The sequence below is a fragment of the Phoenix dactylifera genome, unplaced genomic scaffold (genome assembly GCF_009389715.1).
Source record: "Phoenix dactylifera cultivar Barhee BC4 unplaced genomic scaffold, palm_55x_up_171113_PBpolish2nd_filt_p 001041F, whole genome shotgun sequence".
Classification (NCBI taxonomy): Eukaryota; Viridiplantae; Streptophyta; class Magnoliopsida; order Arecales; family Arecaceae; genus Phoenix; species Phoenix dactylifera.
This window is the reverse complement of record NW_024068393.1, coordinates 18,342-160,094: the sequence shown is the minus strand read 5'-3', so window position 1 is coordinate 160,094 and position 141,753 is coordinate 18,342. Positions and strand designations below refer to the sequence as shown.

Genomic DNA, 141,753 nt, shown 5'->3' with positions numbered 1-141,753 from the left:
CGATCGCCAAAGCTCCGCCCCTCTTACCCCAGTCTCGGATCCGGCCTTCCCCTATCCTCCACGCCAGTATTTGTGTACCCTTAACTCCCTCTTCGATTTCTCTCGTCGCGGTTCTACTGTGCTTCCCCTTCTTTTTCATCCTAGGTTTTGGAGACCGTACGTGTTGCCGAGGTTTCTTCTGGACGATCTCTACCTTTTTCTAGGGTTTAGTTATTGCTATCATACGTCACTTATTTCAATAGGTTCTTCTATCTCGAGGTTTTGAAAATTTGGTTCTGTTTCGGATTTCTGCGGACTTTAATTATTTCATGTGATCGGTGAGACATCGTGGTTGAAAATTTGAATTTTTCTCATTCCGAAATTATGAAGCTGGCTAATAAATTTTGTCCCTGCCCATGTATATAGTGGTCGTAGCATTATAAGAAGCCAAAACATCTATCACGTGTAGGACGAAAATATGATCTAAAATATAAGATTAGCGATGCAACTACCCCCTCGAGCAATCTCTATTGCCGCATCGAGTGCAATTATAGGGTTGGTTTTGATCTATGTGGCTTTTCAGGAAAGCAGGAGACTCATGTTGTGAATTACTTGTAGAATATAGAACCATAGCAAAGCAGCAGCATGCGGGTGGTTGGATATGGAAGCTACGGATTCATCCCCGAGTGACACTTTTCATTTGAAAGATGGCTTGAGGATACCTTCCGACCAGAAGTTTACTGGTCCGGCGCGGTATGCAAGTCCCTCAGTATTGTGAGGCATGTGGTGATACTGAGGAGACCATCGAGCATGTTCTTCTGCAGTGCCTCAGGGCCTATGAGATATGGCAGAGGTCATCGGCCCCACTACCAGACTCGGTGGGCTCAGCATAGGACCTGATGCAGCTTTTGAGAGATTCCATAAGGAGTCCTAGATCTGTTGAAGATAGGATCTTCAGGGCGTACCTGTCCACCATATATGTCTGGATAGGAATGATGGAATTTTCGAGGGGAGGCGGTCGCCTCCGTGGATGGTGGTAGACAGAGCGGCGCATCACGCGGGAGGTTATTGCGGCTATCGTTGTGATTTCTTCTGTGATAGCCAAGGACACCTGGGGTACTCACGCTGTTTCAGCGCCCCGTTTTTGCCCTTGTTTCTTGGGTACCCCCATCCCTTAGCTATCTCAAAGTAAATTTTGACGGAAGCAGGTCAGCGGATGGCGTGACTGGAGAGATTAGCTTTGTGATCAGAGACCACTATGGTAGGATGCTTGTTGCAGGTGGGCGCCGGACACCTGGGTTCACTGTTGTTGGGGCAGAGCTGCGAGCTGCCTGGGAGGAGTTATCCTATGCCAGGCAGGTGCTTGTGTGGAGCAGGTGCACCTTGAGGGGGACTCAGCGTGGTAATCGACTGGATCCGGGGTGGACAGGCATGGCGATGGTCACCCCCTTATCCGAGAAACACGCAGGATGGCTCAGTCAATGGGCGGTTTTCAGGCTGTTCATGTGTTTAGGGAGGCGAACAGGGCTGCATACTGGGTCGCCTTCTATCGCTCGGCACTCCGGGGATTTTTTTGGACTTTCGGATTAGATGTTCCTTTTGCTTTGTTGTCTTTTACTTGCTCGTGACTTAGATGGGGTGTACTCAAATTAGACTTATATGAATGAGTAGCCGTTCTTACCAAAAAAAAAAAAAAAAAAAAAGCAGCATGGCTGTGAAAGAGTGGTAGCCTCCTAAAAAATACTTAGATAAATTGCCTTAAAACTGTTGAGGATTAGGAGCTTAGAGGGCAAATATTGTACATACATTTGTCTGAATAACCATCTGTAAATGCTTCCACGCCCCCCCTCTTCTTTCAAAATCTTATAGGTTTCATCTCATCTTGTGCCCTCTGTAGAATGTAGTTTCAGTAACAATGAGCTTCCAGCTCGAGCGGGTTTTGTTGAATTAGTTTTCCAGTAGTCCTTTTACAATGTTTGCTTACAAATTTTCCAGCAATAGTAAAAGAGCTGGGGGGTGAGAAACCAATGATCCCTCTTGTTTGGTGCTATCCTGGTGTCGTTTTTTTTTTCTTATCCAGTTTACTCCATGCTTATGCTATTTATTTTCAAAGTTCAAACTTTGTAGCCCAATGCACAATAAGATCATTGCCACAGCTTCTGCAGCAGCTTTATGAGAGCCAGTTCCTATTGCTAGATTCCGGATCTAGTGGCAAATTGATCCTAAATTGCATGCCAGTTGCCAGCTGCGATGGAGGTTGGACAATGCTGACACAGGTGGCTAACATTCAATCAGGACTTCTTACAGCAACCTCAAGTATTTGAACTTGGGGTAATTAACTTCAAATGAGCCTTCCTCCCTTATTTCAGAAAGAAGATTCTTGACAAATTCTATTGCCTTGATTTCCTCTTAGGGATTATTTCATGTTCGACATTGCAAAATACACTGTGTAATATACTACATAATGTTTCTGTGACATGGAACAGCGAGCATAAGCAAAAGGAAATGCAAGGTTTCCAATAGTGAATGTTGCTAGCTTAGGAATGGGAACTCTGAGACTGAACCCAAAACTTAATAGCTTTCGAGATGTATGTAATTGAAGATTTTTATAGGATTCAGCCTGATATTTGAGAATTCTAAACTTGACAGGCGAATGAAAATTAAGGTGGATTATCGGACCAATTTTCTTTTGTTTTATTGAACTCCGTTAGAACTAATTGGAACTTGCTGATTGTCAAATTAAATTTATTTTAATTGGTGGTGCTTAATATGATACTCATTAAGTGATTGGTGAAAACCGTATGCTTGTGCTTAAGGAGTAACCATTCTCAAGTTGGTAAATCTCAGTCTAGACGCATTTTCTGCATCATGTTGTATTTATTAGTTATTACACAACTTATTTCATATTGAATGTGATATTGAAAACTCTGGTTTGTTTGGGAAATCAAATAAGATTGGGCTAGATTTTTCTCTTGGATTTATGGAGTGGGCAATCTAGTTAGATAGAGCCTATATAGACAAATACCCTCCTCAACCCCAAATCTCATGAGCGTTTTTTTTTTTCATGCAATCATAGAGGTCTACAGATAGCATTATAGACAAAGATTAAGATGGGCCTTTGGAAGAATATGGGCAGAGAAGATCAGTAGGCTCATTTGCTGTAGGAACTTTTAGACTAAATTTTGACGGGCCTTTGGAAGAATATCGGCAGAGAAGATCAGTAGGCTTATTTTCTGTAGGAACTTTAGACTAACGATTTTGACGGGCCTTTGGAAGAATATCGGCAGAGAAGATCAGTAGGCTTATTTTCTATAGAAAATTCAGTCTAATCCTGCTCCATTTTCCAAACAAGTTTTTAATCATCAAGATATCCTATAGGTCTTGTCAATAATTTTATGTCTTTGATATGGGTCAGATCCAAACCATAGCCGATGGAGAGTTTGAATTTGTTATATTAAAAGAGAAGATTGTACCATTCTCATAAAGAAAACTTATTTCATATTGAATTTGTATTATGACTACACAACTGTGTAGCAAAATATGTCAGAGCAAATTATGCACAAGTAGCAAAATTTCATCTCGTACGGTAATGATAATTTGGAATATCCCAACCCTATCTAAATTCTAAGTTCTAACATACGAACACCAGGATTTAGTTTTCTTCAATGATAATTTATTTGTTCTATTGACTATTCCAAAACCTCAGCTGATTCAAAATGAGGCATCAAAATAACAGTGAAGACAGTAATCCAAAATTAGTTTCTTATTCAGACACATGTATTTTAATATTTAATATAAAAAAAGAAAGCTTATTCCAGAAAGCCAATACACTTGTGTTAAGTTTGGGAATATAGTAATCAAGCAATCAAGATCTAAAATTAGGTCAGATCAAAATTATACAGGAGTAAGACTTTATTCTTATAATCTGATAATTTCGTAACTTATTATAAGGAATACAGGGATTTGCTTTTATTCAATGATAAAAAGTGCTTATTGTTAGAAGTCCATTTTCTTGTTTTTGAAATCGAACCCAAAATTCCATAAATGTCGATTAGATGCGGGTCAAGAAATCGATTACTTAAAATTTGAAGAAGAAATAAAGTCGGTTATTACTATTAAAATTGGGACGCTAACCAAGACACACATGACAATATATCTCGCTATCACATGGAAATAACTGCAAAATTAGCAATAAAATGACAGTAAGCTCAAATCTCTTGTTATTATTATTATGCACAAAGAATTCACATCAATTACTGCCAAGGGTCTTCAGAAGTAGTTCATTTAACGATCAGACTAATGACAGTAAACTCAAAACTACGCTGCAAGACCTGAAAAGGGAGATGGGAAAGAGTAGGAGGGAGGAACCGGGAATGAAACGGAGGGAGGGAGACGTAAATGACGTCAGTCAGCATGAGACGGGCTCCAGGACATGCGCCACGTACTCCTCCTCGTCCGGCCTCGGCGCCGGCCCGTCGAACCGGAGCTCCCTTACCCACCGGCTCCCCAGGTCTACCGCCACCAACCGCCCGTCCACCCACAGCACCACCTCGAGATTCGCGCTCTGGAATCTCAGCGGCCGCGGCGCCTCGCGGCACACAATCGGCTCCCCGCCCTCCCACTTGTCCCCGCCGTCCGCACCCGCCGCCACAGCGAACAGCCCAAGAAGGGTCCACCGGTCCGATGGCCCCCAGGGCGTGGATCTCCACGGGCGGACTCCGTCACGCGGCGCGCAGCATAGCCGCCCGCGCCGGCCTCCCCGAGCTGCCAGTCGTCGCCGCACCCGGGGGGCGCCGGGACGATCCGGGCAGCGCCGGCGGCCGGATCGTAGGCGAGTACCGCCGTCGAGGCGTCCTCCAGCAGGCCATGCCGGCGGCCGAGACGCCGGAGCCGGGGACGATCGGGTCGGCGGGGAAAGGCGCCGGGTCGGACCGCCATTCGCCAGTCGCGGAGGAGAAGGTGTCGAACGGTAGGCGTGGCGCCGCCGGTGCCTGACTCGAGGAGGCAGACGAGGTGGAAGAGGGAAGGGGAATCGGGGCCGGGAGACGAGGACGAGGGCAGGAGAAGAGAGAAAGGGGTGGGGGCGGGGAGGGCGGGGGAATTGGGGTCCAGCGCGCGGTGGCGGGGTTGCAGATGTAGTAGGAGGACAGGCGCCGCGGCAGAGGACGAGGCCGTGGGAGGAGGAGCCGACGGAGACAGCGGGGGGTAGGAAGGAGAGGGCCGGATCGGGGAGATCGCGGGGGCAGTGGCCGAATGGAGCGTAGGCGGGGCGTCGGGCGGCAGTGGAGACGGCGTGAAAGAAGACGCCGGCGACGGCCCCCTCGTCGCCATTGTCGACCACCCACTCGCCGTCGATGGCGGGGTCGTCGACATCGGCGCCGTCGGTGATCACCCCAGTCGCCGTCCTCGAACTCCATGGCGCGCTCGATCGCTGCGGCTCTTGAAATCCTTTGTAAGAAGCAAGAAGAAAGAGGGGTGGAATTAATGTTGGAGGGGGAGTTATTTTCCTTTCGGGGGCTTTTTATAGGGTAGTTTTCGGTACGAGGACGAGGACCGAGGAGGGCGCCCTCATTCATCAGAGCACAGTGGATGGGTTGATCGGACGGCTGGGATATGGGGAGAAGAAGCCGACACACGAAACTTCGTTGAAATGTTTTGAGATGCGTGTCCAGTGCACAGCTGCGCTTGCATCACCATTCATCCTGGAAACACGAATGTCGAAGTTAGCTATGGTCAGAAAGCAACATGTAGAAACCAGGGAACGTTGAAAACTTGATCTATTTTATTCTTCGCTTTTTGGATATTTTTAGGTAAGGGTAAGCAAAGTTTTTTTTTTTTTCAAAAAATATCCAGGATTCTGAATCTTAGATTCTTTGCGAGGGCAAGCCTTTAGCAACATGAAAAAAGGTTATACCTTATAAGCTGCTCCGAAATACAAATATAGAAGCAATTCAACCTCCACTTCCTTGGATTTTGGATTCAATGCGGATAGAAAGGTGCATGCCTCTAGGCTCTGTAGTTTGAAGTATTTTTTGTTGGTGGATTGAAGATCTTTGTTGTTTTATCCTCTCCCGCCCTTACATGCCCTGATCTATCCAAATTTGCTCCATTTAATTCGACAAATCTTTGTAATAACGATGCTTAGATTGCATGTCGATAACTATGTACAACGACAATTTTGCTAATTATGGTGCAGTAGACTTGGGCACCCTTTCAATTGGTCCATCTTCAGGAGCCAGAGATTCATTCATAGCCGATTCCACACCACGTAGCCTATTTGGGGACTTCATGAGATGCCGTCCCCCAGCTTCAACTCGCATCAGAAGGAAACAAGCCCACCCTACAACGGCAGATCCCACTGGATGTGGCTCTTCTGCCATTCATGCACTGGTGCACATTTAAAATGGTGCAGCATCACCTCATGCATCGTTTACATTTAAAACACAATGATTTTAAATATCGGACAACGAATCGGCAAGCTATCCGATTTCTGAATTGACCGGCCCGATCCATTTAGTGATGCAAAACTTGTGGGAGAAGGAGAAGAGACTCAAGGACGGTGTTGAGGGAGGTCGTCAAGGCAGGCGATGCCGCTCTAGACGTTCAGAGCCTTTGTGTCTTCGGTGGAGATGCTGCTGTGGGTGAAGTATTGAAATTTCTTATAAGATAGGTTTCTATTGATTATGGACTGGTTTTAATTCGATTTTTTTATAACATAATGCGGGTTAAATTATCTTCTGAATGAATGTTTAAGGTGCCCATAATTATTTTGTGACCATATCGTTATTTTGGACCCTATTTTTTAGTCATATGGTGTGGTGAGATGAATCTATTAGTACTACTAACTAGGTTAGGTCCTCACTCCACTCTATAGAGAAAATCTAGGATATCAACGTCTTTACATTCCAAGGAGTACCTATTCCGTTGAGGAGACAAGCATCAAAGAGGAGAAGGAGAGGAAGATCTACCCCGCTCTTGTAATTTTTTCTTCTGCAGGATATTGCTGCAGCAATCATCAAGGGTTGCCATGGCTCTCAAGGTGCTCTTCGATCTTTCCTATTTTGATTTATAGTATTTTATATTTTAATCACTTGCATGGTGTCCATGAAAATCTCATATGAAGTTGATATGTTCCAGCTGGACCTCCACGAAGTCGTCGTAGAGCTACGTCAAGAGAGGCTAGCTCCTCGTCGCCAATATAGGACCAGACATTGCTTTCCTCCTCGTAGGTGGTCAAGGGCTTGATAGTAGCAGTGGGAGGGAGTTGGAAGAGGGCCGGCTGCAGGGGCAAGGGGAATAAGGGGAGAGGGGGTCGAAAGAGAGGATAGTGCAGAGTAGAGTAGAGGCAGAGGGGAGGGGAGGGGTCAAGCTCAAAATCCTCATAGTGCTCAAAGTGGAGCCAGGCAAAGAGGACGAGGCAGTGATAGACATGGAGGGCATGGAGACGGGCAGAGCATGGGGTTTGCCCTATAAGAACTGTACTAGACCAGCCAGTTTAACTGGTTCGTCCTGTTCTCTCTAGTTTTGACCAAGCTTTGACCAATTTTAAAATATCTCTCTATTTTTTATTTTTTTGGTCAGACAGCATTGCATTTCAAACAAATCTAACGTGAGTACAAGCTGCCAGATCAGTAAACAATACAAAGGGTGTGGAATGTATACCAAGCTCATCCAAATAGCCTCCTCGGAGTTCCGAGCTACATATATAGGAGGCGACCCGGTTTGCTGCATTATTCGTCTTCCAATACATGTGAGGTATCTGGAAGGAGATGAACTTCCGCACCAATCTGTGTATTTCGTATCAGCGGATGACCATCCTCATACCTATCCACTTTTCGGATCCAATCAATCACCATAGAAGAGTCATCCTCAAGCAATATGCTAGCAGCCCCTAGCGTGCGTCTCGCATAAGATATTCTTCGAACCAAACTGAACTGGCGATCGATTCTTAGTTAAACCGGTCGAACGGCCGATCTTGGCCGATTTTAAAAATATTAGTAAAATATTCCAGTAAACCCATCTAGCACGAGCCAACACACATTAATTAACTGGGTCCCTCTACACTACTCTAATACACCTTGCTTGTCTTATTGCTGTAAAATTCATGGTCATATAGATCAATGCTAGTAGGTTTCTCAAATTGAGATTTTGGGCCTAGTTAGACCCATAACGAGTTTGCCCGAGTTAGCCTCTACAAGGGCCTAGATAGTCTTTGTGATGCTCGGGATCATCTACTCAAGGCTGGCCGCTAGAGTTTCTCTTGATTCTTCGAGGATGCACCGAGATGGTCGTCTCATGGGTCCGCCAAATAAATCGGTGCTTCGTGATTGCCACGGCTGGGAAACGATAAGGCGGTTCCGAGCATTTTCCATCATATCAGGAGCAAAAACTTGCGATTTATCATGTACTGGTATATCAAAAGTAAGATGTTGTGATTTCTTTTATTCTTTTTTGAATAATCAAGTTTGTAATGCTATTTACTATCATATTTTGAGGGTAGGTTAATCTACTCTATCAATCCCTCTAGAAAAGTGACAAATCAGCAAATATAGAAATTATATTCTAGACCATATAGCTGTGCACTATGCCAATCATCTCGTCTCCTTCATGTGGGCTCCATTTACCGTGCATTGGTCTCAATGATTGGCCTAAAGAAACTAGGCGGCATGCTTGCTGTATGCCCACATTGGTGCATATGGTGTAGGATATAATTTTTTCAGCAGATGTGCGAAAGCCAGCTTTCTGTAGTAGGTTATTAAGTTGCAGGAAAGATTGAATAATCATATGGTAAAATTCATCTTATCTCTCACATACGAAGAGCAGCCAATTCTATCTTTATATAAATGAGTAAGCCGACTCATGTTGGAATCTCTTGTGTGAAACCAAAACACAGTAGAATTCATCCGTGACTTCAGGAATATCTCCAATAACGGAGGAGAGATGATTTGCTTACATCTACTACTCCCTCTTTTCAAACGATCTGCAAAACCCAGGCTTAATCTCCATCAAAGGTGCCAAAGTATCGAAGCCAAATAATTCAACTAAATAGATCCACCATGATCAAATAACCAACTTGTTCAATTACAAAGTTTTCAAATATTCATTAGTATCAAAAAAAAGACTAATTAACTAACTAATAGCTCCAATGCTTGAACTCCATGCTCAATCCATCCGAAAGTGTGCATGTTGTGACTCTAAAAAAGATGTGCAACTGATGGATATGAGCTTTCCAATCAAATAAGGATCTCCAACAACCACACCAATATAAATAAAATAAATTAATGACAAAGATAATAAGATAAATAATGCCGGATGGAATAAATATTATAAAAACTCATTCAAAATAACATATACATGTATCATCAATATCCATTTTATTAAAAGGAATATACATCACAAATACTAACAAATTTAGCCATTATTCAACAATAATTTCATATGTCATATCATCAGTTTCTTTTTATCTTAATTTCAAGTTTGATAATAACTTATTTTCTAGCTTTGGACTAACCAAGATTGTACCCCAATCTATGAGTTATAAAATAGGTTTTCATATTCAAAACAACATATACATGTATTCCTTATAATTCCAAGATAAATAGAACATAATTCACATAATCGTATATTCAATAGTTGATACCAACATATAATAAACATATAAATATGCTTATACCGAAAATCATATAGCAGCATATTATCTAGTGCAAAACCAAATCCATTGATACAAATCTCACGATATAAATCTAATGGTGCAAATCGGTAAATATTTATATACTAGTGATCAAGTACAAGAATTCTTATCTCTATGATGACAGACTCGACATAGTAAGTATAGTCTCACACTATTATCTATGAACCAGGATGCTGAGTACCCTGCTCAAAACTTTCTTGTGCGGACGACTTCTCCCCTATAGAAACAAACGGTCAAACCCAATTATCAAAAGAACATCATACAGTGGACTAGCAGCTTAGACCTTCTACTAGAGTCTACTAGGTGTCCGTCACTCGGTCTCTCAAATTTCTTCTACTAATCTCTTGGATCAACTAGAGAGAGAAGCAAGAGAAAGAAGCGGGAGAGAAAAGAGAAAGAGAAAGAGAAAGAAAGAAAGATAGAGAGAGGAGAGAGAGAAAGAGAAGAGAGAGGAAACAAGAGAGCTTTGAAAGCTCTCTATCTCTTCTCAAGATAGAAGAAGGCGGGAGTCATCAAGGTGGTAGTGGCCAAGGGCAGCCCGGCCGTAGTGATGGCAACCAAGGGCGGTCTTCCACCTGTGGTATCATCGGTTATGGTGATTGGCCGATGGAAAGAAAATCAGAGAAAGAACAAGAAACAATAGATAAAGGGGGGTTTTGCTCTTCTCCTCCTTCCCTTTTCTTTTAACCCATGATCGATTATCATTCACTTGTCGTGCAGCCAAGTAGAAGTCAAGGGGCGACAATGGCTGAGAGTGCCCGACGGTGATCGGTAAAAGCAAAGGAAGGAAAGTAAAATGGGGGATATTCTATTCCATGCCCATCCGGTAGCTCGCTAGTCTAAATCCTAGCGTCGACAACGGCTAGAAGACCAGAAAAGAAAGAGAAAGAGGCATAAAGTGGTCAACTCAGTTCGACGAGGTCTAAAAAGATGTTTTGGTGACTCTTCCGGCGGCAATCCAAGAAAAATATCTACAAAAAGGGCTTGGAACTAGCGGTGATTTTTCGAGAGATCGTTGATGGAGTTTGTAGGGGGAGGAGACCCTTAAATAGATGAGATCCTAGGGTTTAGCCTAACTTTGCCTTACTCTAGGACTCTCGGAGTTCGTCGGAGTTGGGAGGGAAGAAGATTACTAATTGGAGTCTTTCTCTCCGCTAGCATATGCAAAGCATGTGAAATCCAATAGTCCCGAGCTTCTTTAGGCTGACCCAATAGGTTATCGCGGATATCTTGGCACTATCTTTTATTGTTGCAGCTACTACACCTGTGGCCGCCAACAAACTAGAATAGATAAACTACAACAATAATTCGAAGCAAACAACTTGAGCTTGTTAATATTATTTTTGCAGCTTCGATAATTTGACAATGCCTTTCTTCAATTGACCAAATTTTAATGTGTAAATTGAACCTCGATCCTTATAGTGTCCTTTTCCATTCGTGTTAGAGAATATCTTTAAAAAGATATATTGTCATTTTTCAATTGGTCCATCACTAAGAAAGTTATCTAATTGTTTTCGGGCGCAGTATACAGCTGATGACATTGTTATACTTCGAGCAAACGAGGATGGCCCTTACAATAACACTCTAGAAACCTACAATTATCATTTTGCCAACAAGTGATGCACAGGAACGTAGTTGAGATAAAGTTTTACCGCATGCCCTTTGCTTTTCAAATTCTTCTTCGTCTTTTCTTGGATAAATTGATCGAATTGAAGTTCGTATGTGCGGTTGCTGGAATGAATCGTTTTCGATTGCCGGCTACAATTAATAATACGAAAGTTGGTTTTGACGAGGTTCGTACTCTTGAACTCCATGCTGCGAACGCCACAGATGCAGTAATTAACTCGTATTAGTTTGAATTCAAATAGGCTTTAGGATTATATATTTTTTTCGTGGTTATGGATATTGCCGAAAAAGCACAGTTCCACAGAATACCATGGATATTACTACTGGAGTCAGATAACGGCAAGAACAAGACCGAACCAAAGAAAAAGAAAAGAAAAGAAAAGAAAAGGAGGAGGAGGAGGAGAAGAAGAAACCAAGGAACTAATTCATGGCCTCTTAACCAAAGCACTGGTCGCCGGGGAGTGGGCCGGGGAGGGAACCCTTGTCGAGGAACTGGAGGCCAAACACCACAGCGATGGCAAGAACGGTGAGATAGGAGAGGCCCTCCACGGCCCCGAGCAAGCCGTAGGGCCCGGCGGGGAGGCCGGACCCCGTCCGGACTTTGGTGTAGAGAGACCACCCCACGATGCCGGCAACCACCAGGTAGCTCACCCCTTCCGCCGCCCCGATCGAACCCCCGGGCCCCGGCGGGAGGCCGCAACCGGTCGTCTTCAGCGCGTACAGAGACACTCCGATCACCGGGTTCGCCACCAGGCCCCCCACCGCCGCCGCAAACTCTATCGCTCCGCTCTCGCCGCTCTCGGCGTCCTTCGCCTTGCACGTGACCGACAAACTCCGCACGTGACCGTTCCCTTTCCAATTCCTCCCGTTATGAGCATGCGGCCCAGCTCCGGGCGAGGTCAGAAGCGTCGTTAGAGCTGACGCCATTTCCAGCCTCGCCTTCCCTCGATCTTTCCTTATCTTTTTATGCTCGGCTTATCTTTTATAATTTTTTTTTCCAAACCGGATGACTCATGTATTTTCAGTATGAATATATTTAATAAAATTAAAAAAATAAAAAATTTAGAGCTCCAAGCTATACTAAACACGAATGACCTATATATTTCTAGTACCGATATATTCAATAAAACTAGAAAATAAAAGATTCAGAGCACTTTAGGTAGGTAGCTCATTATTCCCAACCCATACCACCGGAATAGCCGGTGACATACAAAGTCATCTTATCTTTTGCTCTCATCGGAAGTGGCCACTCATTTCCTGCAAACTCCGACCGTACGATTGAAGTTTCGGAATGATGATCTGCTTTACAGGATGATACCGCCCGTTTGATAAGGATAACCAAATGTCGATGTTAGGGTGGCGATTAATCAGAGCAGGTCACAAGGCAGAGGTAATTTTTTTGATAAAGTTTGGTTGGATTCGTATATATTTATTAATAGAACGGGACCACTGGCAAGCCCCACTGGCACGTGATGGTTCCTTTTCAGAGAGAGGAGATTAAGGAGGGCAAATTTATTGATTATTTTGTTCAATGCTTCTAAGTTTCTGCCCAAAAAAAAGAAAAATTCTAAGTACTTAATCACATGCCCCAAAATTAAAAAAAAAAGGGGCTTAAATTAGGGTAATTTTGGATAAAGGCCAGTGGAGCGATCCACCTGTCTCAGATACATCCAAGGCCAAAACTGTCATGTCATGGATCTGAGCCCACGTTCATGTGGGTGAACCAGAGATCACACCCTGAATCAGAGGACGAAGCTTGTCAGCGAAACCATCACGGGATGCAGCACAGGATTCGATCGAATCTTTGGTCCATTTCTTGGTCCCCAATGTTAGCAAAATTTCAAAACCCCTTCTCATCTCCCTTTGCCACCGCTCCAACCGGGCCCCTTACAGCCGTGTTTACAAATGCGTCACCAACCAGCAAAAGCAATCAACCACGATTGGGGCACCCAGGGTATCCAACAGTCAATTGCCAGATTGTAGCCACCTTATCTCTGAAAACGTTGATTTTTTTTTTCTTCCCCATATCTCAGCACCACAAATGTGCACTAGAATCCAGACAAAACACAGCTCCTGGACGATTCCTTTCAATCCGATTGGGCAGCACGAGCGGGCGGTGGAACTCCAGCCAGAAATGGCGGACGGGTGGCAACGTCCAGGCCCGCACAATTAAAGATAGAGAGAGAGAGAGAGAGACGTCATCCCATACATCAAGACTGTTCTAACGTGACATTTTTAGCTCGCGATTGGCGGATAGGAGGCAAAAGAAATGAACTTTAAGTATCCAGCTGTGAAACACGCAACAAAGATAGTCATAAAATAAAGAAGCTTACCACCCCTCATTAAGGCATCAAATTGTGCAATTCCCCCCGTCCGTATGCCCCGCAAATACCTGCAAGAAAAAGAAAGCACCTACCGACGCCACGCAACACCACACACAAAGAGCGTCAGAATAAATGCTTTGAGATAGGGGACTCCAAGCAGATACCAGAGAAGCTAACCAAGAGAAACAGCTTGCGAATTGCCGAGTCCGCAAAAATCAAACAGTGTCCAACGGCTACTTGTTTTTGAACTTCCTGAGCTATTTGGAGGGAAAACTCAAACCCTGTATATGTATATGTATATGCAACCGTCACTTGAAAGGGATGCAACGGTCGAATAAGGAACCGTGCGCTGACAAGAACACTAACGAACTTTTGAAATAAGGAGGGAAGAAACCAAGCTACACAATGCATTCCCTCCAAGTTTTTAAACTACTGACTTCAAGTTCTACACAAACTTAAAAAAAAAAGAAAAAGAAAAAAGAAAAAAAAAACCCACCCTTGTTACTTCTACTAGCATCCATGTACAATGCTGCTGAATCATCATCAGTGATGCTTTGAAGACCTCAGATCCTCAACACTGTCATCATCTTCTTCATCTCTTTTCCTCTTGTTGGGTTGAGAAGAGGAGGGAAGGGGTGGCTGGACACCATTGCTGTGATTATTCTCCTCATCATCAACTTCGTCCTCATCATCTTCGCTGCAAGCATCAAAATCACTTCCTCCAGTCTCATCAACAGGTTGAACAATTGGCTGCACTAGATATTCTGTTCCAAGATCCTCTTCCTGCAAAAATCACAATTTAGAAATATCAAAAAGAAATCCTGTTGCATGCATTATAATGGCAATGCAAAGTTGAAAAAAAAAATAAAACCAAGAAAATAATAAATAAAGATCACAATATAGGCAAAAGAGAAAGGAGTAAGAAAACAACAGCAGAGCATCCATTAAAGATTTATTTTAAAAAAACGTGAAATAGAAAATATAGTTGTAAAAAAAAATAAAGGTAATCTGTTCGAAGATCCTCTTCCTGCAAAAAAAAAAATCACAATTTATAAATAATAAAAAAAAAGCTATTGCATGCATTAAAATGGGAAAGCAAGGTTGAAAAAAAAAGCATGAAAAACAATAAATAAAGAGCATAATATAGGCAAAAAGAAAAAGGAGTAAGAAAACAACAGCAGAGCATCCACTAAAGATTTATTTTAAAAAATGCATGAAATAGAAAATATAGTTCTAAAAAATTAAAGGACAAAGTTGAACTTATGCATATCAACATCCAGCCGAGTGAAGAAATCCCAAATGGCAGGGAAATAGCAGAAGTGAAATTTTATTAATGCTTCCAACAAAAGTACTCCAAACATCAGGCACAATTATACTAAATTCAAAATTCCTCAGCATGGCATTCAAAATGTAAGCAAAATTGCATGATTAGAAAGGACACTTTTAATTTACAAAAAATATAACATGCACAAAAGCACATACATCAGTAACAGATTTATAAAAAATAAATTAATAACAATTTACTTATTTTTATGAATTAATAATCAATTAAGAATACTGATTTGAAAATATACATGACCAGCCAAATTTCTCTGATCTCTATTAACCAAGACCAATTAGCTGAAATAAATTGTCAACATAAAACCATTACAAAACAATCATCAAAAGCTGTAGGAAAAACAAGATTCAGAAATGAATGAAAGCACTAAGTAACAGAATGCACAACATAAACAAAAAAAAAAAAAAAGTAACAGCAGAATTATATTTAGAGTCAATGACCTAGGTAAAAGCCATTAGCCATAAAATCATAAAAAATTCCCTAAAGTCTAAATCCAATACTAAGACATTCACATCGAGCCCTAAAAACCAAGAGTAGTTCCAACAGGCTCCTAAAAACATGTGTTAGATGTGTCCAATATTCGTCCAACTCTTCTGAACTCAAATATCCTAAACCGATCTAGTCATCTAGAGGCACTAATATCCACAGCAACAACCAACAGAGCTTGTGAGTTTCCAAAACATATGACTCATAAAATCATCAAAAATATGTCAGATAAAAAAAATTTACAGACAACCTCTATATTCCTAAGTTTGATGCTGTTAATATCAAACAAGCAGTCCACAAATAAGTGATCACTGATTTGATTAGAAACATTAAACAATCGCAATCGAAAGACTGAAGCTCTCCTTGGTGAGGAAGTAAAACATCATTGTGTGCCTTAAATATATCCATAAAAAAAAATACTGTTACGCATACATGCAGTGGATATCTAAAGAATTCTGCTGCCAGACCATAGACATGCCAATCCATACTCTGCAACTAGACTATGAGTAAACCAACTAGAGCTCCATCAACAGATAAATCAAAATACTCACTGCTAGGTATTTTCATGTGCTACTCAGTAATAAAAGCATGCTATCACCGTAAATATTTTGCGGAATAAATTTAAGAACACCAAAGTTAGGGGGGAAAAATGGGGCACCATCTTCTAGTTTTGTACCACTTATAAATGAATCAGAGAGACAACACCAAAACATGGAATTATATGTCAAGCCTACTTAGATATAGCATTTGTTTGCATATTTAATATTATACACACAGAGAAATTATGCCAAAAGATTGCATCAAAGGACAAAATCATGCTGCTTCTAAACTATGAAAATAAATTTCTACAGATCAAAATAGTAAACATGAAATATAGAAAATTTTCTTATGTATAACACAAGAATAACAGGGTAAAGTAAGACCCACAAAATCTCTAAATCAATCAAGAGATGTATGCCTGAAATAAAAAGATATACACATAAATGAAAACAGGGTAAAATGAGAATATACCTCGTCTTCATCCTCACCATCACCCTCCTCATACTCCCTATCCTCCTCCACTCCTTGCTCATCCTCCTCGCCGATCTCCCCATTCTCATCCTCCTCCCCCTGCTCATGCCCATCGATCTCCCCTTCCGTGCTCATCAACCTCCCCGTGCTCCCTGGCTCACCATCATCCTCTTCATCCTCCACTTCCTCTTCATCTTCATCTTCATCTCCATCTCCATCCCCATCCTCCTCATCAACCTCCTCTTCATCTACCGCCTCTTCTCCATCCTCCTCCACCCCATCAGCATCCTCATCACTATCCCCAACATCATGCACCTCAACCACATCATCATCTTCCCCTTCCTCCTCATCGATCTCCTCCACCAAATCCTCTTCCTCCTCCTCATCGTCCTCCACGTCCTCCTCTTCTTCCTCCTCGTCCTCGACATCAATGGAAGTTGCTCCGACTGGCGCGACCCGGAACCCATTTGATAGATGGTGATGAGGCCCCCGGCCCAGTCCATTGGCCTCCACACTCCTACCAGTTTCAGTCTCCTCCTCATCGGCGTCACTCTCCTCATCCTCATCCACATCGACAATCGCATCACCTCTGGCACTTCCCCCGACGCCATTCACTGACCTCCCGGCTCGATCCCCACCATCAACTTCGCCGCTCCCAGCGTCCTCCTCGTCCTCCTCCTCGTCTTCCTCATCCTCCTCCTCGTCGTCCGTCTCCGGACGCTCGTTCTCATCAGCATCCATCTTGTCGAGATACTTCAACGTCCTGATCATCCCGAACACCCGGGATCGGTAGTCCTTGACCCTGGTGACCGGGCACTCGTAGAGATCCAGCGACACCAGCCGGAGCTGCGCGAGAGGCGCGAGATCCTCGAGGAACTGGATTCGATTGTTGGAGAGATCGAGATCACGGAGCGAATCAAGCCCAGCCTCCACCAGGAACTCAAGGCCGCCGGCGATCCGGTTGTCAGAGAGTATCAGCCTGTGGAGGTTCCGGAGGCGTGGAAACTTCTCCAGCGACGACACCCCGACGTTGGCGATGGAGAGGTGCTCCAGGCTCTGGTACCTCTCCAGCAGCCTCGGCGGCGGAAGCCGCCCCTGGAGGCACTTCACCGCCCCGTCTAGGGTTAGGGTTCGCGGCGCCGAGGACGAGTCCGCCTGTCCTTCGAGGGCCGTCTCCACGGCTCTCTCCCAGGCCTCGTCCATCCCTCTAACCAATCCGCAAACCCTAGATTCGCAATCCCAATACAAAAACCCACCAAAAACAACAACAAAAAAATCCGATCAAACCCTAGCAATCGATCAAACTCTTTTCAACCGGCACCAAACAATCAAACGATTCCGCTCGTCAACGAATATCAAGGAAGCAAGGAAATATGGAGACGAAAAAGAGAAAACTCTAACCCTAGATTCAGGAAGTAGAGAACGAGAGAAGAAACCCTAATCCTAACTCCAGATGCTGGGGAAATTAAGAATTTTTTCTCTCTATTTTTCTCCCCCTTCTCTCCCCAGCGAGTTCTCCAGAGAACCCTCACAAGATGCTTTTTTTTCGTTCGTTTCCGTGGCCCCTCTCTCTCTCTCTCTCCTCTCTTTCGATCCCTCCCTGGGCTTTTTATTTCGATTTTTTCTAATTTTTAATGAATTTCCAATCCCATTTATTCAATTTTTGGTTGGCATCGGGAATTCGAGCTGACGTCTCGGGTTCCAGGCCGGCGTCTGTTGGGCGGGTTGAACCGGATCCACACGGGCTCGGGTGGGGCGCTCCTGTTTTATTCTTCGGTGTCAGAGCCAATGGGGACCGTTCAATCAGGAGTCGCGGATCGCTGACGTGGACAATTCCGACGGTGGATGCGGTGTTCTATGCGTTGTGTTTATCTGAAGCGAGTTTCGCTGGATAGCGGCAGACCGTCTTTTTTCATTGTTTTTTTTAAATAAAAATATTATTTATGGCGATAACGCGTACCGTGTAAAGTAAATCGTGTGTAAACTCTCCGTTACGTGGACTTGACGGCCTGGTTGTTTTACGCAATGCGACCTATCCAAATCTTTACCCAAACAATAATTACCCAACTAACGTATTTCACTCATCCTATCCTTACCCAAATAACATGCTTCGTTGTATTGTTTTCATTAATGGTAAGCATAAAGTAGTATGTTGAGGGAGAATAATTTGCTAGTCCAATGTTATGTAATGTAATATTTTTCGGGTAGAGCTACTCTTTTCATAATCAAATTTTCTCCGCCTCCAATAAGTGAAGATTTTGTTTCATTGTTGGCTTAATATTTCTCTAGAGTGGTGTTATCCATTATTGCAGAAAGATAGATGATAAATAGATCAATGACCTGGCTGAATAAGTGCTTGAACAAGCCATCAGTGTTCGAACAAATAGATGACATTGAGTTCTACTGTCTTGACCGTCAAATACTTTCTCTACTGGGATGTCGCGCTCTCGAGGAAGGAAGCTATGTGTATGGACCTAAAAAGATAAGAACTAGAAATTAAAAGGATAAACAATAAAAATAATTGAAATATAAAATAATAAAGGTGTTGATCCTTGATTCAATGAAAGGTCTCTTCTTAAAGTTATGACTTAGTACTTATAAGTGGTTTCTATTAATTATTAAGATATGTGTCAGCTTTGAGACTTATTCTTTCTAGTTTTCACTGTATGGGGCCATCTTATCTTGCATGACATTTGCCTCTCTTTCACTATTTCTATATTCTAGATAGTGCCACTATTCTTCTTACATTTTAGGTAGTGGTAACTAATAGCTAGCCGTTCTATTATGTTCTGTTCTACTAAAGATCTTGTCTTAGATCGATAGCTGTTATCTTCTAGATTTGCACATCATATGTTCGATCCATATCTTGGTGTTTCAGCCTGTAGCCACGATGTTTCGGCTTACATCTTTGATACTATGTTGTACTTGCTATGCTACATGATTCAAAATATTTTGTGTAAATAAATGAGCGTGGCTTGGAATATAAATTTAATTTCTCAATAAGCGCTTGAAGCTCCACATCATCATCATTTTCCCGGGGGCAGGGGTAGTTCCTCTTCTCAAAATCCACGCAAAAGCAAAAATAATCCTTCATAAAAGCTCCATTTTCCCCCTTTCCTACATTCTATAATCAATAGACAAGGATAGGCATGCCACGTGCCAGATAATAGTCACATAAGAAATCTAGTTTGCTGGGGCCTATCTATATTTGATGACTTACATGTTTTCATACCAAACACTATTAATCATGCTTCTCATTGGAATACTTTTTTTGAGTACACTAGAATTATGGAAAATCCCTTTTTAACTACATTAATCTAAACCATGAAAGTAAACAGGCTCTTTTGACGACAGTTAAATTTGCACTTTGCTGTTCATATTTCATCTTGAATTCTTCTATGAAGCCTCTTACTATCTATCAAGAGGCTTTATCGCAGACTGACGGCAAACAACCATATCTGTGATCTCGTGGATTAGTCCAAGTTGGGTTCTATCAATTACCTTAAGTAAGATTCGTCGTTTCGGTACTGAACTCCATACCGGTAACACGCTAGCACTGTGTTGATATGGTACGGTACAGTATAGAGTTTTTCTAATGTATCGAGTGTCGGTACGCCTTCTGTATCATATACCGATATCAAACTAGTTTTGGCAAGACCTTTTAGTTTGCCTATGTATATAGCCATGATACCCTACGTGGGCTATCAAGTATCCAGGTCTTGGCAAAAGCCTAATAATACTTGAAGCACCTCCCATGCCATGCACCTTCTTGGACATTATGGGGTGCATGTCAGATAGACGCGTCACCCAACCACATTAATTAATCCAATGTGAAAGTCCATGAGCCATAGCTACTGAGAAAGTCTATAAGTCACCAGGGCCCAAGATAATAACACAATGATTTAAATTTTTTTTGTGTGTTTTTTCTGCGTAAGGACATCAAGCAGGACAAGGGGTAGTCTCTCTTGCTTTTTAGACCATGACATCCAGTACCATGGACATGAATTTAATCATTCTGACGATTCAAAAATTCCATAGTTTTTGACCCCTGTAGTTGTTAATTCATGGGAATCACGAGTGGGCTGTCATGACATTATCTTCATGCTCTATGAATAATATTGAACCATCGATGGTCATGTTTGCATGAAATGGAGACTGGCTCAGTGAGCAAGCATTAGCTGTCAACTTCCAACGCATGCACGATTTCCTGGGCGAATCCAATTGGCAATTCATACAAAAAAATCACAAAAGGAACTGCTAATTACGTTTCGAGTACAAAAGGGGCGGTCTGCACTTAATGCAAGCTTTAACAAGGTCGACCGTTGGGAATGATGTTTCATGTGATAGTCATTGCTCAAATAAAAGAAAAAGAATAATGATGTATCGCTTTTTTTTTGTTTTTTTTTAAATGTCAGAATGCCTGTTATAAGTGTGAAAGTATGATGAAATTAAGCAAAAGGATGAAGAGAACCAGGGTTTTGGAAGTCTATGAATTCTACCACCTCAAATGTTTTAAGATGCTGAAAAGTTGCCATTTCAGATTGTTGTCCGATATACACCCGTGATTCTTTCTGCATTAACTTAAAAACTTTGATTCAGTCAATTAACAGGAAGAATTTATACTGTTAAGAACTCAAGAGCTGCAGGTTGTTGGTTCCTCAAACTTCTTCCCTCTTCCTCCCAATCTTTGTTTGTCGCCAACTTTAAATCTTGCCTCATGCTTGCGAACCCTTTCAAAAATTATGCTCAAATTCTATTCAAGCTTGCAAAGAGAGTAAAAAAATCTTTCTCCTTCACTAGTTTGAGAGAAACGACCTAGCATACACAAGCCCGATAGCTATACATGTTTATAGAAAAAACTAATTATACCGTATTTCAATCAACATTTAAGGAACCCTTTTTTTTTGGTTTTCAAGTGGAGAGGTCAATCCTCACTTCCACTCTATACCCATGTCATTCCTCAAGGGTCAATGCTAATTAGAATTAGACTTAGCATTTTTATCCAAATGATAAGAGGTGATACCATCCAAGTAAATACTAGATGATAACCTATTTATAATTGTTACGTTTTCATCTTTATATTCTATTTGATGATCATACTATCACTATATAGGCTTAAGAAGCATAGAAGGGTACATAATAAAACAACATGCAAGGAAACTATTATTCATTTCATTCTAGGTTTTGACATGTCCAAAGTCCATCAAAAGTCATATGGATTTTTATGATTCTTTTATCTGATGGATATATATATGTTACTAATCATGCAAATCTGATAACACACAGTTGGTTGGAGATGGATGCGGGCGGAATCAAACCCAAACCCGAACCCGAACCCGAACCCGAACCGGCCAGCCTTCCGCCCTCATTTTCCGCGCTCTGGCTCAACCCATTGGCATATCGTCGCCTCCCAATCTCCGAAGTTCGCCCGGCTCGTTTTCGCTATTCCCCTTCCCCCGTCTTTTTCCTCCGCCGGCGGCTCTAATGGCGTCGATGGCCATCTCCGCGCCCTTCGGCTTCGTGGCCGCCTCGCTCACCTCCGTCTCCCCTTCGCCGTCTTCTTGCAGGTAGCTCTCTAATCCCGCTCACCCTTGTTTTGATTTCCCAAGTTCGTTTTAGTAAATCGACTTTCCTTGATTTTGTTTTCCTCTCAGGAATTTGCTCAAATTCGCCCCCTCCGCTTCGCTCGACCGCCGGGGTGAGTTCCTCTCTGTTCCCTCCATCTCTAGTATGAGAGGAACTAAAATATAATGGACGATCGATTTCGGTACCTAGGTCGCTTAATTTATTAATGTATTGATTTCAACAAAAATTAACTTTTTTGATGCCAATCTATGAATTTCTGACAAGATATTGTCTTTAGTTCTACTTTCGGATAAGATTCGTACAATCAGTGTGAGTTGTTTGCAGATTATGTGTTTTGAAATAAATGGAGAAAATGGAACGGTAATTGATCTTGAGTTTGTTATCTGAATGTCATAGAAAAATTCTGTTAGTATTTGGCCGAGCTTCCTACTTCATAATTCTAAGTCTGGCATTAAAGTTTTGGGAATTAATAATCGATGAAAGAATAAGTGGGAAAGTTGTTGGTATGGGACCAAAGAAGTTATAGGAAGCTACTTAAATGAAATAAAGAAACAGGTTCTTTCCAACCACATTTGGTTTGATATCAGCATGATAAATTGATTATAGAATAGAGGACTTTTTTTTTATAAAAAAAATAAATGGATGAAAGAGTGATAGCAAGTGGCTGCTTCTGACTAAAATAGAGACAGATACACTAAAAAAAAGAGAGAGAGACTAAAATAGAGGCAGAGATGGACAAAGAGGAGACAAGAGAGAAGAGAAGAGTTGGAATAAGGGAAGAATGATAGAACAGTCTCTCCTGCTCTTATTTATGACCAAACTAGCATTATAGAATTGATAACACTTACTTTGGATGAGCTTTCTGATGCAATAAGGATGTAGTTACCTATGATAAAAGATATGTAAACTAAATGTCTCAAAAAAAGTCTCAATGTTAAGAGGTAAGAAGGCTATGACTCTTGAAGATGTTCTACTTAGCTTTTTTTTATAATTAAAAGAAATACAGATAAGAACGAGCAAAGTGTCAGATCTAGGACTCTTTCTAGCCTGCGTTGAGTTCCACTTTTTGAAAAGATAAGAGTAAAAGATGGAACAGTTTATCCCTTTTATGATAAGATAGGGAGGAAGGGGGCAGGGATGTTTTTTCCTCTCACTTATATACAAATTTGAAGCCCCATAGATTCCTGGATATGAGATGCGATAGTCATTCTCAAAGACGATCATAAGTTAGTAATGAATTCGAGCTTTGTGAATCCAACTTTCAACTAGACTAAAACTTTTTGTTGACATTAACAGAATTGGGCTCCTAGGTATATAAGAACTTTACCTTGCTGAGAAACAAAATAAACTTATCACTTTGAAAACTGAAGAGTTAGATTTAAGAAGTTTTCAAATCAGCCATTCTCTTCTTTCAAATCTGCATTCCACAAAATTACAGTCACGTATATACTAAAAAATTAAGAATGAAAACTAAAATTCAAGTCTCTTAAAATATATTTGGTTGTAGAAAATTTATCCCTAGGTTTATGAGCTTCAACTCAAGGAAGCACTAGAAGTGGGTGTAACCACTGTATTCATGAATTCAACAGCCCTTGCTTCTGATAGGCAATCCTTCATAAAAGTTATAACTTGTTTTGATATCAAATTGGTGTTAAAGTAGAGTAAATAAGTCTTTCCAGAATGAGGAAGGCAGGGAGTTTTAAAATTCAATTGCTAGAAAAGAAAATAACTTAAATATTACCCAGTCTCTTTGATGAGTGCCCATTGACACATAAACATTTTTGCACTTAGGGGCCGTTTGGTTACCTACATTTGAGCCTCAAATGCTGCACTCTGGTTGGCTGGCGGATAGATGCAGATGTTTGATTGCATGTAACCGAGTCAGATGTAGGCAACTGAGTTGCACCTTAAGGCTGGCCTGGGCGAGGGGGCCACATGATGAGTGGGGCTTGCTGGCGCTAGGGTTCCGGCGAGGGGCGGCAGCTGGCGCGAGGGCCCTGGCGTGGAAGACCGGCAGCAAGCGAGAGGTGTGTAGGGAGCGAAGGGAGCTCAGCAGCATTAGACGGTGTTGGGAAAGCACTTTCAAACAACCGGTGGGCGGCCATGGTGACCCCGGGCACGGCGGTGCCAGGCGACCCGGGTAGGAGCCGACCCTCATACACTGCTCCTGGACAGGCCAAGACTACGCCGACGTGGTCGGAGGTGGCGAGAGGGGCAGTGCGTCGGCCGGAGGAACCCAGTCATCGTCTCACTGCGGGTGAACTGGAGGATCTACAACGGAGGTTCCCTCGGGTGGCGGTGGTCCCGGAGGAGCGGGTAGCGGCAGCCAGGAACCAATGGAGGGAAACGGCGGTGATTGCTAAGAGCCTGGGACGGAGAGTCTCCCCGGAGCTAGTGGCACGGGAGCTCAGAAGCAGGGGAAAGCTGAAGAATGAAGTTGAGGTATTACCTATGATGGAGGGCTTCGTCACCATCCGGTTTGCATCGGGCGACGACCGGGCGGCGGCGCTTGCTGCTGGGCCGTGGGTGGTGGCGGGGCAGCTCTTGGCAATGGAAAAATGGGTTCCCGATTTCATTCCGGGCACCCATTCGGTGAATCGAACGGTAGTCTGGGTCCGGCTGCCCGGGCTCCCTGTTGAGTACTGGGACATGGAGGCCATCAGGGTGATTGTGGCGGAGGTGGGGAACCCCCTGGAGCTCGACCGATTCTCCCATGAGAGGCGGCGCATCGGGTATGCCAGGGTCAAAGTTGAGATCAACGTCCGGCAACCACTGATCCCGGGGACCATTGTCCAGGGCGTGCAGGCGAGGTTCTGGCAGACCTTCGCCTATGAAGATCTGCCGGGGCTATGCTATCGCTGCGCCCGTTTGGACCACCTTGCCGGTGATTGTTGTTACCAGGCTCCGGGAACGCATTTGGGGACGGAGGCGGAGGGCCAAGGCGCGGAGACGGTAGGGCAGGGCGAGACTGCTAGTGGATCGGAAGCTCCCCCGCAGATGACTTTTGGTCCGTGGATGACGGTGCCTCGGCAAAGGCACTGGAGGAACACGGGCGCCCCGGGCGGTGTGAAGAAGACGATGGAGGCGGCCGAGTCGGCTCGGCGAGCAAGCTTGGTGAAGACGACCCCGGAGACGGTTGAGGTTGATCTGGCTGACTCTTCACCGGACACTGAGGGGTGGCGTAAGCCAAAGAAGGTCGCCCGGCGAGGGTCGCCGGGGAAGGGGTCGGGGCAACCGGAACCCGGCGTGGCGGAGGGAGTCCAGACGACTGAGCTGACTCGGCACCAGGACTGAGTGCCGGAATCGCCAACCAGACCCCAAGATCCAGGCCCAAGTCAGATTCGCGGGCCGAACATATCTCCAGGCCCACTGGACGTGGATCGGGCCTTTCATCGGGCCGAGGCGGGGCCTGTTTTGCTGAAACGGGCTCGTAGCCCAACCAAGAAATCGACTGGCACGGCCCGGCTGGCACGGTACCCTTCCGTGCCAAGCGTGCCGCGGCTGGTGATGGCAGGCCGGGGAGCTGACCGGCGGAGCTTCCGCAGCCGGAGTTTGTCGCCGGCGGTTGTGGGAGGAGTCCGGCCAACTAATGGGAAGGCCTTCGTTGCCGTGTTCGGTGGTACGGTGAAGGGGGGCCGCGACGTCAAGGCGGTGGATCGGCCGGGGAACTCAAGTTCGGCTTCTTCATCGGCGGCCGGCGGCAGGATCCCGGCGGAGCCTCCAGTGGATGGTTCGCTCTGCTCTGGAGGAGGGGAGAGCACGGTTACGGGAGACCACAGATCCTTGCCGGCCGACGGTGTGCAGTTGAAATCGGTCAGTCCGGATGATGGGGGAGGAGGCAACGCTGGCGGCTCGGCTCTTGCAGTGATTGCCAAACAAATGAGGGAGACTTTGTCAAAGAAGGTGGAGGATGGGTCGTCCACAGAGGAGAAGGGGCCACGGGTGGTGGATGGGTCACAGGCATCTGAGACTCCACCAAGCACTGTTCAGCTGTTTTTATGAAGGTCCTATTGTGGAATTGTAGGGGGGCGGGGAAGCCGTCCTTCAAACCGGCTTTCCAGAGATTGGTTAGTCTTCATGATCCCGAGATTTGTATCTTATTTGAGACAAGATTGTCGGGAGGTAGTTTGGAGCGGGTCAGACATGTTATCCCGAGATCTTGGGGTACCTATGCAGTGGAGGCGCAGGGGCTATCTGGAGGGATTATTGTGTTGTGGAGGATGGGGTCGTGCAACATTGATGTTTTCCACCAGTGTAGGCAGCAGGTGAATATAGTGATATCAGAGGGTAATGCTCCCCCATGGGTTTTACTTGCAGTATATGCTAGTACGGACTATAGGGAGAGGAGAGTGTTGTGGGAGGAGGCCACAAGCCTTATACAGCTGGGGCACCCGGTGTTGGTAGCAGGGGACTTTAATTGCATTGACAGTCCAGTGGAGAAGAGGGGCGGTAAGGCATTCACCAATAAAATTGAGGTCAGGGAATTTCAGAACTTTTTGATGTCTAATGGGCTAGCTGATCTTGGATTCACCGGCCCAAGATTTACATGGTGCAACAACCAGCAGGGTCAGGCCAGAGTTTGGGAGCGGCTCGATCGAGTATTTGCCTCGACTGGATGGATTCAGAGATTCTCAGATTACTGGGTGCGCCGTTTGCCTAGGATTGCCTCTGACCACAGCCCCATATTGGTGAGTACTTCACATTTTATTCAGTCTCATTCTCCATTTCGATTTGAGAAGGTATGGTTATCCTACCCGAGGTCGTGGGAGGTAGTGAGGGAGGCCTGGAGAACGCCTGTTCGTGGGAGTGCAATGTACAGGGTGTCTCGGAAGCTTGAGCTGACTAGACGCCGGTTGATTCGGTGGAATAAGGAGGAAGTGGGGAATCTTTTCAGAAGGGTGGAGGAAGTTGAAGCATCTATTACTAGGGCGCAGGCCCAAGAGGATAGTGGTGGAGGATTGTCGGAGGAGGACCAGGGGGAGCTTAGGGGACTCTTGGCCATGCACCATTCTCTACTCAAGCAGCAGGAGGTGTTCTGGAGACAGAAATCGAGGGTTCAGTGGATCCGAGAGGGAGATCGCAACACGAGATTTTTTCATCAGTCGACTATCATGCGGAGGCAGCAGAACAGGATTCGCAGGATCAGGGATAGTAGTGGGCAGGAGTCAGAGGATATGGAGGTTGTCAGGAGGACACTATTGCAGTTTTTTTCATGCCAGATGGACTGACACAGAGCGACTGGATGGTGATGGCTATGAGTGGGGATTGGTTCCAGAGGTGCAGATCACCGAGGGAGAGAATGCAGCTTTGAGCAGACCAGTATCAGATATGGAGATTCAGGAGGCCCTATGGTCTCTAGGGGAGGATAAGGCCCCAGGGCCGGATGGCTTTCCCCCACTTTTCTTTAGGAGGTATTGGCAGATCATTAGACAGGAGTTTCTACAGGCTGTTCAGCAGTTTTTTGCATCGGCTTCGATGCCTACGGAGTGGAGGCGGACTTTTATCACTTTGATCCCGAAGAGACATGATCCAGTAGAGCCGAGCCACTTTCGGCCTATTAGTTTGTGCACGACTTTGCACAAAGTAGTGGCCAAGGTACTGGTACAGAGGCTGAGAGTTGTTTTGCCCAGGATTATTTGTCAGGAGCAGGGAGCTTTTGTAGGGGGACGTTCGATTTCTGATAACGTCCTCTGTGCTCATGAGTTTATGACTGATCTGCAGAGTGCTCCCCGCTGCAGGAGTCTGATGGGGATCAAACTGGATATGGAGCGGGCGTATGACAGGATGAGGTGGGATTTTGTTAGGCGGTCCTTGGAGATGTTTGGATTCCACCCACAGTGGATTAGATGGATTCAAGGGTGCATTCTGGCACCATCTTTTGCATTATTGATAAATGGCTCCCCATCGCGGTATTTTGAGTCATCAGTGGGTCTGAGGCAGGGTTGTCCATTGTCACCACTCTTGTTCATCATCTGCTCGGACTTTTTGTCACGAGCACTCTGCCATGCAGCAGTGACACAGGAGATTGAGGCATACAGGCCGGCGAGGGGCGCGACAGGTATCTCACATTTACTTTTTGCGGATGATTTTTACTATTGACCCGCGCGACTCGGAGGTCAGCTCTGGCTATTAGTGGAATCCTGGAGGGATATTGTGGAGCTTCAGGTCAGATGGTCAACTTATCTAAGTCAGCCATCACCTTCAGCCCGAGGACTGATCCTAGGGTGAAGGCATCCATCATGAGCAGTTTGGGGATTGCCGAGCAGGAGGGGACCCTTAGATACCTCGGGGTCCCGATTACTGGTCGACGTCTACGGCAGGGGGAGTGCTCGTCCATGGAGGTGTGTATCAGACGGAGACTGGAGAGCTGGCAGGTGAGCACTCTTTCGATGATGGGCAGAGTTACCCTACTGAGGTCAGTTTTGAGCTCTATTCCTGTTTACTTACTGTCTAATACATTGGTACCGGTTTCTGTGCTCCGTAATCTGGAGAGGTTGTTCAGGAGTTTCTTATGGGGGCACCGTGGGGACAGAGGGGGCATCCACCTACTGGCTTGGGAGGCCATCTGTCAGCCAACCAGTCGGGGTGGGCTGGGAGTCCACTCTCTTTTGGAGCGTAGGGAGATACTGGCCACTAGGCTGGCAGTCAGATTTATTTTGGAGCCGGGAGGCATTTGGGCTTCCTTGCTGAGAGCGAAGTATGGTGACCCCATTACTTCGGATACATTCAGAGCCGGACGTGGATCTTCCTTTATTTGGAGAGAGATATGTACTCGTGCCCCGGGGGTGCTGCCTATGATCCGATGGAAGATCGGGGACGGTCGGACTATCAGTATCCTAGAGGATAGATGGCTATCGGAGGACAGATTGCAGGATTGGCCCACACTGATGGATCACAGGTGGCTGGAGGGGCGCACATTGAGTGCTTTGTTTGTCCAGGGGGAGCAGAGATGGGATGCAGACCTCGTTAGGCGGGTTTTTGATGATCAGCTGGCAGAGAGAGTGTTGGCCTTACCGATCCCGATGGGGATGGCAGTGGATAGGAGGATATGGAGCTTGTCCGGGAGGACGATAGTGAGCTCCCGCGACATAGCGCAGTGGAGAGGAGGAGTGGGGACCCGACACTTTGATGGTGCCTGGATCTGGAGACTACGTGTTCATCCACGCATCGCACTATTCCTGTGGAAGGTAGCATGGGGTTGCCTACCCACTAGGAGTCTTCTGATGCGACGGGGAGTACGGATAGCTGCAGATTGTGTTGTCTGTCCGGAGGTGGAGGAGTCTATCTATCATGTGCTAGTTGAGTGTCCACGGGCTGTTCAGATTTGGAGGTCTGCAGGGATCGCCTATGACCCGAGACAGAGATGGTCGTCCATAGCCGAGCTTATCCGTTTCCTGGAGTTCCCAGGGGCAGGACCCGGGGTGGAGGAGAGAGGGACTCGTGTTGCATATCTGGCTTACCACTCCTGGTTAGACAGGAATGTACGAGTCTTTGAGGGTCGCAGCTCGTCCCCGGGGGCGGTGGTGGCCAGGGCCTTTCTGCATGCAGAGGAGTATTTTAGCACTGCTGTTAGGTCACCTTCCAGGTTGGCCAGGGACATCTGGGGTACCCCGACCGCTCTTAGAGCGCCCTTCTGTTTCGTATCCTGGGTACCCCCACCCCCTGGTTTCCTGAAGGTGAATTTTGATGGTAGTTTGGCAGCTGACGGAAGTGGTGGAGGTGCAGGCTTCGTCATCCGTGATCATGATGCCAGGTTAGTGGCACTGGGGGGCAGCGGATCTTCGATGCATCGGTGGTTTGTGCGGAGCTCCGAGCCGCATGGGAGGGCATATCTTATGCGAGACGGATATTGCATGCCGACCAGGTTATTCTTGAAGGCGACTCAGCCACTGTGATTGATTGGATTAGGGGTCGAGGTCGTGCAGGTGAGGGTAGACCGTTACTCATGGATATTCGCGGACTTTTGCAGGCGTGTGGAACCCATCAGGCTACACATGTCTACAGGGAAGCGAATTGTGCAGCCGATTGGGTCGCTTCCTATGCGGCTCACCATTCTGGTGGTTTTACTGTGCGGGAGCCCGACACTGTGCCGGAGTCTCTTTTAGATTTACTTGCTTCTGATTTTGTAGGCCGTATTCATACCCGTAGGGTATGAGCCGCCGTTGCACCAAAAAAAAAAAAAAAAAAAAAAAAAAAAACATGTTTTGTAGGGAGAACTTTATGCTATTTCATTAATTTTTGTTGTTAAAAGTTTCTTTTTTTTGCAACATACTTCAATTTTAGTGAATGCAGAATTTAATTTTGGATTCTTTGGATTAGGTGCTTTAGATTTGACCGCGCTCTTATAGCTTTTCTAAAGTTAACTTTCAGCTTGCGCAAGTGCACTGAAGAATGCTATTCATTTCTCTCGAAGGCTGCCACATTATCCAAAGAATTAGAGAAAAGAATTGTATTTTTGCCCGTCAATTACAATGTACAAGAGTAGGCTTTATATAAAACTAGAAGGCCGACGAAGTTTGGTAAAACCAACGAAGTTTGGCACAATCAATCACAAATCAATTAAGGTGAAATTTGGTAAGGTCGACTAAGTTTGGCACAATCAGCTTTTATGGAGACCGACTATATTTAACACAATCAATTCACCTTAATTAATTTGTGATTGATTGTACCAAACTTAGTCGGCCTTACTAAACTTCATCAACCTTCTAATTCTATATAAAAGCTACTCCTGTGTATTGTAATTGATGAGCAGAAATACAATTCCATTTTCTAATTCTTCTTTTTCAACACCTAGTAGTCATAACACAAAGATAGGACTAAGAGCACAAAACTTCCACAGCATCATATTTTTAACCCAATCAACTTTGGTCCGGTTGATTCAAGAGAACTGTGCCTATGAAAAGCTCATTGATGCCGAGAGAACCATGCATATAACGGAGGGATTCGTGAGCCGGATATCCTTCGTTAACGGACTTTGTATGGTGGGGCCCTCCGTTAATACCTTGTATGGTGGGGCTTAGAGCGCAGTGCACGTGAGGACCGTGACATAAATAGGGTGCCGCCAAGTCTTTTTCTAATTAACTATGCATCACGCTTCTCGCGGGTGGGCCCGCGCGTGCGTATCCAATCAAGAAGAACAGGGACACGTGTATTCCAACAGGATTTGGTCGGTAAGGCAGAAACCCTCCGGCAATGTCCTGGCCACAGAACTACGCATCTTGATATCCAAGTATATCCACTATTATTTTTTTACATAAATATTTTTTAAAAAAATTAAATTTGTATATATATTTTCTTCAAATTTATATTTATTTCTGTATCCTTATAAAATCCTATGTTTTCACAAATACCCTTAATAAGTGATTCTTTTAACACCATTAATAAAAACCATATTTATTTTAATTAAAGTTAAAATAAAATTTTGAAATTACTTTTTTTTATCCTCCATCACTTATAAATATTTTTTTGCGCACCTATCCATTAAAAATATTTTAGTCATTTTAATTTAAAATTATTAATTTTTTAATTGTGTTAGATAGTGTGGGTACATATGAAAAAATAAAAATAAAAAAAGAAAAAAAAGTAAAAGAAGGATTTTACGAAAGTATATATATAAATATTAGTTTTGAAAATATACTCATACAAAATTTGATATTGAGAAGGATTTTTATGGAAGAAATTCAATAATAAACTATATTCCTTTGGGAGCAGCTCAACCATCCCTTTGGCTAGGACTTAAATTACGGGTGGCACTCACGATACCGGCACGGGAATTGTGCCCTTACAGAGTTACAGTGCGCTGTGGCTCTCCTCCTCCTGCCGTTTCTGTGGGGTCCGGCGACCGCCCCAACAACGCCCGATTGCTCCCCCTCCCTCCCGGACCACAGCCACAACCAGTTAAACTCCATGCCCACCGCTCGAGTGGCTGCTTTCCGCTAACACAAACCCACTCAGTCCCCACTTTCCCGTTGTCTCCATCCTTTGTTGGCGGACTGCTGTCGTTCTTTGCGGACGCCCGAGGGAATCACCTTTGGCCTCTTTTTTTTTTTTAACAGAAAAAATCGTCCCCTTGCTTCAGTTCTATCAAATATCTAGACTTCATTATCCTCACCCCATTGTCCCACCAACTAGGATTTAATATTGTCCGGAAACCCCTCAACTTGACCAAGTTTTTTTCGTAGATTGAATGAAGAAGAGCTGAACAAAACGAGCAACAAAGAAACAATGAAGAAATGACAACATCAAACACCCATGGAGTGCATGGAGGAGTGAAATTTCTGATTAAAGACCATCATGGCATGCTGGTTGTAGTGGAGGGTTGGCGCATTCTCAGCTTGACCGCTATTAGGGTGGAACTTTAGGCAACCTAGGAGTGCATCTTTTATGCAAGGAGAATTTTTGGAGTTGATAGAGTATACCTCAAGGAGGACTCCTCTACGGTGATTGACTGGATACGGGAAGTGGACTGTTACGGAGATGGACACTCGTTGATTGGTAAGGCTTGCCAACTGATTAGGGAGATAGAGTCATTGTAGGCAGTATATGTGTTTCGTGAGGCAAACAGAGCTGCAAATTAGATTGTCTCTTTTGTTGCTTGACACTTTGGAGTGTTTATTTGGAATAGGGTTGTTCGACTTGGTTGGTTGTACCTATTTGAGAGCTATCTCAGCTATATGAGATGCCCCCCCCCCCCCCCCCCCCCCCCCAACTAACCTCTTGTATTTGCTAGCTAAAGAGGAGGAATGACTCATCATCTCAACAATAATATAATCTCAGGATGCGTCCGAGTTCAACTACAAAGTCCCTTGCCCATTTGATTCCATCATCTTGTTCCTTGTCCCTTCGTACAAGGATTCCTCTATTCCCTTTAAACACTTTCCCAGCTATTTCTTTTTTTTCTTTTGTGGAGAAAGAACTTCTCCAATTATTCCATTTATGCAAAACTACACCTGACTTCGTGCCCCGACCTACTTTCTAAATTACATGAATTAAGTGTATTGCCCTCTTAAGAACTACTCCGAATTAAATCACGCATATCTAATCATTAGAGATGCAAATCCTAGTAGTGAAAGAGTCCAACCACTTAGGGCATTACTTGACGCTTCTTTTTTTTCCCTTCGGCTTTCCTTAACTTTTTCTTTATACAGCAAGCATTTCCCAGCTTCACCTACTCTTCTCCCGACATGGAGGTATTAACAGGCTTAACCTATCTTTAACACCAACCGCGGCCACCGCGTCTGTCTGATTGTCGACATTTCGAGATCCTCGGTTTGACCACCATTTCTCGGGCGGCATCCCATCCCACGTAGAGTGGCCATGGCTCCACCGTCTGTTGGTAGTAGTCACCTCACGGCTCACCACCTACTCCCTTGAACCGTGGCCACAAGTTTCTCTACAGCCCCAGATTATAAATCAGATGACCCCGCGAGCGCCTCTCATCCGGCTCCGCTCACCAACCCCACCAACTCTTATCTTCCTCCACTCATCTACCCAGCACTCCCCAGAATGACCGTCGTCGCTTCGACTCCCTCCGGCCACGGCCAGACCGTCTGCGTCACCGGCGCCGGTGGCTTCATTGCCTCTTGGCTCGTGAAGCTCCTCCTGGAGAAGGGCTACACCGTCAAGGGAACCGTCCGAAACCCAGGTACATGGATACAGCTGCGGGAGAACTTAACACCATAATTGTATTCTCGTTTTCGTTAATTTCTCCTCTCCTTAATTTCTTTATGCAAATATTTGGAGTGATCTTAATTTTCCCCACTTATTTTAGATGATCCGAAGAATGCGCATTTAAAAGCTCTGGAAGGGGCGAAGGAGAGGCTGATCCTCTGCAAGGCAGATCTTCTCGACTTTGACGCGCTGCGGGCGGCCATCGACGGCTGCCATGGCGTCTTCCACACCGCTTCCCCGGTCACCGACGACCCAGTTACGACTTATCCACCACTAAAACCCCTTCTTTCTAAAACTGGAGAAATTCCCAGTAGTAACTAATGGTTTGGATTCTATTGGTTTTTGGATGACTAAAATAAACGGCACCTAATCTAATTTCAGGAGAAAATGGTAGAGCCGGCGGTGAGGGGGACCAAGTATGTGATCAACGCCGCCGCCCATGCTGGCACCGTCCGCCGCGTGGTGTTCACCTCCTCGATCGGTGCCGTGACCATGGACCCGAACCGCGGCCCCGATGTGGTCGTCGACGAGTCGTGCTGGAGCGACCTCGAGTACTGCAAGAACACCAAGGTCGATCACCCGATCTTTAGGCATTCCTTCTGACTGCTTGGCGAATCGAATTAACTGAAGTAGTGCACCACCCCCTATGGCTTCTTGTTGCAGAATTGGTATTGCTACGGGAAGGCGGTGGCGGAGCAGGCGGCGTGGGAGACGGCGAAGGAGAGTGGGGTGGAGGTGGTGGTGGTGAACCCGGTGCTGGTGATTGGGCCGCTGCTGCAGGGGACGGTGAACGCGAGCACCGTGCACGTGATGAAGTACCTCGACGGCTCCGCCAAGAAGTACGCCAACGCGGTGCAGGCGTACGTGGACGTGCGGGACGTGGCTCTGGCGCACCTCCTGGTCTACGAGGCGCCCGGCGCCGCCGGCCGCTACCTCTGCGCCGAGAGCGTCCTCCACCGCGAGGACGTCGTCCGCCTCCTCGCCAAGCTCTTCCCCGAATACCCCGTCCCCACCAAGTAATTTATCTCGCTTGCCCTTTTACTTTTATATACTTTTTCCTGATATATTCCTCTCTCTCTCTCTCTCTCTCTCTCACGTCATCAACACGCAGCTGATTACGTCTATCCGTTTAAATGGTGGGAGAAATTCTTAATTGGAGCAGGTCCACCAGCTCAGCAGTGGACCGAACCAACCACACAGGAAGATAATTGAGGCGTGTCCTTTATGGTTGGACCTCGGTCTCCGTTGGACCTGGTCCACCCAATAATTTCACCCTCTATTTTGGTTGGTAAACGTCGCCTTCCTACGCGCATCTTATACGTCCAATTTTAGGGTCGGATGCGCGTCTAATTTTGGATTAGTTGGGCGACCAACGGCGTCTCCTCGGTTTAGTTGGTAGGATTTGGTGCTGTAGGTTCCACATATCACAAGTCTAATGTGGGGACGATTCTCGAGTGATTCCAATAGATTGAGACACAGTCCAAGAAATTTCTCAAGTACTCAATCATTTCGGAATTCGTAGATTGCTTCAACCACTCGTATCAATTTCCATGTTGTCCTCTTCACAAGAAATTCTTGCTCTTTTTTGTTGCTCACGGATCGAAACCATGGCATTGCAGGTGCTCCGACGAGGTAAATCCTCGAAAGCAGCCATACAAGTTCTCAAACCAGCGGCTCAAGGACCTTGGCCTCCCATTCACGCCAGTGACTCAGAGCCTCTATGAGACTGTAAAGAGCCTCAAGGAGAAAGGGCACCTCTAGATCATCTCTTGATGCTGCTTGCTTGCTACAGAGGAGTGTAGGCACATAAAACTCCAAGAAAACCCCCAACCTACTGCACTACAAATATGTAAAGAATGATGTTCTCTTACATCATCGTTGTTCCTTGTATTCCAACTAGTAGGTGCATCATGTTTCTAAAGCCCCCTCAAGAGTTCAAGCTTGGATTAAATGAAGATCAGATTTTTGTTTATTTATAGTTATTCAAAACTTTCAGAATCTTTTAACAGCCGCTGGCTAGAAATCAAAGCCTTTTGGATTCTTTGATTTTTCTGACACGGTCCATCAAATACCGTATGGGAAACTCATTAAAAAGAAATGCATACTACTTGACTTGACTTCAAAAAATTATTAGATGGATTAAGTCCAGTGGACCGGTCTAAATCCTGGTGCATGTGTTCAATGGATAACAGAATGAATTCTCACCCCTATTTTGATCTTGAAAAGTTTAGTAGTGACTATTAGACTGGTCTCCTAGACTTGGTTAATCTAATAATTTCTAACTTCTATAGCATCGTACGATCATAAAGGCCCCACATTGCCACCCAAAGCAAGGGTAAAAAATTTAGGCATCTGCACTTGCTACGTGTATATATATATATAAAGCACAACAGATTAGATGGGTGAGATTTCTGATTAAACTATCAATGCACTCCCAGGCTTTATGGTGTGCTCTATTTCTTCCCCTCTTTGGAGGGAAGAAGGTTGGAATCAATGTCCAGTGTAAAAGTTTTGCTTTATAAGAAGGTAATAGAATCTAGTACTATGGTTTTTGGGAAAAGAAGAAGAAGAAGAAGATCCCATTGAAAACAAGTAGGTCTATATCAGGTACACAATGATTCTCTCTATAAAAGGACTAGTTGTATCAGAAAGCTTGTTGCCTTTGTGTCAAACCATGCTTGCAGGCATCTGCATGAACCCTTTTTTTTCAGAGAACTTTTTTTGAGTTTAAGCATGCTAATTTATGCCTGCTAAACAAAGACACACACACACATTGACCTGGCGTGGGATTGCTAAATGTTAACAAAGACCCATGTAATTGGAGACTGGAAAAGATTTTCGTTCTCTCTCTGGTTTAGTGAGGACCAAAGATACTTGCCATTAGGTTGAGAGATATTCTTCCAAGGCTGATTAGTCTGGAGCAGGAAGCTTTTATTGGTGGGCACAGTATTTCCGACAATGTCCTAATAGCACAGGAGTTCATGTTTGATTTGGGTAGGACCTCGATTAAGAGGAGTTTGATGGGAGTCGAGGGCCTACGACAGGGTGCGTTGAGATTTTGTGCAGCAGTCTTTGCAGGGGTTTAGCTTTCATGAGACATGAATTCGGTGGATCATTGGTTGTGTTAGGGCTCCGTCATTCGCTATTCTGATGAATGGTACGCTATCTTATTTCTTCGAGCCCTCGGGAGGGTTGTGCCAGGGATGTTCCCTATCCCCCTGTTGTTTATTATTTGCACGGATGCACTATCTAGAGCCTTGTGTCATGTTGTGATCACTCAGGAGTTGGAGGCTTACAGGCCAGTGGTGGGAGCTACTCCGATTTCCATTTACTTTTTACTGATGACTGCTTGTTGCTAGCCCAGTCGTTGCGGCAGGATGCCTGAGTTATTAGTAGGATTCTTCGGGACTATTGTGTAGCATCAGGACAGCGGGTCAATTTTTTGAAGTCAGCTATTTGTTTCAGTCCGAAGACTAGACAAGCAGTGAGGCATTCTATTCTGGAGATCTTGGGGGTCGGCAAGCAAGATGGCACTATGAGATACCTGGGAGTTCCAAATTCAGGTCGACAGTTGCATGGCGGGGATTGCTCTTCCCTCGAGCCAGCATCAGGTGGAGGCTGGAGGGTTAGCAGATGCATTTATTGTCTATGATGGGCAGGATCACCATGGTCCGGTCAATTCTCTCTTCGATCCCTATTTACTTACTTTTCAGTTCCTTCATCCCAGTGTCGGTTTTGAGGTCTCTTGGGCAGTTATTTAGAAACTTCATCTAGGGGTGGCATGGAGGCAGTGGTGATATCCATATGTTAGCATGGAGGTGCAGTCCTTGTTGGAGAGGCGGGAGGTGTTAGAGGCCCGACACGTCGCGAGATTTGTTCTGGAGCTTGATAGTATGTGGTCCTCGTTGATGAGGGCGAAGTATAATGTGTTGTTGCCTGGAGCGAGAGCTGCTCGCCACCACTTATCAGTGTGGAGGAAGATGTGCGCCAGAGCTATGTTGGTCATTCCGGAGATTAGATGGGTCATTGGTGAAGGTCGATCCATCGATGTTTTGGAGGATTGTTGGGTGTGCGCAGCCGCTCAGTCGTCTACCGACCATGGTGGATTCGGGACGATTGGTGGGCCATATGGTTAGTGATATGATGATTTCAGAGGAGGGCTGCTGGAGGGAGGGGTTGATTCGGAAGGTTTTGGGGGAGCACTTGGTGGAGATGGTCTTGGCTCTCTCAGTGCCTATTCAGGGGGAGCCTGACAGGTTAGTGTGGGTGCCGACGGGGCGGTCGCAGGTGTGTGTGATAGGTTTTGCTCAATAGGGAGCCAGTTTGGCAGATCGAGGGAGGATGGATTTGGAGGATGCGGATTCATCCGCGGATGACGCTCTTCTTTTGGAAGGTGGCCTGAGGTTGCCTTCCTATTAGAAGCGTGCTAGTTAAGCGTGACATGCGGATCCCTTTGTGCTGCGAGGTGTGCACGGACTCTGAGGAGACTATTGGGCATGCTCTTCTACAGTGTCCTAGGGCCAGGAAGATATGGAGGAGGTCATCTGTCCCTCTTTTTCAGTCACTGGTGTCGGTACAGGATATGCTACAGCTGCTGAGAGACTCCTTTTGGAGCCCTAAATTTGTTAAGACAGGGGTACTTAGAGCATATCTGGCCTACCACATTTGGTTGGACAGGAATGCGGGCTTGTTTGAGGGTAGGAGGTCTTCTCCGAGGTTGGTGGTGGTTAGAGCAGTGCTTCAGGTCGGGGAGGTGACCTCATGCGCTGTTACGTGTTCTCTTGGGATGGCCAAGGACATCTTGGGTACTCGTTTCGTTGTTACATCGCCCAGGTTCGCTCTTGTTTCTTGGGTGCCCCCACCTTCTGATTTTCTTAACGTGAACTTTGATTGCAGCGTGGCGGTAGATGGGAGGTCCGGAGGTGTTGGATTGTGATCAGAGACCACCGCGGTAGTCTGGTCGCAGCAGGGGGTCGTCGCACGTCAGATCTTATCGTAGTTAGGACAGACCTTCGAGCAGCCTGGGAGGGTATATTATATGCGAGGCGGGTGCTCGGTGCCGAGCGGGTATACATCGAGGGAGGCTCATCTATGGTGATCGAGTGGATACGGGATGCAGACAGGTATGAAGATGGTCATCTACTTATTCGTGAGATACACAGGCTGGTTGTGGAGCTGGATGAGCACTAGGCAGCACATGTTTTTCGGGAGGCGAACAAGGCAGCAGATTGGGTATCCTCCTATATTGCACGACATTTCTGGGAGTTCTTATGAACACCCATAATAGAGCTCCTGCCCCTATTGTACTTTTTACATTCTTCTGACTTGGTAGGATGTACTCACGTTAGAGCTATATGAACCGCCATTTTCATCACCAAAAAAAAGAAAAAAAAAAGAGAAGGAAAAAGAAGCTTGGTCTCCTACTATCATTTGTTTCGATCCATGGAGGATTTTTCATAGGCATCCAATGTTGAAACCTGGATATGGAAGGGTGCCAACCACAGGACCATCCCTCTCTTGGCGAGATCCATCAAACTTGTCCTGAAGCCTGGTTGGTGACAAGGGACCGACAAAAGTTTTACCTTCTTGAATACCTTCTAATGAATAAAAAGCTAGCTTGTTCTTAAACCATGCCCTTTTTTTATTAGATAGAGGTCATAAATGCACAAGGATGGTGGTTTTTCCATCTTTACTTTTAATTTTATGGCCTTCAGGTTCGGTACAAGTTGGCCACTTGATCCATCCAACGACGAATATAATGATCAGAAAGGACACAAAACCAGAAATGGAAACTGCCAAACAATGATTAGAAAGGATTTTAGTTTTTCTGCTGGTGTCGTCCTGGTGTGAGGAATATATTGTTTATATAGTATGGATTTGAGCAAATATTATATAACACAGATGTGCAGATACGAAATGAGCTGCGGGTCCCCCTTTTTCTGGTCATGAGGGGCACGAATAGATGTCATGCTTACCTTGGTGTGATCATTCGCGACCAATACCACTGTGTACATTTCTCCAACCACTGACCCTCCACTAAAGCTCTATTCATTGCAAAGTTGAGAAGAACGAGAAAAATAAGTCCACCTCGCTCAGGGGTGCATTGTCGGATGGCCTTTTGGAAAAGTGGTTGGGTGGCGCTGCGACGCCATCATGACGAAGACAAAAGAAGGAGACTGGCGAACAACTTTCATCGAGTTCGATCAAGGGGAGAAAGTCAATATGGAGAGTACTTGAAGAGTAGTTGGTGAAACAATGAAACATGACAAATATTGTAGAAAAGCAAGCAAACACCTTCCAACTTCTCTTTTCTTTCCCCTTTTTTTTCCCCTTGAAAAATTAAAAAGATATCCTCACTCCATTACCCTCGGGGAGATCATCACCCCAACTCCGCTCTCTGTACCTCTTGAAATGGAAGTCCTACCCACCCCGCTTTATCCCGCTTTATCCCGCTTTATCCCTGTTGGGTTGCAAATGAATGTTTCTGGTGACACAACGCAGGAGGTGTCGAGTCTCAATAAGCAGAGGTTGGTTTTAGGTAACTAAAGGCCTTGGGCCTGGCCATGCCTTTTATCTCCAGCCTTGGAAAAATATTTACATCAAACTCCAGAGTATGATCAGGGAACGGGCACAAGATCTAGAAAAGTGAGATCTAGTGGAGTCACTATTTGCCTGGGTTTTTTTACGGAAGCTTTGTTTGTTGATAAATTTAAGGAGCTGACATAAAAAAATAATGTTGAAACTTCTAGCCTGGAGATAGAAAATCAAGGGAGTAAGTACATTGAACATCAAATTGCAAAGGCAAATAGAAAATATTGTTTGCTGCTAGGTTTTGTTTGTTTCCTCCCAAAACAGAACGGTTGGTGTTTTGTTTTCAGAGGGTACTACTAGAGAAATAAAGTGCTCTTCTGACACCCAAGCAATCCTTTCTTTGCCGACTTTTCATCGAATCAGGCGACACATCAACCCCCAGAAAATGTCAAAAGTGATATGATGTTCGTATTCCAAAGATATTATTTCTTGGACAGGATGAAAATTTTCCCTCAAACATAATCAAGGATCGTGCTCTGTAATCTTGATAATCATCAGTTTGCAGCAAAGTGAGATCAGGAGCGCAATATCATATCGCGTGGAGCATTAGAACAACTTTTTTTTTTGTGAAAAAAAAGAATGCTGATTACTGTTAAAATACAAGTAAGTCAACAGCAGATCTTGGCATCAAAAAAAAAAAAAAAGGTTCAAGCATCTCGATATACATACCACCAAGATGCGGAACCATAAGATTGGTGACACCCTAGATTATCCTCTCCACAGATATTAGTTTGGATTGCTGTCTCGGAGTTTGGAGCAATTCATGACAGTATCATCAAATTTACAAGCAGGTCTGAAACATAAGAATGATCCGAATGTGCACAATGTTCGGTAAAATAACTATATAAAAAAATCCACATTCTAACTATTTCGTGTTGGCTTTACTAGCACTTTGATACCATTGAATCATTTCATGGCCCACATCAGCTGTCGATACAAACTTCAGATTTCTTCTACCAAACCCTTGGTCTTGCCCCTTCTATCTTCAGCCTTGGATGCAGATCTAAAATCATCTCATGGCAAGGTCTCCACCCTTCTATTTTAACCTATTGTTGACCACTTTGTCTTCCCTTGGTGCATCTCCAGTGCTTTCTCTAGTATACTTATGCCAAACCATGTCCTTACTAGTGATACCATCGATCCACATAAACATTTAATCTCTATCAGTACCGTCTCGTGCGATTGCAGCCTCCTTACTGCCAAACCATCCTCCCCTTTCACACTCAAAAGGCATGTACTTATCTTTAACAATCATGAAGAGCCTCTTTTCTTCGCTTATTTGTCTTCCTCAATAATTAACTACCGATGATCAGCATCGGAAATCTCTTGATCTTCTTTTCCCTTATGGCTGATGGCTCATTTTCATCTCCATTCCCGCTGAAATTGCATTTCAAACACTATTCACTTTGGTTGATAATTGAACCCTTAATCTTTTTCTGATTATTCCAATTTAGCATTCAACTCTGTTCTCGCTGTATCTATTAGAATAAAGGCCTAGGACCACTCTATATTCTCGGGGCAAGCTCATTGTGGTAGGAAATTGACTTCTTTAACCAAACTGAGAAGCATGACACTTGACTGAATGTACTCTTCGAATAGGTTGCCCATTAGAAAACCATATGTTTAAGTCTGTACCGAAGTGGAATGAGACTCTTCATGAGAGATGATACTTTGGATGGTACCTGCCCATTGTCAAAAGAATAAAAAATGGTGGAAATCAGAACGTGCTTCCCTGATTGAAGCTTTTCGTTGAAAGGATGATAAGACATACAAATGCAGTCTTCATGGCAAACCCTTTTAGCTAATAATTAGCTCCATATGAAACCCTTGGTAAGTTTGAAATCGACCTCCATAGCTCCCTTAAAGAATGCATCATTAACTTAGGACCGATCAGGGAATGCATCATTTGGTTGATCCCAATCTCTTGTGGGACCACTTGGAGATGGGCCTATGAGCATGGGAAGAAGGGATGAAACAAATGAGGAGGCAAAGTCGACCCTACCATCTTGCTGTCCAAGACACAGTAGAAAAGATGTCTTATAATATTTGGCACAAACTAGTAGATTTCAAATCTGACTTATATGTTTAGAGAGTGGGCAATGGTCCTGAGTCAGGGTTTCTTAGGGTATTAGGTCTGAAAGAGAAGGTGCTGCATTGACTTACAATCAAACTCAGGCCAAAAGAATCAGATTTCAGCAGAAGGAACAATAAATTGATATTCAATAACTCTAGCAAGCAGATTAATCCCAGAAGACAAATAAACAGCTAAGAAGAAATAATAGAAAGCTTAAATACATAGATACACAGGAGAGGATTTAAGAAAGAGGGAGAACGAAGAAATAGGAGAAACAGAGAAGAGGAAGGGTAGAGCTAAGCTCGGATTCAAAGAAATTTTCTAGCTTTCTCAAAATAAACCAGTGTACAAGATTCTCTTGGCTGACCACGCCTTTTAATAAGCCTAGACAACAAAACTATTCCCTAGTTGGAGTCTCTAAAAGGTCCTACAATAGGATCTAAACCTACCATAACTTTGACTCTTAAGAAGAAAATAAAAGCTCCCCAATTGAGAACCATCATTGTTCATGGTACTGTAAAGCAAATAGGGACACAAACTGTGACTCTTTTTTCTCCCAAATTTAACCTTATCGCCTAGCGACCAAGACACCATGACTAAAAGCTCCATATGATCTGAACAGTTCATCATTGTTCTGCTGCGATCAGCTTTCCAGATATGACTGTTATCCTGTTTCCAGACCGAAATACCTTCCCATCATTCCGATTGAGGAATTGAAGTCCTCCATCGTGTAAAGACTTGATCTAACACCTCCTAAGGTGATTCTTTCGTCTATTGCATTGTCTCTTGGCAGACAGAAGGCAATTTTCAATTGCTGCTGCATCACAATAACTGGCCTCTAAAATGGGGTTCCTATCTCATATCCGAGCAATAATCACCTAACATTAAGGTGTGGGATGGTTGAGATGTAAACATATAAGGCCAGTTTATCACTTATAATATGCCTCATAGTATATCATTAGTACAGACTACCAGAAAGCTTTTCTAATTCTAATAAGTTTTCTAACAAAGGTGGAGAAAAGACACATACAAGTCACCATTTGTTATTGGCTGAACAAGGCACTGTATCTCTTGCCAAATATTAACAAAGATTTAAAATCCACTGGATGCGATGTTCTAACAAACATGATCATATCAATTAAGCCTTATCCAAATATTTAATGTTGGCCTTCTGAATTTCTATTTGTCTATTATTCTTAAATGAAGCCTATCCCTTGTGTTATTTCCATCCATCATGTTTTAGGTCTTCCGAACTATGTCATCCAGGGGCACTGAATACTTCTTTCCTAACAACAGATATATTAAAATATTTCTTTTGTAAACTTCCTCCTCACAAACCTTCACTTAATCCGACGAGGTACTGAGTGTACTACAGCAATCAGCATCCTTACAATATTGTGGCACAAGGAACACCATTTGTTCTACCAGACCAGTTCTACCAGCACTGCAGCAATAAATCACGTAGACATCGACAGATCCTCCATTGTATCAAATAGGTAGCACTCGTACAATAAAAGTCAATCAACAAATATTTTAAGCAAAACCAAATCATTATCTTCCCTGATTAAAGCTTTTCCTCATTCTACTGACACACATTAAGTCTGCACATAAATTCTAGCGATGCGCATAAATTCTAGTTAATATCACTAATATCCTTTTCCATCATAGACCAAACTTTTGGTCACTTCTCCAGCAAATGCACTGTTCCAAATTTAGTCATTCTATGTGTCCACATTTAAGATGCACATAGAGGTTATTGTAGTGGAATTTTAAAGACTTAGTAAAATATATGATGGCATTCGTCAATTGGACGATTTGGTTGCTAGCAATCTAATAAGGAAAATACAACTAAGCACTAGCTGTGCCAAAATAAACAATATTGTGATCTATGCAAGCATTGAAGTATCATGTGTTGGTCGTATACCAGCTTGACACCAAAACAATGTGTCCCGTGCTATGCAAAGGCATGCTAATGCATGACATTCTGCCAAGTACAGGAATATAGGAGTTAGGGTTGACAAAGGAGCAAGCTGTTAGCAAGCTAGCACTCGTTCAGCTAGAAATTTGGCTCAAGTTTGGCTTGCTCGATTAAGAAATGAGCTGAACAAGAGCTAGGCCTAGCTCACTTAAGCCCATCTCATATTAGCTTCAAATAGTACTATACAAATATTGAAGTATTGTGTGCTGGTGGCGACCAGCTTGACACCAAAACAGTGTGTCTCGTGCTATACGGAGCCATGCTAATGCTTGGCATGCATTGGCATGACATTATGCCAAGTAGCGGTACATAGCAGGGCTGGCAAAAGAGCAAAGAGCTAGCCAAGTTCAGGTCAAAATTTGGCTCAAGTTTGTCCCACTCAGCTAAGAAACTAGATGAGCTAGAGCAAGGCTTAGTTAGCTCAAGCCCACTACAAATTTGCTTGAAATAGTAATATATAAAATAATTTAAATATATTATTTATCATTTCAGTTATTATTGTCTAATACAAAAATTATTTTTATAATTATTTATCACAAATTAATATAGATATTGAAGAATAGATATATTTCAACTATAAAATTAAAATATAATCCAGATTATTACTCTAAATATATAAATGGAAGCCTTCAATGATATTAAACTTTCACTAAAACTCTTAACCAAGCTATTTGTATAGCTCGAGCCTCACTCGAAATTAAAAGAGCTAGCTTGAGCATAGCTTGATTATTAAACAAGCCGAGCAAGAGCTAGGCCATGTTTAGCTCATACTCGGCTCGTCTACACCCCTAAGATGAACCCGTGCTAGTGCTGCGCATTAGTAAGAACTGACATGGTATATTTTTTTTTTCTTCAAACAAGAAAAAAAGACCCTGCATATTGTGTAGTGTTGTGCAGATCAACAGTGAAAGCCATGGGTCCATGCAAATTGGACGTGGAGACCTGTAGTTAAGAGTCTTGCAGAGAGAGCAACAAAAACAAGCACAAGGATCACAGAGCGGGCTATACATGCAATAAGAGAAAGGAACACCTGCATCCAGCTCTTTTTGAGATCAAAACTAACAGATTTTTAAAAAAAAATCCTTTGAGGGAAGCGGCACAAAGTGGCAATGTGAAGACATCTTTCAGCAATGAAGTCTATGTCACAAGTTTCAAGGAGTGGGCAAGTGATAAATTATATAAGATTTTGATTATATGCAAGGGAAATTTAAAGCACTTTCTCTCTTCTTGATGTGAATTACTGGCTTGTGATGGGGTATGGACCTCAAAATCTTCAAGCAGCTAGTGGAGACTCCAAATACCATCCTGTAAGAACATGGATAGCAAATTGGGAGAGAACCTTTAGACATAAAGTATATTTTATTAGTTAGAGGTTGGTGGGAAATAAGCTATGGTCCATTATCCAAATTCTATATCTTGTCAACGGTCAAAGTTCCTTGGGCTGATCATTTGATTTGGAATATAGAAACAGCAAAATGGATAATCTCTTTATCCAATAAAGATGATTATATTTACATTGATGGGCACAAAGCTAAGTTTGATAAGATATCTGGCATGTGAACAATATGAAATTTGATTTGGTATATTAAGAACTTCTGAATATTTCTCCTGGGAGACAACAAGTGTTTTCAACAAGGCAAACATAAGAGGTTATGAAAGATAAACCCTTACAGGAGGAAAGGACCATTGAGAAGATCAAAAGAAATACTATCCTCAAGATAAATTGTTATTTAAGCCGGCAAAGTTTCTTATCATACAACTTATCGATAATTATTAACAGCAGCCAGCAATCCCAAATACATGTCTTTTTAGTTTTTTTCAAAAAATGACATGCATCATCTAAACTCTTTCTTGGCGCCAACAATGGACAAACTTAAACAGAAACCTGAAATAGATAATTACTTTTTCAAGGCCTATTATTTCATATGGATCTGTTCAAAATCCTTGGCTTTGAAATAAATCACTTGGATTCTCTTTGAAATGTACAAAGATAGACTGGCTCAATTTGTTTTATATTTTATTTTTGTCAAAAATGAATTTATGTTCATCTATCTCCATTACTTCATGATATACAAATTTAGCAATTCATAGTATATGATAGGCATAACACATGCACCTTATTTTCCAAGATTCCAAATATCTGTGCATGTGCGTTCGTGCACCAGCATATGCATATACTTCATAAAAATGTATAATGTTTTTACTATTTTCTGTTATAATTCTGAGCTTCAGAATTATTATGAGCAATAAAACCAAACTGATAAGATATGTTCAGCTATTAACCAACCAATCAGACAAGACTACGTTCTAAAAACAACAGGACCTCATCCTTATATAAAGACATATGCCATCTAACCAGGGGGAAAGTATAGCTATGAGCTGCAAGTTGTTGAAGTAATTTGTTGGGTCCAAGTTGAGGTTATTTAAGATGTGTTAGGATATCATGATAGCTTTATATCTTAAAACGTAAAGGTATTCTGCTTAAAGTATCCACTCCACCGCATAGGAGAATAAAATGGAGTCTCCGTTATGTCCTGCCATGTAAGAGTGTCCAAAGGTGCTGAAACTTCCAGAAAACTTAAAAATGGAATCTCCACATAACATAGCAAACATGTGGCAACAAGGCAAATTAGTCTCAGGGCAGGAACCTTGAGATTACTAAGTCCAAACAAGACCACCACACAAAGAATTGGTAGGCATAAACTAGAAGTAGCCAATCTAAAAGCTAAATATATACCAAAGCAATTGAGAGAATAGCTGCTGAAGTTAACCACCAGACATGGAGTGCAAGATTGAAGGAGAAGATGAATCATTGGAAATAAGCATCCAGTATAAAGATCAGATTAACAATTACATCATGCTCGGAAATAAAGTCTTGCTGCAAGAAATTAAAGCTTGATATTAGTCCAGAAGATGATATAAATGATAACAACGTGTTGATCCAACTGATGCATTAAAGGAAGATGGAGCAAGAAGCAAGGGAAGAAGACGTGGTCAAGAATGGCAAGTCCAGAAATTAAGAGTGCATGTTAACTAAGATGTCATAAGTTAAGAAGATAAAAACTAAATGGCCAGGGAAAGCATATAGCAAAGTGACTGGTTTGGTACATGTTAACCCCATTGTTTCAACGGTTTACTATTTGATTTTGATGATAACAAACAAATGAATTTAGTTCATTATTATGATTATAGCAAACGAATGAAAATTAGGAATTGAGATTTCTTTTGAAGGCAGATGTTGGAATTCTGAACATGTTAGTATTTTTGGCATAACTTTTTATTGGAATATAATATTAATACAATTCTTGATGATCTAGAAAGAAGACTTATTTATCTAAAACTTTTATATTCAATATATTTTCAAATTTGAAACTTAGCTATAAGTAATAGGGTCTGCAATCTATCTATCTATAGCTGTAATTTAAGCTGACATATGTTTACTCTTTTAGCTGTAACTTTTTGACAGGATGCGGGAGTTATGCCCTTCGGGTTGGCGCACATACTCAAGGCACGAGACGTGCAAGACATGCACGTATTGTTAGGAGTTGAGTGGGTTGAGTTATCAGATCTTTTTTCAGTTGTTGTTTCCTAGTTTGTCTCTTAATTATGGCCAAGGTGAGTTGGCAACGTAGGACGTGAGGCTATAAAGCCATATCCCTTTTACTTATGAAGGTAGAGAATATTTCCTTCTATCTATCCTCTTCTCTTCTTCTTCCCAACCCACGTTCTTTCTATCATCTCTCTCTCTCTTCTTTCTCATAAGAAAGCCTTGGTGGGATCTCAGATTCTATCAACTTGGTATCAGAGCCTAGCATGGCCACCACCCGTTCCACCTCTGATGAAGACCGATTCTCGAAGCTCGAAGTCGACATACATACCATGCACATGACGTTGCTCAAGCATGCCGATCAATTCGAGTCCATTAATTCACATCTCGACACGATCGCCACCAACATGTCGCTGCTCATGAAAGATTGCTGATTCGGTCACCAGGACTCCGGATCGTGATCCTCGCCAACCCCGCTTGGCCGCGCTGGAGAATGGAAGCATATAGCCCCGCTATACCAGAGTTGATTTTCCTCATCTCTTGGGTGAGGAGCCGACTAGGTGGATTTACAAGGCGGAGCAATTTTTCGTTACCAAGGAACCCCGGAGGAAAAGAAGGCCCTTTTGGCCTCCTTCCACTTGCAAGACGAAGCTCTATAGTGGTTCCAGTGGTACTCCTCTTCTCGTCCCCAAGTCACTTGGCAGGAATTTACTCGGGATATGTGTGTTCGTTTTGGATCGTCCGAGTATGAAAATTTTGATGAAACATTAGCCAAGCTTCAGCAAACTAGGACAGTCCGCGAATACTAGAACCAGTTTGAACGCCTAGCTTCCACAATGGCGCACACCGTGGGTCTCGCGCGCTTGCACGAGGAGAAGATGCTTCGGTTTAGGAGGAATTCACCTCGAATGGGTCTTCTTCCTACCCCTCCTCATAGGCCTTTAGTGCCTACACCTGTGGCCCGATCTGCAAATCCCATTGTACCTGTTCGACCAACCCTAGCGCCAGGGCCTCCTCGACCACCTGTGGGCGTGGGCTTCAAATGGCTGATGTGCGAATAGTTGCAGTTACGATGGGAGAAGAACCTATGCTACAACTGCGATGAGCGATCCGTTCCGGGCTATGCTTGTAAGACAACAATTGTTTTTATTAGAGGTGTTTGTGGGTGTAGGAGAATCAGCAGTCAAGGAAGAGGCATTCGAAGAGGAACATGACTCGCTCAAGTCTCCAGAGATATCGATACATGCGCTGTCCGGATTTTCTTCTCCACAGACCATGCGTATCTCCGAGACAGTGGACGGTCGATAAGTTTCTATTTTGATTGACAGGGGCAGCACTCACAATTTTGTGAGTGATCATTTGGCGAAGAAGCTCAGTAGACTGCTGAAATCTCAAAGTAGTTCTTGTGAGGAGAGAGAGTGAGTGAGGAGAGAGAGTGAGTGACTTGGGATGCGCACCCAGGTGCGATTTTTTTCGTGCTGCGTGTGGGGATTTTCTCCGAACACTTGGGGGGCTTAGGGTGGTGTGGAGTGGGGTCGCTCAGTATTCCCTGTGCAACCAGATCGGGAGCTGGGCTCCGCGGATGGCGTCATTGGGATCGGTTGCACCGGGGGTGGGGGAGACGGAGGCTGCAAGTCAGGGAGACTTACCGGCGCAGCCTCAACAACCGAAGGTGGCTGGCAATGACCGGACGTGGGCGGCGGTGGCGAAAGGAACGGCGAGACCGCCGATGTCGTCGTTGTGGACCCAAGATCGGATCTCAGAGGGGGAACTGGAGACACTGAAGAAACGCTTCACAGACGTCGTGGAGATCCCGTCGGAGGAGGGGGAGCTGGCTAGATCGGCGTGGAGGGACACTGCGGTGCTCGTGCGCAGTGCGGGCCGCCGGGTGCCTATGGATTGGATTCGCCGGGAGCTGCGGAGGGTTGGGAGGCTTGATTACGACGTCGAGGCTTTCCCAATGTCGCACGAAACCTTTGCCTTCCGCTTCCGGAAGGAGAGTGAAAGGGAAGCCGTCATGGAGGCCGGACCGTGGTTGGTGGCCGGCCAGTTACTGGTTTTGGAACGGTGGCGACCGAACTTTGTTCCGGGTGAACAGCAACTCAGGCGGCTTGTGGTCTGGCTCAGGCTTCCCAATCTGCCAATGGAGTACTGGACCCGAAGCATGATCATGAGCATAGCAGCAAAGGCCGGCCACCCCCCGACCTTGGATAAGTTCACTGATCTCGGCCGGAGGCTAGGGTATGCACGAGTCAAGGTGGAGCTGGATGCGAGGGAGCCGATTCGGCCGGGGACTTTCGTCCGGTTAGGCACTGATGTGCACTGGCAGACGTTCAGCTACGAAAATTTACCGGCCTTCTGCTACCAATGCGCTCGCCTTGGTCATGGAGTGGAAGTCTGCCCCTATCAACCAGATCTGGTGGAACCAGGAGCTCCGGGCGACCGCAGTGCTCACCACGCATCACCACCGGAGTCGATGGAGGGGGTTACGACGGTGAGCCGGCCCCCTTTTGGGCCGTGGTTGTCGACTACCAGAATCCGACAGCCAAGGTCGGTTAAGTCGGCGAAGAAGACGACCGAGTCAGAGGGCGAGGCATCACGAACTCACCCGGGTTCCGAGTCTGGGCCGAGTTCTCCCCGTGCGGTGCCGACTTCCCCTGAGTCGCCGATGGACACGGAAGGATGGCAGAAGCCGACTAAGTTGGCCAGGCGGCGGTCGCCGGGGAAGGGGGCGGCCGGTAACTCGGTGGCCGAGAGTGGTGAACCCATCCAACCCGGTGTGGTCGCCGAGTCAACTGTGGCTGAGGGCCAGAATCCAGGATTGGAAGGGCCGGCCCACCAAGCGGCCCTTGCGCCGGTTCGGGGCCTGGGCCACAGCCCGATGAAGCGGGCCAGGAGCCCAGCCAAATCGAGCCTGCTGCTGGGGGCGGGGAAAGTCGGGCGTGGGCCGGTCCAGAACCTGGCCAGAGCATCTTCATCTTCCTCCTTCGAAGGCTTCGAGAGACGCCGACGGGAGGAAGGGAGGAGGCACTTCCGGAGCGCCTCCCTACCGCCGGTGAGGCCCCCTTCTCGACAGAGACCAGCCGGTGAAGCTGGTGGCGGTGGCTTGGAGTCTCTACCGGCGGTCGGTGGTGCCCTGGCGAGCGGAATGCATCCGTCGACGGCGACGGCAGCGGCTGATGCTGGAGTTGGTGCCCTGGTGTCGCCTGCCACCCCTTTCCCGGATGGTGGTGGTGCTTCGGCGAGCCGGGAGATGCGGCCTTGTGGGACGATGACGGCCCGTGTGCCTGGGTTCACAGAAGAAGGGCAAAACCCAGCCGTGGGTAGGCGACTGGATGAAGCGGAGTCGATGGGCAACCCGAGGCACTCTGATGGGGCGTTGACGGGCAGGCCACCGGCTCTGGCTGCCCCTGTAGCTCAACCAACAGGGAGGTGTGGTGCGGTGGAGGAACTGGGCAAGCCTTCTTCAGCGCCTCTCCCCCCCCTGACAGTCGGCGAAGTGGTGAGGAGGGGTGTGGCAGGGGGCTCTAAACAGGGATCTCCTATTCTAGAACATGGAAGGGTGGTCGATTTGTTGAGAGCCTCAATTCAAGGAAGTGTCATTGCGCCAGTAGGGGAAATCAATCTGGCAATAGGAGCAAATAGCCCGGGGACAGTGGGCACAACCTCTTCTGATATTTTTAAATGAAGGTGCTAGCTTGGAATTGCAGGGGGGCGGCCAAACCGTCCTTTTCCTCCTCGTTCAAGAGGTTAGTTCAGCTTCATAATCCTGAAATTTGCTTTCTTTGTGAAACACGGGTGTCCGGAGATGGATTACGTCGTGTGCAGCGACGGTTGGGAGGTGATTGGGAATCTTTTGCAGTGGAGTCTCGGGGTTTATCAGGAGGTATCCTGTTGTTGTGGAAGCGGGGTATGGCTACTGTGGATGTTTTTTGCAATTGCTCCCAGCAGGTGGTGATGGTCATCACGGAACCAAATGAACCCCCGTGGGTGTTATGTGGGGTTTATGCTAGTACCGCCTACCGGGCAAGAAGGATACTTTGGGGGGAGCTGACTTGTTTGCTGACCCAGGGAGTACCGACTTTGGTGGTAGGTGATTTTAACTGCATTTTAAGTCCTGATGAGAAAAGAGGAGGCAGAGCCTATTCTGATTCGGTGGACAGGAGAGAGTTTCGGGAGTTCGTGGGGAGAAATGGGCTGGTGGACCTTGGTTTTTCGGGGCCCCGATTCACTTGGTGCAACAATCAACTTGGGCAAGCCAGAGTGTGGGAGCGGATTGATAGGGCCTTTGCTTCAGCAGATTGGATCCAGCGATTCCCGGCCTACCAGGTCAGTCATCTAGCTCGGATTGCTTCTGATCATTGCCCTCTTTTGATATCTACAGTTTCGGGATCTGCCCATCATAGCCCCTTTCGTTTTGAGAAGCTGTGGTTGTCCTATCCCCAGTCTTGGGATGTAGTCAGGGAGGCGTGGAGTGTGTCAGTTCGGGGAGATGCTATGCAGAGGGTGTCACGGAAGTTGGAGCTCACCAAACGGCGTCTGCGTCGATGGAATCGAGAGGTCGTCGGCAATGTTTTCCGGAGGTTAGAGGAGGTGGAGGCAGTGATACTGGACGTCCAGGGGCGGGAGGATAGAGGAGAGGAGCTCACGGAGGCCGATATGGTAGTACTGCGGCGATCACTAGCCTCCCATCATTCATTGTTGCGCCAGCAGGAGATTTTTTGGAGACAAAAGTCCAGGATTCAGTGGGTCAAGGATGGCGACCGGAATACTACCTTTTTTCACAGATCGACAGTTATTAGAAGGCAGAGGAATATGATCCGATCCTTGAGGGTCGGGGAGGGCCACCGAGTGGAGGAGGAGTCGGCAGTTAGACATGCCCTGTTTGAGTTCTTCAGATCCAGGTGGACGGATGTTGGTGATGTATATGAGATGGGCTTGCTCCTCCGGCCGGAGACCACAGTAGGAGAGGTGGAGAATACAGCTTTGGTGCGGCCAGTGTCAGATTTGGAGGTGCAGGAGGCGGTTTGGAGTCTTGCAGAGGATAAGGCCCCCGGGCCTGATGGATTTCCACCCTTCTTCTATCGCAGATATTGGTGTGTTGTTGGGAGGACAGTGGTGGAGGCAGTACAGTTGTTTTTCAGCCGAGCGAGGATGACGGATGATTGGAAGTCAACTTTCATTACATTGATACCGAAGCGCCTGGACGCCTCAGAGCCGAGTCACTACAGACCTATTAGTTTGTGCACTACCCTGTACAAGGTGGTGGCGAGAATCATGGTGGGGAGAATGAAGCACCTGATGCCTAGGATCATCAGTCAGGAGCAGGGTGCCTTTGTGGGAGGGAGGAGTATCTCGGACAACATTTTGCTTGCTCAGGAGATGATGGGTGATCTGCAGCGGGCCTCCAGGAGCCGAAGTTTGATGGCAGTTAAAATAGACATGGAGCGAGCCTATGATCGGATCCGGTGGGACTTTCTACGTCAGGCATTACAGAGTTTTGGGTTCCACCAGACTTGGATTGACTGGATCCTAGGGTGTGTACAGGGGCCGAGTTTCTCCATTTTGATCAATGGCACGCCATCGCCCTTCTTCATAGCTATTATGGGACTTCGCCAGGGATGTCCTCTGTCCCCGTTCTTATTTATCATCTGTTCTGACGTGCTTTCCCGCTTATTGCATACAGCTTGTCGGAACCGGGAGCTGGTGCCTTATTATCCAGCCCCGGGTGCCCGACCTATTTCTCATTTGTTATTTGCAGATGACTGTCTCTTAGTTGCTAGAGCGGGGGCGAGGGATGCCAGAGCCCTTCAGGATGTGCTGACAGAGTATTGTGCTATGTCCGGGCAGAAGGTCAATCTACAAAAGTCCGCTATCCTTTTCAGTCCCCGTACTGAGGGGAGGATGCGACGGGAGATCAGGATGATGTTAGGGATGCAGGAGCAGTTGGGGACTCTGATTTATCTAGGGGTCCCCATCACTGGGAGGAGACTACGGGTGGCAGAGTGCACTCCCCTATTGGAGAGGGTGCGGAGCAGACTAGAGGGGTGGAGAGCATCGTCACTGTCTATGATGGGGAGATTGATATTGATCAGGTCAGTTCTGTGCTCTATGCCTATTTATCTGATGGCTCACACAGCGGTGCCGAAGTCCGTGTTGGAGAGGATTGAGCGGCTTATGCGGAGCTTTCTTTGGGGCTCCTATGGGGGGGGCATGGAATACACCTGATAGCCTGGGAGAGAGTGTGCCAGCCATTGAGGGAGGGTGGGCTGGGGGTGCAGTCACTGTCAGTGCGGCGCGAGGCTCTTTTGGCACGGAGGGCGGTGCAGTTTATTTTAGAGCCGCATGGTCACTGGAGCCAGGTCATGACTGCCAGGTATGGCCGAGCGGGACCCGAGGGGCTGGTGATAGCTCCTCGGAGGAGATCTTTTATGTGGCGAGAGATCGGGAGGTATGTGCCTATGGCTCTAGCGCACTCGAGGTGGCTGATCGGTGACGGACGGAGCATCGATGTATTGGAGGACCCTTGGGTGGATGCACTTCCACTGAGACTATGGCCGACAGCGATCAGTGTGGAGGCAGGGGCAGGACTACGGGTCTCGGACTTGCTCAGGCCAGGGGAGGCAGAGTGGGATGGTGACAGGCTGGGACAGCTATTTGGGGAGCATCTTGCGGAGCGGGTACGGGCGATCCCCCTTCCGGGTTCTGCAGGTCCAGATGTCAGAGTTTGGAGCACTACTTGTCGAGCCAGTGCGAGGATCTGCGAGGTCTCCCGGGTTCTTCAGCTTGGGTTACAGTCGGGCCTAGACTGTGGTTGGGTGTGGAGGTTCGGACTACACCAGAGAGTGGCCCTCTTCCTCTGGAAGGTGGCTTGGGAGCGGTTGCCGACATGCTTAGTTTTGAGTAGACGAGGTATGACCCTGTCCCCTTTATGTCCGGAGTGCGGGATGGCTGAGTCAGTGGATCACGTACTCTTCCACTGCGAGAGGGCGAGAGGTGTCTGGAGTTTGACTGAGATCCAGGGGGACGTCTGGAGTGGGAGGGTTACTTTCCTGGATGCAGTTCGGCATTGGGCTGGTATTCCCCAGATGAGGAGATCAGCCATTAGGGCGTCTTGTACAGCATATCAGATATGGCTGGCCAGGAACGCCCGGGTGTTTGGGGAGCGGCGGCTCTCCCAGCGTTTTGTGATGGAGCGGGCCTGTGCCCAAGCTGATGAGATGATCCATGTAGAGTCTGCTTACAGACCTTTGATAGCTCGGGACACCTGGGGCTCCCACTTTGCTTCGGCAGCTCCTTATAGGGTATTTTTTACCTGGGAGCCCCCACCCCCGAGTTTCCTCAAGGTCAATTTTGATGGCTCTGTTTTGGATGGCGGTAGGAGGGGAGGGGCCGGATTTACTGTCAGGGGGCCGGGCGCTGATGTGATGGCAGCAGGGGGCTGTCAGATTTTTGATACTTCAGTTCCAGGGGCAGAGCTGTGCGCGGCCTGGATGGGTCTATCCTACGCGCGGCGGGTGCTCCACGCGAGCTCGATCCTGCTCGAGGGTGACTCTGCTACGGTGGTCAGCTGGATCCGTAGGGGCCCGAGTAGTCATGGGGGTGACCATCCCTTACTTCGTGACATCTGGATGTTGGCGAGGGAGGGAGTGATATTACAGGCTAGGCATGTGTATCGGGAGGCTAATGGGGCGGCCGACTGGGTCGCATCGTATGTAGCATGCCACTCGGGTGGTACCCTATGGGTTGGGGAGAGAGATATGCCCAGAGCTTTTCGGGACATTTTGTATTCTGACTCTATAGGGTGTATTCGTACCCGCTATGTATGAATCGCCCGCTTTAGCAAAAAAAAAAAAAAAAAAAAAAAAAAAAAAAAAAAGAAGAAGCTCAGTTGTGTTACATCACCTGCACCACCTTTTCTGGTGATGGTGGCTGATGGCAACCGACTGTCATGTAAAGAGATATGCCGAGCAGTGAAAGTATAGATACAGGGGTATCAGTTTCAAGTTGACATGTACCCATTGGAGCTTCAATGTTCGAATATTGTTCTGGGCATTCTATGGTTAAGGAGTTTGGGACCCGTGTTATGCAACTGGCATAAGCTCACCATGAAGTTCACAGTGGATGGGGCTCGATATTACCTTGAGGGCAATTCAAAGACACCAGTACTGTCCCTTCAGGGTGATTGCAAAGATTGGGGCCGTTGCTTACAGGCTTGATTTACCAGTAGATGTCAGGGTACATCCTGTTTTTCACGTTTTAAGTTGAAGAAACAGATAGAAGAAACCGGACGAGCTCTTCCTCAAATGCCAACATTCACTTAAGGAGGAGAATTAGTTGTTGAGCCCTTCAAGATTACTGACTTCCGCTGGACTAAAACAGAAAATCATGCGGTGCATGAGGCATTAGTCCATTGGGCTGGGTCACCAGCAGAAGACGCTACATGGGAGTCATATGACAAGTTAAAGCTGCAGTTTGCTCATATGAACCTTGAGGACAAGGTTCGTTTTGAAGTAGCAGAGAGTGACAGGATGCGGGAGTTATGCCCTCCGGGTTGGCACACATACTCAAGGCGCACGGGACGTGCAAGACGTGTGCGTATTGTTAGGAGTTGAGTGGGTTGAGTTATCAGTTCTTTTTCCAGCTGTCATTTCAGTTGTCATTTCCTAGTTTGTCTCTTAATTATGGCCAAGGTGAGTTGGCAATGTAGGACGTGAGGCTATAAAGCCATATCCCTTTTACTTATGAAGGCAAAGAATATTTTCTTCTATCTATCCTCTTCTCTTCTTCTTCCCAACCCACGTTCTTTCTATCATCTCTCTCTCTTCTTTCTCATAAGAAAGCCTTGGTGGGATCTCAGATCCTATCACTTTTCAACCAAATGTCCTTTTGAGATGATTCTTGTCAGGTTGAAAAGATAACTTAGCTACAACTTTTATATTCAATATATTTTCAAATTGGAACGTTAGTTAAGAGTAATAGGGTCTGCAATCTATCTACCCATAACTGTAATTCAAACTGATATATGTTTACTCTTTTAGTTGTAACTTTTCAACCAAACGTTCTTTTGAGATGATTCTTATCAAATTAGAAAGATAACTTAAAGGGTTACAACTTTGTCTCTCGCCCACTAAGTCAAATTCAGCCTTTTGATTTGTCAAAAAGGTGCTACAAAGTAGAAAATCAAATCTGACCCGAATCTGCCTACATTAAATGTGTTGAAAAAAAGTTTCCAAAGCTTCAAATTATTTCAAAAGGAAAAATAGCTTCTATTGCGCTTATAAGTAAAAAGCCTTCTTTGTTGAGAAATTGAGTGTAGTGCTTTTATTCTTGTTATTTTGATTAAGTATTATAAGAGAGTTGTTGAGCTCTTATTAGCTTGAGTGATAGAGAGGATTGCTTAAGAGGATCGTACTCTAGATAAACAAAGAAGTATTTGAGGGAGTAGATCAACCAAGGATTAGCTCAGATATCACCAAGTGTAAAGATTTTTTGCACCCGAAAGACAAGCGGTTTGTAAAGCTTTGGTTAAGCATAGTGGATTAAATCTCGAAAAGGAGTCCCGGAGAGTAGATGTAGGCTCACGAGGAGACCGAACCACTATAAATCATAGCGTATTATTTTTCTTCCCTTCACTCTTTATTTTTTCATACTTAGTTGCATATTTGTGATTATTACTTGCTATACTTGTTGCATCTAGTTTATTTCATTAGATTTAAAATCTTGAGGGGATTTGATGTTATTTTCGTAAAATTTTATAAAACCCAATTCACCCCTCCCCCCTCTTGGGTTGCCTAGTTGGGCCAATAGTACATCCACACAATACCAAGACAAGTTCAAGATCATAAGGTACAACAATATTGGAGTTATTCAACATGAAGCAAGTCATAATAAAGTTACATAACCCTCCAATAAAAGGGAAAGATTTTTATTGGTAAAGAACATGGATCTTGAGAAAAATAAAGAAGAGAATATGAAGAACATAAATGGACAAATTGATTGTAGAGGTGAACATTACAAACTGGATAAAGTTGAACACCTAGAGAGTTGCACATGGAACTGAAAAAGGGGATTTTAGGGCCTATAATTATCAAGAAAGCTAGTAAATGGAGGGTAATAACCATTGCCAGAATCCACGATTCACTCACCTAAGGTGGTAGTTAAGAGCCACTACATATTGATAATGGGAAAATAATGAATATTCCACAAATTAACAAATTTCCTAAACATAGCGAAGAAAGAAGAATTTCTTAAAAGACAAAAAATGGAAGCCCTACAGCAGCAAAAATGGGCCTAAATAGGTCAACCATAACTAGCATGCTTATAAAAATATTAATTACGAAAAGTAACAATCAGAATGTATCATAAATGACAAAAGACAAAAAGGCACAAAAAAAACAGCCATGGAGAATAGATTAGGAGATGCATGAGAACCATATGAAGCCAAATTGGAGAACCCACGATACAATTTCAGTGAAGAAAGTAAAGAATAGAAGAACTCAATATGGAGTTGATAATGAAGCACCACATGCCAACGAAGTCCTCTATACGTAACATAAATAACATGAATTAGGCTAATTATAAAATAGTTTGACCACGTTGAGGGAATTAGAGGACATTGAGAAAGTTTGGTTTCTTTCTCGAGTGAATGATAGGGTTGTGTTGTGGAGAAGGTTTATGGTTCACAAATGTTAGTGCATAATAGTCAAGTATCACATGAACATGAAGAAGAAGACAACAGGTGCCGCACGATTGTCCCAAAGTTGGTCAAGGATGACAAGATGAAATGAAAAGGGCTGCTGACAAATGCAAACACCAAAGGAAAAAGGCAGCCAGGTCTACAAGATGACGATACTTACCGAAAGACAACCCACCAATAGTTGTTGAAGAAAGCACTAATGATAGATAAATCACATATTAGGATTTTCAGCCTGAAGTAGCTTTGGGTGAGGGCATGATGCAGAAAGATGACACGCAAGAAGTGGATATAATCAATCATAACATACCCCCCTGGGGGGGGGGGGGGGGGGCGCTGTGTGGGTGTGGTTATTACTTGAGTATAAGCAGAAATAAAGGACTATCTGACAGAGGGTCAAATCAAGCTCTTGGTTGCATACTGAATATTAAAATGGGAATTTGGAAGGAGCAATAGAAATTAATGAATGAAAGAATTTGTCAAGAAAGACGCATATAGCACAACGAAAGTCGGTGAAGTTAAAAAAAAATATAAGAACAGTAATATCCATGATTTCACCAGAGTCTTGGTGTGTCAGGAGTAGAAGATGACAGCAAAAGAAATGGGAATTTGAACATTAGGCGTTAACAACCTGTGCAGGCATCAAACAAAGAATGAAACAATTGTGGGCATTTGAACACTTAAATTTGAAAAAGACCAGAATGAAGCTTATGAACTCCAAGAACCAATAAGCAAAAGTTCACAAACAATGAGAGTTTAGGTCCCAAATGAAGTCACAATAGAGGTATCAAGTACCAAAGGAACACAAACAGGTAGAATATGCAAGTTGAAAGGGAACATAACATCTTGTGAGTGCATGACAAAATTTAACAATGTAGTGGGCCCAATACATTGAATCCTCCTAGGAATACAAAGAAAGAACATATTTTTTCTGAGAATAAGGAAAAGAGCTATCAGAATAGGAAAACTCAGTTATAGAGGGCAAAAGGGACTACAATGCATTGATGGCGTGAAACCAATAATAGTTTCACAAACAAGTATCCCCAAATTCCAGCCAAATGACGGCGAAGACATGAAAGATGATTTTTTGATGAAAACATTGTTCGCAAGCAGTAATAATAAACCAATAAATGCAGAGAAGGGAAAAAAGCCCAGATGGAGGAATGAACTTGGTGAAGAATCTAGGAACCATCAACGAGTAGTCAAAGCAAAAGTTTTTAAAGTAGATTGGTGGCAAAAATCAGTTACCACAAACAAATCAACCAAAAAGCATGCAAAAAAAGTCAGATGTAGGATACTTTGTCTGAAAACTCAAAAATCATCAACAGCAAAAAAAAATACAATGCAAGGCATAAAATTTTTTTAAAAAATGCAAACCATGCACATGAATCTATCCTCTAGAATCTCAGGTGTTCAGATTTAAAAGATTAACAGAATGTAGGTCAAATAGTTTGAGATATGCATGCAATCAATAATTCTAATGTTTTATACAACGGACTAATAATGGAGTTCAGATGCTTAGATTACCTAAAGATGATGGAGGACTTTGTATAAGCATTGGCTGGAGAGATGGTGGAAGCTCAAGCACCTAATAAAATGCGCACTTGAACAATTACATCCCAGCTAATGAGCTGTCTGACTAAATCACCAGAATAAAGTGTTTAATTGTGAATTTGATAAGACCTCAAAATGAGGGCATGCCTTGGCACAACGGTAAAGTTATTTCATTGTGACCTCGATGTCATAGGTCTTAAACACGGGAAAGAGCCTCTCAGCACACGGGGTAAGGCTGCAACATATGACCCTTCCCAGATCCTCTAGTGGCAGAATCCTCATGTGCTGGAATGCCCCTTTATTATAAGACCTTGAAATACCGACTGGATGACAGAGGGAAGGAAACAAGAAATCTTGAATCCTAATCTGAGTGTTGTTTTTCTAGAATCTTCTCATCTAGATATCAGCCAAAGAAAATGGTAACCACAAGTCTTCACAGAGTTAAACAATAATTCATATTAGTGATATAGGAATTGCTTACCCTACCAATCCATCCATTATATTTACTCTACAAATACAATCCATTATTTTTCCCTCTTCATTCACGAAGCAATTAAAAGATTTGCTAGAATTTAGATCCATGATTGATGCCCCTCTTTGCAAACAAATCACACAATTTAGTCTAATAATCTTTGAGGATATAAAAAAGCGAACAACAAAATACCTGTCCCCTTTATTGCTAGATTCACAACACCATTCATGGATATATTTATGAAGAATGTAGCAACAAGACAACAGAAACAAACAAACTTCTTGACGGGTCTGCAATCAAGAACCGCCTATCCTCGAAAGATTCAAGAGAACAATACAGCATCTCAACGAAACTAACTCAAGAGAAGACCGATAACGGAGCGATAGGATCAAGAAAGGGGTGTAGGAAAAAACAAAATTAGGGTTTGAAGGTGTACGGCTGAGGGAGGGAGATGGGGCCTCTCCGGGACTCATCGCTGTCGAGAAGCCTCTGCACCCTCTTCTTCGCACCGTACTGCCGGTCGAAGTGCTTGACCTATATCACGGAATCCAAAAACAACGCCAAGAAACGAACTTTTTAAATGAAGAAATAAATCGAAAACCTGGTGCTCTCGATGGAAAAAGAAAGATGAGATTCCCACCCAGGTGGGGCGGCATTGGTTGACGAAGTGCGCTCGGGAGGCCTTGCACTCGGCGGGGTAGAGAAGGCCGACGGTGGCGACCTCGGTGGGCTTCTTGTCCGCCTCCTTCTCCAAGCAGGCGTAGAAGGCGTCCCGCGCCTGAGAAGAGGAATTGGGATCACCATATAGAAACCGTGCTTGCTTTTCCAAGAACAGAAAGAAAGAGGGAGGGAAGGTGGTACGCTACCTTGTAACAGGCGGCTCGGCCTTGGGCGAGGACGTCGGTCATCACGCCCTCGGGAAACTGCTGTTGGCCGAGCGACATCCAGCAGAAGTTCCAGAGAAGATAGAACCCCTAAGCTACCGATGTTCCGCCGGAACAGAGAGATCCAGAGGCGCATACACTTCCCGTGCGGGTGGATTTAAAGGAGACAACGTTATAACAGCGTCCGGAATTTATTTATATATATACATAATTGATGTATAAAAACATTTAATAACAAAAGGATGAGAGCAGACCCGTAATTATTCCATATTGGGCAACATATGAAGCGGCCTAATTAACTGCTTTATTTGTCTTCTAATATATATGGGTAATCCAGGAAGCCACATAGTTCCTTGGGCTTCAGCTTTATGTGCAAATGGATAAATGAGCACAGGTTGGCTTACTAAACTTTTAAGTTTCAAGATTCTTTTGGCTGGCCAATTTTTATAATTTAGTTGATAAATAAGAATGTAAAATTAGATAGAAACTTGTTTTTGTTTGACAAGATATTTGTTCAAGGTGACAAAGGATTCCGTGGAAAACAAAATCAATTAAGGAAGTGGATGGAACAGCAGTTGTCAACCAATAAAAGCTGGCTGATCAAGTCCGTAATAGGTTCAATATCCTGCAAATCAAAAACCCAAAACTCAGGTCCAACCAATGATAACATAATATACCAAAGATAAAAATGCAAAAGAATTGTCTACCAGAAAAATATAATTAAGGACATCATATCTACTTGATTACAGGTAAGTCATTCTAGAACAGTTGCATCAGGAATTGCCCTACTCCTGCGACTACTGCACTTGGACTCCTTGCAAAAAGATGCTCCTCATCTCTGCACTCCAAGGTAGTTGTCAATTGTGTCAAGGGACTTCTTCTACAACATTTCTCATCGACATTCATACTAGGATAATTACTGAAATTATGTTTCAGTTTTCGTCCCACGTTAGTTTTAATAATTCCCACAATCTTTAGAGCTAACTTCTCTCTATGTGCGTACTAGTCCACATGCTCTTCACATATTCATTTTACAATACTAGATGCATGTTATGGTCCAATAAAATTTAGGTGTTAACATACATAAATCAAACTAAAACATATCTTACCAAGTTTGCTCGAGCTCGATTATTTCTTTCTTTATGAAACAATCTCTACTTGACTAAGCTCAACTTGACTAGCCCCCCTCATGAAGGCACTCTATCTTCTGAATTTTTAATCCTCAAATTATCTAAGTTTTCCATGATCTCACCTAACTGAGCTCTCTCATGCGCCCCAAATATGGTTCAAGGTGATTCGATCGATACCTATTTGTTTTACACTATAATCAACATGTGCAATACACATCCCCTACCATCATAACTAAATTTTAGAGGGAAAAAAAGGGACCAGAGTTGTACATGGAAGAAGATTGTTTTTTTAAAAGAAAAAGTAGTGCACATAAATTTTCAAGCGGATTACAATAAAAAAGATAAAATAGAAGACCGGTTATTAGAAAAAATCTTCTGATATAGCCTTGCTTTCCATTAAAGCAGCTCGTAGAGTGTCAAACCACCGTAGGAAAATCAAATGCTAGGACATTAGATTGGTGCTCAACAAATATTAGTTTTTTTCACGAAAACTGATTTTTTTTACCGGTTTAAATTAATATATAATAAACAATTTAAAAAATAGAATATGGAATATTATTTTTTTCCAGAGTACAATTAGTTTATTATTCAATCAAATTCAAGCAGAAAGCCAGTTGCTTCCAAACAGGGCCGGCCTAAGCCTTAGACGGCCGAGACGGTTGCCTAAGACCTCGGGCCAATGGAAGGCCTCCGGAAGGCTGACCAAAAGAAAGCAAAGGCCCCATATAAAACGGGAACAAGAGCTGGCTACGAGTCTTCCCCCTTGATGGAAGGGAGGTGGAGAGTTTCCCGGCCTGCAAAGGGGCAATTTGGGAAGTTGGGGACAGTAGTTTTGTTTTAGGTGGAGAGAAAGAGAGAGGAGGGATTTGGTTGGCTTGATACACGTCCAAAGCCACTCTTATCTTTCATCCCTTCTCTTTTTTGGTTTTGGTTTTGGTCTTGGTTTTCCTTCCCTCACATTACTTTTGATCCAGCTGGGCCATCAGGAAGAAAGATAGGGGGATTGGAGATGGACTTCTTGGAGGGTAGAGAAAGAAAAGGAGGGAGGGGGGGTTGAATGGCTGCTGTGCTGTGATGTTGCAGTGGCTGCTTGGGTACTCACTTGAAGGGGGAGAAGTTGGGATGAGACTTTTATTAATTAGATGGAGTGAATTTCCCATAATGCCCCTACTTTCTCTCATAGAGAGGTGCCTCTCTCGACAAATTCTTTTTTTTATCTTGACCATGAAGTGCCATGGGATAACCTTTTCCTACTCTGCTCTTGCTTGACACGGTAAACGGTACTACCAAGCATTATCTCAGTTATTTAATCAGTTTTATGGATCCATAATTACTTTTCCGTGCTTTCATTCAAAAATTATATTAAACTGAATTTTTTTTTATCTATCTTTGTTGCATACATGCATTTTTATTGAAATAATGTTTGCTATCTATTTTCATATCTTTTTTTTAAATATTTTATACTTATTAAAATATTTTATTATGAAAAAAAGGTCTCATCCATTGAATCCATCTTAGCCCTCCAAATGTATTGGGCCGCTCCTACTCCCAAACAGCTAACGCAGAGAAGAAATCGAGAACCAGCAACCACACAAGAATGCAATAGCACACCAAACACCAACTTCGTTGGCTCATCCAATCCGTATCCCCGGTCACAGGATCGCCTCTGGATTATCATTGCCCGTGCCTCCGTTTCCCGTTTCTAAAGCGTTTCCTTCCTTTCAAGTCTGTCCGCCCGCATGAAAACACAGCAGCATCGCCAGAAGAAAAGCTATTAGAAGGGCCTCTCCTTGCCTTCAGTAGACCGAGGCAGAAATCTAATACAAAAGCTGGCTCCCCCCCCCCCCCCCTCATTCTACCATTGGAGGAAGCTCTACCGACAATGGCTTGGGCTTCAAATCCCACTTAGAGTATGTCAACCAAGCTGCATTGCCTTGGAGAGCTCTCGGAGGTGTCAAAAAACGAGGCCAGGAGTCAAAATGGTATGTTCTGGTTCCCAATCTTGTTTTGGTGCTGATAATTATGGCATATGATTTGTTATGCATTAAGTCAATAGCAATATGGTTCAAAAAAATTGGAGTCTTCTGAGAACATCTGTGATTGAATGGCTTAAATATGAGAAATAACTAGTTTTGTGGATCATTAAGCTACAAGTCTTTCAGTCTTCAATGTAGAGGAGGGGGGCATTTGAAGAAGCTACAATAGGTAGGTGCTGAATGGGTTTTATTTTTCCCACCATCACAGGTACATTAATTTGATTGGGTGTTCCAACCAACATCCTAGTGACAACTTTAATCCTGTAATCTGTTAAAAAAGGCAGTGCAAGTAAAGATAGATCTACTGAATAAAAGAATGAAAGGCTAATTTATCCCTAAGTTTGCAGACATGCAACAAGATAATAACTCAAGATGGATAAATTAAAAAAAAGGAAATCATAATGTCCTCTAGGAAGAATGATGGAACGTACATTCAGTTCCAACTAGATCTGCCGAGCAACTTTGTTTATCGACTGTGAATCCTTGTTGGTAGATGCAATCTAGCATAATGCTGGATAAAATCCAGTGTAGCAATCCCATCAATAAAAGACAAATGAAAATTGTAATAATGGATTCAAGTTACAGATGAATGTTCAGCACACTGTCAGACCTTAGTGCCTGGGGCAAATAATGTTTAACTTTAAAAGGAGAGATCTTTAAAAGAATCTTTCAAGGTGAAATTTTGTCATGTTATTATTCCCCAGAGGTAGAAAGAAAAAGTAGTTTTGTGTGTGTGTGTGTGTTATTCATGATCACTGAAGTCATCACAGAGAAGTTCACCACCACCAAATTGTTAGATTGTCCATTAGATGCTTGCATATGCTTGAGAACTTTAATTATACTGTGTGAACCCTAAAAGCACAACTAGATTCATTTGAAGGAGATAAAATTACAAGAACATCACCAAAACATAATGTAACACGAGGTGCCAAGGCATCCTTCATACCTAGTCCCAAGTCCCGTCTAAACTGGATGCGTGCCAAGAGTGTTTCATTAGAGGGAGGTGCACAAGTTTACAAACTGAAAAGAGAAGAGACATTACAGAATCTTGCATCTCTCTTTCCAGAAGAGCTTTCCTTCCAAATAGCTACTGAAAAGTTAAATATTTTACCAGGTTGGCATTTCCTCTTAAATAGGCACTTCTGTATTTTGATCTTGAACAATCCTTCATCACATAATGACCTGTTCAAGAACTTTGCTGGTTTTCAAGAACTAACAGGTTGATGATAATAAGTTCAAAGGGATAGATCATTCAACTAGAACGCCTTGTTGAGGCTACTTGGAAACTTCAAGCCCCTTTTACAAAGACTAGATTAACGAATATTTTGGATGTACATCCAAGAGCAAGGACCACCTGGTGGACCTAATTTTTAAAGGAGCTCAATGGCGCATCTCTTATAGAGGACTAAGGTTTTAAGGAATCGGTCAACTGATGTAGGACTTCAGACATTAGAAGAGAAGAATGATTGGAAGCCAACGTGAAAGTATGCATATCTGCAACGGGATAATGTGCACTACTTACATACTTGAGACTGCTAATGACAGCAAAAAGAACCAAAGGGATGACAGATAAACACTAAAGAGTCCCAGTGGATTCAGAAAAGATGTCATCTTGGATACCAATATCTGAGTTACTTTGAGTCATTTAGTTCTAGATATATTTGAAAGATACTGCCTACCAGGTTTTATCGTCGTGTGAAGTAAGGGAAATCTAAAATCATTCGATTATCAAGAAAGAGAGGATGGTTATACAAGTTTTGCCATCATCTTAGAAATGATTAAGCATCTTTTTCTGCACTTATTTCGAACTAGAAGGGCGCTAGAAAGTTAAGCAGACATATTAATCATGCTGAACAAATTCTGCTCATATCAGTAATTTTCAGATCAAGAACAGCTCTTAGAAAAGCTTTTCTGAAATTCATTCAAGGTGCTTTTCTGAAACTTAATTTAGCATCTAAAGGAGCTAAAAAGATGGAATACCCATGAAGTTTCCTATTGAATGAAAGAATGGTACTTTTTTTTTATGAAGAGGGAGGTATTAGAGCAAGAGAGTTTATAGAAACTATTTACAAAGAATTTGCAAGAGAAAAAAACATAAAAAAAATAATAGTCTTTTACAAAAGATAGTGGTCAAGTAGATCCGTTAAACCATTCAACAACAAACTAAACAATCTGATAAGCGGTTTGAAGGATCTCTGTATCTTCAATGTGCAACTGTGGAAGCTCTGTACCCTGAAGTGAGCCTGCCTTTTTCTAAATAAGAGAAATTAATGTCTCCCAACATGTGCCAATAATGCAAGGCTATTCCAAAGTTTGAGATGAAGATCTAGTAGCTTCACTGAAGAGAGATATTTCTAGCTGAAGAAGGTTGATAGGATTTTTTTGCAAAATACAAGATATAGAACTTAATTTCTTTAAGAAAATCTGAGCATTTTGCTCCCTCCATATTTTCCAGCAGATGGTAGCAATCAATTGATCTGCAGCTCTTCTCATCAGTTGTTAGAATTTTCTGTTTCTCCATTTGCTCCATAGATCACTATTGTTGGTAGGCCATCCTCTTAGATTTTGCTGCACTTTTATTGTTGTCTATAAACTACGGATAAATAGGCACCTAATCAGCAAATGGGAGATCGTTTCAGCTCTTCTTCTACATGCACATATCCATCATTAACCTGCCACCAAAAGAATGATACTTAGGCCTGCAGTTCTGATTTCTATAAAAAAATGAGGGATGGATTAGAAAGTGTTTCTCAATGGTATCTCTAGAAGAAGAAAAGGATGGTGACGGTTAAACTGGTTGAGCTGCTGCTGCCTCTTTATCATAGTCTTCTCAGCAAATGATTCAAACTTACTTGAATCAGAAACTTGTCAAGAGCTTTAAAGCATTTTTTATCGAGTTTTAAGGCATTTATCAGGCAAATTTATGTGAGTTTGTAAAGGCAAAAAATCATCTCTAATTTGCTTGAAGAAAAAAAATTCTCACTTACTATAAAGCAAGTAGTGGATACAAAATATTGGTAGTATTCTAGTAGTCTAGTAGATGGGAGCGCATTTAGAAATTATCATAAAATGAAAAAAATTAATCATATTTTTGAAAAAAAGCTGTCTTTGTAAAAAATAAGAGTCGGAGAATGTGAAATTTGAAGAATTTATCCCTAAGTGGCCAACTAGTACTTACCCAGTTTTCTCTCATTTATCCGTCACTGCAGTCATGACCAACTTCAACAGTCTCTGGAGCCTGTTCCATGATTTTTCTCCTGAAAAAAGAACAGAGAAAGAGAGAACAAGATTTTGTCAAATTGATGACTTGGATAGAAAGACTGAACTTAAAACACAAAGAGCTTTCAGGGTAATGAAAATTAAGGAGATGAATCGGGAGATAACTTGGGAAGCGTAGAGATCTTCGGCAAGTATTCATCAAAAATATATAACGTGCTTATTTAAGATAAAGTTTCGATTTGCCCATTAATCTACAAGCATTGCTTGCTGTTTCACAGAGAAAGATAAACTTCTACAATGAAATCTGAAATTTGTATTTGCCTTCAAAGTGGTACCTGTATCTTGACTAAACAGCTGGCGTATGCTTTCATGTTTGGTTGGAGTTCCTTCCAGATGGTTTGATTTTTAACACAATGTTGATTGGCTAGACTCTTTTACAAATATATTTGCACTTATCTAGTTCCCTCCTGGTAGCTTACTTTAGAAAAGCATAATCTAATTAATAGCATTACAATTGAGAGTGACTTATGAGCATGGCCTCACTTTAAGGCATGAGTCGTTATGCTTTAGAGCATTTGGTTGACTTGTAGTTTTGCCAAGAAACTGTCGATAAGGAATGCTAATTATGCTCCACCATGGTAGTACAACCTAGCCTTAATTAAGTTGCCTACTATCGTTTCTACTTTTTTATGGGGACTATCTTTATTAGTACTTAGGATTCTTTAATTATCTATTGAATTTGAAGATGGCATCCTAGCATTCTAATACCTGCTTACTGCCCTTTTTGGTGCACCCTTGTTTAGTGCCATGGAGCGGCCTGCCCTTCCTCAAAGCGATGCTGCACTCTTGGAGGCAGGCAATACATAGCCAGTGTAGTTGCATCCACTGTTTCAGGAAACACTCTCTGTAGTGATACCTTACTTTGGAAAAGGATAAGTTAAAAAAATTGTACCCAAAAAAATCTGCATCAAATGGATTAGCAATATAACTGAAACAAATGGATTAGTAATATAACTGAAACAAAAAGAAGCCATGTGCATATATTCATGTTCTGAAATTCTGCCAACACTTTTTAATATGAAACATTCAATATTGATGCATCTGAAAGACACCAATATCATATTGCAAGCATTCTGGTCCTACATTGTTACATGAAAATGGGAGGAATGATTAACAGAAACAGTAGTCATGCTTGTGCATGGCTGTTCCAATAATTGTTTCTGCTCAATCAACACCAACCAGGACTCGAGCCAAGATAAAAAGTAAAGGTAGGGTGTCTTACACTTCTGTCAAAAATCATGTGATAAAATAAATATACTCTTTCATTTGAATCCAACAACAGTATCATGCACCTAAAATATAACAAAATTACTACCACTTAAAAAAAGAATACCTCTGAATTAATATTTGAAACAGTTCAGTCAACCATGTGTAAAACAAAGCATGCAGGTCTAAATAAAAGAAGAACATAAAATTCAGCCATATGCATAAAATTCATCCAGTACCAACAATGTATGTATCCATATTTACCAAAAAATAAAGTATATATACTCATTAAAAGAACAAGGAAGACATGAAACAATGTGGTGTACCAAGAAGTCTCAAATAAGCATCCAAACCAAGCAGCACAATATCAAATTTTTGAGAACACAACCAAATTAGGATGAGGGTGCGATCAGGCCCAGGTTACTGGAATCCACCACCCATTGACTTTACCAAGTCAACCAGTTGGCACCCTTACCATAAGATTAGGCAATGATTAGAAAAAGCCAGAAAAAGAAACGAAGCTCAGCTTTAACTCTTATGCAATAAGGCAGTGGTCTCTGTGAATAACCACCATATGATTTCATGATGTATGAAATATTTGGTTCCAACAGCATCACCATGCATGTGATGCGCAAAGAAATGAACTGTGTTTAATTAACAATAATCTGTTAACAAGATAAGACCTGTGAACCATGCACATACCTATATTCAGAAGAACCATAATTACCATTATTCTTGTGGCAGACAGAATGAGGATTAACGATAGCTAAAGCCCCTGCTGGGTTATAAAATGGTATACTTCAGCTCAGGAGGGTGAACTCTTGCTGAAGTAACCAAGGACTGACCACTGAACAAATTGTTGTAACTCATGCAATTAACATTCCTAAAGTATGTTCAGATATTTGTAATTGCTTTCTCAATAACATATTCACTTTGCTTGATGGAAAATGATTTATAGATAGTTGAATAGTTTACTCATATCTCTTAACTATTGCAAGGTATAACAAAGAGAAAAGACTACAGGTTTGGTCTGCTTCTCTGTTCACTCTTTCTTCTTTTTTGTTTTCGGTGGAGAAAATGTATACTTATATATTCGATATCATCTTTTTGACCTAATGTCAAATTTGGCTAAATGGCTGAACATCAACAAGATAAATTCAGCAAAAGATGATTCGTTTCACTCAAAACATAGTTTATGGTTCTTTTCTTTTCAAGACAAATGCCTCTTAACAATCTGTAATTATTTTCTATAATATGTATCATGTATCTTATAAAATTCCCATAACAACAAATGATGTTCATGGAGATAATCCAATTATGTAATCCAAATTTTAACAGTCGGTCTAGCACTCAACCTTAATACATACGCAAACATTTTTTAATATAAAAAAGCAGAGAAACATAGAGACTAATTGAATAAATAAGAGAAAATTGCATATTCTATTGTGAGATAAACTAAAAAATATGGAATACAAATTACTGAATCATCGACGACAATACACCACATCTTTCTTTAGGCTGATATAACAACATATTTGAAAGAATCTCTCAAGGCCCTTGCATTGCTTTACTGATTTGCAAATTTTGATTGTATCAGGACAAACAATAAGCTACCTAAGTGGAGGGTGTGAAGAGGCCCATGTTGATAAAGACACAAGATCTAGTTTCAGTCCTGTCCTCGAGCTAGGTTTCCAGCTATCCTCGTGAGAGAGAGAGAGAGAGAGGAGAGAGAGAGAGAGAGAGAGAGAGAGAGAGAGAGAGAGAGAGAGAGAGAAGCAGCAGCTGTAGCAACGAGAAGTTCATATTTATTATATTTTTCTCCACGTTCTTTTACATGATACTCTTTTATTTGATATATTGTTTGAAGTTGCATGAGCCGTTGTCCAACTGCAAGATGGTCGCAAGGGAATCTGCTTGGACAATAGGGACATATCCACAAACCTAGTCTTATGATTAACTTCACCATCATGCAAACTCGTAGGTATACCAAACAGCCAATCGCTTATAAATAATCTCAATAAAATCAAAAAGCTTTATTATCCATATCTCACTAACCTTACCAGTGCTGTTCCTTTTTTTAAAGCAAATAACAATGCTGATTTCCGAGAAAATTGTCAATTTATTGCTGGAGGACATCTATACATATATAGTAATGATATGCTACTCGGTTGCAATATGATATTAAAACTGTTGCTTGAGAATGCAATCATAGTAGGAGATAAAAGCTGTATGAATTCAACTTTTTGATACACAATGTGGCTATAATTTGTAAACAAATATCACATGCACAAAAAAAAAAAAAACTAATTTTGAATGACAACGTCATTGAAACAATGCTGATTTCCGAGAAAATTGTGAATTTATTGCTGGAGGACATCTATACATATATAGTAATGATATGCTTCTCGGTTGCAATATGATATTAAAACTGTTGCATGAGAATGCAATCATAGTAGGAGATAAAAGCTGTATGAATTCAACTTTTTGAAACACAATGTGGCTATAATTTGTAAACAAATATCACATGCACAAAAAAAAAAAAAACTAATTTTGAATGACAACGTCATTGATTAGAAAAGTAGCTTATACACAATTTTCCAAGACATACATACACACACCCAATTTTCCAAGAAAAAGAAGGAAACCAAATCTGCTTTTACCACAATATTTTAAATATACTGAACAACAAATTATAAAACAATTATTAATGAAATTTATGAAAATGTGCAATTAACAATACAAAGAATATATAGGTATCTTCTTACATTTAGCACTGTTTATTAAAAAAAAGGTTCCCTTCCCAATGAACTTATAATTAGGGGCAGAAGATCTTTTCTTAATGTTGTAATTGATGTTACAAACCAAGTTTAACACAGGATGACATAAAATTTCAAGAGATTGTTAAAAATTGGAGAAAACGATAAGCTCACCTAAGATAAAGAGCAGTAAAGAATAGGCTTTTTTTATGTTCTCTTCTCCTCCTTTACTTCAAAAAGAAAAAGAAAAAGAAAAAGAAATGAGGATGTAATTTGGAAAAGGAATAATAGACTACCAAGAAAATAAAGAAGTGGAAAGGAAAGAACTGTTCTACTTTCTAAACTGTGGATCGTTATCAATGCCGCTAGTTCTAACTGAGAACTGATATAAAATACCACTAGGGACAAATTAGCAGCTCAAGGATCACCATAATAGATTGAGGTAATCTATTTCAATATAGAATTGTGTGGAAAGAAACAAATCTCCATATTTACGATTTCACCTAGCTTTTTTGGCTATTATCTAGGCCTTAAAACAATATCTTTGATGCAAATAATGGTTATCACCACAAAACATATATTTTCTTAGAAACCTAAAAGGATTTGAAAATAAGATTAAATGATAAACAACAATTAGTGACATAAGGAAAAAAATAAAGGTGGAGATATTAGATAGCAATGGCATGCAAGTTCTGGGAAAAATCTCTCTTTTTATAAAACAGCAAAACAAATTTGAAATACTTCTGAAAACAAGGAGGGAAACTCTTCCTTGCAGTACAAACAAAACGGCAGGGACTGTCAATCTTTTCAAGAGCTCTACTTGTTCACAGTAGGAAAAGTGTCTTGCCATCAAAATCACCCAAAAGGAATAACTAGTGAGGAAGGACGCTCACTGAGCCATAGTGCATGCACCAGACATAAAGATAACATGAAAACGTTCCAAATATGTTAATTTTTTTGGATTTGTTGATTTTTGCAGTAGAAGGGCATGCATTATGCTGGTGATAGAGAGTGAAATTCAGCTTGTAAGACCACCCACAGGATGGATCTGATAGCTTGAGTTCCACTACAATGTGTGTGTACAAATTGCCGATGTGGAGGATAGTTAGGAGAGAGAAAGAAAAGAGTTTTCTCCAGGAAAAGGGGTCAAAGGCGACTTAAATTTGCTGACACCTTTTAAAAACATCAGGAATTTTTTGATGTGTCTTAACTTTCCCAACGCTCGCTTAAAGCGTCGAAAATTAATGATACTTTTAATTGTTGTTAACTGCAAATTACCCTGGTACGGAAGACAGCTAGAAATCTAGTTGGCGATGCATTTCTATGTCGCCTATTGAGAAATCTTTTGACATTTTTTCAAAAGCAACAGGAACTTTTTCGATAAACAATGTTTTTAAGCGTCGTTTGGAGAAATGTTAGTGTGCAATCATTTTTCTATCTCGTGCCTTCTCTCAACCTCTGCTCTTGCCCTTCTCAGGCTCTCCCCAGCCCCAACCTCCCCGCAACCCCCCCATTCTCAAGCCTTTCCTCCTCTCTCACAGCACCCCCGCCGGAACAAGCTCCTCTCTCTCCCAGCACCCTCGCCGGCACAAGCTCCTCTCTCTCACAGCACCCCCGCCGGCACAAGCTCCTCTCTCCCGCATCAGCGACAGCAGGTTCCAGGCAGTGGTGGCATCATCTCCTCAGAGACCTGGTTAGGGAATCTCAAAAGTGCCGCTCCTTTCGTCTCCTCCACCATCCATTTAGGGTTAAGGGTTCGGTCTAGCAAATGAATCTTCATTCCTTTAGGAATCAAATCTAAGGTCTTTGTGAATTGAATCCCATGCAGCGCTTCATCTGCGAAAAGGATATTTTTCTCTCTCTTTTATTCCCACTAGTTTAATCTCCTTGGCTAACGTATCCCTAGGGTTTTCCAATCCCTTTTTCTCATAAGTGTCGGGGTTTTGCTGTTTTTTTTAAATTTTTGAAATATAACTATATTATTTATAAATCTATTCTAGGTTTTTAATCAGGTGATTGGAAATCATTTTCGCAATCTGTTTCTTTTCTATTCTTTCTTGGAATTGATTTGTGATTTTCTTATGATTTTCCTCCTATTGTAAAGTTTGGCCTAATTAGAGTATCAAGAATTTTTTGGGCCTTACATGCATGGAAACATTAAGCAAAGTCTTCTGTTCTTTGGAAATTAGATTAATATTCTATGCATTTTAACTACAATTCGTTCTATCATATGTTGTTTTTAATTCCTTAATACTTAAAACAAAATAATAGGCAAATCTATAAAGACAGAAAGCATATGATCAAAACAAAATATAGGAAAAAACAGTTGAACGAATGGAAAGAATTCAAGGGCAAGTTGAGGCGAGATTATAAGAAAGAGGAAATAACAGGGAGGTTTCACGCAATTGTCTGTCAGATGTATATCTTCAACAATGGAGGAAACTTGTATAATATTGATTTTCTGAGGAAAGACATGTTATGTATAATATCTCAATAGCTTCTATTTTATGCATTAATAACATAGATTAAACATTATTTCTTTTATTTGGCAATTATACTCGAAAATTGGGAAATCTGCATGAACATCTCAATTAGTTCCACATACTTCAGACTTCAAGAGTTACACAAGATATAGAAACGAATTTGTATGTTTCTTTGATACTTTTTGGCTTTTTTAAAACTCTTTGTTAGGCATTTTTGCTTCATATCGCAACTCTTAAATTTTTATTAAAACTATGTATCACGTATTATGTATCATGTATAAAACTTATAAGCTTTATTGAAAAACTCACAGGCTTCTTATTGAAGCCAAAACTTGCTGTACCAAATAGGTTCTATTTATATTCTCTAATTAATCCTAACAACAAATAAGGAAAGGTATAATATATAATTGAATATTTTCCATTATGTTACTTGATAAGGTTCGATTTTGTTGAGCAATTAGAAAGTTGGGGTATCTAGACATTAAAGAAATACATCTACAAATTGGCATCTGATTAATCCTAAGATCTAACAAGCACACAATATCCTTTACCTAGAAAACCTTCGTCTTGGAAATAACTCGAGAGCCACCAATCCCATGACTTCTTCCTCAAATTAGAGCCACTAGTTTTATTTTTCCCATCATTGGTATCAAAGCCTTCATTGCTATTTTTCTGATAACCATCATGTATCTTGTATCATGTATCATATAGCAGGTATCATATTATTTAATCTTCGTATTAAAACTATGTACCATGTATCATGTATCATGCACCATATATCATGTATCATGTAACGTGGATCATACACCATGTAACGTGTATCATATAATATGTATCATGCACCACATTACGTATATCATGCACCATGTATCATATATATCATGTACTATTTTTTGTGGTTGGAAGAACATGAGAGGAAAGCCAAGTGAAGTTAAGTTTTATAAGATTGCACACATACACACAGGGATGACAACTTTGTTCGGAAAGAATCTCGAGATTTTGTGGTATGTATTGAGAACAGATTTGTGCAATTATTTGTAGTTTATTTTTTATATCATTAATGTATGACTTTTATACCTAAATGTAGTTGAAGGCTATATCTCTTATTACTGAGCATGTTAGCGGCAAGGCATCATCAACTCAAAAAATCAGTCGTGTTGAAGCCCAAGTCTTCACCTAATTAATGGGACTAGAATGTTATGGTAAAGTGAGAGGTTATAGGGTGGGAGTCACCTCCACTCAATTATCTATAGTGAATATTAATATTAAGGGTTTGTTTGGATAGAATAGGACTACCGCTGAGGTTTGTAAGCTGGAGGCAGAGCTGAAACATAAGGCAGAGCTAGGAGAGAGAGATGCAAAACATGAGGGAGATCTATGAAATGTAGTTGGTTGGCATGATATCTAAGATACAAAATATAAGAAAAAGCTACCAAATGGAGATGGCTTCCATAAGGACTCAGCTTGACCAGGTTACAGCTATGTTGCAGATGTTTGCCCTGCCATCTGAGATTTTAACTATTCATTGCACTGACATAGCAAGTGCTAATGTACAAGTAAATAACTATTTCTAATTGTATATTTTACTTAATTATCATGTATATCTTTGTATAGGGTTAATGATTTATCATATGTTATGATTTTTGTATTCTCAACTTCTAAAGTTTATCTTTTTATTAAAGCTTCCCAATACTTTCAGTAGTCCTAGAGATGATGATCATAATGATTGCCACGAACCATTGCCAGCCTAAAGCTTGACAATTTTTTGAAGTTTTAGACATCATGTACATATTTATATTATTAGAGTTTTTGGAGTTCTAGAGGATATTTATGTTTGACATTATGTACATATTGACCATTTTAATACAAGATACAGGTGTTGTCATATAGGTTCTATTATAAATGTTTAGTTATATAGGTTTTGTTTAGATTTTGTTATAATTTTAAAACACACACACACACACACACATAACATGGTGATGCTTTAAAGCATCAAAAATTAGGCAAACTTATGACACTTTCTTCCGTTGTCATTTCTGCCATGGCGTGGAGACTTTTTGATGCTTTTAGAAAGCATGTTGGCCCATGATGAAAAGAAGCATCATTCTTTATGCCATGTGGCAGCTTACAAAGCGTGGATGCCTTGTGAGTTCTTAAAAAGCTGTTAACTCCCGACACTCAATAGCATCAATCAAGAAAAAGGCAATGCAACGACATTGCGTTGAAAATTTTATTGTCCACGCTTGCATAGCCGACACTTGTGTGATGCTTTCGAAAGCATCGACATGGTAATTTGCGACACACATTCAAGTTGGCAAATGATTTAAAAAATGCTTCCTTGGACCCCTTTTCCTATAGTGTTAGCAGTTGACTAATTGAATGGAAGAAGAGTAAATTATGTCAATGATCAAATAGAGCCAAAGATTAGAGGATCTTCCAAGTGAAAGCATAAAAACAAGGAACTTTTGTATGTTCCGAAATTGAAGACTAAGAAAACATTGTCATTATTCCTAAGATTTTTGCTAGAGCATTCAATGAATATTTTATTTTAAGTAGGATATTCAATCCAAAAACGAACATGCCAAAAGTGTCAAGATTCCTATTATCATATGTGCTTTGTTAATTTGTTGTTAAATACAAATCTACTTTTCTTGTTTTCTTCCCAATGGATATATAGATACTTATTTTGGCCATGTATATAATTAAGTCATAATGTATGCCTCGTTTTAAGCTCGAGCCATATTGTAAGATGATACAAAGCGAGCCAAGACCAAACGTTTTATGCTCACAAGAATAAGTAGAAAATAATGCTCAATTCATTGGTAAAGTTGTTGGCTAATAGATGAAACAAGCGTGAACATTCTGTCAGTATGCTTGCCTCAAGATTGAATACTCCATTTGGCAAATCAAGTCACTATTTCATATCTAGTATACCATAGTTCAATCTCAATCCATAAAGCCAATACCATATATCCACCTTTCCTTTCAGTAGATCATATAGGAAGCCATCTTGAACACACCATATAACTAAGTATATCTTGACCAACATGCCATGGTATTTGTCTACAAAATATTAAGTCCATTTCATGCTTCTCATATTCTAGCCAGTAACCCACATTATCTTCCTTGAATTTTAGTGACACGATGTAAAAGTGTTCTTATATTTTTGCTTCACTCAAGTTGTGACCTAACCTAGTTAAGTGTGGTCGATCCCAATTTTTCTATTCATGAATAGGCTCAAGGTAAAAAAGTGGCTTATTGAAAAAAACATGTGATATTCGAGTCATATATTTTCTTATTTGACCCAAACCTAATCAGAACCAAGCACTATTAGCCTCTGAAACAAATCAAACATTGAAAGAATCAACACAACATAGCATAACCTAATCCAAGTCATAAACACTTTAAATATTAAAGTTATTTACTTGTATATGAAGGCTAAAGGAACGTGCACTAAAACTTTGTCTCTCTCTCGCTCTCTCCACTTCAAACCATTGTCATTATTAGTCTTCCTTCTAATCATAGAAAGAATAGCTTGTTTTCTCATCATGCATTAGATCTAAACCTTGATTTGACCTACCTCCAACATGAATGCATTGGTTTGGGCCCAAGTCATACTTAACCCAATTCATCTCGACCTACACGATCCAATGGGTTTAAGAAAATTTCTATGGCCTAGACTAGTTAGTCTATGGGTTGGGTATGGGTCAAAATATATTAGTTAGAATGAAAATTGGGTCAAGTCCAAGTCATGCATGCCATGATCTTGATTTAGACCACTTGCAATCCTATTCACCTAGATGTATGTCAAATGTCCCATAGCCTAGGCCTGACCCATCTTAACTAGCACTAAAAAATAGTATTTTTTACTTATCATGTATATTTTATATAACTATTATGTATTTTTTTGTATGGGGTTAAGTATTTATCATAGGTTATGATTTTTGTATTCTCAACTTCTATATTTTTTATCTTTTTATTATAGATTCCCAATGCTTTCAGTAGTCCTATAGATGATGATTATGATGATTGCCACCCACCATTGACGGCCCAAAGCTTGACTATTTTTTGAAGTTTTAGATATCATGTATATATTTATGCTTTTAGAGTTTTTGGAGTTCCATTGGATATTTATGTTTGATGTTATGTACATGTTGACCATTTTGATATATGATACAGGTTTTGTCATACAGATTTCGTTATAACTGTTTAGTTATATAGGTTTTGTTCAGATTTTGTTATAATTTTAAAACACACACACACACATATAACATGATTATGCTTTAAAGCATTGCAAATTAGGCAAACTTATGATGTTTTCTCTCGTCGTTATATTTGCCATGATATGGAGACTTTTTCGATGCTTGCAGAAAGCGTCGTCGATCCATGACACAAAGAAGCATCAATCTTTTTGCCATGCGGTAGCTTACAAAGTGTGGATGCATTGCGATGATTTTAAAAAGCATCAATCAAGAAAAAGGTGATGCGACGGCCTTGCATGGAAAATTTTATTTTCCATGCTTGCATAGTTAAGGCATGTGCTGAAAATTTTATTTTCCATGCTTGCATAGCCAACGCACATTCACATTGGCAAATGATTTAAAAAATGCTGCCTTTAACCCCTTCTCCTATAGTGTTAGTAGTTGACTAATTGAATGGAAGAAGAGTAAATTATGCTAATGATCAAATAGAGCCAAAGATAAGAGGATCTTCCAAGTAAAAGCATAACAATAATGAACTTTGGTATGCTCCAAAATTGAAGACCGAGAAAACATTGTCATTATTCCTAAGATTTTTGCTAGAGCATTAAATGAATATTTCATTTTTGGTAGGGTATTCAATCCAAAAACAAACATGCCAAAAGTGTCAAGATACCTATTATTATAAGTGCTTTGTTAATTATAAATCTACTATTCTTGTTTACTTCCCAATGGATATATAGATACTCATTTTGTCTATATATATAATTAATTCGTAATGGATGCCTCGTTTTAAGCTCAAGCCACATTGTGATGTAGTCTCATGACTTCATCTTATACATAGTTTATATTTTTTGTTGTTTCTGTATTTTTCATCCAAAGCCATATTTAGGCTTGAATTTTTATGTACTACTACTGCCAAGCAAAAAGGGTTTACCTAGGTGTGATAGGAAGCCTAACCTAACTCCAAACCACCATACTTAATTGCTTGAGCCTTAGCCTTTCTTTAAAACCCACGGTCATTACTCATCTCTAGGAATAGAGGAGGATGGATGATAATCTTGGAAATGAATTGTGCATGTTGAATGTATGGAAGAAGGGAGGGAAGGAAGCGCTGGTGCAAGCTTAGTAGGGCTTTTGGTGGGGAAGAAGAAGAAATCCTAGAAAAGTGAGTGCCATTGTCGGCGAAGTCCTGAGAAATCCTTTTCCTTTCACTTTCATTCTGCTTCTTGACCTATTTTTTTTGGAGCCACCTTCTTGACCCTGTCATCCTTCATTTCGATACTGTGGTGGAGCGCGGTCTGAAGATTCTCATTGGATTGGAGAGACTAAACTCGCAAAGGTGATTATCTGACTAGTTCTATCACCATCTTTTGCCCATTTCTTGTTTCTTCGACCATCAATCATTATCTCTATCCATCATCATTACCATCGTTGCCATCTATCACATCCTTAAAATTCGAGATTACTATCAGTATTTATTTTTTTGTTTTATTGTAGTTATTTTTAGTTTTCTGCATTAGTTATATTTCATTGATTAGACCTTATTAAATTTTTTTTTATCATATTCTGTTTTGCGTTCACATACCTTTATGATGATCTTTTAAGATGATGAGTATTTGCTGAAGTACCTACTCAATCGCACCATAATTAACTATTATGAAATCAATCTATACCTGTAGTAATCGATTATAGGTCACCACATTGCAAGACTTGACATACAATAAGCCAACACCAAACATTTTGTGCTAACAAGAATAAGTAGAAAAAATGATCGATTCATTGGTTAAGTTGTTAGCTAGTAAATGAAATAAGCATGAACATTCAATTGGTATGCTTGCCTCAAGATTGAATACTCCATTTGGAAAATCGTCATTTTTTCATATCTAGTACACCATAGTTCAACACCATATCTAGTACACCTAGATTTGACCTACTTTGGACATGAATGCATTGCTTTGGGCCCAAGTCATACTTAACCCAATTCATCTCAACCTAAACGACTTAATGGTTTGAAGAAAATTTCTATAGTCTAGACTAGTTAGTCAATGGGTCGGGCATGGGTCAACATATGTTAGTTAGAATTAAAATTGGGTCAAGTACTAGTCATACATGCCATGGTCTAGATCTGGAGCACGTGCAGGCCTATTCACCTAGATGTACGTGGAATGTCCCATAACCTAGACTCGACCCATCTTAATTAAAACTAAGCACAAATCAAATTGGTCTAGAACCCTCAACTAGAGCACAATGCATCTACAAAACTCTAGGTCCTAAATTGACATAACCCGAATAGATCAACCAAGATAGCACATGGTAAATCCGTTCTATCATTGCAATTAGAGAGGAAAAAAAGGATAGAGAGGGAAAGGAGTTGTGATACCGGCAGATGAGGATGGTCATGTGGAGCCGATAATACTAGGGTGGAGAGAATTAAAGTGAGGACAAGTGATTGTAGTACTAATTCTTAGGTGATCTTCTCATATATGACAACAATAGAAGAGATAGCAAACTGGCAATAACTGCACTACCATGCCGGATACCATGGTTGTATTCATGAATATGCATGGGGGAAATGGATTAGAATGTATGGACCAGCGAAGAGCCACATGGTGGCTCCGTCGTGGATTTGGCACCACAAAAAGAAAGAGGTTGGGACAAAGTTGGCAAGTAGCTATGGAGGTGAGAGAGGCCAACAACATAGATGTGGTTGGTTGAGAAGAAGAATGGCTTTTATCATCTAATATTTTAGAGAAGAATGGTTTTTACTTATCAGATATAAATATATAAAAATGTATTCTTCAGTACAATTAATGTTGTAAATACATTAGAAAGCAAATGTATGCAATTAAAAAATAGTAATTAAAGTATTTCTTATGATTGTCTAGTATCAAATGAGTCAATTGTCCGCTTTGTTATCTTTTTGAATAAAAATAGTAAATTGCCCTTTTATTGACCATCCAACAAAAAGGTTCTCAATTGACTCAAATGAACAATTTGAACAACTATTGATTCTGATAACTGCTTGAAGAGTTGAGCTTTTGAACCTTGGAATTCATAGATTTGAATCTTGGACCTATGAATGCAGATATTCGAAGAATCAACTCAACATATCATACCTAATTTGAGTCATTAGCACTTTTGACTCAATAAAGGAATTTGCACCAAAAATTTTTGTCTCTCCACTTGATATCATTGTCACTACTTGTTTTTCTTTGAATCATAGAATGAATAGTATTTTTTTTCATCATGCATTAAACCTAAACCTAGATCTAACCTACCTTGAAAATGAATTCATTTTCTTTGGTCTGAGTCATGCTTAATTCAATCCATATCGACTTTAATGACCTAGTCACTGAACATAAAGAAAATTTGACCTAGATCTTGTTTAAACAAAATAATTCAATGTTCAACTATTTACTCTTGATTCATGATGATTACCTTATGAAAACATATACCTTACTATTCTCTGTCATCGGCATCAACTTAGTATTGTTCATAAGAGCGAAGGCAGCAGAACATCTATCATATTTTAACGTAACACTTCATGATATATTGCTTTACAAATCAAAATTTTATTACCTTCAAGATGCTAATTAAGCACCATCCATAGAAAAAGCTTCACATCCTCTGATTTGTTAAGATCAAGCCTTAACCAAAACTTAATCAATGAACCCATGATTATGTTTGTCAAGATCTTTTCTTTAAAGCTAATAAAAAAGAAACAAAATCTGAAAATAACTCCAACCTAGATTGGAGTCTCAAGGAGTTTGTCAACTAAATTCGATTTTTATTGATTTCTCCATCATTTTTCCCAAGTCTAATATTCCATTCCTTAATAAGCAAGCATATGTTCCTCATCAAATTAAAGTCTAGCTAAAGGCTATTATGACAAATAGCATTTCTCCTAATTAACGTCTAAAACATAAATAGCATTTCACCTAAAGGCTATTATAGACATTGAACAGTGTACACTTTGAGCAAAACCATGATGTGAAGAAATAAATCCCTAGCTCATATCATTCCTCCACCAATTACTGAATAATTAAAAAAACCGAGAATCCTCAAATACATATATATACAGCAGTCTAACTTCCGTAGCTTACGCATCTAACCTATTGCATTACAATATCACATGTACATGAGGTCGAAATCTAGTGAGCAACAATTGGATCCCACTTTGCATTCTAAGAGATTCCACCCAAATTTGGCATTAAAAATTGACGTCACGATAAGATCCCAAATGAGTTTGGATGTGATGGTACGACAAAAACCCTTACTTCATCAACATGACACGTAATCCCATAGAACTCAACTTTCAGAGCGCTATATCACCTTGTATGATATTGCTCTACTAAATGAAACATTTGACAACCAAATAGATTCATCAACTTGCACCCCAAAAAGACTAAAATCCCAAATCCTGAATTCTTGTAAGAATGATAAATACTCCTTAGATCACACCAAAATCACACAAAAGGTTAGAAACAACTTTTCTAATTCTACAAATCTTACCATATCATTTCACATATAAAAATTAATATTTTATTAAAATTTCATAAATTTCACACCCTAAAAGAGGTGTTGGACAATTTATAGTAGCGTGATTAACAAGAGAAAATTGGTTCAAATAATCATTTGTCTTTTTTTGATAGTTTCTCAGAATTTACTAATGTTTTTTTTACTAGAATGGGATCAGATCAGCTTCATAGGATCTTATGCAACTAGTATCAAATGAAGAACTAATCACATTGGCAAAGAAACAAATGCTTGGCCCTACAAAAAAAAGGAATACATAGACCAAGAACCATCCAAACAGGTAGTCCAAATATTTGTCAAAGGAGGAAAATTGATCCTTGAAAAGTTAATACTCTTAGTTCTAACCTATAACATTCTTGGTTGAAGTCTCCCAAATTTCAATGACGTTAGAGAGATGGAATGCACAATTTAGAAATCATAAATGATTGATTTTTATCCACAATTTAGGATCAGGCGTGTCTTTGGTCAACTAATTCTGATTTTCTTGGGATCAGAAATCATCTCTTAGATGGATTATGTTATCCTCAAAAATCGGGATCAGAGGGTTGCTGGTCACTCCCATCACTTCCACTACTCTTTCCCTTCTTTTTTTTGTTAATTATGACTCTCTCATCTACCTCAATCTATCCTAAAACAATGAATTTGAGCATCTAAACAGATCCTTAGTAACTAAACTATAATCCAATATGTTACAATCGTTATAAAATATAGCTAATTGCGGTCAATAGGTTTGAGTCTTGGTCAAATGCAAATTATCTAATCGCATCTTAAATGGGGACTTTATCTGAAAAGAGAATCTCAAGTGCAAGTAAAATTGTGATGATCGCAACACTGTTGGGAATTCCAGTAGTTTTTTTCAAAACTTGACTCATGTCTATGGCCCATCTAAAGGAGTGTGAATGATATGAAATTAATATTCAGTCAATCTGTTTTCCTATATATGCACTATGGCATTCACTGTAGTCTATTCTCATTCACTTTCCTTTTTACTTATTAATCCCATTCATTATTTTTAGTTGCTAATTCAACATATTCAGTCAAGCCCTTTTCTGCTTGTAGCATCTATTTTGAGAGTGGATGGACCCTTGAACATTCTGTCTCCAGAAGTAATTCTTTACATCCATCTACTCTTGGCTATATCAAACATCAAACCCATTTGAACATTTTAAAGAAAAAATGTTTAAGAAATGCTATAAGAATCCATGCCATCAAAGTCCCCAACTTCATATACATGTTGATACTAATGTAACAAATTGTCAAAGTGCCAGATAATTTGTTGTTAAATTGAGATATGAGTATTTGCTAAGGAGAGGGGAAAGAGAAGTTGACCCTAGCCCTGTAGGCATCTCTTGATTAAAAGCATAGCATTGAGTGTGTGGTATTTTTTGGATCTAAGAGCAGTTTAATCTATGGAGAAGATAAGGTGCACTAATCATGGCAGAAGATTGAGGTTAATGCAAAAAACAAATAATTCATTAAAAATGATTAAGGAGAATGATGTGATGGATAATGGTGTTAAGGCCTCCTCATATAAGATGAGAATGTGCCTAAAGAATCAGAAACTATAATATTATGGAGGACAACGTGATAATAGTTCTTGTCAGCATAAAAATGCCAGTAGGCTTGTGACGAGAGTACCAATAAAAAGAGCTAAAACGGCATCAGCGGCATGGTTGAGATGTGAGATCATCCACATCCAACCAACTAGTTAACAATCAGCTTTAAACAAAAAGAAAGTTGCACCCTTCTTATCAAAATAAATTTATTACCTACTTTGAATTGATAAATGAGAATGCCAAAATTATCAAAAGAAATTTCAGAATATCTTCATTATCAATATGCAATGCACTGGTTTTCTTGAATTAATCGAACTTTTTGTGTATATAGCCTAACAACCACCAAATACATATTAACTTAATCCCGAGGAATGGCTCCTTTCTTCATCTTGTTAATGTTTAAGAAAAAGCCTAGATGATGTGGCACCTCAGTGGCTCTATCTCCTTGCAGCAGTCCACAACATGACCATTATATTTTCACTTTATCTTCTGTCATTCTGGACCCATGTCACCTTTATTCAATTATCTTTCACCTTTATCCCAAATATTTGGCTTCTGGTTTGCAACCCTCAAGACAATGATGTGGTTCATAAAGTATGCCTATATCATGGTCTTCAGTTTCTCCATTAATCTAATCAAGTGGGAAGAAGACAGTAAGTAGAATGCCCTAACTTTCTATGTTTTCCTACAAAATCCAACTCTAGCAAACACAACATAATAAATCATTTCCAATCAAATGTCCGTTGTTTGCAACAACCACCTTATATTTGACTTTCAAACTGCACAAAGGTCCAGATCTTGTATGCTAGAATGTGCAGCCTAATATAACGTTTGTCTCAGGAACCCAAAGGAGGACCACCCACATATGCATTAGAGCTGCTCATTATGTAAAGTAATATTAAAAATAATATTGGGACTAGCATCCACCTGAAGATTAGGAAATCTGATAGTTGTGTCTCTAGGAAGCACCGGTAACTAATTTCTTGAAATATGTGCTTGATCTCGAGCTCCAAACTTGTATTTCTAAAACCTAGAGGACTCCAAAAAAACCTTTAACTATTCGACAACAATGCTTATTCCAAGTAGAAAGCCTTTTGGAACTCCTCCATCCATAATCATCAAGCTTTAGTCATCTAGCGTAAAAGCTTAGAACAAACCTGGCAATGACCCGCCACTGAGATTTCATGTTATTTTCTTTAACTAAACTTAGACCCTACTAGTAATCTTCATTGATTTGCAGACAAATTCTTCTGCAAGTTTAAATCTGAATCCGCCTTAAAGATATTCAGATCAATTCATCATCCAAACAAAAAAAAAAACAGATCAATTCAAACCCATCCACAACGCATCAAAGCTATAGCTCAAACGCAAAGTAGCAGTTCCGATGGGTGTGAAGAATTTCACGACTCTCTGAATGAGATACCTAGGACCATTTTTCCCTTTTTAAAAAAAACTAGAGAGACCCAAGACTCAAACCAAGGAACCAGATCTTTTGCTGCTTCCTAAAGGAATCATAGATTTTACCCACATCACATGTGCTACCTCAACCCACTAATCAATCTAGTGCGAGATGTTATAAAATTATGATGGCTTAGTGCAATGAACTAAGCCGTGGTAGAATAAGAACTTAATTAGAGCAAGCTGGCATACCTCTCCCACATACAAGCAGCCTCGACAGTTGTTAGCTGCGGCTGAATCATCGTATGTCTTCCTGGTATAATCTTAATATTACAGGAACCTGAAATAATCCACCAAGCTGCAACAAGAGAAAGAAATCTCGGAATCAGATGGTAGGATGGATCTGAAGAGAGCAAGTTCAGCTGATGGCTGACTTGCAAGAGACCTGGAGCAGCAGTTCTTTGCATACAATTTTGAAGGCTTTGGCTCTTGCAGTAAGAAGACTCTTTTTTTTTTTCTAATACTCTATTTGAATGTATAACTGGAGGCAGAGACGAGAAGAGATAGAAAGAGCAAGAGACCTACCCATATTGACGCATACTACAGCGTCCCGAAACAGAAATACGGAACTTCCAGTTTGACTGAAACTAGAAAGTCGGAGTGAAAGTAAACTTACCATATATGGAAACCCAGATCTGGGAGCCAATCATGTCCTCTTCTTATTTTGCTTTAAGTGCCAGTCCCAGTACGACCTCCAACATAACACAGCGCAAGACAAGAGAAAGGAAATGGAATCAAGATCATGATATCTCGACCTACTACTTTGTTCCTTTCAAATAAAGAGAGAACAAAACAAACGAAAGAGAAGGGAGGCGGAGGAGGAGAGAGTGCGCATGAGATGTTGAGTTCTTACCCGGCGACGATGATTTCGGCCGAGCAGCGGTGAGATCTGTCTCTAGATTCTGGGGGCCAAGATCACGAATCCTGCCAAAAATAGTAAAAGAAGAGAGAGAAAAGAGTAGGGAGAGAAGGAAGGCGGTGAAAACGGAGGAGAAAGGATAGCCGAAGGACCGGTCAAAACAATGATCTTTCCGTCAAGCCAGCGCCGCAGACAGAGGGGGCTCGTCCTAATCCGATCCGTTTCCCAACAAACAGCCCACATCTCAAAAGTCACGCTTTTCCACTCCACGCCTAATTCTTCATCCCATTCCCCTCTCATCCATTCCCTCCACCAATTTCCAACCCAATCTACATGGAATCAATAGAAAACCTCCGTCCTAGGCATGTCAATATTACTACATGACGAATTAAAAGGGGAAAAATATACAACTGGATAGAAAGAAACCAGATAGTACCAGCATACACCGGTTCCCGGAAGTCCCGCCTTCCGTAGAGAAGCGAGCCAGAGAAGGACGTCTCGAGGTCGCCCAGGCGACAGATGGAGAGCGTGAGAGAGAAGGAGGGACAGCAAGCTAGGCGTTATCATCATCGACAATATCAGATCAGATGCGTTAGAAAGAGAAGGGGAGAAGGGAGAAGGGAGGAAAGCCTGCACGCGTGTCCTTCTTTCACACACATATACGAACCCCTTTCCCATCGAATGTTAATGCACCCGTTCTATTTTTAGCCAGTCACCGAGGAAAGAAATAAAAACAAGAGAATTAAAGGCGGTGGAGTAAGTAGGCAACGGTTCTGTTCCACAGAGAAAGAAGCTGACAGAAAGAGAAGTGAGCACGCAACGGGAACGGCATTCCCCGATGCAATTGCCGCGCTGTGTGCTCACTCTCTTCTGTCAGCCCCCGACCCACCATCCCCACCGCCGCCACGCTTTTGGAGAGAGAAAAGGAGAAAATAGACACCGACCCAATCCCCCTCCTTTCTGCACCCAAATCTTACGGTTTCCGCTTCAAGAAACCAGTCAAAGAAGGCTCAGGTTGGAGAGAGAGAGAGAGAGAGAGAGAGAGAGAGAGAGAGAGAGGAAGGAAGGAAGGGGAGGGGGTTGGAGCCTGTGAAAGTAGCAGCTCGTCAGCCGCTCAGATCTGATCTTCTTTTTTTTGCTTTGCCTCCTCTCCCCCTCGACCTTCCTTATATAGAAGCAGAAGAGGCTGAGAGAAGCCCCATCCTCCCCTCGTCCATGCCGCTCTCTCGCTCCATCTTTCTATCTAGGGTTTCTTAACCCGAACGGAATCCCTCCTCTCTCTCTCTCTCTCTCTCTCTCTCTCTCTCTCTCTCTCCTATAATGCGTTGATGCCCCCGTCGCACGTGTCGGCTGGCAGCATGCTCCTGACCCGCGGCAAGGCAAAGGACAGCGGATGAGGGGTGACCTGATCTCACTGGCTCCCTTCCCCACTGGATTCCCCCCAAGTGTTTCTTTATCCTTGTTAATTAATAATGATTAGTCCCTTGTACCACGCGATGCAAGGACATGAAATTTTTGGGGAAGCGAACGAGCCGGAAGCTGTCGACCGCTGATTGGTTGCGCGGCCTACGGTACGTCCCCGCCCACCATCACGGCCCTCTGATTTGACGTCCACCGCGGATCTCCACCGTTGATCCTTGCGTCCCGAGGCCGTGTGGTGGGTCCCGCGCAAGCGGTGCTTCGATGCGACTGCGAGAAGCGCGGGCGACAGGACCAAGGCTTCGGGCCTGGTATTAAAACTTGTTAGGAGCGTGCCGTGCAAGTTGGTGTGGGCCCCAGAGGTTGTGAGGTCCGATTTTGTCCCACATGATGTCTTTTAGTGAATTTAAAGGGGAATTATCTCATAAGAATCCAAGTTTAGCCTCTCTAAGGAAATGTCACATTGATAAGAGAGATGGAGATGGCGTTTTAACTTGTCATCCCGTGTCGAGTTAGATAGACAGGTCAACCTTGGGTTATCATCCAGATAGATCAGGATGAGACCTATCACCTAGGGTTGCCATTTTCTTCTTCCATCTCCATCAACCTTGAAATAATATCATGTAGGATAGAAAGGTTTTTATTTGCAGGATGGGAATAGATTGTGGATTGATGAAATGAATTGGATCTTTTTACTGCTATGATCATCATGTGATCGGTCCTTTATCATGATTGAAATGGTGGGAAAGAGTTTGAGCTAATCCATGCCATTCGCTAATTTGAATTTGTCAACATTTATTTATGCAATTTAGTCAAACAATCCACATGTACATCAACCGATAAGTATTTGTAGTGAGGATGATGGCTTGGTTAAATGCGCGAGTCTGACCTCTTGCAAGCTAAGATATTTTGGGGGCATAAGTCTGGTTGACGGGGGCATATGTAATAAGAATTTTTAATCATCGTATTGGGAAAGATTTATAGAACTTTTCTATTGCCCAAAATTTCTTTATTTTTATTGGAATTCTTATTTAGGAATACAATCGACCAACAAAAAATTATATGAAACAGAGAATAAAACATTTATAGATTATGAACTTGAAAAAATCTAAAATCTCAGAAACCTTTCAAGTTATAATGATTCAGCATGTTTAGATTGTAAACACTTTGAATGTTTTCTACAAAGAAGCTAACAGTGTAGCTACTGGATGGCACCATGTATTGCAAATCATACGGGATCTATTTTGTGAAGGACTATGGCATGTATCTCTTCTGAGTTGTTGGATATTTTATTTCTATTACTCACAGATATATTTATTTTGGATTGGTTTAATAAATCTATTTTTTTTAAAAAAAGACTATGCATATTTTTAGACATGGTGACTAGTCTCTTGATCAGGAAGCTCGCATAAATATAATCAAAGATTCAAGGACAGTGCAATATGCTCGCACTGAGTGTGGATATCAACATTTTCGAAAGAATGACATCGCATACACATTGACAAAACTTTCGTTTTTCCAAAACAGTAGTAATTTTGCCAAATACACATCAGATCATGGTTGAAATAGAATTTTTTTCTCTGAAAGAATCACATAACATAAACATTGACAGAACGTTTCTTTTCCAAAACATCAATAGTTTTGCCAAGTACATGCAAGACCATGGCAGAAATAGCGATTTTCTTCACATAACTGTTTTGATACCTAAAATTCAAGGGAATGGTTTGAAGTTGTTTGTCTTGACAATCCGCAATGCGAGCACCGAGAAATTTTTTCTCTCTTTCTGCTTTGAATGAAAATTACATGCTACCAGCCTATAAACAAAGCCAAATCCAGACCAGAAGCCTGGCCTCAAGGGTCACGGACTAGCTAGCCTATGCATTAACAGGAGAACTGTACCGTTTTCTTAGCTGGATAACTTCTGCAATTGTCATTCACCTGTGTAATTTGCTCCTACTTCGTCAGGTAGCAAGAACGCATAGTTCTTTGTGTCAAAGAACAAATAATATGTGGTTCTCCATTAGAGAAAAGCCCGCTGGCTATTGATACACATACCTTCTTTTCTTTTTTCCATGACAAATTCATTACCAAATTTCTAGTTAATAATTCGTCATTCCACCGTAAGGCTTACAGAGATAATTCAGAACTTTTCGGAAGTTTTAGAATTATGATACACCATTGACTAAACACAAAAAAATTTAGTTTTTGGGGACAAGGTCGTATTCCCACAATAGAGACTAGTGCCATTCAGGAATTTAGTTGTTGGTCCATCCTCGTCAAGGTCTATATTCGTAGTGGTGAGAGGGTTTCGCTGTAAACAAGCTTGTGATCATATAGGTGTTTTAAGTGCAAATTTTCTCAAAAAGAATTGTTTTCAGCATACAGAACTGCAATAACACTTCTAATCTCATAATAGCTTTCATCATTTTTGTACAGAGATTTAACCAAGAAAAGGAAAACCTAAGTGTAAACTTACAGTTTGCAATCCAGGAAAAGAAATAATCACCCATAAAGCCACTTATGCTTTGTTTTACAAAACCTCCTATAGCAAATCTACTGCCGTGTATGCCTCCAGACTCCATTTTAATCAAGGCCTGCCTCTTAATCCTACCAGCTGGCACCGAATCATGACTCCCATCTCCACCTCATCTATCAAAGCATTGCCTTGTAAACTATACCTACCTCACCAACGACATTCAACAGGTATTCATTACTGACACCATCTTTCCTCCATTATACCCAATACCTAACTTCTGTAGCCCAGTTTTTCCCCATATAATTCCTACCAGCCCATATCCATACATAAACACCCCACATGCTTTCCATGATAAAAGGCCCTACCAGGTTAACACATCTCAAGCGAGATATTACCCCTCGAATCCTAGATATTCCAAACCAGATTCTATCATCTTTATCCTTCACCTTAATCCCAATGTCCAGAATAATTTTTGATAGCAGACTTGATTCGTGCCCAAGATTCCATCCTCGATCACAAGGCATGATTACCATTTCTGTTGCATTTTAAATTGGTTTTTTTGCATGAATATTCTTTTAAAAATTCAAATTTGCGTGAATACCCTCTTAAAATTTATATTTATTTCTGTACCCTCATAAAATACTGTTTTTTGCACAAATGCCCCTAATATAACGGTTCTTATAACACTGTTAATAAAAACCATATTTATTTTAATTAAAATAAAAATAAAAATTAGAAATTACTTTTTTGTCCCCCATCTCGATTGCCTTATAAATGTTTTTTTACATATTAAGAGTGTTTTAGTCGTTTTAATTTGAAACCGTTAAATTTTTAACGACGTTAGATGGCGTGGATACATATACAAAAATAAAGATAAAAAAGTATAATAGCAAAACAAGTATTTTACGAGGGTATACATATAAATATCAATTTTGGAAGGGTATTCATGCAAAATTTGATATTTAGGAGGGTATTCATGCAAAAAATCTTTTAAACTTGAATTTCAAACATAAACCGTGCAACCATTTTTCTCAATTTTGGGACATGCAAACATAATTGCTATTTGTTTTGTATTTTAAATTTGAATTTCAAATTTATAATTTATTCCCAAATCAATTGGGTCAAACTTTTTCTCTGTATTCTTATGTAACCATGTGTCTATAAATATAATATATCACAGCAAGTCACAAAGTAGTGACTACTCTTCCCATTCCCAAAATGTTTTATTCTGAGTCTATTCCCATTCCTAAAATCTTTTATTCTAAGTATTTCCCTCCAATGCTCCCTCACATGTAACTATACGATTCGCTTAATTTTAATCATACCATCTGGTTTGTAAATAAAGAAACCAATGAATGGCAGGTCAGCTCCACCAATAATTACTTCGCATTTAACAAATTTCTATTCTAAGCTTTCGGAGCCTTATAAACCACCAATTCTCTATTGCTTTTCATGCAAGACCCTGAACCCCTGAACCCTTGAACCCAAAGCTTATCCTCTATGCTCTTCCACCGCACCCTGGAATCCTAACCCTACCATGTTTTTAAGACCTTACTACTAGTCTCGACTGTCTGTAAGTATAAAACTGATGTATTGGTAATAAAAAACATTCCACTTTTAGGAGATAGGCTTTGGTTATATTAATCATGATGGATAACATGTGGGAATCATGAGAGGCAGCACATAGAAACTAGCTAGCGGAAAATGACCTTAAATTCATGATAAAAATTATAAAAACGGAATTAGAAAATCTATAGATACTAGTTTCAAATTTGAAAACATCATTGACATAAAAATATATTTTTAATAGGAAAAATCCTTCTGTGCTAGTAGAAAGCCAATATGTCTGAAAGGAGCAGGGATAGTTTCACCTGTTGCCTCATATGAAGGATATATGATGTCCATCTCCTTCAAAAACAAGGTCAATCTTCCACAATTAGGGACATAGGATTGCTATATATATATATATATATATATATATATATATATATATATATATAGAGAGAGAGAGAGAGAGAGAGAGAGAGAGAGAGAGAGAGAGAGAGAGCATATTTTAGTTTGCAAGCGATATTTTGCTGAATAAGACTGTATCCATTCGAGTTGCTATAAAGCTTTAAAAAAATGCAGTACATATGTAAATATGTAACACTATTAATCGGAAAAGTATTAAAAAGCATAAAAATTGATAGTAGAAGTCTCATAACAATATTAGAAAATTTTGACATAGGTAGGTTTTTAAACTTGATATATATTATTAACCCTTTCTCTATAAGCTCCAATTTTTTGGAGGTCTCTAGATCGGCTACTTATTTGATTATCCCTAGTTACCTAATATCGTAATTATGATTTATCTTGATTCAATTATCCCTTCATATATATAGTCCAAGCGGCATGTGAGGGAGGGTGTTTAAGTTTGATATATACTGTCAACTCTATCCTTCTAAGCGTAAGCTTTTCGGATCAATTGGTTAGTTAACATAATTACATTTATATTATTGAACATTTTAAATTTGTCATGAGAAAGAAAAGTCGTATTATGTCATTATTGAATCCCCCCCCCCCCCCTAAAAATTACTTTTTAAGGGTTTTATTTGTTCAGTCTTTGTCAATAAATACACAGATGGGGCAAGGTTTTATCAATTTATAACAATTAGAGTTAACCGGAAAAAACAAAAAAAAATCAAGACAAGTGCAAATTGATGGAGTCGTGGCATTTTCATACAATGCATATGTTTTAAATCAACTCCTTAATCAAGAAAAGTACAACAAGGTTAAAAGGAAGAAAAAAGAAATAGAAAGTGCTAAGTAAGATCATCTTGCATGAATGAATTAAATTCCAGTGTCAACATCATATTTTTCTTCATTCTACTATAAGATTAAGATGAAAAGCCAACGAATCAGCACCACAACTTGTTTTTTCACTTAACTATGCAAGTGGACCAATTTGGGGTCATTTACTCGCCATGGTGTGGGGGTTCAAAACAAAAAAAAAAAAACAAGTGCGCGCGCGCCTGCTTGCCCATATTCTCATGCCACGGTCGCCTGCTATAATCTAGGGAGATCCGGACTTGGCCGAAAGCCAACGCAAAAGCCAAATCCAAGCTCTTCCTTCCATGGAGCCAGTGCCAAATATGGAGTGCATGACACGTCCATGGGATTCTTGAGGAAAGCATCAGGGCTTACGCAGAGCAATGGGTTAATATAATGAAGAAACACTGATAGATCACCCTTTTCCCAAGGAAAAAGCAAGAGTAGGGAGGTCCAGGATTCGAGAGAAACATAGTTAGGTATCAAAGCTTTTCATTAATATATACCTTCTCTTTGGAATCTAAGGATTAGACGCACGAAGGGGACCATCTCACCTTGCACCTTTTGTTCACTTTATGGCATCGTTTCCGAATATATGTGGTTATGCTAAGAACTCGGCCGAAGGGACCATCTCATTACAAAACAAAACAAAAAAAAAAAAAAGAACACGGGCCTTCTCGGCCGCTAATTCAGAGTCAGAGCGGAGACACGCATGGAGCGCCTGCCATGCACCCCTCCCCATAACTCAGCTGGCCGTACCAGGCCAGGGAGGGGATGAGTTTGTTCTTGTTTTTGTTATTAGAGACCTCTCAGTGTACTTCCCAATAAAGTTTAGAACCCTTCACTTTTATTTATATGTAATCGTTGGACTCGTCCACTCACCAACTTTGCGACGTAGAGAACCATGAGCTATTTTTATCTTTTTCATTTAAACAGGATGTCACTTACATGCTCTCTTCTTTCTCCTTATTAATTGCATCAAATGATATAATTACTTTTAGTTTTGATATTTATGGCAATTCCACGTTAGAGTTCAATAACTTTTGCAATCAAAGAACTAGATTTTGAAAATGCATAAAAGTTTAATGCACACCAAATCACTCCTTGGATTGCTAGTTACCATATCAAGGGTTTTAATTTAAAAGTGCATCACTAGCTCATAATATCCATGATCTAGAATTCTCTAAGGTGCAAGATTTGCATCGTAGAGTATTGCGCAGCGCTTGATAGCCGAGAGTTTGTATGGGCGTGTATTTAGTCCCATATCGGTTATTCGTCGAGGAGATCTTGGATACTTATATAGAACTAAATAACTCAAAAAATACCTTCCAACTAGTCTTTTTGGATGAGGTTCTAGATTGTTACAGCAGGTCATCTAGCGTTCTTAGTATTTCTATGCTTACAATAATTTTAGATCTCATGTTCTTTTTGGTTTTAATTTGTGATTTCATGGATTAGCAGCAAGAAATGAACATTTTGGACGATTTTCTTTCTTTCATTGGCGGATCCTATACAGCACCGACTGAGAAATTGTTTTTCCAAGAGATAAAGACCTGCCAAGGGCAAGTTGGGTTTATGAATTTCTTTTGTTGATTGCAACCGGAAGTGCAGTTGGGGGAGCTAAGAAACGACCGTGGAATGACTTGTTTGATTGATTTAATTTTGACCCGAAAAGCTAGAAGATGGAGGGAGATTGTTTAGCTTGCATCATGAGAGATGGGTGAGCACTGGAGCAAGGAGATCCGATGATGGTCCCCATGAGTCCATGCCCTCATTACGCCCATGTGAGGTGCCATCATCCCATAAGTTGAGGGCATGGCTCATGGGGACCAATTTGATCTCTTGAGACCATAACCAACTAAGTTAATGACACAAATTATCTTACTATACCGAGTCAGACTAAATTATCCTCGCCACATGGGTGTAGCTTCTCAACGCCCGTGTCATTTTGTGATCGAAGTCGTGATTCTCCCATCCACCTGAGCTATCCTCTCATTGGGCCGCTTGTCTGAGAGAGTGATAGGATCACTCAAAACCTCTCTACTTTTCATGTTGGAGGGATGATAAACTCCAAAATTCCACCACCTTAGCATCCAACCTTTGCAGGTGACTCTTTTCCAATCTTCTCTTTTTTTTTTTTTTTTTCTTTCTCCACCCTCTCTTATGGGGTAGTTCTATATACACCCCCCCTATTGCTCAGGACACCCCCCAAAAACCAAAAAAAAAATACCCAAACTAACCTTTAGTGTAATTACCATATTGCCCTTGAAATTTTCTCATACACCCCCCCTTCCTCCTCCTCCGTTTCGTTTTGAAAAGAAAAAAAAAAAAAACACCCCTCAAACCCCCCTTAAACCCCTCCTCCCCCGTTCCCCCTTCTCCCTCTCATCGCCGGCATTCTCCCGATCTCCGACCACCTCGCCGGCTTCTCCCGGAACCACCTCGCCGGCTTCTCCCGAAATTTTTTTTTTTCACGGTTCGTGCTCCGTTCGGCACTGGATCGCCGAACAAAAGGCTTCTGTTCGGCTGAACAGTGCCGAACGGAAGCCTTCTGTTCGGCAACCCTCAACCGAACAGATCTGTTCGGCTGCACAGTGCCGAACAGAAGGCTTCTGTCCGGCACTGTTCAGCCGAACAGAAGCCTTTTGTTCGGCGATCCAGTGCCGAACGGAGCACGAACCGTGAAAAAAAAAATTTCGGGAGAAGCCGGCGAGGTGGTTCCGGGAGAAGTTGGCGAGGTGGTCGGAGATCGGGAGAATGCCGGCGACGAGAGGGAGAAGGGGGAATGGGGGGGTTTTGGGCGTTGGCGAGGTGTTTTGGAGGGGAAGAGCGGGGTGGGGGGGGGTTTGGGGGTGTAGAGAGCAATTTAGGTGAGGGGGTGGGGAGGGTGGGGGGTAATTTAGGAATTTTTAATTTTTTAGGGGTGTCCTTAGCAAATGGGGGGGGTGTAGAGAATATTTAATTTTTTTTAATTTTTGGGGGGTGTCCTGAGCAATAGGGGGGGTGTATATAGAACCACCCTCTCTTATGCGAGCATGCAGTAGCTTGGTTAAAGGAAGTGGGCCCCTCCATGTTGCATTGCCCGAAGGGCGCCGATGGGTGCGCCAACGCGTGGATGGTTTGGTGGCCCCACATATCCATCGTATTCCAGAAAGCAGTAAAAAAAAATAATTTGCATAAATACACTCCTAAATACTAAATTTTGCATAAAAAGTATTTGCATGTACATATTTGTCAAACACTTGTTTTGTTAATCTATTTTTTTTTTAAATTCTTATTTTTGCATATGCACCTACGCCATCTAACGTCGTTACAAACTTAAATGTTTCAAATTAAAAAAATAAAATACTCTTAATAAGTATATGTGTAAAACAAAAATATTTATACGGCGACCGCAATGAAAAACAAAAAATAATTTCAAAATTTTATTTTATTTTTAATTAAAATAAATATGATTTTTATTAATAATATTAGAAGAATCGTTATATTAGAAGTATTTGTGTAAAATTAATATCTTATGAGAATATAGAAATAAATATAAATTTTTTAAAAATATTCTTCCACTGCGAATTCATTAATCCTCAAGCCAAGCGCCGGTAGAAGGATGGAAATAGATGGGAGGAGAAGCCAAAAAAGAGTTGCCACAATGGAAGTAATCTAATTGTATTTTTCAACACATCTCCATCAATGTGACATCACCTCCCTGCCACTTGAGATGTAGAGAGAAGATAGTGGAAGGACATGTTCTTTGGTCAAGAGAAGACCATATCGTAGAGTTTAAAGCGTAAGCTGTGAAACTGCCATAAAGAGCCCTCAAAAGTCTGTGTCTTGCTAAAGAAATATCACGCTACAACGCAGGTCGGCGCCCATCAGGCTCATGATAAAGAAGACATTTCTTTAGTAATATTTGTTTAAAATTTATCGTTATGCTACTTGTCTCGAAGCATCTGCTCCCACTTTGAAGATAAGCATAGAAACACCGCTACTAGCCAGCGTGGAGAATAATGAACACATAGAAACAAAGGGAGACCACTTCATGAAATGATTTCGACTCCATTGGACAGACAAACGTATGCATGAATAAGACATTTTAAAGCTGAGGTTTTCATTGTTAGGCTTCAAGAATCATAGCTTAAAGAGTACTTGTTCTGTTTTCAAGAAAGAAAGAAGATGCCTCGAAATTGCATGATTGTAAGATAATTATTAACAATGATAGACTCCATACAAGAAAATAATATAGGCTGATATAGGATCACATTAACAATGAAACATATTATTAATTGATACAAGTCGTTATGTGATCTCTAAAATCACTCTAACAAGATCATGCTAATAAAAAAAATAATATATATTTATACAGAGTTATGCTAATAAAAAAAATGTTATGAGTAATGTAGGTTACTACATGATCTCCAATATTATGCTAACATCCCCCTCAAACTCAATATGGTACTATAAGTACCAACTTGAGTTTGAAAACTAGATCATGAATGTACCGAAAAACTGGTACTAGATAAAGAGCTGGAGTAGCTGTTCAGAAGTAGAGGCAATAAATTAGGAGCTGACATGATAGATTAGGAACTGATATGGCAGCTCAGAGACTAACATGGTGGTAGATTAAGAGCTGATGTGGCAGCATAGAGTCCGATGTGACAGAATATGAGTTGTTATAGTAGCTCAAAAGTTAATGCAGCAGATTAGGAGTTGACATAATAAATCAGAAGTCGATATAGAAGACTAATGTGTCTGACTGACGTGATGGACTAACATGTCTATCGATTTAGCTGATTAACTTATGATGACATGTAAAAGATTATAGTTGCAATGAGGACAAAGTTCAGAGAAAAGGCAATCGAAAGTTGATAATTCTCGTAAACAGAGGCACCATTGAAGAGGAGCAATTGGCTTCGAACTGAAGGGTGAAGGAATCGAAGGTAGCCAATAAAATTAAAGATGGAGAGAATGAGGCCAAGCGACGATGAGGAGAGACGACCGAAGATCTGAAGCTGAGAAGAAAAGTAGTGGAGAGGAGCTGTGGATCCATAGAAAAAAAAAGATCTTTGGGTAGTAATCTACCAGAAATAGAGGATATGCAGATCTACTAATGAAATCAATATTGATTCATTAGGAAATAGAGGATTTTCGGGTGTTGCTTCACCTAGGAATAGAAATCGATAGATCGGCAATGGGGGTCTTCAAAGCTTCTAGACAGGCAATGACGACCAAGTAAAAGGCAAAAGAGATGGTGGCAGCAGGTTACGTGATTGGTGGCTCTGATACCATATTAAAATATTTGCAAAAAAAAGAGAAAATCAAAAGAAAAAGAGGAAAAAAAGAGATTTTATTTCTTTGTTCCATCGTATTTAGCATATCTCAGAGGTTATATATACTCGTGTACAGATTTTATAAAAAAAATAATTTAGGTTGATATAGGATCATATTAACAATGAAAAATATTACTAACTGATACAAGTTGTTATGTGATCTCTGAAATCACTCTAACAAGATTATGTTAACAAAGAAAAATAATATATGTTGATACAGAATCACGCTAATAAAAAAAAAAAATATGAATGATGCAGGTTGTTACATGATCTCTAATATTATGCTAACAATAATAGAGAGAGATGTCAGGAGCTTGAAAAACTATAAACAAGATACAGAAGTTTCCAGTTTTATGAACTTTAGAGTTTTATGGGTTATTCTAAATATCTTTTTGCATAAAATTATAACTAGTAACTTTTAGATGAATTAGAAATATTTCTTATGCTACATGGCATCCAAATGCACCTTCATCTACAAAATATTTCTTATGTTACATGGAATTGGATAAGATGACTGGGACTGGCTTTGGTTTCCAGTTTTCAATTAGCTCCCTTCATGTTTATGCTGTGTTTCTTTAAACTTCGCAAATATCCAAAAAGAGGTTGAGACATAATGCACAGGCCCAATGAATCTAGGCTATTTCTTTCTGAATCGATGAGCTTCACCCAGATTTGTGGAGAACCTAGAATGGGTCCAAATGAGAACGATCAGTAACCCCATCCTCACTCTTCACAACGTAGCGAGGACTGAATCCTTCATGGTCGTCACTGAGGCCAAGTTGCGTTGGAAGCATTACATCCTGAAAAAGTTGGTATTCTAAACTGAGGCCCTACGCAGTCTGTTAAAACTGGGCCTCAATGTTACGTTGTAGCAAGCCAATTTACTGTCTTGATGGCACTTCTACAAACTGTTACCAGGACTCAATTCTCAAAAGCTTAATGCAGTAATTCTAGTTTGTGCCTACTTGGAACTCAAAAGGAGCAGCTTACAAAGACTATTTTCTAAACCACAGCAGCAATCCGGAGGCGGCACTTCTGAAATATGGGCTTCTCATTCTAATCTCTCGACAATGGGAGGAGGGAAGTTTGCAGCACTTGGAGCCTTCTTTTTTGATATTATATAGCGGCCGAAAAGGCCACGTAGTACAGAAACAGGCCTTCTCGCGTCGCCTCACTCCTTGGACCGGGGAAAAGAAGGCCCAAGCGACTACCGGGCTAGAGGAGGTAGATAAGGTCCAGTCCTTAAAACTATGCGAGCTACGTTTGGGCTTGGCGTATTTGAAACTCTAGTTTTCTCGGCCCAGAGTTGGCCCGTTAGCTTATCTCTATTTGAGACTATAGGACAAAATGGGACAAAGTAGGTCAAATCTGATAAAAGCCTAGCTGGGCTTGAATTAAGCTTTCCCTTCGACCCATGGTTTCATCTTGAGGGCGAGTCTTGGGATCTCGAATTGGTGTCGTAGAGAGATTGAATTGCCCGCGGTCCATCCATGGGGAAGCTCCACCTCTTCCCGTCGCCCATCAAGTAGAGAAGCTGTGGAGGGAGAGTTCAAACGTTGCATGTAAACTGTTTGATGAAATACCATCAGCACCACCATCAATAGTTTTTTGCGTAATGATCGATTAGGTATGGCTTCGTTACATTGTTAAGATTGGTCTAGATTTAGATGTCTCGGTGATGCCATTTTGAGAGATTTAAGGAGAGGGAGATCAGTCCATGACTAGATTGTTATTCATGGATATGGATTGGAGTTACTTGTCAAGAATTCTATAATCACTGTATATTCCAGATTTTAATGATATTGGGGCATTCTAGGATGCCATTTAATTGTGTAGAGGATGAGTTTATCATGAATTGCAATCATATCAGGTTATATCTAGAATGGAAAATCAAACTTGTTGCGGCCGATCTTCGGATTTATGGCATAGTCTGCCTCCATAAATTTGCAAGACAACAAAGAGGTTAGAGGACTCACTAGATTGGCTATGGCCAAGTCTTCCGATGCTTAAGTCAGCAAGAATTTTTTTGATTGAAGATGAGAAAGAAGAAGATAGAAAGAATAAAAAGTTTAGTAGCAACGACTGTAATAATGTCTGCACCAAATATGCACCTTCCTTGCATGCGTTCAGGGCTAATATATGGCTGGGCTCTCGAATTTTCTGTGAATCATATCTTAACAACTTGAAGTCATGCTATGACCGTCTAAAATTGTGCTGTAACCATTGAAAGATTCGGCATATCCGTTGGAGATTATTATAGCAATCTTCACTCCCGGCACAATGGAGGGGATGCCCTCTGGCATAAGGTGGGAAACTCATCAGCCAAGATGAGAGAATTTAGGTCGACTCGGGCCAAACACCAAGCTGAGTATCTGTCGGTCCAAGATTTTTGATTTTGAGTTGGATGGCGCATGACCTCGGAGGTCGGTTGCTTTTGGCCCGCTCATATCTACTCTTAGATCGACAAGGATGGTCTTGATCTAATTGTCTTAAAACATTTAGAGTATGTTTGAGTTGCCATTGGAAGTGCATCGTCACTAGGCAGCATGGCGTCCTCGTCCTACAACATCACCCCTCTCGCCTTTGTCGAGGCTTGAACTTCATAACAAAGGCCACCTAGTCCTTCTTTCGTGACTCTCCCAAGGCCAACTCGGTCCGCCACTAGCCCAAAACATACTTCCTAAATGTTTGGGGTTTAGGGTCAACAGCCCTTCCTCTTGGATGGGCCAAACTCCTCTTACCCTTTTAGCTCTGGGCCATTTTTTTGAGAAAAACTAGGCTCGGCACAAACTGCGAAACACAGCTCAGTCATCCCTGCTATTCTTTTGCACATGTAAGCCCCTGTGAAGTTACTGTATTCGGGTAACCCAAACTCTAATTAAATTGTCAAAGCAAGTGTATCCCTCATGCGGCTTCTTCAACCATCTTCTGTACTCCTGTGATGCCTTTTTTTCCAAAATAGTATGATGATCATATTTCTTTTCCCCTAGAGGTAATGCTTTATGAGAAGATGGTCATGTAGCATTCATTCTTCTTCCTTTTTCTTTTCTTGTTTTTTGGCTAAAATAGGCATTTCATACATAATGAGTACGGATACATCCAATAAAATCAAAAAACAAGTTTTGGAATGTTTTAGGCAACTCCACCTCTCCAGCCCACAGGATGTCCCCAGAGTGACAAGCCACTCAATCCGCGGCCTTGTTGGCCTCGTTGAACACATGCTTAGCCTGAAAGGCCACCCCATTACTATCGTCGCCCAAATATCCCAAAGCAGGGGGTGTCCACCCCATCTTGGATCTAGCTAATCATGGTGGCCGAGTTGCCCTCCAATATAATCGAGCTGGCATGTAGCATCCGCCACGCATGGCTCAGGCCGACCCAAGCCAACCACATCTTTGCTTCAGAAACTGAGGTATCGAAGATCTGGCAACCACCACCAGCCACTACCTTAGAGTTCGGGCTTCTAATGACAAACCCAGCACCTCCTCTCTTGCCGCCATCCAGCACAGACCATCAAAGTTGACCTTGAGGAAGCTTGGGGATGGAGGCTCCTAGGTGAAAAACACCATGCGAGCCACTACCTGAGCAGAGTAGGGGCTCTAGGTATCCTGAGCGATCAAATGCTCATGTGCTAAGCTTCCATGAATGATCTCTATGTCTGTACCTAGGTGCGCTCCATGACATACCTTGGAGACGAACTGCTCTTGCCAAAAGTCTGAGCGTTCGTTGCCAACCATATCTGATAAGCTATGCAGATCGCTCTAATGGCCACCTGGTGCATCTAGGGAAATTCGGACCACCGACAGATCGCCTATAGGAAAGGCCCCATCTGACTCTAGGCATCACGCAAGACCTTGGCATGCCTCCAAACCCCTCTAGCCCACGCACACTGGAACAGAACATGATCCACCATCTCGTCCAATTGGCAATCCAGACATTGGGGTTGGATGCCCAGTTCTCTTCTTCTCAGCACCCATCTCGTCGGCAGGCGCTCTGTGGCTACCTTCCACAAAAATAATGCTATCCTTGGGTGGAGTCTGAAGCTCCAGATCCAAGCACAATCCATCCCCAACTTGTGCTCCTACAGGAGGGCATGAAAGACATCTCCCACCTTGACACTAGTTCTGCATGACGTACTCCAAACCCTCACGTCCAGGCCAGCATACCTCGAAACTAGGAGCGATCGAATACGCTCAACAAGGTACTCTCCAAATAGCTGAACAATCCTGTCGGGGTCCCACTCTGCCTTTTCTGGGCTAAGAAGATCGTAACCCGGAGTCTGTCTGCTGCCTTAATGCTCACCATGATAAGCCAGAGTCTCAAAGAAAGAGAGTCCACCCACTGGTCCTCCACCACATCCATGCTTTGCTCGTCTCTTATCAGCTATTTGGTGTTCGCCAAGGCAGCAGGCATATGCTTGCAAATCTCTCGCCACATGTAGGAGCATCTCCATCTACTCGAGGCCACCCCATCAATCCTCACTCCACCATATCTAGCCGCCATGACCTGACTCCAGAAGCCTTATGGCTCAAGGATAAACCTCACCGCATGATAAATAATGAGCACCTCTTGCCTCTCCAGGAAAGATTGCACCCCTAGTTCTCCCTCGTGGGTCGTTGTGCAAACTCTTTCCCAAGCCAACAACTGCACCTTGTGGCCACCTCCGTGTGAACCCCACAAAAAGTTTCGAAGAAGTCACTCAACCCCCATCAGCACTGTCTTAGGGACAACAATATTGAACATAAGGTAGACTGACACAGCACAATACTGATCTAACTAGCATCAATGTTCCCATCATAGAAAGAGATGACGTCCTCTAGCCCTCCAGCCTGTCTTGGACCCGCTGCACCAGCCCTGAGCACTCCGACACCCATAGCTTTCTCCTTATGATAGGCACCCCTAGGTAGCTCCATAGCCCCTCCTGCTCCCGCATCTCCATGATCCTATTGATCTCCCGCCTTATCCTCAACTCCGTACTTGGGCTAAAGGAGATGGTCGATTTTTGAAGGTTCACTCTCTACCCTGAAGCCTCACAATAATCTGCCAGCATATCCTTGAGGGCCCACGCATCCCTTGCCCTTGCCCTGGCCAATAGAAGACAATCATCTGCAAATAAGAGGTGAAAGATCAGTCGGGCATTGGGGGCTAAAAAATAGGTTTCTAGCTCCCGATTTCGACAAGCTGCCCACAAGGCACGGGAGAGCATATGATGGAGGACCACTGTAGGGAGAAGAGGAAGGAAGAGAAAGAAGAAAAGAGGAGAAGAAAGGAGAAGAAGAGAAGAGGAGGAAGAAGGAGAAAAGGAGGCTAGATTTTACTCAATTCTTTAATCTCAGGGATAATAGGGAAGGAGAAGGAAGAAGAGATTGTAGAGATGCAGAAAGAAGAGGCTTTGGAGATGCAGGAAGAAAGAAGGGAAGAAGGGCTCACGCTCAGCGTGAGGAAGAGAAGAAAGTCGGCCAAGCCAAATTTTTTTTTTATTTCTTTGATCAATGCCCTAATTCATAACGGGCATGGCCTTTATATAGGCCTTACATCAAGTCCATCAATTAATGACATACCAAACTTGGGCCCTTACATCAATTCAATCAATTGACTAAGTCAATATTACATACCGAACTTGGATCCTTACATCAATTAATCACTTACCAATATTGATCTAATCAATTGATCTAATTACTTGACCCACAACTAACCAAATTGACTCGGCCAATAATAAAAGCAACTAACCAAATTGACTCGGCTAATAATAAAAGCAACTAACCAAATTGACTCGACCAATAACAAAAGCAATTAATAATGCGATAGAGTAGAAATGACGCAGACTCGAGTGGACCTAATATTGGGGGTCTAACTTAAATTGATGTCAATCTCTGGTGCGACGTGAGCTAGTGGCTCTGATGGCTCCATCATCTGAATGAAGGGCTCTGATGTCCCCATCAACTCCTTCCAGATGAGAAAAACTCGATCCCGTCGAGTGCTGGTTAGGTGACTGGAGTAACAGCGCGAAGCATAGGGCCACAACATCGAGGAGCTTTGGCAATGGAGGCAAAGCTCGTGCTCTGATGCCAAGCTGATGGAGGACCACCGCAGGGAGAAAAGGAAGGAAGAGAAAGAAGAAAAGAGGAGGAGAAAGGAGAAGAAGAGAAAGGAGGAAGAAGGAGAAAAGGAGGCTAGATTTTACTCAATTCTTCAATCTCAGGGATAATAGAAAAGGAGGAGGAAGAAGAGGTTGTAGAGATGCAGAAAGAAGAGACTTTGGAGACGCGGGAAGAAAGAAGTGAAGAAGGGTTCACGCGCAGCGTGAGGAAGAGAAGAAAGTCGACCAAGTCAAGGAACTTTTTATTTTTTTGATCAATGCCCTAATTCATTAGGGGCGTGGCCTTTATATAGGCCTTACATCAAGTCCATCAATTGATAACATATAAAACTTGGGCCCTTACATCAATTTAATTAATTGATTAAGTTAATTAATTGATTACATACCAAACTTGCATCCTTACATTAATTAATCACTTACCAACATTGATCTAATCAATTGATCTAATTACTTGACCCAACAACTAACCAAATTGACTCGCCAAATAACAAAAGCAACTAACTAAATTGACTCGGCCAATAATAAAAGTAACTAACCAAATTGATTCGACCAATAACAAAAACAACTAATAATGCAATAAAGTAGAAATGATGCAGACTCGAGTAGACCCAATGTTGGGGGTCCGACTTAAACTGATGTCAATCTCTGGTGCGACGTGAGCTAGTGGCTCTGATGGCTCCATCATCTGAATGAAGGGCTTTGATGTTCCCATCAACATATTAGAGCAAATAATAAATAAGTACGGACATAAGAGACAACCTTGTCGAAGCCCCATGGTGGACTGAAAGAACGGTGACGGCGAACCGTTGATCAGGATGGAGAAGCTCAGCCCCCGTACGTAGCCCAGAGCCTAGTCAATCCAGATCTCATGGAAACCAAAGCTCTTCATTGCTTTCCTGAGGAAGCTCCACCATATCCTATTATAAGCTCTTTCCATATCCAACTTGACTGCCATCAGACTCCGCCTCTTTGAGGCTCAATGAAGGTCCCACATCATCTTCTGAGCCAGCATGACATTATTAGAAATGTTCCTATCCCCACGAACGCCTCCTACTCTTAGCGGATAATAGCGGATAATACCTGATAATAGAGACTTCATCCTACCCACCATAATCTTCGCCACGATCTTGTAGAGAGCGGTACACAGGCTAACAGGCCTAAAATGACTAGGCTATACTACATCCTGATGTTTCGGTATCAGGGTGATGTATGTGGCCTTTCAGTCATCTGCCATCACTGCACTATTGAAGAACAACTGGACTGTTTCTACCACTGTCCTTCGGATATACACCAATACCTCTAGAAGAAAAATGTAGTAAACCCGTTTGGCCCTAGGGCCTTATCCTCCGCTAGGACCTAGACCGCCTCCTGCATCTCCATCTCTGACGCTGGCCGAATCAAGGCTGTATTCTCTGCTACTCCCACTTTGACTTTCGGCATCGAGATCTGGCCGATTGCCTCTGATCCACTATCCTCCGTCCACCTGGACCTAAAAAAATTGACTAGGGCATGTCTAACTGCACTCCCTTCCTCCACTCGCTGAACCACCCCAAGTCTCAAGGAGCAGATCACATTCCTCTACCTTCTGATGATGGTCATCCGATGGAAAAATCTGGTGTTCCAATCTCTCTCCTTTATCCACTAAATTCTGAATTTTTATCTCTAGAAGATCTCCTGCTGCCGTAACAAGAAATGATGTGTACAAGCTGCTATCGTAGGACCACCAAGTCAGCCTTCGAAAGCTCTCCTCACTCGTCAGGTGTGAGCCGCCGATGTACCAAAAAAAGCTCTCCTCCCCTATCCTTGACCTAGGAGGAAGGAAAGCGGATAACCCAGCATGCAGATGCAATGACCCTATCTATCCGCTCCCACATTCTAGCTCGGTCGAACTAGTTGTTGCACTAGATGAATCTTGGCCCAGAAAAATCAAGGTCTACCAGTCCATTCCTAGACAAGAAATCCAGGAACTCCCTCCTATCCACTATATCATTATAAGCCCTACCACCCCTCTTCTCACTAGGCCTCTGGATACAGTTGAAGTTACCAACCACCACTGTCGGAATTCCCTAGGAGACTAGGTTGGTGATCTTATTCCAGAGGACTCTCCTTACCCTGTAGTCAATACTCGATACATATCACATAAGATCCACGGGGCTTCTTTAGATTCTGAGACAAACATTAGAGCCTGATGTGAGCAGTTGCGGAAGACATCCATAGTGGTCACACCCTACTTCCACAATACCAAGATGGCCCCAGACAGTCCTTGGGACTCCACTGCAAAGGACTCCCAAACAGCTGCCAGGCGATGTTGCACTCGACAAAGACTGTCTCCAGACAATCGTGTCTTGCATAGAAAATAGGTCTCCAGCTCATTCACCTGAGTCAATCTCCTGAAGGAAGTCATGAAGAAAGGCTTGGCTGCCCAAACTGTACTTCCATGCTAAAACCTTCATGATGCACTACCCAACTGAGCGAGGCTTGACGTGTACCCCCCTCCCCCGAGCCTCAAGGTCGTCCAATCCATTATGGGATGGCCCAACCCGTTGGTCACCTTCACTCACGCCCGAAACCACCCTCATCACTGCCGCCTTCACTTGCTGCACAATAGTGGAGTAATCCACAACCACCACCACCTTTCTCGCAGCCTCCTTGCCAACAGCTCGGTCGCCACCACCTCCGCCACCGGCCTCTTGTGCCACCGCCACCTAGGGTGTTCGAACCGCCTGGGCCACTGCAACCCCGCTTCCGGGCAGTAAGGGCCCCACTGAGTCTGACCCCTCCTCCCGAGCACACATCGGCACAGTCTGGTGGGGATCAGGGAAGCCAACGGCTTCCGGCGTCAGGGTGCCTCCTGAACCCGCCTTCACCATGGCCGGATCATGGGTCCCCTTAGCATGCGACTGCTCCACATCCGCCTTCGCACCTCCGATCACCCACTATCGTCGAGGAGGACCGCCAGTGGTCCGTAATTGGCTTTCGTCATCTCCCACTTCGCCGGCTCAGGAGGACTGAGGCCCACCCTTAAGCACCGCCGGAGAGAGGCTCCTACTTCGGAACCTACACCTCTCTCCCCTTGGTATAAGGAGCCCTCACTCGACACACAGGGTGCAAGCTTCTAGCAGCCCAGCCCAAAGCCCGCAGGCCCACACCACCCCTTCCTATTGGTTGGGCTTCTGGCCCACTTCAATGGGCCCAGCCCGTGGCCCGGACCTGCCAAAATAGGGCCAGCCCTGCTACATTGGGCCTGGCCAAGCCTCCCACGGCTCGGCCCACGTCGCGATTGCCACTCGGCCAGTCTTGACTCAGTACAGAGACGAGTAGAGGCCGACTCACCTCCCCCACGAGCTCCACCAATTTGCGGGTCCCGTTCTCTTCTCCGATGAGCACCACCAGGCTACCTTCTTGGGCTTTTGCTAGCCGTCAGTATTCAACAGTGACTTGGATGAGCTTGGCCTGTTCCAAGGAGGACTCGGCCCCGGCTGGGGGGAGCCGAACCCAGAGCTGACTTAAGGTGGAACTTAGCCTTCTTCTTTGTCCCGCTCCTTGTGTCAGTGGCCTTTAGCTAGCAGACACGTCTTGTGGCCAACTACAGGTCGAACACCGATCGACTGTTTCGCCTGTCACCCTCCAGTGGCACCTATGGGGTCTCCACCGCCAACGGCGAGGTAGGGCAATCGGGCACCCCTCCCTTCTCATGCTCCGGCACCGAGCCGAGTTGGCTACGCTCGCTCTCTAGGTGCTCGATCCGGGCGCAGGAGAAGCATAAGGCCGGCATGTCTTCGTAGACGAAGGCCTACCAAAATCTCACCTTCCCCTTGGATGAAAACGCCTAGCTTGAGGGGATCAAGGGCGTCGATCTCTATCTTCACCCTTGCATAGCCAACCTGCCGAAGCTGATTGGAGACACCATCCAACTGCAGTGGCCGACCCGCTGCTGCCATAATGTCAAGTAGGGAGTCCCTGTCCCAAAACTCGAGAGGGAGGCATGGAAGCAGGAGCCACACCACCGATTTGCTCACCGTATTGACACTAGGGATAAAATTTAGCCTCTCCACTCCTCCATGGCTAGCAGCTGGCCGGCCACCAGCGATATCCCGCCGGCCAGCGCGGCTGCTCGGTCATCCCCATTCTTGAATCTAAAGGTTATTAACCCTCAGCCATTGGAAAAGACTCAACATTATCATCCAACTTACCATGTAGCTGAATCTCGCGTGCCACTAGTCTGCTGGAATGCTTCGTCCCAAGCTCCGGACGACCATCGCCGACGTCGCCCAAGCCCTTCACTTCCTCCCCACCCGGTCGGCAGACAACTCCAACACCTCTGTGAAGTGGCATTGGAGAACTGCCAGCTCCTCCACCGTGATGTGGTGGCTAGTCCACTCCTACTGCCGGGAGCCCTGCATCACCTCCAACCATGATGGGGTGGTCATGCTTGCTTGCCGGACCTCCCCGGCCTCCGCTCCCTCCGGCGTGTTGGTGCTTCGACTTGCCATCAGCGCCACATGCCAAGTGTTTGAAGTAAGTTCCACTCAACTGCACGAATAATGATGCAGTTGGGTTCTCAATTGCACCATGTGCACACCAATCCTTGACTTCTGCTGAGGGAGGTGGTGGCTCTGAGAATGGCTCCAGTTTCGAAAATGGTTCAGGCTTCGGCTATGGTGAAGGAGATGGATTTGGGGCTAGTGGTGGAAGGTATGGAAGAGGTGGTAGAGGTGGTCAAGGGGGAGGAAGTGACTTTAGCTTTAGGTCGGGGAATGGGTACAAGTCCGGCTCTAGATTTGGAGCTGGAGGAGCAAACGGGGGCGGCTACGGAAGGGGTGGAGGTGGTGGCGGCTCTGTTGGTAGGAGCGGATGTAGGAGTGGGCCAAGGTATGGCTCAGGCAGTGGGTCTGCTACAGTGAAGGAGGTGGTGTACGGTGGCAGAGGAGGAGGAGGAGGAGGAGGAGGAGGAGGAGGTGGGGGGCCGGGTGTGAACACTAGGCATTCTAAACAGGTGTAGCATTCATTCTTAACATAAACCTCTTAGGTCCTGTTTGGGAAAGCTTTTGGAGCGCGAAAAAGCACTTTCTGACCCTTCAAAAGTACTTTTAGATAAAAAATAGTGTTTGGTAAAATTTTCAAAAATGTTTCAGCTTTTGCGGAAAGCTGAAAACAGCTTTTGGGGGGAAGCTCTAATTTGGAGCTTTTCGAAAATGTTGTTTTCAGCTTTGTCGGAAAGCTATATTTTTGACAAAAATGCTTATATTAAAATATAATAATTACATAGTTTGTCCCTTTATAAACCTAAAAATCTACTAAAGCCAAAAATCCTAGCCGTCAGACTCCCTTTCGCAAGAAAAATTGTTAGAGAGGTAAATGGTCATTTAGAGGATGAAAAATTAATTTACACTAATAATTAAAATATTTTATACCTTTATTATTGTATTATACTATAATATAATATTATATTACATTACATCATAATACATTAATATGTTATTTTAAATAATTTAATATTATGTTATATTTTGAAAATCAATTTATACTAATAATTATAATATTTTATATCTTTATTATTGTATTATACTATAAATATAATATCATAATACGTTATATCATAATACATTAATATGTTATGTTAAATAATTTAATATTATGTTATATTATCCAAAATTAATTTACTTTAATAATTGTATTACTATTATACTATATTATAATAATATTATTTTATATTACAATAATATTATACTATATCGTATATTTATGTATTAATATATGTTATGTTTTATTATGTTCTGTTGTATAGTACTATGTAATGTCCTTTATAGTAATTTTGTCATACAAAAGTACTTTCTCAGTTTGTTTATCAAACATATGTTACAGTGCCACAATACTTTACAAATGTAGTTACCAAACAGCAAACAACTTTTTGTAACAGCTCTACTGCCCACAACTCCTCCAAACAGGGCCTTAGTATTCACACTGGCCTATGTAATTTACCTTAATTAATAAGCAAACATGGAAAAGATGTTATATATAAATACCAAGTATTAAGTAGTGTATATGCAAAAAGTCCTCACATTGAAAGGAATTCTAGTTTATTTTCATTGCATGTTGCTGCCAGCTAGTATATTAGGGAGATGAGCTCGTAAGAAAATGGGCTACAGAATGGGTGACACCCTCCCTAAATATCCATGGGATTCGATCCCAAGTCACTAGGCCCAACTGTCAAGTATTTTATCAGCTTGATGAGCTGATATGCCTTCTAAAATGGAAATCATAGTTCTCAAAGAGAGAGTGAATCCAAAAGCAAGTGAAAAAAGATTTGCAGTCGTACGACAATTGAGGTATTTCCTCAAACGTCTGGTGAACGGGAGGATGGGCGACGACATATCTGGGAAGGAGGAGGCAGCCTAGCCTCCAAGCATTGGCGAGTCCGACTCTAGGTTGGGGGGGTCTAAAGACCACTCCGTTATAGGCAGAGATCTGATGGGGGCTCATGGTCCCAAACCCCACACTAGGCCCTTGTCGCCGCTCCTGGCTTCATGCCTTGATGAGTTGCTGCTTTAGACTGATTTGTAGGTAACATTCATGAATTTGGATCTCCTTGTTTCCGTGGAATTCTAGACTATTCGTAAGGATTACTGGGTGCAACTTATCCCATGCCTAAATCTAGATGAATCAATCAATTGCAAAGATGATCAATAAAAGCAAACAACTAATGATTCAATTCCAATGATGAAGAACAAAGAACAAAACAAAAGATAAATCTAATAAGGAATCGTAAGGATCCCTTAGTAGCCCCATTTAATAAGGAATTGATGTATTCTTTACTTGGCTGGGTGGCGCGTGGAAGAGTCCCGGTTGGACTGGGACTCTGCTGCTGCAACACTGGCGAGTCGCCAGCTGGCTGGGCGTGGCCTAGTGAGGAGTCCTAGTTTGGGCAGAGCAACAGAGTCCACCACACCTAGGACTTTTTAAGGGCACGGTGACTTGGCAGAATCCCACCCCACGTAGGACGTTCCATGGAGGCGCCACCTTTCAGCCCAAGTCCCACATGAATTTGGATTCTTCTTGGCGCAAGAAATCAGCACCATGTGCACGTGACACCTTACCATCATTAGAGCGCACGGATCAAACCTAGTCTACTTTGTTTAGGAGTCGTCAATTGACATCAGAGTATTTTCCTTTGTTAGGAGTCGTGAGTCTATTTAAATAGTTTTTAGGGCCTTTTGTGAGGCATCCAAAGAGATCATTGTTGTGCGTTTTTGGCCGCAAGGCTTCGAAGATTTTTGCCTATTGTTTCGGTCTTAGATCTAGGTTCTTTGACTTGTGCTAGTAAGGGATAGATCAATCTCTTATTTGGACTAGTAAGGGATCCTTATGATTCCCTACTAGATTTATTTTTCTGTTTTGTTCTTTGTTCTTCAATTTGGAGTTGAATCAATTATTTTTTGCTTTATTGTTCATCTTTGTAATTAAGAGATTCAACTAGATTAAAACGTTCCAATCCGTCGGACGTTACCTACTAATCGGTCTAAGCATCCACAGCTTCAAGGGCGAATGCCAAGGAACAACGGCAAGAGCTTGGTGCGGGGCTTGGGACCGTGAGACCCCATCATGCTCGCAAGCGCTGCACGCGGGCCTAATGGGCACGTGAGGGTGCTGGCGGCCTGTTGCGCGAGCGTGGCTGATGCGCGTTGTGTTACTAGCTTGCACGTGCCCGCGGGCTGCTACTCGTGCCGCACGCAAGCGTTGGGCATGGCCTACATGCGGGGCACTTTGCTCCTGCACCCCTTGGCCGGCAAGGCGTTGGCTAGCCTCCAAAGTCATCAACTGCTCCACCAAGCCTCCTTGCGGCCAATGAACCTCGCTTGACTTTGTGCTGCCACGGTGAAGATTGCCGGGGTCCTCAACAAGATGGGCGGAGGTATGTCACGGCAGATGGTCTGGTCTAGCCACAAGATCTTGGTAGCGGAGCTGGAGGTCGTTCAAAGGCACTTCACTGGAGTGATGGAAGTATCGTCAGAGAGGCTAGAGAAGGTGAGGAGAACCTGGAGCTCTACAGCGGTGATTGTTAGGAGTTTGGGCAGGCCAATCCCGACAAATTGGATAGGTCGGGAGCTAAGCACGAAAGGGAAGCTCGGCTATGAGGCCGAAACTTTCCCAATGGCTGAGGACCATACTGCCGCAAGGTTCGAAAAGGAGGAGGATCGGGAGGCGGCGATCGTGGGCGGGCTATGGCTGGTTGCTGGCCAGCTCTTGGCCATGGAGCGCTGGCAGGCCAACTTCATCCCTGGGGTGAACATGGTTGATAGTGTGCTGGTTTGGGTCTGGCTCCAGGGTTATTTTTGGTTGAATATAAAAATAATTTAAGCTGATGTGGAAATTGTTCTTGCTTTCTTAGACCATGGGTCCAGATAACGCCACAATGTTAGTGCACTGCCCTGGTCTCACCTTTTGGCCCAATTAAACCTATTCCCTTCCTCGTTTGGATGCACATACACTCCATCCTCCAAAACATCCCACAGTGAAACCCCACAAGTTGCAACGTCGTTAGCAGCCCTCTACGCCAATGTTCTCCCTATCTAACCCGTTCTTTCCTTCATCTAACCTTCTGCCTCTCTCTTAGCTTTGATCTAAGAAGTGGGTTCTAGAGAAGGAGGAGGAGGAGATAGAGGTCAAACCATTGAAACCATCCTCAAGCAAGATCCTATTTCCTTCTTTAGATTATTTTTTTTAGCAGCATTGAATCAAATCTTGGAGAACAAATATGCCTTGGTTAACTAGAGCCAAATCATTATTATAAGCATCATTGTATCAGGCCACAGCGGTGCTAGCTCTTTCACATCAAAAAGAAAAAGAAGCTCTTCAAAGCCTTATCTCTATGATTATTTTTCATTTTGCACCGTAGACCTTAACCAACAAAAAATAACAAAAGAAAAAAGAAGAAAAAGTTAAGGCCCAGTTGTTGCTGCCATCATATTTCTATTTTTGTTCTTAAAAACACAACCTATGTATAATTAGCTTGTTGTTAGTCGCTAATGAGTCCTTGATACAATATGTTTTAGTTTATATAGGGTCAAGATTTGGATTACCATGTGTATAAGTCTAATATTTTGCCTAAAAAGGCTCATCATAAAGTATTCTTTAGTTTCCATAATCTCGTATAAATATTAATTTTTTTTAACATAATAATATAAAACTAAATATATGCTTACACAAGCCTTTATATAAATTGTTTTATAAAAATTGTTTGTAAAAAATAAAGAAACTGGTGAAGGTGAAGGTAAAAGCAAGAAGCTACCAAGGTGGTAGCTTGGTGGCAAGGGAGCGATAATTTTGCCCAAGTTGTCCGGGTTCGAAACGTGCGAGTATCGATTAAATTAGAGGACCGAATGCCCCATGCTCGGATGACTTGCTGACGGTTATGCTTTCCTTCCACTTGTACTAAGGTGGTGCTCGGGTGACGTATCCACACGTGAGGCGATGAGTCCACGGATCGGGAAAGGCATGCGAAAATCTGCGCCCTGTATTTCTCTGGCGGAAGGGAGCTCAGTGGGGGCTGCTACACGGGTGTGCTGGTCCTCTCCCTTAAAAAAATAAAATAAAAGCAAGAAATAAAAAAAAAAACCTCGGTGTAGATGGTACGGTCGGAGTCATTTATAAAGAATCACAAAAAGCAAAGCAACGAAGGCACGAACGGGGTCCTAATCCTGCAACAGCTTTGTGGTGCGTTCTACCAGCAAGAACTTTAAGTACAATGGGAGCCGCAAGATATCGTCCGGTACAACATAGTTGTCTCCATCACCAATCTTCGTAGAGACAGCCTCGATACTTTGCATCACTATCGGCTTTATCCGCAATATTTCCACAAAAATAATCTACCTTCAATAATTCAGAACCTCACCATGTTGATCGTCGATATATACTCTATAAACCCCATTCGCTGCTGTCTCCGAAACTGCTACCGAGAAAACCAAAATAGTGACCCAATCCATGGAAGCATTTCTTTTTCCTTGGTATTTCTTCTCTCTTTCCACGAGTATGGCGCAAGCCCTTCCTCAAGAGCCCAAGAAATTGTCAAAAATATTTTACTTAAAAACTACTATATTTTTATTTTATAAAAATATTATAAAAATAATTTATTAAAATAAAATTAAAAAATTTAAAGGAGCTTGCCTGAATCAAAGTATGCCATATATACTGTCCTAAAAATATAATTCAGCCTCCTATATACAAGTTTGCAGTGATCCTGTTTTCAAAGTACAATAACATAACTTACTTCGATTTTTCTCTAACGAGCACGATTCCTCCGAAGCTTAAACCCGACTGGCTCTTTCGGATGCCCAGATAAAAAAAAAAATTCGAAAAAAAATTAGAGAGAAGAACAAAAAAGAGAGAGAAGAAACCATCTAAAATTTAGGAGATAAGGTTGATATATTTATTTTTTCAAATTAATTTTTTTTTCTAAGCTAAAACTCCAATAAATATAACATTTGAGATTTTATGCCTACATCAATCTTCCAGTAGTCTTCTCTCGAGTAAGCAATCAGATACAATATATGCTATATTCATCAATGACAAAAGAAAAAGAAAGAAACGGAAGATGAATAAAAAGAACAAGCAGCAGCAGCTTTGAGTAATTTTATTGAGGTTGAGAAGGTCCGAATATTTATAAACTCTCATACGCAACTCCGATCTCTTATTAGAAACAAACACGGTTTTGGGCAGTCATGGGCATTAAACTCAATTACAAGGACTACACGTTACAGTCCCCCAGTAGTTACAATGTGATTGTGTTCATGGTTCTGTTGCTATTTGAATGTTCTAATCATTTGACCCTTGTCATGGAGAATTCTAGTCTAGATCCTTGAATAGTCTTCATCGAGCATAGCTTTGAGTTGATCTGCTTAATAGTGAATGTAATAATTCCAATAAGACGTGGAAACCACTTGCCAGAACTCTGTGGAGTTTGCAAGTTCTACAACCACACCCTCCTAATTTTTCCTTGATTTTTGTCTTCAACTCTCTCAATTACATGAAGCCCATGTCATCACCCTCTAAAGGACATTATGCTCTTCAAACTTTCCTTACCATGTCCTACGTCAATTTTCCTCCAATTAAATTCTTGTACAGAATCCAGATGTTTAAAGCAACGCTTTCACGGGGTCAAAAATTGTACAATTTCACTGTCCTTGTTCATGTTTAATTCATTTACAATCTATCTACTGACTCCAATATCTCATGTAGAATCGTATCCATACCAATCACTGTGTTAGCTGGTGCAATGGCAAACAACATCTCAAATCTCTTACACCGGTACCGCAAGGAAGTGTTAAAAATTAAACACACCGAGATGTTGCCATGAACATTTGCAAGCAAAAGCTTGGTGATTAGTCCAAGTAGAACTCCACTTTGAGCTCCACAACAGAGATAGACAGCATGGGGGCAGTGATAAAACGGATATCCAGCCTGTTAGAATAATTTCAAAATATAGGCTTACACTGATTGCGTATTTTTGTTTTATAAAACGGGTTAGACGTATATCTCAGAATGGTACTATGGTTAAGCCCAATATAATGTGTGATCATTTTGTTTTATGAGATTTGGTACATCTTGGATGTATAGGATTGAGTCCTATTTATTATGGTACTTTTGGTATGTAGGCCAGAAAACCCAATTAGGATTTTGGAGCCTTTAATGGGAAGGCTCCTCTATGTTTCTTATATATAGGCTAGGTCCCCCTCTCTTCTCTATGTGGTTGATAGCTTGCCCCATTGGCGGCTATCTTTTGTGAGGAGCAAGGAAGGAAAGATCCAGCCGCTATTATTCCAGGTGATTGAAGATCGTATTCAATATGTCTTCCGCAGGTGTATCTCTCAAACTTAAAGACGGTAATTATGTGATTATAAATCTTAGCATGTTATTATTTTTACGATTAACACAGCCAACCCACTCCAATACAAATGTCCAGCCAAAGCCAGTTCATTTGGTTTTGGAGTGGAAGGGGGCATGATCTGCTTGTTTTCTTGTCATCAGGCCCTCAAGAATCTGCAGTTCCATGGATGAGGGAGTATGGTCCCCTCGCTTGAGCTCCTCACAGGTTGGACAATAGAGTCGACATGCACATGCAACCGTATGAAACGTCAGGAAACTGGCCACCACCAAGTCTTGGGATGTCTCTCTGAATTCACAAACGATCGAGAACCAGCATCAGTTGGATCCATTGCACCATTGTTGTGCTTCTTATCTTGATCCTAACGGGCGACTCAAGTTGCAAGACAAGCCATGTTATATTTGTGCCAGTCTTGCCCTCAATAATCCTTAGGTGCTGTCACTTGGTGCTTTCATGATCAAATTAATGGCACCATCCTACCAGAGCACTTGATTGACCACATACTACTTACTCTTCGGGCAAGATTGAACTGTCGAAGATGTAGTTTCTCTACTATATATATATATATATATATATATATATATATATATATATGTATGCATGCATGCATGCACATCTGTATGTATGTATGAATATGGTGTTAATGCTGTAGCAAGCCTAAGCACAGCTCGAGGAATGCCAAGCACACGGGGAAGCTGACCTCCAGCATGGTTAATGCTAATGATGTCTAGTGAAATCTAAACAAACTCTGCAGCACGCAACACCAGTGACATAGAATGGGTATTTGCAGCAGAAACATGAGGAAACCAGAAAACTCAGAAAAGTTTCAGCTCATGGAAATGAATGTCTAAGAACTCTTAAGAGTAGAACCAATAACAATGGTTTTTTTTTTTTAAATGAGAAAGGAGGACGATAATAACATTGTTGATCGAGTTTGTAACCAGTAGCTGCGTAGGATCGATACCTATGGTCAGACATGCTGGAAAAAGTTGATTTAGACCCAAATCCATGCAATTAAACAAGAATAGAAGGAGCAGAGCTACAGTTTTAGAGAGGAGGAACAAGAGACAAACAAAACTAGGGCATAAACAAGAAAGAAACAGATAAAAGCCCCCGCCTTTCAATTTATAGTCTTTATTTAGTGACAATAATATACATTCTTCCGCATACACCAACATGGCAGACGGGGTGCTAGAGAAAATATCCAAAGAATCGCCACGAATCTCGACCGCTGATCGGATGGACCCAGGTTTTGATCAGACGGCCGTGGTGGTCGGGGAGTCGGAGGCGGCCCAAACGATGTCGCTGAGGGCGGGGCGGAGCTCGTTGCTGCAGAAGTTCTGGTATTCGAGGGTGTCGCCGGCGTCCTTCCGGACGTCCACCACTAGGACCGACGGCTCCACCGTGAAGAATTCCCGCCGCCACCGCGAGCCTCCCCTTCCTCCCCAGCTGCTTCCCCTCCAGCCGCACCCCCGTCGCCCCGCTCTTCGTCACCCGGTAACGCCCCGCCGCCCGCGCCGCCACCCCCTCCAGCAGTGAGATCACCTCGCTCGCCGGTTCCCTGGTAGCGAACCGCATCCCCTCCTCTCTCCTCCCCCCGCCCTGCTCGAAAAGCGGCGACAGATCGAACCCCTCCGAGAGCGAGATCAGATGGAAAGCATTCAGCCTCTCCGGCTCCTCCTTCTCCTTCTCCTTCTCCTTCTCCTTCTCCTTCCCCTTCTTAACCTTCTCCTCTGCCGCCGCCGCCGGCGCAACCACTGGCTTCAGGATCGGCGATTTCTTGAACCAGGGGGTCTCGACCAGCTTGGCCACCGTGATCCGGGTGCTGGGGTTCGGATCGAGGAGCTTGGTGACGACCCGGCGGGCGTCCGACGAGAACCACGGCGGGCAGCGGAAGTCCCCGCGGTGGATTTTCTTGTACATGGAGACGAGGTTCTCGTCCTGGAAGGGGAGGAACCCAGCGAGGAGGACGAAGAGGATGACTCCGCATGACCAGAGGTCGGCCTTGGCGCCATCGTATCCCTTCTTCCCGATCACCTCCGGCGCGACGTAAGCCGGAGTGCCGCAGGTGGTGTGGAGGAGGCCATCGGAGCGGACGTGGTCGGCGAAGGCGCTGAGGCCGAAGTCGGCGACCTTGAGGTTGCCGCCGTCGTCGAGGAGGAGGTTTTCGGGCTTGAGGTCCCGGTGGTAGACGCCGCGGCTGTGGCAGAAGTCGACGGCGGAGATGAGCTGCCGGAAGTAGTGGCGGGCGGCTTCCTCCCGGAGGCGGCCGGCACGGGTGATCCGGGAGAAGAGCTCGCCGCCGCGGACGAGCTCCATAGCGAAAAAGATCTTAGACCGGGTGGCCATGACCTCGTGGAGCTCCACGATGTTGGGGTGGGTCACCATTTTCATCACCGATATCTCGCGTTTCACCTGCTCCATCATCCCCACCCGGATCACCTTCTCCTTCCCCACCACCTTCATCGCCACGCTCTTCCCGGTCCGGAGATTCCGGGCGAGGTAGACTTTCGCAAAGGTCCCATGCCCGAGCACGCGCCCGAGTTCGTACCGACCGTGGAGGACACTCTTCCCCTCCGCCGCCGGCAACGGCGGCGCCACATCCTCCATGGTGAGACCGCTTTCTTTTTTCTTTTTCTTTTTTTTTTTCCTTTTCTTTTGCGCTTGGATTCTTTACAAATGTAGAGAGAGAGGAAGGACGAAGGAGGAGAGAGGGCTACCCGTCTTCGACGTGCTTGCGGTGGCAGCTCCGGCCGCCGTGCTTCTTCCGCTTCCCGGCGAGATCAGGACTCGATCTCCTCATCGTGCTGCATTCCCTGGCGTGTTGCCGGACCGGAGGCGGCCGCGAGAGCGGCGGGGAGCGAAGGAATTAGGGTTTCAAGGCGGTTGGGTGCGGGTGGGGGGAGACGGAGAGATCTCGGGCTCGCTTTCTTCGAAGCAAGAAGGTCTGATTTCCGAGGCGGCTCGGCTTATCTCTCCCGTGGTGTTTATATCATGAACATGGGAGAGTGGCAGATTACGTTAATGACCGTCAAACGACGGCGTCGATGCACCGACTTGGGAGCAGAGAGGGTCCGGCTGGTACGTGGCAATTTCTGATTTATTGATGATTGGGAGACGAACGGTTGAGATCTGCATATCAGATACATTCAGTTGGTAGTTTCCGAGTTCAATCATAGTTTTATGCCTTGGAAAAATACTCTTCTAGAAAGTCATGGATGATGGAACTCGGATCATCTCATTCGGGGTTGAGATACAGTGGATGTGGAGATGCATCGGATCTACGGCTGGAGATCGATCTCATCGCTGACGTTTTATAGGGAAGGCTACGAACGGAAAATATTGAGACGGCGTAACGGAGGAGCAGCAGCGGTGCCTCGCCATTCGTCTCGCCCACTTCACTTCACACCTCCCTTCTCTCTCTCTCCCCGTCGCGTTCGACGCTTTTCTTTTGGCGCTTGTGCGATTCGGTGGGGGCTTAGCGCGCGGAGGTACGGAGGCGAAGATTTCTGGTTTGGAGTGGCGTGGAAAGACGTCCGCGGCGTTGTATGGTTGCGGAAGACGGTTGCAGGGGATTAAAAAAAATCTAATTTTTAATCCTCTGAAAATCAAAATAATTTTCAAAATAAATATTTTTAAGCTTTTCAATATAATAAAATATTTTTATTAAAAATATAATAAATATTTTATATAACTTTTTTCAGAAAAAATTAGATACTCAACCAAATATAAAACATTATGTAATATATCATTTTCTCATAATCAACTATATATGCAAAAATTACTTTTACATAATATATTCAAAAATTTATTTTTAAAGAATTTTACTTTAATTAAAAAATTTATACTAAGTGATGGAAAAATTATTGGACATCTTGACTTCGGTTAAGACGAACCTCCTTGACTTTGATATTAATCGAGGTGAACGACTTCGGTAGAAATCAAGATGGTACTCTGCTCATGCTAATAAAGACTGGCAGTTATGGTGATACTGCAGTAAATGCATGATCGGTATAATTGCTGCCGTGTGCTGCTCATGCAGGACGGTTATCATGTTATTAACGTGCATCCAACCGTTATCACACAGTTAAAGCACGCCGTACCAAATCAAGCAATAGATTAGTCTATATAAAGGGGTGGCCCAGAAATCCTCAAAGAGGCTCATTTTTGGAGACTATTTCTACAAATTTTCTTTTTTCCATACTATTGCTCTATTATTCTGACTTTAGCATTGAAAGACCCCCATCGGAAACTTTTTGGTAATTGGACTTCTTGCAGGTTAGGGTTAAAGGCGACAAGTTCTTCCTCGCTTGGATTTTATCTAACCTCACTCAGCTCGGTTCTTACCGTCCTCAAATCGAGCCAAGCAACGTCCCGACCTTAGTTCAGAATTTAGCGGCAATAACTTGGCGCTAGAGAAAGGGACAGCTATGCAGACACCAAACAAAAGGAGAAATCATCAATATGAGGTCACAAAAGAGTCCCATGCATCCCATGCCTCACAACGCCGTGCTCCGACCTCACGAGGTTCATTATAGAGTCCAGAACATGCCCTGCCGATACAGTCCGCTGCACTTGTGAACATTGAGCAATTTAATTTGCTCATAGAACAGGTGCAGATTTCGAATGCGGTAGTTTAGGGCTTACAACAAATAGTAACGCGGCCGGAACCAATCCGACCAGAACCTATTCAACCTAGCTGCTACTCCCAACAATCAATGCACCATATGTGCCAAGTCAGTCACCATTCTCAATGCCAAAGTCCTGAGGGATTCCGACAAAATCGGCACACCCGTCGTAGGAGTCCTATTCAGAATAGGAAGCAGCATACTCTAAACTCCCGTTCTGACAAAAATTCTCCTCCAAGTCATTCATCTTCCTACCGAACGGAGTTCTAGCCATGACGAGAACCGACCTCGATCGAAAGATCGAAGAGAATAGCACCTCGAGAAATCTCTAGAATAATGTCAATGTCTTGGGACTATCTCAATATAATGGTGCTTCGAGAAGATCAATAGATGCATTAAAACACTCTTCTAGATGTCTTGTCCTCGATCAAGATGACGATGCAACTTTCATCATCCGAACTAAGATTCAGTTCGGCCTCAAAAGTGAGGGACAAATGATAGGGGACATATTGGGCATTTTGACCTCAGTATTAACCTCGGTGAACAACTTGGTGCAAACTGAGATGCCACTCTGCTTGTGCTAATAAAAACTAGCAGTTACAGTGACACTGTAGTAAATACATGATCATTGTAATTATCGCCGCATGTTGCTTATATGGAGTGGTTACTACATTGTTAACATGCAGCCAACCGTTACAATATAATTAAGGCACGTCGCGCCAAATCAGATAACTTATCAGTATATTACCTTATATAAAGGGGTGACCTAGGGATCCTCAAAGAAGTTCATTTTTGGAGACTCATCTCTATAAAAAAAAATTCTATATTATTACTCTATTATTCTGACTTAAGCATCAGAAGATTTTTTTCGTCTCAATTTCATCCGACCTCACCCAATTTGATTCTTACCCATCTTAAAGTGAGCCGAGCAGCATTTCAATGTCGGTTCAGGATTTAGCGGCAACACCAACCAATTGAGAAGTCACCTCATTTGTTGAGCCCAGGCAATTACCAGTGCCGTGCTACAATATAATTGTCTTCTATCTTTATGGTATTTAGTCTGCCTCTCTCTTCATGATATGTCTTTTAGCAACTCATAAGTGCACGAACTGCTCGCAAGTTTCGTTACGTACACCAATTTAGCCGCAACAATCTTGCGGGTTAAAATCCAAGAGAGAGCGCATATTACCTATGCTGAAAAAATGGCCGGCTTCCCGCAATATAAACTGAGGAAGGTAACAGCCCTGTTAATTGTTGCTAATTCTGCTTCCAGCTCCATGAAAGGGCAAGATTTCCTATTTTCTAGCCCTCTCATGCATCTTGTTTGTGCTGATGTCCGTAGCGTTGCTCATGATGATATCTTCTTTGGAGACTCATAGCCTCTTTTTCTCTACACAAATAATAGTAAAAAAAAAAAGCATATTTTGCTTGTAGTTTATTTGAGAAACGAAAAAAATATTTCATACATGTTAACTTTAATGAGCAAGATTGTTTAAAATAGATTCAACAGTTATAATATATTTACTCTTTTTTTTGTCTAATTTTCTATGTGAAAATGTATGTAACCAATAGGTAAAAAAAAGGATACAGGTAGAAAATTGAGAAAGGAAAAAAGCAAACATCCAAGATATCCACTTGAGAAGTTCGAAGTATAAGTCAATCGCGATGCAGACGAGTAAAACCCACCTTGTTTGCTACTATTAAAGATATCAATAATGAGAGTTTAAATAATGGCAGGTCTGGGGCCAAAATTTCATTAAAATGGTCAATTATGCGGAAAAGCTAACAACCTTTACCTAGCGTACTAGTATTTTATCCGAAGTAGACCTTGTTCATAAAATTTTATTTGGTGATATTGATTTAAGCTAACAACCTGTTTTCATTTTGTTTTATTATTATTTATACAATAAGAAATGACAGCTGCTAAGACATTCATGAATCTTGATATATCAGTGCACTGGCAAGCATATTTTCTGTGAGAGCTTTTTGGAACAATGACACTAGATTAATAGCAATCTTGCGCTGCTGCGAATTTGCGTAGGAAAATTGTACGCAACTAGAGAAGATAGACACGCTTCTTGATGTTCTGGAAGCGCCTAAGTGGACTCGGAGTAGAGAGGTTAATGGGTATCAACTGGCTTCACGAAGACAAAAGAGGGTCATGTATAAGATAGCAAGGCTGTAGTACTCACATAGGTTATGAGGCTACTTCCATATGGTGGGCATAGCAAATGAGAAAACTATCAATCAAGGGACATTCATATGGGCAAAAACAATCCATCCATTCCACCTTTCCTTCTCTATTAATTATTGGTTGGATCAGATCGACTGCCGAGCTAGTGGATCAGTCCAACTGCAAAGCAGTATCATATGTGTTGCTTTGCGGTCGGATTGTTCCATCAGCTAAGTAGTGGATTGGATCCAACCGATAAACACCTCTCTCTCTCTATCTCTTTCTCTCTCTCACGTCGGAAACCCATGAGAGTATTTTTCATGGGAAGCCAAGAATTAAACATGGTTGCATGCAGTAGGAACGTAGGATGGTTGTCGCGCTCTACAGTTTAAATTTTATTTCTGTCTTCTGAAAGATAATATAAACTGCCGATGTGCTTGAGTGGACGTACGGAGTGATGAGTTGGTGGGGAAATAATAATAATATTTTATTATTAATTATTGTAGCTGTTATTATTACTACTCCTACTAGCAACAGCCATTGCTGTTGCTTGATATTTTATTATTTAATATGCAAAACCTTCAACTGTAATTTAAGAAGGAATAGGGAGCTAGGTTTTGTGGAACCTTAGAAAGAAACACACACCAAGCAAGAGCACATATATATACAATGATTTTTTTTTATTTAATTCCCATATGTTGTTGTTGTTCCAAGTGCATCGAAACAACTGCAAGAATTAACGTGCAGTTACATAACACTGGATTGATGATGGACATTTAATTTGTACCGTGCCAAATTCCCGACTACATGAAATCGAACATGGTAATATCATGCCTAAACCGTGTCACTGAAGCCTGATCAATGGCAGTACCTACCGTTTTTGATGTGCTGATACGGTGTCTGCAGGACCACCCTGAGAGGCCGGGTATACCACCAAAAGCTAGAGTTAAGACATATTATCGATGGAGTTTCCACAAAACAGCAAGGGCAGCGAAGCGTGGGTTTTGGATTTATCATTAATAAAAGGATGTCATGTTTAAATTATTTAGTTGATCATCTGTATCTTGTACTTTGATATAATAAATATGCCTCACAAGATTCGTCGATGCGTTTTCCGGTAGTCACCATCGTTTTTGGCAGCCCTCGGCACCTCTCTAATCTAGTCAAAGTTGTAGGCCACAGACTATTTCGTCATCCAGCTCTAAGTAAAACTTAGCCTTTTTCTTTTTTTTTTTTGGTAAATTGACTTCGCCATTCGAATGCTACTCCTTTAATAATTCTGGCATTGTCTCTCAAATTTTCTCGTTGTTATTAGCATATTTCTAACGTCGTTAAATATTTATTTTATATATATATATATATATATATATATATATATATATATATATATTGTTGTGGTTCAAATCTGGTCCAAGGATGATCATGTCAAAGGAGTCGAGGAGCTGTCGGAGCGTGGAAGGAGAGGACGGAGGCCACCTCCTGCGCGACGATGTACCTGCACAAAGCCTCACCGATGGGGTTCCGGTGAGGGCCCTCCAACGCTCAAGTTAGAGTGGAGTAAATTTGGTATAGCCAAAAGTCTGCTTAGGTGTTACCTGATGGAGCTATTTATAATTCCCGTAGAGGTGCCTAGGTGGCGGAGGTATAGCCCGTTCTTATCATGGAAGGAGATGGCACGCAGCTAGAGCTTGCTTGTGGCACGCAGTATAGTCTGTTCTTGGGAACGGTGAGGCGTTGACAGTCGTAGCAGAGTATGGTCTCTGGTTGATATGTTGTGGCGTGGCCAGCAAGCAAAGTATAATATTGTGAGGCTGCTGCAGGGCATTTCCGCAGCATGTGGATGATAAGATCAGCCTTATGGGGTCGGTTTTCTGAGCTCGGCCTTCTGGGCTCCTTCTGGGTTAGCGTTCAATTGAATTTTGGATCGGGCATTGCTCGAAAATGTGAACTACTACAGTGTACAACGCCGATCAAAATTTTCTTTTTTGCGAAAATAGTACAGAACAGTCCCATGCTTCCCCACATGAAACCTGAGAGTGACCAATATGTACATAAGAAAATAAAAATAATGGTGGTGATGATGAGATCACTGATGTCATAACAAGGAGACATGAGATCTTCGTTTAATAATTGCCTGTAAGCATCCACGAGGGCTTTAAGCGGGCCTTTCAGGAGGCCTCCTTCGGGTTCATCAAGCTGATGCATGCTTTGTCTTTTGGGGGGGACAAAGAATATTCAATTATTGGAGTTGGTGGATTCAATAATGCAACCACGGGTTACGTGTTAACGTTCCAACGCTACTCGACAAAGTATGATCTTGGAAGATTAGTACGTGGTTGCTGATCCACCTAGGTTTCAACAATACCCTTATATATTCTCTTATGACTGTCGTCCTTTATTTGATTCAAGGATTCTTTTTTTTAATGAATAAAACTCTTGGTTGGTCATTGACACTAGTATATATACCAAGAGGTGTGCATAGAATTGCTTTCACTTCCTTTGTAGAGCTACATATGTAACAAAGAATCAAAGTATCATTATTAGGATACAATAATTGTTTTATATCATCAAATACTATTTGAACAAGAGCACATGCAAGTGTACGGGCTACTGTGGTTCGAGAATGATTGTACCACATACCTTTGAACAACCGACACAAGCCACGCATACGGTTGCATGATTATATTGGCCCACATCAATTACATGCACTGCTTTGTAAAATTTTTGTTTTTTCTTTGATAAAAAACAAATTATAAGAGGCGGTGTCATGCTTAATTATGTTTTCTTTGTGGAAAATAAGCATCGAATCCAAGGCACATGCATGATTTAAAACACATTTTGATAAATGAGTTTCCATTTTGTGCAATTACATGCATGACCATCTTGCAGTACACAAATGACCGTAGGAGAGAGATGAAGTCGTTCGTCTAGAAACCAAATCTACCTAGTTCTCCGAGTATAACATCCGAATATTTTTGTCCAGAACGCTGGAATACTAGGTTTTGATGCTTTCTTCCTTCCACTTACTTTCTTATACTCATCCATGACCAAGTACCTTGCTAACTTATCATTGTAATCAAGTGGAGATTTGCGAGGCAAAGAAAGATGAACAATAATAATTTGGAGGAAAATTACAAACAAACAAGAAGAAAGAGAGGGGAAAAAGGAAATTGTAGAGAGAGAATTTATGGAGCGGTCCAGAAGCGTTTCAAATGGCAGAGAACCACAGGGATCTCTCCGGAGAAAACTCCCCCACCTGAACCCGTACGTGTTTCTCCAAGAGGCGTCACCGTGTGCCCGAATCTCCGTCTACATCAAGGCACCTTACATTTCTTTTTTTTTTTTATAACACCATATACATCTCCCTCTGCAGAGCCAAATCTGATGACGGGACCCATGCCATGTTTCGCGTAATCGGGCGTGCCTTACCACTCGCCACAGTGAATGGGCCCTCGCCATTTTAGCAAAACAAAAAAATGGGCCCTCGCCAAGTGCAAGCCACAGTGACAAGGCAACGCCCAACTGGACCCACTTTTACTCCCTATCTTTAATTCCATCAGCGATGATGGCCGGTCTACGTATCATATTATCTTCCAAGCCAATTTTCCTGCCATTTAGTTTCCTTTTTTTTGACAAATCTACTTTTGTCATACTTTTTTTTTACACTATTAAGATATTTATTAGCGATACATACAATATATATATACACATACATGTCCACGAACGATGAGCCGGAACATAAATAGTGAATATTTATGTACTATCCTTTACTGGTCATAAGAGACGGAGAAAGTTAGGTTAGCTAAAAAATGGTTATCAGTCCAAGAAGGCAGAACGCAAGGCGACCTTAAGTAGCCTAATCTAATAATCGAGGTAGCAAGTCAGATGAGTTGTTTTGAACCTATCAATTATTCGACTTCACACATATAAGTTATTTTAACTATTTAAAAAAGAAAGGAGTACTTTCATCATACTAAAAAGAAAAAAACAGATAAAAGGAGGGAGTTCAACAAATTACACCTAGCGGACAAGAACTCCAAACGGCGGTTTTCCAAAAAAAAAAACATCCCACGTTATCAGGGACTTTAAAGGGCTCGACTAGATGCGTGCATGCAATAATTGGGAAACTATCTTGATCAACTTTGAGTATAGGATAATTATGAGTGATCAGTGTCACTAACACAGGGTTGAGAGAAAACAAAAATATTTCATATGACCCTAATTGTACACATGTTATTCATAGGGGACATCCTTGAATAAGCCATAGATAGGTGGTATTTTAGTTTTATTCTATTTTTCTTTTTATTTGCTAATTCCTAAGAGTTACTAGATTGATGAGCATGCTGTAGCCCATGCTTTATGAGGCCTAAGAACATTCTTTTACCTTCCCAAGAAAAAAAAAATCTCCTAGGAAATCCTATTCAATTATGATTGCTAACTAGTATGCAAGGTCCCTTAGTTCAAGGACTCGAGCTTAAACAAGAATTCAGGGAATTGATGACCACTTTTGCTCCAGAAAGAAACGTTAGGGCAGATATCTGGCTTTTAACCTACACTTTTCTTTTTGTTTTTCCTTGTGGTTTGGGTTTCCTTTCTAAGTGCAGTCTCGAGCACAATAATTTATCTAGAAATCTCTATCATCTAAAACCTATGATAGGATCTGAATTGCAAATCGATTTTTTTTACGAATATACAACATAAAAATGTCACAATAACAGGCTCGAATATACATAAGTGTAAGTATAATCAAAATTATCAATATAGAAATATGATAGCATGCAACATGCAAATTGGGCCATAAAAATTGAAACTTGTATGCTCTGAACATTTTAAAACACATAAAGCCTTTCCTCAGTGTAAATGCATGGGATCTGGAAGTGATTAAAATCTCTTTCCTCAAGCATAATCTTTAGCCCTTTCGTTCAAGAAAAAGTGTGGACTTCAGTGTAGAAACATTTTGTAGGGCGAGGTTTCCAAACGATATCATGTAATCACAGTAGAATTAATGAAATTTGGAACCGTTGATAGTAGGGATAGGATAAGACATCAGTTATACATGCAACTAGGTGGTTAACGAAGGATGATTTAACGAAAAATGGTTACAAGAGATTTTTTCATGGAATTTGGTTGATCTATTGATTGGAGTTTTTTCTTTCTTTCTTTCTTTTTCTTGAACCAAATGTCTACATGTGGACCATGATCGCCCGTGCCTACATTTTGGTCCAATCGCAGTCACATCCTTGTCCATGGGCATGGGTTACTAATTGAGATGCTGAGTGGTCATGAGCAACCCACTCCGTGTGACCATGTCATGTATGATAAGATGTAGAAGCCAGGATCGGGATAGAAGAAAGATATTATATCTTGCACCATGTACACTATCTTGACCATGCACCATCCCAATCACATGCCTGATGTACGATCATGGTGCATGTGGTATAGGATATGAGAGGCTTAGCCCCTGTATATATTTGCATCAAGCATGACACTTTCACAATCATGATTGTTGTGTAATATAAGAAGAATTATTAGATGAGCCATCATTAGCAGACATTATTGTGCAATATAAATCTCTTACTTCACGTGGAGAATTTGAACTCAGCTTTATATATCTGGTGTTGTATGCATCATTGAGAGCCAATCACCTGTCTTTATATAGAAGTTATTTTATAAAAATTAAGCATGAAACCTGATTTTTATTTTTGAAAGATTCTCCGTTCATATATCATAAAAATAACACATAACATCTTCATTTTGGTTGAGTGTTAACTAATCGCTAGATCTCAAAAAACTAAACCTATCATGGAACCAATCAAAATTGTCTATGTCAAATTTAACAAAAAAGGATAGAAATTCCAATGATCTTTAAACATGCTTTGGAATCTAATTCAAATAAATCATCAATAACCATTTTGGTAAGCCATTTTAATTGTTTTCTCTCCATTTGCATGGAATCCTTCTTTAAAAAGCCCAGAGAGAGAGAGAGAGAGAGAGAGAGCAAAACAAAGGTTCCAAACACTCCATGGGCATACAATAACTAGTCCCGGTTTGATTTGCCAACATATTGATGCATGGTTGTTGAAGAATCCTGTCACACTCAATTTCGCTACTCGTCAAACAATTATTCACAATAACTAAACAATATTTTGCCAAGCATCCATCTATCATTTTAATTAGGTAGATGATGAACCTCCTGCTGGCCAAAATAGACCAATACTGGTTTCTTGCTTTAGATTCTAAACCTCAGGTATCAATCATTTGTGCTACCATGTGACAACCAATGCAACTTGGCATGGGATCTCAATCAAAAGGCTGCCATCATATATACCATACCAGACCAAAACCAGCATACTAATCGACCCCATGGCCTACAACTACTGATATTTCTATGGTGATTTCGCCATGTGGCAGCATGTAGGGATCACTATAGAAATAATTGGAATTGCTGACTTGCCGATGCTAGATAGAAGCGTCGGCAATTTGGCTACTGCGCCAAAATTTGCCGACGCTTCTAAGTAGCGTCGGCAAATTATGACACTTTTAGTTAAGTGTCGTCGGGAGCCAGACTTAGACGGCACTTATAAGCGTCGTCGAAAATCAAGAATAAGACGACACTTATAAGCATCATCGGGATCCATCTATACTCCATCGAAAGACCTTGCTCCATCTCCCCCTCGCCGTGCCGGTCGCCTTCTCCTCCTCCCCCTCTCTGGCAGCCTCCTTCTCCTCCTCCTCCTCTTCCTCCTTCTCCTCCTTTTGGTTGCTCGTCCCCCTCTTCCTCCTCCTCCTTTTGGTTGCTCGTACCCACGGCTCAATTGTGGTGTTCTTGGAAGCTCCAACCGACTGCCCTCCTATAGCCTCCTAGCGTCGGTCGCCTTCTCCTCCTCCCCATCTCCGTCAGCCTCCTCCTCCTCCCCCTCTTCCTCATCCTCCTCCTCCATCTATGTACCTATATATACCCACCACGAATTCGCGGTGTTCTTCACGGCAGATCCGGCCGACTGCCCTCCTCCAGCCAGCTGCCCTCCTCCGTTGTGGATCTCAATCGGCCTACCTCCATGCTGGTGATTTTCAAACTTCAAATTATTCTCCCATTGAGCTGTTGCTTGATGCCCTAATATTTTGTTTACATACTTGCTCTAATTTGTGAGTTGTGTGCTTAATATTCTATTTGTTGTCCAACATGTATTTAAATTATAGCCCTTTGTGAAATGCTATTGACGATTCAGTTTGATAGGCCTACATGGAATTGCAACTGTTAACAATGCGTACACAATGAGCAGATAGATCTAAGATGGCAGACAAAGTAGTAGCACTACAGAGGTTTGTAGTCTAAAAGCAACAATAGAAGAGATATGGCAGTCATTATATAGAGATGGAAGAGATAAGGCAGACCTATCATACATATATGGAGGAGTTGAGGCAAAGTCATCAGATAGAGATACAATTTTTGAGGGCTCATTTTGACTAGATTGCATCTGTGTTGCATAGGTCTGCCCCTCCTCAGATAAATAACTACATCTATTTGAATATTTTACATAATTATTATGTATTTTTGTATGAGCTTAATGATTTTTATATTCTTTAACTTCTAAAGTTTTTATTTTTTTCTTGTAGGTTCCTGATACTTTATCTTCTCATAGAGATGATGATGATGCCATTGATCCTTAATAGCTCGTAGATTATTTATTTAGGAGTTTTATATGTATATTTTTTATGTTTTTTTAAGCATATTGTAAATATAAATTAGCAATATAAATGTAAATTGACAATATAAATGTAATCATATTTGACAACATAAATATTTCGAATAATCTGTTTGATTGTGACATGTGTTATTATATGATTTTTGTTGTTTATGTATTTGGTAAATGTATATAGAGTTTTATTTTTGTAAATAAATTTTTTTAAAAAAATAGCTCTCACGACGCTTTAAAGTGCCATGAACGGAAATTGCCGACGCTTATAAGCATCAGTAGTTAGAGACGCTAATAAGTGTTGGGAATTAGCAACGCTTAAAAGCGTCGGTAATTGCTGACACTTTCTAAAAGCGTTGTTAAGTTGATTTTCGATACTTGCATTGTCGACGCTTTTGCGATACTTTAGAAAACATTGGAAATAAAACTACCGACGCTTATAAGTATCGGTATAGATATTAAAAAGCATCATAAATGCCTCAAACTGATATAGTGGATGTTTCCCGTCACCGCTCAGATGACAAGAGCTCCCTCGTTTGGCATAGTAGGAACCGTGTAAACTTGCGATGGTCTTCCCTTCCAATAACGTGTAGATTAATTGGATTTTGAGTCTTTCTCTCGGCCTGACATTAGGGCATTAATTCGTTCAAAAATATACCTAGTTCTTAGATATATAGCTAGGCAAAGAATCATGTATAGCAATAAATAATAGTATTGACACGTCAATTGTATTCATCAGAGTAATCAATCATATGATCAACGCAACATTAGCTTTTATAGTTTCGTAGTTGAGACCCATTTTATTAAGGTTGAAAGGGTGCAGTGCCGCATTTTTTTTTTTTTTCAAAACATAGATAACATTTTTTTATATGTCCTTAATGTACTGAATATTTTTCTTGGTGCATCTATTATAATAATAATATGATTATTTTGGCTTAACATCACCTATATCAAGGTTATGATAAGGTTTAAGTAAGCTATTGTGAGGCCTCCTTAAATTCCTCATGCAAATAATTGTCCAAAGAAATTTAATTATCAAGTTGGTACACATAATAGAGAGAATACGAACAAGGGACAATGCAAAAGAATCTGTGCCCATTAACGATGCATGGAACTGACGCGAAAGCCGCCCCTGGTTGGGCCTCTTTGTTGCATTGCACCATTTGTTCTCGTTGTTAAGGACTGAACCATGTACATTTCGAAGCTGTTGAGGACGTAAGTGCGAATAAAATATACGAAGAAGTTAAAAGATGAAAAAGAGGCAACTGAGAAATACCCCATACGGATCTCATAGCTGAAACCAGGCAATTGGAACAACTCATTTGTTGCTAATACGTTTGTTGCTTGTGCCAACTAGAATTATTCCATCAGAATGGTAACTCTTTTAGCAGGAGATTTTTTTTTCTTAATAAAGAAAAAGTTCCGGAGTTTGATTTAGGTCCGGTCATATTTCATAAAAACTAGTAGAATTATAGTTTTAAAATGCGTGTTATCACGTTCTAATGGCCCTGACCGAACCATCTTAAACAGTTATTACAACTATTTTTTGTCAATTTGTCTCGAAAGTAAATTTCTAAATTTTTAATATTAAAATAATCACTAAATAGCAACTGCTATCACGATGCTGTAATGAAAAATATTAGATTTTTACTCAAAAAATAATGGATAGTAATGAAAAAATAATAGTGTTATTTTTCCTTTCATTTTTACTAGATAAAATAATTTATTTTATTGGACCTTACGATCACCTTCAGAGATTTTTTTTAAATTTGAAATAAATATTATTTTATTAAAATAAAATATAAGTGAAAATAACTATCATTACTTATGTTATAATAGTCCATTATAGTGGAATTAAAGTAACAAAATATAATGGTTATTATATTTTTTTCATGTTAATTAGCTCGACAAAGTTGATGGAAGGTGGCTGAAACCGTCATAATAGTGCTTACAATGGTCATATTTACCTTTATTTAGAACCATGATACAGTTGGAAGGTATGCAGACACTCAATCTGGATAAAATGATTTAAAAAATGAACAGCTAATAACGTCATCATGGTACAACTAACAGATTCACCTTCATGGCAATAATCCTCAATATATAATTATGAAAAATTATAATAGATAAAAGCATCTCTTTATTTTCTTGTGGAAGAAGTGGGCAAGTTGTTGAAATACTCATATCCTTTTTCTTAATAAATTTCTCATGCAATGTACATCTTATACACCTCGTATTTGTGTTGGTTCATATACAATCTTAAATCTTAACTTGGGAAACACACAACACACACTCACACCCATCCATAGAAAGGATTCAAAACCAAGGATTCTTTAGTTACCAAAACAAGCAGAAGTTCTTTCCTACCATTAAAAAAAAATCAAATCCTTTATAGAATGGTTGGATTGCAAGGTGCAAGCCCTCCACAATTTCATATTTGAAAAAAATTATATATTTTTGAAACTTCAAATATATTGCAGCAATCTCTTGCCAAGGAAAACTAGAAGCAAATTACCTAGTAGAGAATATTATGTTTTAATGTTTTCTAGGGCACACCTTTTCCTTCCTATCATCTACATTCATCTCCCAATACAATAAGCTCCTGGAAAAGCAACACCAAAGCGAGTCCATGATACCAAGTCTACTGCTTTGGTGAAGTCGATCGGCACCATGCGCCTCAAGACAAATGGACCATGCATTCTAGAGCCCTAAAAAATGAGAAATTATACCGTTTACCACATGCACCACATGGTGGTGCACTATACTAATCATGCATTTCGGTTCTTAAGAATCCCGTCCTGCATTGGTCTTGGATTGCCACCCATCATTATCTCAGTTTGTTCCAGTGGTGCACCATTATCATGATGGTGTATGATATAATTTCTCCTAAAAAGCAAATAACAAAAATTGGCTCCATTGAAGATTGTCTTTGTTGGAAAAAATGCAATCAAGAAATAATGATGCCGCAAACTTCTTTTTCCTCCTTGTGTAATTAAATAAGATATCACTCACCAAACAACAATTATCGCTGCAATCTACTCAAGCAATTAACAGGCAAAATAATCAAGCAATTCAAAAACAAGAGACAACACAATTTTTAACGTGAAAAACCCTTCTATGTGAAGGGAAAAAAACACGGGATCTAGTCCAGCCAAAAACTTCCACTATTTAGAATAATGTGATTACAATGGATCCTCTCTAGATGAACTAGAGGCTGCACAAATATCAACAAAATTTAATCTGGGCTTTCATAATGAGAATATTCATCACTAATAAGGCAGATTTCAACAATAAATAGTAAAATAGAGGATAAATCTCACCAAGTATTGATGTTTGAAATAATCAATAGAGAAGGCTTTTCAATGATCCAAACCGTTTAATCTGTACACCAATGCCAAAAATAACATACTGAAATTTTAGCTAAATCTGGATACAATCAACCATCCGATCATTCGACAAAAAGGCACCATTTTTTTTCTTCTTTTTCTCTATTTTTTTTCTCCCTTCCGTTTCCATAGAGTCCCTAACTCCTTGGTTTTCTTTGTGATTCCATCATCCAAGCCGATGGTTTCACCCTTATCCTCTTTTTTAAAAAAAAATCAAATAAGGTGGGTCCCATGTGAGGAGAGACCACACCAACAAATCTCCCTCTCCTGACTTCATGTGGAGGGTTCCACCACACCCTCTTTCTTTCTACAAGTAATAATTTTTTCATGAGCAATATTTTAGTCATCATATCTGACCCATTATCATCAGTATAGATTTTTTTAAGACATAATAACTTCATCCCCAAAGCATCCCAAACCCAATGATATCTCACATCAATATGCTTGTATCTCAAATGAAATATTGGATTCTTTGAGAGATGAATGACACTTTGACTGTCACAATAAAGTATATATTTCTCTTATTCTTAGCCCAACTCTTGTAGAAAATTTTTCATATACAAAAGTTATTTACAAGCTTCTGTAACTCCACAATACTCAACCTCCGTAGTAGACAAAGCAACATATTTTTGTAGCTTAGATTGCTATGACACTGCTCCCCCTAAAAAAGTCATCAAGTACCTTGATATGGACTTTCTAGAGTCTATATCACCAGCCATATCTACATCTATGTACCTATGCAACACAAGTTTACCATTATTAAAACAAAAACAGACTCTAGAAGTGCCTCTGAGATACCTAAGAATCTATTTGACAGCTGCCCAATGTTTCTTACCAGGGTTAAAAAGAAACCGACTTACAACACCAACTGCATGAGTAATATCCGGTTTTATGCAAATCATAGCGTATATCAAAGTGCCAACTGCAGATGCATAAGGAATCTTTTTCACTTTTTCTTTATCTTTTTGACTTGTAGGACACTATTTGAAACTTAACTTGAAGTGACTTGCAAGTGGAGAGTAAACTGGTTTGGACTTGCTCATGTTGAACCTTTCTAATACTTTTCCAACATATTTCTCTCGGGATAGCCAAATCTTTCTATTCTTCCTGTCACGAGTAATCTCATGCCAAGAATTTGTTTAGCCGGCCCCAAGTCTTTTATGGCAAAGAACTTGCTTAACTCTCTTTTCAAGCTTTCAATCTTCTTATCATCATGGCCAACAATCAACATATCATCCACATAAAATAAAAAAATAATAAAATCTTCATCAGAGAATCCATTAATAAGCATACAATGATCGGAAGTAGTTTACTATAACCATGGTCCATCATAAATGAATCAAACTTTTTATACCACTGCTGAGGTGTCTGCTTAAGCCCATACAAACTATTTTTTAATCTGCACACGAGATACTCTTTGCCTTTAACTACAAACCCTTCTGGCAGCTCTATATAAATTTTCTCTTCTAAGTCACTATAGAGGAAGGCAGTTTTCATATCAAGTTGTTCAATCTCTAAATTTATGCTTGTAGATAAACCAAGAATAACTTGGATTGAAGATATCTTGACTATAGATAAAAAAATTTCTTCAAAGTCAATACCCTTTTTCTGACCAAAATCTTTCACAACCAACCATGCCTAGTACCTTAGCTGTGAGCTATTTTCTTTAATCTTCAACTTGAACACCCACTTATTTTTGAGTGCCTTTACCCTTAGGTAGTTCCATCAACTCAAATGTGTGGTTCTCATGCAAGAATTTTATCTTCTCTTGCATAGCCTTTTAACCGCTCCCTCTTTTGTTCGTGATTGATAGCCACTTGGTAGCATTTTGGTTCTCCCTCATCAGTGATCATCACATACTCACGAGGAGAATATCTCTGAGAAGGTTGGTGCTCTCTAGTAGATCTTATCAACTGAGGCTCAAATGGTGGTTCTGGAGAGACTTGCTCAACATACTCATCCGGCACATCATTGTCAGGTGTGGGCTCATCAATTGTGTTACCATCATTTTCTTATATATCTTTTCTATTGTCAACATTCATCATGGTTGGAGACACTGGACCCAAATCAACATAATTTCTACTAACAGAGTTTGGCTTCTCTTCAATAGTCTAGTTTTTTATTAACACAACATTTTTGCTTCTCATGACTTTCTTATCAACTGGATCCCATAATCTATAACCAAACTCTTCATGTGCATAACCTAGGAAGATACACTGTTTAGACTTGCTATCAAGCTTGGATCTCTCATCTTTAGGAATGTGAATAAATGTCCTACAGCCAAACACTCTCAAGTGATCATATGACACATCCTTCCCAAGCCACATTCTTTCTGGCACATCACCTTTAAGAGGAACCAAAGGAGAAAGGTTGATCAAATCCACTGCAGTTGTCATTGCTTTACCCTAAAAGAATTTAGGCAATTTAGCATGAGAGAGCATACTCTGAATTTTTACACAAATAGTACGGTTCATTCTCACAGTAACTCCATGATGTTGAGGTATTTTATGAAAAATTTTCTATAGCCTGATGCCATGATCTCGACAATATTTTTTAAATAGACCTCAGTATTCATCACCATTATCAGCTCAAATATACTTTAGTTGTCTTCCCATTTCTCTTTCAACACGAGCATGAAAATGCTTATATACATCGACCACCTAGTTTTTAAATTTTAAAACAAAGGCCCATACTTTTCTAGAATGATCATCAATAAAAATAACAAAATATAAAGCACTACCAAGAGTTCTAGCATCTATAGTGCAAACATCAGGGTGAATTAAATCTAAAACATGTAATCTTCTATTAGGAAGAGATATATAAAATGCAACTCTATGTTGTTTGCGAGCTAAATAATTTATCCAAGTCTTTAGGGGCGTACCTTTTATAGAAAAGAGTTCCTTTTTGGCCAGAATATTAAGTCCCTTCCCACTCATATGTCCAAGCCGCTTATGCCATAATTCAATAGAGGAGTCTTCAACTGCATTCATCTTCCCCTTACACAATTTTGCTTGCATCATGTAAAATATGCTTAATTTTTTTTTCTCTTGCTACCATTAGAAAAATTTTGGTAAGCTTCCATGTTTCTTGACCGAAGTAATTGTGGAAACCTTCATCATCGAGTACTTTAGTAGAGATGAAGTAGAGATGAAGTGGAGGTAGATATTTGGAACATTACTCTCACATTTTTCAGCAATAGTTGACACCCAATGTTAGTTTCCAAGCAAATGTCTCCCGTGCCCACAATTTTAGTTACTCCATCATTTTCCATCCTTACACTGCCAAAATCACCACTAGTGTAGAATGTAAAGAAGTCCCACCGAGAAGTAACATGAAAGAGGCACCTAAGTCAACAATCCAAGTACAATCCTGACATGTAAGGTATACAAGCATCATCACAAATAATACCGACATCACCATCAGATGCAACTGCTGTTGTATCATTTCTTTCCGCCTTTTCTTCACCTCTTTCCCTTGATTACTCTTTTTTCAATTTTCTGCACTCTCTTTTTATGTGCCCCGACTTGCCACAATAAAAACATTTGATCTTTTTTCTGAATTTAGACCTTCCCCTTGACTTATCATAATTGTTAGAATTTTGCAAGATTCTAGTTTTACTCCTCTCCCGCCTTTCTGTAACCAATGCTTCTTATTGTTTAGTTACACCATGTTCTCTTTTTCTAGTCTTCTCATTAAGCATACTATCTTTTACCATTTCAAATATTACCACACCATTAGAAGTTGAATTACTAACTGATACAACTAGAGTTTTCTAATTATCAGGTAAAGAGCTGAGTAACAATAATTCTTGCAACTCATCATCTGATATCATTTTCATAGTATTTAACTGATTTATTCAAATGCTCGGCCACTGAACTTTCCTCCTTATACTTCGATCCTATTTGGCAGAGCTTTTGGTGGGCCAGAAAGTACTTTCTAACCTCCAAAAGTGCTTTTGGATGGAATAGGGGTGTTTGGTAAAAAAAATCGAGAAGTTGTTTCTTGAGAGAAGCTCCAAAATGGAGCTTTTTCGGAAAAGCGCTTTTAGCATACGTCGGAAAGTTGTTTTGATTTATAATTTTTTTTGGACCAAAATACCCATAATAAAATATTATAATTACAAAATTAGTTGCTAAAAATATTATATTAATAAAATATTAATATATAATGATAATAACTATAATATTTTATACCTTTATTATTGTATTATACTATAAATATAATATTATATTACATTATATCATAATAGATTGATATGCTATGTTATATAATATCAAATTATATTATTATTATGCTGTCGTATATAATATTATATTACTATATTATAATAATATTGTATTACATTATAGTAATATTATACTATATTATATATTTATGTATTAATATATATTATATTTTTTATGCTCTATTGTATAATACTATACAATGTCCTTTATGGTCATTTTGTCATACCAAAAATACATTCTTAGTTAGTTTACCAAACACATATTAAAGTTCCACAACAACAAATAGCCTTTTATAAAAGCTCTACTTCAAAAAGCTCTATGTCAAAAAGTTATACCACCAACAACTCTATCAAATGGAGCCTTTATATTCACAAGCTTTCTGATCATGAATGCTTTGTTCTGTGCAGTCTTCCGCTAATAGAGACTCTCTAATTTCTTCTATAAACTAGTAGCATTAGTCTTTATAGCAACATGATGAAAAACACTCTTATCTATCTACTGCCTAATTAATCCAACCGTCTTTTTATTCATTTTCTCCCACTCTTTCCAAGTTTTGTCACTTGGTTTGGCACTATCTCCTTCAATAGAATCTTACGAAATAGTAAATATTCCATTCGAGGTTTCCAAATTGAATACTTGGAAGATGTGAGTTGAACCATAGTCTAGGGGTGGCAAAATATGACCCGATCCGCCAATCCGACCCGTGTTCGACCCGCCATAAACAGGTTTGGATTTGGCCTAAACAGATTCGGGTCGTAAACAGGTCAACCCGTTTAACCTGTTTATTAATTGGATCGGATACGGATTTTAGATGTCTGACCCGTTTAAACCATTTAACTATTGGGCAGGTTAAACAGGTTAAACGGGTTAAACAGGTTAAACAGGTCTAAACAAGTTAAACGGGTCTAAACAGGTCGGATTGGGCAGGTTAAACAGGTTGGGTCGGGCAGGTTAAACAGGTCTAAAGAGGTTAAACGGGTCAGGTTGCAAACAGGTTAAACAGGTCGGATCGGGTTGGGTAAACAGGTTACCTGTTTATTAAATAGGTTAAACGGGTCGGATCGGGTTACCTGTTTAATAAACAGGTCAGGTTCAGATTGTAATTTCGTCGGATTCAGGTTTATGATTTTCTGATCCGACCTGCATGTGACCCGACCTATTTATGACCCGACTCGACCCGATTGCCACCCCTACCATAGTCCCACCTGAATGCTCTTCCATTTAATCAACAAAAGAAAAATTCAGCTACTAGCAATCTGTTTTGATATTACTTTGTTGGAAAAAATGTAATAAAAAAAAAATGATGCCGCAAACTTCTTTCCCTCTTTGTGTAATTAAATAGGATATTACTCACCAAGCAACAATTATCTCTATAATCTACTCAAGCAATCAATATGCAAAATAATCAAGCAATCAAGAAACAAAAGACAACATATTATTAACGTGGAAAATCCATCTGTATAAAGAAAAAAAACCACGGGACCTAGTCCAGCCAAAAAATTTTACTATTTAAAATAATAAAATTACAATAGACCCTCTCGAGATCAAGTAGAGGCTGCACAAATATCAATAAAATTTAATCTTAACTTTCACAACAAGAATATTTATCACCAATAAAACGGATTTCAATAATAAACAACAAAATCGATGATAGATCTCACCAAGTGTTGATATTTGAAATAATCAATAGAAAAGATTTTTCAAAAAATCCAAATCGTTCAATCTGTAGCTCTCAATATTGAAAACAATATACTGAAATTTCAGCTAAATCTGAATACAATAAACTATCCGACTATCTAACAAAATACCACCCTTTCCACTCCTACTTTCTTTCTTTCTTTTTCCATGTGACACTCGCGGTTTCATCTTTATTTTGTTTTTAAAATTAAATAAGGTGGGTCCCACGTGAGGAGGGACACGCCAACAGCCAGGCCAAGTTAGTAAATGGGAACTTGCCAAGTGTCGAGCCATATTCTTGAGTGAACACCCAAGTGGGCCCAGTTTAATTCCCGTAATGTTGGATTCCATGAACGGGTTCGGCCATTCTTGCCTGCGTGATGTGACCTCCATGGGAAGTTTCTCACCCTCTAGAACCCAGTTTTCTTTATAAAAATTATGGATAATGTTTTGAAAAGTGAACACACCATGGCTTGCTTCTTTACTTTTCTTTCCTTTTCTTTTCAATTTTTCGTCATTCTTATTCGACATAACCAAAGTAAATGAAGCACACGGACACTATCATGGATGATCGGAATATAAAGTGGACGCTTTTGCACCATTTGCCACAAGGAGAGTGGAGAAAGTGAGCAGATTAGTACAACAACCGACGTTTGTTTGCATTTCCAGGCTCGTTTAGAGTATCCAATAAGTAGGCAAGATGTGTCCCAATTATCTTGGCTTTCTTTGGCTGATAATTAGTTGTTTGTGGTTGACACGGCTTTTCGAAGATGATGGAGTAAATGAGAGTGTATTTTGTGGTTGTTTTCTTTCTTTTTCTAAGAGTAACTTTTGTCCATTCATTCAAAAAGAAATGGTGAGGCAAGGAAACTAAAACCCATCATCCACCAATCCAATTGCGAAAATGACTTAAACGTTTTAACATACCTCCAAAAGATGAATAGGACTC

General features: G+C 41.6%; 7 protein-coding genes, 2 long non-coding RNA genes and 1 pseudogene across 23 annotated transcripts; 4 read left to right on the top strand and 6 right to left on the bottom strand.

Annotated features, from left to right (window-relative positions):
- Positions 1–4,551: 4,551 nt before the first annotated feature.
- LOC120107840 (translation initiation factor IF-2-like) lies at positions 4,552–5,310 on the bottom strand. The gene has a single exon (XM_039121330.1). The coding sequence runs from the start codon at positions 5,308–5,310 to the stop codon at positions 4,552–4,554; it is 759 nt and encodes a 252-aa protein (XP_038977258.1).
- A 6,213-nt stretch (positions 5,311–11,523) lies between these two features.
- Positions 11,524–12,298, bottom strand: LOC120107845. Its single transcript, XM_039121334.1, has one exon. It carries the CDS (start codon positions 12,221–12,223, stop codon positions 11,732–11,734), a length of 492 nt encoding a protein of 163 aa, XP_038977262.1. The 5' UTR covers positions 12,224–12,298; the 3' UTR covers positions 11,524–11,731.
- A 478-nt stretch (positions 12,299–12,776) lies between these two features.
- LOC103707587 (acidic leucine-rich nuclear phosphoprotein 32-related protein 1-like) lies at positions 12,777–18,057 on the bottom strand. Of its 5 annotated transcripts, XR_003385817.2 has the most exons (5): positions 16,457–18,053; positions 14,117–14,403; positions 13,798–13,901; positions 13,630–13,708; positions 12,777–13,512 (listed from the first exon to the last, which is right to left on the bottom strand). XR_003385817.2 is itself a non-coding variant. In XM_026804846.2 (3 exons), exons 1-2 carry the CDS (start codon positions 17,657–17,659, stop codon positions 14,164–14,166), a joined length of 1,443 nt encoding a protein of 480 aa, XP_026660647.2. In that variant the 5' UTR covers positions 17,660–18,053; the 3' UTR covers positions 12,777–13,901; positions 14,117–14,163. The 5 variants fall into 5 exon arrangements, 2 of the variants coding, with proteins under 2 accessions (XP_026660647.2, XP_038977261.1); XR_005509467.1 differs by having other exon boundaries at positions 13,630–13,901; XR_003385816.2 differs by having other exon boundaries at positions 12,777–13,708.
- Positions 18,058–24,145: 6,088 nt separating this feature from the next.
- LOC120107839 lies at positions 24,146–25,336 on the top strand. The gene has a single exon (XM_039121329.1). The coding sequence runs from the start codon at positions 24,146–24,148 to the stop codon at positions 25,334–25,336; it is 1,191 nt and encodes a 396-aa protein (XP_038977257.1).
- An 8,132-nt stretch (positions 25,337–33,468) lies between these two features.
- On the top strand, positions 33,469–35,688 carry LOC120107841 (cinnamoyl-CoA reductase 1-like). The gene is made up of 5 exons (XM_039121331.1): positions 33,469–33,686; positions 33,813–33,967; positions 34,094–34,282; positions 34,376–34,728; positions 35,332–35,688. Exons 1-5 carry the CDS (start codon positions 33,548–33,550, stop codon positions 35,471–35,473), a joined length of 978 nt encoding a protein of 325 aa, XP_038977259.1. The 5' UTR covers positions 33,469–33,547; the 3' UTR covers positions 35,474–35,688.
- Positions 35,689–38,153: 2,465 nt separating this feature from the next.
- On the top strand, positions 38,154–38,648 carry LOC103714253. Its single transcript, XM_008801440.1, has one exon. The coding sequence runs from the start codon at positions 38,154–38,156 to the stop codon at positions 38,646–38,648; it is 495 nt and encodes a 164-aa protein (XP_008799662.1).
- A 22,145-nt stretch (positions 38,649–60,793) lies between these two features.
- On the bottom strand, positions 60,794–61,659 carry LOC103714247. The gene is made up of 3 exons (XM_008801433.4): positions 61,491–61,659; positions 61,265–61,402; positions 60,794–61,158 (listed from the first exon to the last, which is right to left on the bottom strand). Exons 1-3 carry the CDS (start codon positions 61,566–61,568, stop codon positions 61,042–61,044), a joined length of 333 nt encoding a protein of 110 aa, XP_008799655.1. The 5' UTR covers positions 61,569–61,659; the 3' UTR covers positions 60,794–61,041.
- Positions 61,660–64,499: 2,840 nt separating this feature from the next.
- Positions 64,500–71,703, top strand: LOC120107843. The gene is made up of 2 exons (XR_005509466.1): positions 64,500–64,620; positions 70,757–71,703. It is a non-coding gene; the product is annotated as an uncharacterized LOC120107843 (long non-coding RNA).
- On the bottom strand, positions 66,713–88,301 carry LOC120107842. 11 transcript variants are annotated; one of them, XR_005509461.1, is made up of 7 exons: positions 87,004–88,301; positions 86,767–86,842; positions 86,343–86,448; positions 72,090–72,145; positions 68,662–68,813; positions 67,853–67,931; positions 66,713–67,346 (listed from the first exon to the last, which is right to left on the bottom strand). It is a non-coding gene; the product is annotated as an uncharacterized LOC120107842 (long non-coding RNA). The 11 variants fall into 11 exon arrangements; XR_005509464.1 differs by having other exon boundaries at positions 68,662–68,778; XR_005509462.1 differs by having other exon boundaries at positions 72,090–72,140.
- A 29,683-nt stretch (positions 88,302–117,984) lies between these two features.
- LOC120107844 lies at positions 117,985–120,008 on the bottom strand (annotated as a pseudogene).
- Between the last annotated feature and the right edge of the window lie 21,745 nt (positions 120,009–141,753).

What these genes read in the sequence shown, in the direction of transcription:
- LOC120107841 (XM_039121331.1), top strand. Translation starts at nt 33,548, where the DNA reads ATGACCGTCGTCGCTTCGACTCCCTCCGGCCACGGCCAGACCGTCTGC. An exon ending in AGTACTGCAAGAACACCAAG is followed by an intron (nt 34,283 to 34,375) that starts GTCGATCACCCG and finishes TTCTTGTTGCAG; the next exon opens with AATTGGTATTGCTACGGGAA. An exon ending in GAATACCCCGTCCCCACCAA is followed by an intron (nt 34,729 to 35,331) that starts GTAATTTATCTC and finishes ATGGCATTGCAG; the next exon opens with GTGCTCCGACGAGGTAAATC.
- LOC120107840 (XM_039121330.1), bottom strand. Translation starts at nt 5,310, where the DNA reads ATGGCGACGAGGGGGCCGTCGCCGGCGTCTTCTTTCACGCCGTCTCCA.
- LOC103707587 (XM_026804846.2), bottom strand. Translation starts at nt 17,659, where the DNA reads ATGGACGAGGCCTGGGAGAGAGCCGTGGAGACGGCCCTCGAAGGACAG. An exon ending in ATGGTGAGGATGAAGACGAG is followed by an intron (nt 14,404 to 16,456) that starts GTATATTCTCAT and finishes TGATTTTTGCAG; the next exon opens with GAAGAGGATCTTGGAACAGA.
- LOC120107845 (XM_039121334.1), bottom strand. Translation starts at nt 12,223, where the DNA reads ATGGCGTCAGCTCTAACGACGCTTCTGACCTCGCCCGGAGCTGGGCCG.
- LOC120107839 (XM_039121329.1), top strand. Translation starts at nt 24,146, where the DNA reads ATGGTGACCCCGGGCACGGCGGTGCCAGGCGACCCGGGTAGGAGCCGA.
- LOC103714253 (XM_008801440.1), top strand. Translation starts at nt 38,154, where the DNA reads ATGCGGATCCCTTTGTGCTGCGAGGTGTGCACGGACTCTGAGGAGACT.
- LOC103714247 (XM_008801433.4), bottom strand. Translation starts at nt 61,568, where the DNA reads ATGTCGCTCGGCCAACAGCAGTTTCCCGAGGGCGTGATGACCGACGTC. An exon ending in GCCGAGCCGCCTGTTACAAG is followed by an intron (nt 61,403 to 61,490) that starts GTAGCGTACCAC and finishes TCCTCTTCTCAG; the next exon opens with GCGCGGGACGCCTTCTACGC. An exon ending in ACCAATGCCGCCCCACCTGG is followed by an intron (nt 61,159 to 61,264) that starts GTGGGAATCTCA and finishes TCCGTGATATAG; the next exon opens with GTCAAGCACTTCGACCGGCA.